Source organism: Punica granatum, chromosome 3, assembly GCF_007655135.1.
Source record: "Punica granatum isolate Tunisia-2019 chromosome 3, ASM765513v2, whole genome shotgun sequence".
NCBI lineage: Eukaryota > Viridiplantae > Streptophyta > Magnoliopsida > Myrtales > Lythraceae > Punica > Punica granatum.
In genome coordinates this window covers 38,464,913-38,577,262 of record NC_045129.1, presented here as the reverse complement: position 1 = coordinate 38,577,262, position 112,350 = coordinate 38,464,913, and the positions used below count along the sequence as shown (strand labels likewise).

Genomic DNA, 112,350 nt, shown 5'->3' with positions numbered 1-112,350 from the left:
TTGGATTCTGTCAAATGAAAAGGAAAAAAAATGAAGTTTTGAAAGAATAATCATCAATTAAGAGCCATTTGGCAGGAAACAGTCAATTCCCTTAAAAATCAATGTATTATATATACTCTACGCTTCTAGAAATTATTACTAATTGAAATTGGAAAAAAAAAATTCTATAACTTTTCAAAGAGAAATATATTTTAGTATATTATTATATAGTTAATTGATAACTAAGGAAAAAGAGAGAGAATTATGGTACTTGATGAAATTAAATTGCACAAAGCATCAGATACAAATTTTTTGAAAAGGATGAGATGAGAAAATCTGTAACAAATCAGCAAAAGCTTCTTCCTTTACATGCAGAAGGAATAAACCCTCCGAGTAATTTCAAATTTCAGAAGCTTAAAACTTTTCCTTAACATCAAATGTTCCTTTTGTCTAGGAATCTTAAAATCTCAGCATCCAAGTAAACTCTTTTTGTCTCTGATCAAATCCGATTTTCTAGTACTTAGAAATTGCTTCGTGGCCACGTTTAGATCTCGTAAAGCACGACGTTATCGACGGAAAATGGCATATGGAGGTGTAGAGTAGAATAAATTGAGTGAAAGCCAAGATGGACATGAACTCACATTAGTGATTGATTAGCTCGATATTTGACGATATTTAACTGTACATTAGCGAATGTTGTTAGGATGAACCATTCAAGATATGATAATTCATCAACTTTTTTCTTCTAGAGCAAAAAGGACTTAATAACTGATCAGTTAAAGAAGAATTTTTTTAATTATTTTCTTTTTTAAATCAATCCAAAAAATTTAAGAAGACATATGGTTCGGGAAACATATCCATCTGATGGGAAATGCACTGGGACGGGTTTTGGTTAATAATTGCAACGTACGTTTTAACTCATGTCGGTGTCCTTTTTGCATGCATTGTTAATTGAGGGAGATTTTGTGATCAGATAGCAGTAAGTCGCGTTATGAGGGGACAATGCGTCGGTGGGATGAAGATATCATGCAATTTCAGATTAGACCAAACACCGCCTTTGGGGATGAATGAATGATTGTTATAAAGGACAAACAACCGAGGATTCGTATGGTGTTGTCATTCGGAGTAGTTCCAATTAGAAAACAACGATCGACGATTCGATATGAACCATTATTAGTAAAAATTATCATAACTTGCTCCCGAATAAATTATAAGCGTAAGGAAAGAGACCAAGTGAATAATTATATATAAATTGGTATTAGCCCCAGCTGGATTTTTAATTGATTATATGTGCAATTTGTGGAACAGGAAGTCTCAAGATCTAATCTTCTGCATACATCGAGGGAAAAATTAGAAACATGGCACTCCCGTTCACCCAAGAGATCATGCAGTTTCTAGGTTTTCGAGGAGAAGAGATTATACATTGCATGGAAGCTGATATACATGTTCGAGTGTTAGATTTTGGGGAGTTCATCAATGTGTCGAGTCCGATGATACATCGACCCGGTCAAATAAAAGATATATATTAATTGCTTGACGTGTATAATGAGCCACATGTCAAGTATGTGTTGACGAACTTTGGAAAAAGGGGATCTATCTATCCATCAAGATTGGAAGATCAGTATAATACATATATATATATATATATATGTGTGTGTGTGTGTGTTTGGAGATATATTTCGCATTTATTTCTGCTTTCCCTAATTGCAAAGCACCAATGATGGGAACACTTGTGTGCCAAAAAAGACCAGCAAGCAAAAGATCAGCTTCCACGATATGAACATATGATATCATATGATAGAGATAGCTTAATCATTTATATAAATATACATATGTATGATATATATCCATGAGATAAAAATACGATATCATGAGGAAGAGATCTCTATTTTACGGGACCACCTTAAGTAATAATTTCATAATCCCAACAGTTCACACATTTTGAAAATTGGAAATGGAAGCTTCTAATCTACTTTGTAGTTAGTGGTAAAATTTGATGTGTCTTATCCATATAAAATAATAAAAATCGAAACGAATTACCTTTCATATGACCGCCAATAGAATTCGACAAATAGTGAAGTGTCGTGGTGCCATCTCAATTCTCGAAACTGATGCCAAAAGATTAGAAGGATTCTACCATAATTATGCACATTAAAAAATAGAAAAGAGAAAAACAATCCTACACGAAGGTCAGATTTTATGGAAGAAAAATTACCTGGGTCAATTTCAATCTGAAGCTGCAAAAAGAAAGGTTATCTATTTCAAGATACAACCGAGAAGGTAGAAGACATGGAAGGTGAGATTTCAAGGAACAGATAGGTAAATTTGACAAAATTGTCTAATGAGATTTACATTTTTTATGTATGAAGGATTGGGTTTTGACAGTATATTGAGATTGAGCTACATTTGACTCATATGAGGTAAATTTGATAGCACATGAATGGAAAATCGTTGTTATATTATAATATTTATATTTAACAAGTGTTTCTGGCTTTGCGATGTTAATAGATTTTGTATTTCACTCTTTACAAAAATACTAACACAAGAACATTATTCGACCCAAAAACTCTAACCACGGGCTGTCATCTAGTTATCAAATAAAAAGAAGTTAGGAGGCAATCATCATCAAGGGCTCATTTAAATTTGCTTACTATTGATCGAAGAAAAGACACCAATTGCCAGACTGATCTTTTTCCGCAATTCCCTTCGAATTGGCGATGACAGACCATTTAATTTATCATATCACGCTCTATACTATATTCACATTAATCTCAGATATTTTGAAGCGCCTTTCAACTGTCTTATTAGGGCCATGTGGCCATGCCTAGACTTGGAAACTCTACGCGTACATATATCAGACACTATACTTGCTCGGATCGCCGGTTGTTGAGGATTATGGAAGGGTGGATTATGAAGAATTATTACACGATTACACAAATTGATTAGACGGATCCTATAAGATACGAGTATTGGAGCTTCTCATCAAGAAATATGCGGCTGTATATGTTTTGGGCACGTACCATCACCGTCATTAGGTGGACAATTTATGATATTTGGTGCAATGTATCTAACCGCAAACATCCTAACTAGGGTTTGACAAGTATAACCTCTTTATTTAATTACCTCAACAATACGCGTTAACTGACGTTATCTTGGGAGCCGACTTGCTGAAAGAACACCGAGTGATAGGTCCCATTTCATAATTATAAATTGGAACATCCGAAAGAACACTACAAAACTTTACTATTTGTCCTAATAACTCCTCGATCCCACTCTCAATTAGTCAAGCTGAGATTCATTCATGATTCCAAATCCATAAAATATAGTCTAACGTGCCAAGAATCTTTTCGATATTTCGATACCCCAGGGTGTAATTCTAATTAAGGTTGTAATATAATGTCCCATCGCGCTCTGTTTTGTTCGAACCAGATCTAATTCTGTCATGCTTCTGATACTCTCGAAACAAAACAAACTGAAAGGCGTCACGAAGTTCAAGCCGGAAGTACGAATCCAGGATAATTTCTGGCTCGGGGCCATATTTATTTAGAAACTAAGAGCTTCTGCCTCTATGTATAATATATATGTATGCTTATATATTTGTTGTTGATGGATGTTTGTCTCGGGTATCTTTGGGATTGAGTGAGACCTTCAACGAGAGCAATATTATTAGTTCAAGCAACCCAACATATGTATGTTGGAGGGAAAAGACTATTAGGAAAGTGATATTCGCAATTTTCATCATCCCTTGTAATAACACATACATTGATATATTTATATATATGTATATCTTACAAGCTTTAAAAAAGAAACAAAATCTTCAATTAGAAGCTTAATGCATGCCTTTGTTATTAGGATTCGAACAATCAAACAAAATGTGGGCAAAAATCATATATACACGCATAAACACGCGTATAGAATGAAAATTTGATCATATCTGTTACATGAGATTGTGAAATGTCTGATATATATCTTATACTTTGGATATTAGGTAGATATTATTTTCTATATTTGACATGTGTTCTCAGTTTTTATGTAATAGCTTTTTTTTTTTTTTGGAGTGTTCCATCAGTATCTTGTTTTTGGAGTTTCTTCGGTAACATTTACTTGTACGCATGGTTCGATATGAAATTTTTAAAAGCTTGTGGGGTTCGATTAGTATGATTATATATGTTGATTTAGAGACGGAGAAGCATTACTGATTCCCCATTGCATAATCAATTACATTAGAATAGTTTTTCCAGCTTTATAAGGTTTGATTTAGGATCGAAATTGGAATATAGAAGTTGATTGGTTGGTGGCAAGTCTCCGACCTTAATTGATTCAATCTGGGTGGCCCCATGCTGCCATGCAGCCATTGGGAGGGCTTTGGCCCACACTTGAGTGCAAGTATAGGAGTCTTAATTCCAAGGCAGTTGCTTTCGAGTGGGTTCAATTAAAAGGCGGCTTGATTTCATAAATTTTTTTAACTCTATTCTATTTGTCTTCATTTATCTTCAATTTAACAACACGATTATTATTTTAATTTTTTAATAATTTAATTCAATTTTTAATATTAAATTATCTTAACTATTCATTACTCTTTTTACGATTCAACAACACAATCATTATTTTCTCTCAACTATTCATTACTTTTTCACATTTTTCTCATAATTCAACAGCATAATCACTACAAACCATTTAAAACTCAACTCAACTCAACTTTAAAATCAAATACAACCTTAGATACGCATCTCAAATTTATATATGGTTGGATTTATTAACTTACGTGCAGATTTTTAAAAATAATACAACTACGTCTATGGTTACTGTAAATACCAACCACGGGAATTGATTAGTCCACATCCGATGTGATTTCTTACTCGTCACTCTTCTTAATTCGGCTTTTGAAGGAGGCGGCTGCTCATATCTGGCTACTTGTTAGGTTTCACGATTCGATCATCAATCACATATTTGGACCCAACCTGGACCGATTTATAGCGAAACTTCTGGTGGCGGGTTGATAACAATTGATGCGTGCAGTTCTACATATGCACTATTTTCCTGGTGGAGAATCTTTCACCGAATATAGGCCTTGACAGAGAGCTGGTTGATCCCTGTAGTGGGCCAAGAACAAAGAGATCAGGCCCGGCCCAAACTGTTAGAGCAAGGCTCAATGGGACAAAACGATGATCCAATGCAGAGGCCCAAAGAGTCCCTCTCAATACACAAAATAGATCCCCATTGAAACTTTTTTTTTTAAATTATGATTTATTCTTCCATTTGAATTTTGAATCAGTCATATGTTCAATTCAAACTAGGGAAATTCTAACATGATATTGAGTTACAGTGACGCACTTGGTATTTTAGTTCAAAGGCCCGTTTGGATTCAGAATTCATTGATTTTAACTTTAATTTTAACTTTAACTCAACACACTACACAACAAAAATACACATTTCCCAATTCAAAAATTTTGACTTTAACTTTAACTCAACACACTACACAACAAAAACACACGTTTCCCAAGTCAAATTTATAATCACGTCTCATTTGTCTTTTTTCACAATCAAAATTAAAATCAAAATCAAAATAACTTTAACTCTGAATCCAAACGGCCCCTTAGTATTTCAGTTCAAGTATTTAGTATTTTTACTATTTGTGATGCATTATATAAAATACTAAATACTTCATCCATAATGCTAAACACTTAAATTAAAAGTAAAAGTAAGAAATACTTGTACTAATCGTGATTATTAAATGTATTAAACACTTGAACTAAAGTACTAAACACTTGAATTGAATGTACCGAGTGTATTACGGTAATTCGATGTCATGTTAGAATGACTCCTGAAAGTAACTTTGATGTCTACACATAGAAATTGAAAATTGGACCAAGATCGATTGATACTTTTGTTTTATTTTATACCGGTTAAAAGAGTTGCAGGGTCTATGGGATTACGACGGAAAATCCTACAACGGCTGGCTTCGTCCCGCCCTAATATCGGCTTAACATGGGACCTAACCTAAGCTGCTCGTGAATGATGAAAGGGTCTCGTAATCCATTTTAATTATATTTAATATAACAAACTCTAGATTAAAAAGCTTAACTGCTTTGCTACAGCATTTCTTCATGGTTTCTCTGGGAATTGCATTGTTTGAACCACACCCCGTGTTGACAAACTCATAGAATAAGCTTGAAATTCACTGAAGACAACTCGTGACACAACCAAGTTGAGGCTCGAAAGACAATTAGTCTCGACGAACTTAGAGAGGCATCTGGTATTGGGACACAGCTCATCAATGTAAAATGAGTCGATCTACTATGATTTATGAATAATCGTGGCGATTTACTGTGTCAAGCATGCCACCTCAGCAAATAAGAAGCTCGAGAAGATGGTGGAAGATTAGAGAAAAGGATGGGCCTCTATCAACTGCTTTTGGTTTTGGTTCCCCAATTTATAATAAATATAGAAAAATTAATTATATGGGGAAAAAAAAAAGAAAAAAGATTTAATAAGAGAAGCTACTTGAAAATGCAAGAAATTTCTATCATTTTCTATCCAATTCCAAGCCCAAAACCAGAAATCTCCTCCCACACCTATATTATCTATATAAGCACCCGTCCACTCCGCAGTCTTGCCATCCCAGAACAAGCTCCAAACCAGCAGTGAGTGTACTCAGTTATTCGTGAACTCCCAAAGTCCCATTCGTTTCACTAGTCCGATATCCCAACAATGTCGCTCGTTCCTAGTGTCTTCGGTGGCCGGAGGACCAACGTGTTCGACCCATTCTCCCTGGATGTATGGGACCCTTTTGATGGCTTCTTCACCCCCTCGTCCCTCGTGAGTGTCCCCGAGTCAGCCCGTGAGACTTCGACTTTTGCGAATGCCCGTATTGATTGGAAGGAAACCCCCGAGGCACATGTCTTCAAGGCGGACCTCCCCGGGCTGAAGAAGGAGGAGGTGAAGGTTGAGGTGGAGGAAGGACGGATCCTTCAGATCAGCGGGGAGAGGAGCAAGGAGAAGGAGGAGAAGAACGACAAGTGGCACAGAGTCGAGCGGAGCAGCGGGAAGTTCCTCCGGAGGTTCAGGCTGCCCGAGAATGCGAAGATGGACCAGGTGAAGGCCAGCATGGAGAATGGGGTGCTGACAGTGACTGTGCCCAAGGAGGAGGAGAAAAAGCCGGAGGTGAAGGCCGTTGAGATCCAAGGCTAAGATCAAATACCGATGTCTCGTGCGTGGGATTTTCCGGTGTGATTCGATTATGAATAAGTGTATTCGTTACCAATGTGTGTCTGTGAGTGATGTGAGAGAGTTGGTTTGTTGGTTTCCTTTTTTTCTTCGATCGACATAGGAGAGTTGGTTTACATGTAAAATGCAACCAACCTTCATCTTTTAAGTAAAAAACTACTTGTGAAATTGCATCTATGGCGGATTATATTTATCTGCATACCACTTGTTCTATGATTTCCAACCGTCCATATTCCAAATCAATTCCTAGTGTAAGAGCATATAATCTAGACAATCACTGGAAGAAATAATAGAATAACAATTCGGAATTTTATAGAACCGGAGTTTGAAAGATTTATCGGGTTAGTATGAAAAACTCATTAACATTCTGCTGGATGCCCTTATCATAAGGGTTTCTGAACTGCGTTCCGGAATGCCCTTGAACTGCATCGTGAAATAATTTCGCATCAATATAATATTCTTTTAGTATTTGCAAACATCATACAGGTAGTCCTGTAGTATACTGCTAATGGAAATTCACCTTGTTCATCTTCAATGAGCACTTGAAATTCTGGATACCTTTTCCAGTTGACCTGAAAATCAACCAGAAGTATTGTTAGCAAGAAAGTGCATTCATTCGAGTAATCAGTCTTTGAGCCTTTATGAACTCACCCACTCTTCCGTTTTGATGTTGAAGCATACACAATATACATGCCATGCAAAAAATATAGCCTGCATGGAACAGAAATCGCACGCCATAATTATTGAGCAAGACATCATTGCAAGCAGCTCAGTAAAGTATTGCAGACGTTACTAGAGCGAACATAGACCTGCCACAGCAATTGCAGAAAGGAGAATAGCATTGCACCATTAACCACGTCCATGTCCAGAGTACTCTGAAAGATTTGAGAAAAACCGTTATATGAGCATGCATTGCTATTGATTGAAATGTGTAATGGTAAACACGGGGAAAAAGGGAAATTCATTCTCAAAGAGAACACCATACAGCAGTAACTTACATCGAATCTAGTCTGATGTGATGTCTGGGATTTAGCAAGGACTGGAAAACAAGTGTATAGAAAGAGAGAACATAAGATATCTTACCAGGTCACTTAAGAAACAAATGAAACTGGAAAACAGAGCATTCATAGAACATAGTACACCAGCTCAACTTAAAGACCATATCAGGGGAATGGCATTGAAACCATATATGGAAGATTCTCGGATCAATACAACCCCTTCAAACTTCAACAGCCAAGGAACGTTCTTCGGTCATTGGTTCTCCCTTGCAGTTTGATCGATGGAAATAAAACTAAATAAGAGATTTAAACTCACATTGATAAGAGCATGCCACAAAAGAAGCCTCTGTACTAAGAAATCCGACAAGAAGAGCCATGAAAAGAACATAGTTGTTCTGACCTGAAAAGCAGTAAACCTATATCATGTTCTACAAAAGGTAACCAAGCTTCAAAGAAAGCAGACAGGAAGATGTTGAAGATGATTCTCTTGGGAACAAGTCTCAGATGCCTATCAAAACTTCTGTAGCGAGAGCAAAGCTTCGTGTTTTTGCAATTACCTATGCAGTTCCCAAAAGCAGGACAGTGGTGGTCAAATCCCTTGACATATGCCTTGCAGATCCGACAAAATCTTACTCTCCCAGCCAAAGGAGGATTCTGTCACAAAAGACAGTTCAGAAGAGTCGAGGCCAGTCCAAGCAAATAGAAGAGCAAGTATGCATCCGCAGCAAAGTTTATGATTCATGCCATTGAGATTTTGAACTCCATCACACTACAAATATAGACAGCAATACAAGTGCATGCAATGTGATGATGGTTTGAGGAGGTGGATCAGCATGTCGGAGTAGGTGGCCTGAATATGCTCATAATTCGGCAAAGGATGTCTGAGAAATTATTTGACATTCATCAAATCAAATCACAAATGTAAAAGGGGAATCCGAGATTTTACGAAATTGCACATCAATTTCCAATGGAGACCCATGGCATAAACCATGTAAATCATTTAAATGAAATCTTAGGGTATTTAATCAAAACTATCTAATTATTTCCCATGTTGTTTGCAAAAAGTAACATCACAGGAAAAATCCTACGAATTTGTAATGCTTTCAGAACCTCAGTCTGGCATTCAGCTAGTCTACTCGATGAGGGATCTCCATCAGCTACCAAACCAGGGTCCATTGTGAACATACTGCGAAAATTAGCAATGAGTAAACATGAACTGCCAAGTGCGTTAAAAGAGAGAACTTGCTTTCAAGGGACAGACAATATCGAATGAATGAAGAGGAAACAACCTACATAGTCCAATCATGAGCAGGGCAACCTCTCCATTGAAGAGAACATCCATGAAACGCGAAACAGCTGCAAAAGAATCAATCAGAAATTCAGATTCAGCAGAGCAGACAAAGTAACTGTATAATTCGGGTTTTGGAATTAGGATCTGTCAACCTAAGTCAGCATTGGGGATGGGACTAGATAAGATAATCGAGCCATGAACACCTTATGGAGGAAAGAATCAAGAGTAGAATACCATTGTCGCCACCCACTTTTTCATTAGCCACCATTTTTGCCCTCAACATATTTTTACCACCAATTAGCCCCAAGTGTAGGTATTTCGTCTACCATTTATACCATTCCGTTAATTTTTGGGGCTAATTTGTGGCAAAAATATGTCAGGACAATAACAGTGGCTAATGAATAAGTGGATGGCGACAATGGTAGGCTACTCAAGAATCAATCATAATGGCCAGTAATTTCCTAAAACTGAAGTGCTACAAATCAAGCAACTGGAAGGGGAGCAACTTCTCATCAGTCGAAATGGAGCTTCTTGGACTGTGGCGCTAAGGTGTGGGTGAAGCTGAAGAAACTCACCTTGTCTAACGACGGCGGTGTAAACACTCCATGTGTAAACTATTGTGACGACTACAAAAGCAGGTGCTGATGCAGAGACTCCGATCAGCCGCCTACACCGTCCTCCTAATCCAGTGATCACCAGCAACACCGCAGCTGCAAGCGAGCTCCTCCAGGTCCTCAATTCGAGACGTTCAAAATCTCAACTTCGAACAATACAATACTGACAGAGACAGAGAGACAGACCTGATAGGCAGAGCTGAGCGAGGAATGAGGAGGTGGAGAAGAAGTGAGACACAGAGATCAGAGCGAGCTGAGAGAGGAAGACGAAGAAGCAGCAGACCATGCAACGGCCAATTGACTCCGTCGACGGAACTAGCCTTCTCCGGGCACCGGATTCTGCCATTTCCGGAGCCCAGCTTTCATTGAAACCGCCCAACTCCGGGCTTCGGCTTTGGACGACAGGGATAAGCTCAAGCTCCGTTGAGCGAAACTCCGACAATGTTTCGGCCACAAAAGAAACGTTTCGCACTTGCTTATCGCATATGGGCCTACGCCTGGCTAATGGGCCAATCAGTTTAGGATGTGGCCCATCTAGTCGTGGTACTTGCAACTTCCGCACTACTTACTTGGAAGAGAGTAATGTCGACTTAATGTCATTCTCAACGCTGCCCGTTATTGTTAATCGAACTCCGATATTATACTCCCCTTGCAACATCAATTGTTGTCCGTCCGACCTAGAACGGTGCGAGGTGATGTGAAAGGTACATTTTTTACCGACTAGGGGGGAGCAATTCTATTGCTCGACTTTGTCCAATCCTGATCCGATCGAGCACATTCAAGTTCTATACCAATAGATAAATATGCTAGAGTCCAAAAGATCGACATGAACATTGGATTAAGGATCAGACGACAAGGCCTGTCTCTTTTTCTTTTTTCTTTTTTTAAAGTGACGACAAGGTCTTCCTCTTTCAATTTTTTATACGTTATTACTATTATTTATGACTATGTTTATGAATTTATTAGGCTACTATTTTTAATTCTTTATCATTTATTTATTTATTTATTATGATTTTCGGTGGAGTATTTGATATGGTTTTTCGGTGGTTTATTTAATTTATTCATAATTTATCGGGATCGGACGAACGGAGCCGATTGCGATTCCCACTTCCATCAGGACACGTGTCTGAATCTGAAACCGAAGCAACGGCCTACCGTTTTCTGACCAAAACCGGCCCAAACGCTAATTTCCACGCCAGTCCATGTGCTCCACGTGTATCCTACGTATCCTATGGGCACCTGGTCTGCAGTGATCAGACGATCCGCATGAGTCCATTCCGACACGTGTATGGTCCATGTCAGCCGCAACCTGTCGAAGGAATCCTGCCCACCTACGAATCATTTTACCAATTTACAGATCTTCTCCGTAAAAAATAATAAAAATTCATCAAAAAAAGGAGAAATTAAGGTAACGGGAAATTCTATTGTCCCGGCTGAGTATGTCCGCCCCTAACTAAATAAGGGAGTCTCCGAACTCCGACAGGTATGTTAGATATAATCAAATGTAATCCGTGAAGAAGTGAAAGTCAAAAAACAATTTGATTCGTAGAATCGTAATTTGATAATTTGGATTTACATATAAAGGGAGGAGATTCTCGTTCTCGTTCTCGTTCCCGTACCCACATGCAGATGGATCTATCGAGCACGCAAGCATGGACTTTGATTCTCGTGGATCCCACTTGTATGAGGAAAATTCTCCAATTTAATTTCAAGTGTCTTTATGTCAATTTTTTGCCTTTTGCTTCGCCTTGTTGCATTTTGTTTACCATACTATACTATCCGTCTTCAATAGATAAGCTTCTTGACGACTATAATGTTGTTTTGGAGGACTCTCTAAATATGCATTGCAATTATTGGGTTCATCACTCCTTTAGCTTTTCTTCTCGATGTTGATGTCTCGAACAAATTTGAGTGTCGGACTAATGGTCCAAAAATATAATATCACACTCTTCTATCACAATCCCTTTTTAAAAAATTTATTTATTTGATAGGTTCTTCTATCACAATCCATTACTAGTGTGTGCTAGTATTCACTCTCAACAACTCTATTTGAATGGAGGCACTTAGAGGGTATTTCTCTCTTTTACTTAAATCGAAGATAAAAAGATTTGTCTGAGTTAAAATGGGAAGTTTTCTCGTATGGAAAAATAAGAAAAAATTCATGGTTATTCATAAAAAAGAAAATAAAAAATGATGGTCTAGCACCTGAACTCCATTGCACCTCTTGCAACATCGGAAAGAGGGGTTAAGGAATCGGTGGAAAAAAAAATAACAAACAACACCCCCCAATTAATTACAGAAAATAAGATATCCGCAAATTCGAGAAAATAATTTAATACATAAATTAGAAAGGAAAATCCCCCCCGCCCCTACACCCCCCCTCTTCCTCCGGCTTCCCCGGCCGCGGCTCTCTCTCTCTCTCTCTCTCTCTCTCTCTGGTCGTACTGAGTCCACGGAGGTGTCCGCTATGCCGTGACCGGGTTAGGTCTACCCGCAGTCTGCTCAGTCATCGTCAACACCATCATCCAAACCCAATTCCCCGAGCTGGTGCACGGCATTCCGGTGGAGGATCTGGCGGCGGAGCCATGGAGGAGGGCCGAGCAGCACTGGCGCAGAGCCTCATCGAGACAGTGAGCGAGATTGCGTCCATAGCGGGGTACAGGTCCACGGTCAAGAAGCAGTACTGCAACCTCGCCAGGCGGCTGAAGCTGTTGACCCCGCTTTTCGAGGAGATTAAGGAGATTAAGGAGCCGCTCCCCGAGGAGACAATCGCAGCTCTCGTCTCCCTCAGGGAGGTCCTCGTCTCAGCTAAGGAGCTGCTCCGTTTCGGATGCGACGGCAGTAAGATTTACATGGTGCGTCAATGTTTCGTTCCGGCTCTGCCATCGCAGCCTTCAAATCGATTCGATCGATAAACTTGAAATTCTGAATCACTGCAAATACCAGTGTTTGTGTCAATGACTGTGGGTGGAACAAATTCAGCTGCTTCATTCGCGAATCTGCCTTACTGATTTGATTTTTCCTCTGATTAGGTTCTCTTCTTCGTTGATGACTGATTTTGTGCCAAAGAGTTCACTAGATCAATCGAGCGATTGCTTGCTTTACATGGAACCGCGAATTACACCTTCCTGCTTAATTGCGAACTCTGGAATTCTGTTACAATCTACTCTCATCTTTTTGCAAGATTGCATTTTGATGGGACTTGAAACTCTTTTGTTTCTGACTGACGAACCATCCTTTTCTTTCACTCTGCTCACAGGTCTTAGAGAGGGATCAGATTATGAACAAATTCCATGTGGTGACAGAACAAGTGGAACAAGCTCTGAGCCGGGTTTCTTATGAAAAGCTTGATATTGCAGACGAAGTTAAGGAGCAGGTAGAGTGTCAGTTCTTTCAGACCAACTATCAGGAACACGATTGCCCAGCAGAATTAAGTTAATCATACTCGGCTTTCTGCTTCTAGGTTGAGCTTGTTCTTGCACAATTTCGGAGAGCCAAAGAAAGAATTGATCCACCCGATGTTGAGCTGTATTTTAATCTTTTGTCTCTCCATGGAAAAAGCCACGATGCAGTTACTGATCCATCTGTCATGAGGAAACTAGCAGAGAAGTTGGAGTTAATGAAGATCCGGGACCTTAAACAGGAGTCAATAGCTTTGCATGAGATGGTTTCGGCTAGTGAAGGAGATCCTGGAGAGACCATTGAGAAAATGTCGATGCTTCTTAAGAAGATTAAAGACTTTGTGCTGACAGAGAACCCCGATGTGGATCTTCCTGCCGGAGAGAAGAGCCTCCCTCTGGATGACTGTGGGCAAGCATCAACCGACGGGAATAAAAAAGCACCAGTAATACCAGATGATTTCCGATGCCCAATAACCTTGGAGCTTATGAAGGATCCTGTCATTGTTTCAACGGGACAGGTACGTGCATTCCAACGCTTCCTACTTTAAGATCTCTTCCACAGAGATGATTAACAGGAAACTAGATTAGGATATTGCAGCAGCTTTATGCTACGGTCTTTATTCTTATTATATCATGAGCCCACTTGAATGAATAATATGCGATGTTATATCCCGATTGAATATCGTAAGAAAAGCTGAATGTGCTCAAGAATGATCTCCCTAGAAAAAGTAAAAGAGGCTTCTTTCTGATGGACAACCATAATTATTACATAAACATGAACCGATTGTGCTAATATTTATTTAGTCTGATACAGTGCTCTCGTTATTTGCCTGTTTCAGACCTATGACCGCTCCTCCATTGAGAAGTGGCTGGAAGCAGGGCACAAAACATGTCCAAAGACGCAGCAAACCCTCAACAACTCTGTCCTCACGCCCAACTTTGTCCTCCGTAGCCTCATAGACCAGTGGTGCGAGGCCAATGGAGTAGAGCCACCGAAACCCCCAAGCACCTCACGGTCTCGGCCTAATAAAAGCACTTATGCCTCTTCCTCTGCAGAATGTGCTAGGATTGAATCCCTCCTCCACAAGCTCACATCTGCAAACCCCGAAGAGCAACGATCAGCTGCTGGGGAGATTCGCCTCCTAGCCAAGCGGAATGCAGACAATCGTGTAGCCATCGCTGAGGCTGGAGCTATCCCTCTCCTTGTCCGCCTCCTCTCAACACCAGACTCTCGGACCCAAGAGCACGCTGTAACAGCTCTTCTCAACCTCTCCATATGTGATGATAATAAGGGGGCTATCGTTTTCTCTGGGGCAGTTCCTGGGATAGTTCATGTCCTCAAGAACGGTAGCATGGAGGCTCGGGAGAATGCTGCTGCCACCCTGTTCAGCCTCTCAGTAGTGGATGAGTACAAGGTCACAATTGGGGCCTCTGGGGCAATCCCTCCCTTAGTTACTCTATTGAGCGAAGGTACACAAAGAGGAAAGAAGGATGCTGCGACGGCTCTCTTTAATTTATGCATATACCAGGGGAATAAAGGCAAGGCCGTCAGAGCTCGGATTGTCCCAACACTTATGCGGCTCCTGATAGAGACGGGGGGAGGAATGGTTGATGAGGCTCTTGCAGTTTTGGCCATCTTGGCCAGTCATCCAGAGGGAAGGACAGCCATCGGAGCTGCGAAGGCAGTTCCAGTGCTGGTGGAGTTTATTCGGTCGGGATCTCCAAGGAACAGAGAGAACGCAGCTGCTGTTCTGGTGCACCTCTGCTCAGGTGATCAGCAGCATCTGTTGGAGGCACAGGAGGTCGGGGTGATGGACCCACTTTTGGATTTGGCCCGGAATGGTACTGACCGAGGGAAGAGAAAAGCTGTTCAGTTGCTCGAACGACTAAGCCTGTTCATTGAGCAGCAGCAGCAGCAAGAACAGCAGCAGCAGCAGCAGCAGCAGCAAGAGCAGCAGCAGCAAGAGGAGGCTACTCTGGGCCAAAACGATGCCGATATGGTAGCTCAGAGTCGGGAACCACAGGCACCTTCGACACCCAACAATGCTATTGATAGCTGAGGCCCCAAGGTTTTTTGTATTATTTCCCCCTTGCATCTTCCTTCTTTCATATTTTCATTTTACGTTTAGGGGGGTTCCATTTAAATTATTCGAGAAGAGGGTGCTTTACTTCTGAGAAGACGGAGGAAGATTGTTCTCTCTACCCAGAAGATGTTCGTTCGATTTGTTTCCATCTTTTAATGGCTTCTTACAACTAGAGAGGGAGGGAAAGAAAAGTAAGAGGAGTCTTGACAGCAAATTCGAAATGTACCATGTAACATACAAATGTAAACATCTTCAACTTATTCAATGAAGAGATGTCTGTATGCAAAGGACACCATATTTCGTAATTTTTTTCTTTCGTTCTCATCGCATCAGTAATGTATTTCAATCATCATTAACTACATACGAGGATTTGGTAACACATAACCATAGTCAGCCTCCCCATGAAAAAGGTTTGCAAAAGTGCATTCATCTGCCCGACTTCAGATTCATAATAGACTTAAATTGCTTGATCAGCAACATTGAAGCAGCAACACGATGGATTAATAAGCTGTCACCTGTCACTCAAGCACCTTCATTATGAACTTGTACACCAACCCATTTATGTCAGTCATGAAAATTTCCGATCTAAAAGAAACAATCAATGTCAAAACAAACTACAAGAGGTTTCAATATGTGGTTCAAAACTTCCAAGCTCGAGGTTGTGTAATACAAGAATGATGAAACATCGGATGGAAAATAATTCGACCAAAATACTTTCTTCTTTTACTTGGAAAATTATCTCCTACAAAAGCCCCTTGCCTTATCCAAAGAGATACAGACTGAAGATTGCCATTAGTCTCTCCTCTACAGAAGCATGTAAAGCTCTACTTTCTTCCCCGGCTAAGCCTCTGCAGGTGATAATTGATGCTCCCCCATGCCTTTCGGTTGTTGCCCGACTGCATTACATATGTGATTATTAATCAGATATTCGAATTGAAAAGTCAAGAGCGAAAGAAAACCGAAATAATGATGGAGAAAACATAACACTCTCGAGCAGTGAAACGGCAAAAGGAAGGGCACAGTAAGGGGAAACGGACCTGAGCATCCATGCAGGCATTCAAGAGGTCCTTCTGCCGAACGCATTTATCATCATCATTCCGGTTGAGTGCCAGGCAATTAAGGAACGATGTCATCTCCTTCATACAAGGTTTCGAGAGGGAACCAAACTTTTTCGGGTTGATGTAAATCCCACCAGCTTTCCGCCCCATTCTCCTCAAATTTCAACCTGCCTCGTCCAAACGGTAAGCAGCAGTCAGATAGACCTAACCAAAACCTAAGAAGCCACTAAACCAGAAAGCTCTGCAGATTGTTCTGCAGATGCCTAGTAAACTTCCTACTCAACAAATCATAAAACTCGGTGTAACTCCGACTAATTGTGCAACAAGCACGCCCAATTAAGTTTCCCAATGAAAATGGAGTTCGGAAACCGTTCATGGGACAAAACTGGTTTCCTTTCCTCAGCAATACAACCACAACCAAGACAAACAGGCACTGCAATCAGAGGAAATTCTCCCTTATCGCTGAGATCAAAAGGCACCATTTTCAATCCATCAACAGAGCAAAAGAAACGCAACTATTACCACTGAGATTTTGCAGTTCCATACAATTCCGTTTAGAATGACAAACAGTTGCCCCTCGTTTCAGTGCTGGTTGGACTACCAGGCGACAATTCCAAGTCGATCAACTCCGCTAGTTAGCTCAGATTTACTTGCAGATAACAGAACCCTAAAGTGAGAGTTGTTACCTCCTTCAGCTCAGACGATGAAGCCGGTGCAGGGCGGAAGAAGTCAGCTGCAGAACAGAGATCGCCGCAAAGCGAGCAGAGAGAGGAGGAGAGGCGAAAGCCGTACAGGCTCGGTCGTACCCAGCAGCAGCAGCAGCAGCAACGGAGAGAAACTTCACGAGATTGACAGGAAGAGAGAAAGGCCAACAGTCAACAGAGCTAGGCCGGGTCTGGGCCTGGGCTTTGAGAATCTCGGGTTAGTAATTGAGGCAGGCCCATATACTTGGTCGGGAAGTCTCGGTGACTACCGGTTGCTCTTGCTCCTCCAAAGGCATGTTAGCGACACTTATGGCATTGGCAGCTGAAGCGTAGTGTGTTCGGAATTCAAAATACGAAAAATACGTCTCCTTGATGGCGATTTATCAGCCACTCGTACAGTAAAAGCGTATACTACTAGAACTGGTGAGACGTAAGAGTAATATACACACGGAGCTTAAGGCCCACAAAGGAAACGATTATAAAGGTGATCAGGTGAGAAATAGGGTTTTTTTTTTTGGGCTAATCCGGAATATCCGGATTTCACCCGACTAATATCCAAGGCTCCGTGAACTCCCGGCGGCGCACGGAGCATGTAATCACGTCAAAGGCGCTCCGATAGCTCTAAGGGGTTTTGAACCCGAGATCGGGTGGTTATTTAAGCTCCTTTTTACTACAAGGTTAAACTCCTTGGAGTTGGTGAGAAAGGGGGTTTATTAAATTACTACTTACCTTTAATACAAAACAACGGATTGTTAATTCGATTATAATCAGTGAGATTTTTTGGGCGTCACTGTTTTTGTCGATTTTTATCGCATACTAGTTCCTCGGGCCTGGCTCCGATATCTCCCAGTCAGAGGGCCCACTGGTAATCAATTTCTGGTATATGACGAGATGGGCCCGATAAAGTTTTCCTCTTTAGGGTACCGCATGGACCCTTTGCCGCGCATGCAAGCATGTACCGTCACTTATACAAATACATTTCACCCAATAGAAGCCCAACACAGAGCTATCCTAGTGGAGCCTTTTCCACTCAATATTCCAATCCAAGCGAAACCGGCCTCCCCATTTAATAAGTGGGAATCTAAAAGAAAAATAATAAACAAAATGAAAAGTCAACTTGGCAATTCAAGTTCAGAACTTCAGATAAATGAAAGAGGAAAAAAAAAAAAAGAGAGTACCATTTCGCAATGAGATGGTGAAGAAAAATTAATAAAATAATTTCATTGTATAATTTTATGACTTAATAACTATGTGCTAATAAGTTCATAGAGTCATTCGCTGCGATTCTATCGGTATTTTTTAGTACTATATAATTGAACCGAATAATCGGCGAATTTCTCGATTTAAGAGTGTGTGGGACTAACTTTTGGAGAAATCACTATTCACGTGATAATAGCGATTGAAAAAATTTTCTTGTTTTGCAGGTAAGAGTCCAATTGACCCTCCGCAGTCCGCAGACAACTGCAAAAATGTCTTGTCCTTTGTCGCCTTATTTCCATGAGATGTAATAATGTCTTCTTCCCAAAGCATATCGAATTTCCAGTTGCCCAAAAATGCATGACTTCTCCCTCACACTCTCGCTCTCCCTTTACTTATTAAACAAAGAATTTCATACCAACGATAAGCTTGTAGATTCATCACTCCATGCCATTTCTTGAATTTCCAATCAACGGGCCAATGACATTAGACGCAGTGAATATGTCGTTAATGCTCGTCGATCTTTTTGCTCTCTTCCTTTTTCCTAAGTCGATGATGATTGGAACGAGATATGAGTGTGATAACATGGCAAACACGAAAAGGTTAGACATGAAACATTTATAAATACGAGAAAGTGCGGTTTTGTGAAGCTAAAATGTTTGTTTTTTTAATCTCTCGTCTTTGAAATGTTTTGTTTTTTTTATCAGCTAAAGATAAGAATTCTCCCCCTTTGCTGAAAAGTGAAAAGTGGTTCAAGTCCTAATTGCTTTAGCTGTACATCATTTAGCATAATTTGCTGAAATGTCAACAGTAAAAAGAGGAAAAATTGGTCATGCCTATGATTGCGGGGGAGACGAAACGCCCAATGAGTAGTGCCCTTAAGAACATAGAATTATTAGCCGTTATCGGTGTGTGCAACATGATATTATTACTCCGAATTGTTCCGATGTCATCGAATAAACCACATGAAGTGAATGATCTTGTGTGAAGTGCAACAATGGTGAAGACATGGATATACTAGTACATAAGACTAGTACTACGGTTCTTAATTGTTCGAACGATGTAGTACAACGAACCACAGGCAACGGGTTTAGGCCAGACTTGCTACTAAAACGAGATCGTAAATGTCTCTAATACTCATTTGAAGAAGAAGTCGAGTTGAGTCTAGAAATCATTTGTTTTTTCTCCTGCGAGGCAACTGAGATGACATATATATATACACGTATGGGAGAATGTTCTCGTGGAATCGCATCATCCTAAGCCTTCTGGAGATTCAGATGCTGAAATAATTCTGTATGTGTTGCTGCCAACAACTGGAGGGACTGGAAAGCTGGAACCTGTTCTTAAGAATCTTTGATGGACCAGCTGTATTACTTCGCGTAGAAGGGGAGAAATGTCAGAATCTTTCGAAAGAAAAGGCTAGCCGTGGATGCCGTTTCACGCCAGATTGTTCGAGCTTGTCCATTCATGAAGTGCAGATTAAGAAACATTCTTGTTTGCAGCGATCAGTTTTTGCCATTTCTTTCTCACTGCTATGTATGTTGAGCGTAGCTTCCTTTGTTGTCGATATAGCAATCTTGGTATTAACAAGATCAGCTCATTAATCCCGAAAAGAAGAATAACGATAAGCATTTGCAAGAACAAGAACTCAATGCCCAATGCTAATTTGCTCTGATCTATCGCATAGCTAGTCAGATCACCAAGCTGAAGAGACATTCTAAGACTGGACAGAAATCAAAGTTAAAGAACAACAAACACAACAGACACTCTCCTTCATTGAGATCAATGAACAGGTGCTGGCTTTTGTTCCTCAAGGTTCCTGATACTTGCTGTGGGAGAAGATGCCAGTGGAAGTACCTGGGAAGAGCTCGAAGGAAAGTTTCGCGGGCTCGGGACAATCTGAATCCGATCCCTTTCTTTGGACTCAACGACCCCGATTCTCAGCAGAGAGCCATACCCATCACTCCTCCTCTTCTCAGCCTCTGCCATCAGTCTCCTCAGCAGCTTCTCTTCTGCATCCCTCAGGAACTTGAACTTTGGAGGAGGAGAAGCGCCGTCGACCACCGGAGGATTGAAGCTGAACCCTGCATCGGAATCGGTAGAGTTCGGACTCGGGCTAGGCTTGAGGGGGCTTACTTGTGTCTCCAGACCCACAAGGAGATCACTCAAGCTCCTAGTTCTCGACCCTTTCCTCGTCGACTTCCCGTCTTCGGAATCCATGTCTTCCTTGCTCTCCTCCTTGATCGTGAACAGGAACCTCGGAGGGCCGGCAAGGTTGTGGAGCCTCATGAGCTCTGCGTCCAGGCTCTCCTCCTCACTCTTATTCAGCAGCAAATCACTGAAGCCTCCCATTTCCAGGTCTTGCTCCTGGCCTTCAGTACGCCCATCGATCCCGACATCGCCATTTGAACCCGACGGCCCCAGCCCGCTGGCCGAGCTCGGATTCAAAGAAGACGGACCTTTCAAGCAGATCAGGTGGAGGATGTCCTTGGCATGGCTGGTGTTCTCATTCACATCTTCTGCCGCCTCATCCTTAATAGAACCGATTCTCTTCCTCCACCACAGCAAGTAATAGACTTCTGCTAAAAGGGCCAAAAACAGACAACCAAAGACCAGGCTCAACCCGAGTGCTAACCAGCCAAAAGCTTTCATCTTTGCCCTCCCCACAAAATCACATCCCAGCAACCTCAAAATGCCGCCTTTTCTGGTCCAAAAAGTAGAAAAATCGCCCAAGAACCTTCTTGAATTGCACTTTCAGAATCAGAACCAAAAACCCCAGCTCAAGATTTCATCACTCAAGTAACCTTCGCAGGAATTTCTAGCCCAAACAGAACAATCCGCAGAGAAGGCTAAGAAAAGAAATTCTTCATTCAGAACCGAATCCCAGCTCGCGAGTTCATCACCGTGGATAGTTAGAGTGACTGAAACCTTAAGCAATCTATTTGCAGGAATTTCGAGCTCAGACAGAACAATCTGCTGAGGGGACTGACCGAAAGATGTCGTTTTTGCTGGAGGCACACGTCTACTACCGCTACAAGTGATTGAGAGGAAAGGGGAATTTTTTTGAATGGGAGCAAAGTGGGGAGATTAGATAGAGAGAGAGGGAACTTACCGTTATGAGGCAGACTCGAAAACAACAAAGAAACAGCAATTGAGGTCAGTCTCAGTCTTACCCAGCTCAGCTCCCTTCCCACTCTCTCCTAGCTAAAGAGGAAGCTCGGGTTTTTCTTCTGTTTTATTTTTCTTTTCCATAAGGCAAATTCTCGCTCGAGCGTCGGCTTGATCTGCCACCACGTGCTTTAGTGAATTTCGAATAAATCTATGCTATAAATAAGGTCTGTTCACATAGAGCATAGTCGACGAACAATTTGTCAAACGTAGCTCAACTATTTTTCGAAAAATTTGCTTTGCATGTCAATTTTAAAAAGAAAATTTTGAAAAACCTGAGCCTTGGCTGATTTTGAGAGTCATAATAATGTGTCAGAAAAGTTGAGGAAAACTGGACAAAAATTTGTACGGTGTGATTGAGAGAGTTAGGCTAATATGATTGGAGGGCGGCTCCCAATCACATGGTCTTCCCAAAAATCGAACTTTTCTGTTTTCCTTTTTTGCTTCATAATAATGTTAACCACGTAATATACTGTGGTCGGTAAGGAAAAAATTTTTTGTAAAAAAAAAATAAAAAAAATCTACAACATGAAAAATATGCTGTCTGTCAGCATGGACCTTTCCCTTCAATGCAATAATCTAAAAATTCATCAAATGTATTTCGCGACTAAAGTAAGTTGATCCACACAAAAGAGAATAATTTTTACTTATTTTCAGTGAACCCAAAAGAAAATAATTTGAAAAATTAATAGGAAGAGGTTAACCTCATAGTTTAATTGAAAAAGAAACATATATGAACTGTACAAATTATGATGTTTGCCAAATAGGAATAGAAACTAAATTAGCTTTTCTTTTTGGGCTGCAAGAAAAAGAACTAATTGAGTAAACATTCATGCATGTGATATGTATATGGGCTTGTCCATCTTGCCTACCATCAAAAAAGTATATGGGCTTAGAGTTGAAGCTGGAGCCTTGTTTACAGGCCCAATCAAATTGATCCGACGGCCCATTTTACCAAACTCTAGTGGCATGCTTCTCTCTGATCGCTACTCTACTTCCCTTCGATAATAGAGTCTCCGACTAAGTGCGTATTGGATTTATAAAAAATTGAGTACCAAAATTTAATAAATTTAGCATTTAGATTGGAGACAAGCCGAAACGCTATATGGTCATTGGAAATTCTATATGGTATCGTAGTAGTTTCGCATATTTGTACTGTTTCTGTGAGTTCACATCACGCCAAGTCTAATGTCTCGTTGACAAAGGCAATCAAAATGCACTCGCGTTAGTCCGAGGGTGGAACTCTTGATCTCTTCAAATCTAAGCTAGAAATAATGCATGTCTCACAGTCAATTGTCCACTAAGCCTATAATTGATTAGACCCACCTTAAATCTAAAAGTTCGAGTTAATAGGTTGTTTTACCGAGGCCATAAATTCATGAATTGATCAACTCTTCGATATGAGATTTGACAATTACTCTTAACAGTCACTAAAAATTAATATCGGTCTTATTTTCTAACACATGTGGGTGTTGCATAAGTTATACATACGTGTGCTCCTCCTAATTATCAACATAAAAATCTTCCCAATTTAAAATCTCACTTATAATGATATAAGTTGGAATCCAATTCCATTTCACTCTAGCTGTTAGAGACAAAATATGTAACAGTATATGAGATAATTTATTATTAAAAAATTGATGTAATAATAGTTAGGAAAATTGGATATGAGAATTTATTATTAAATGGGAAAAAAAAATGTGTATGTATATATATGAATTTAAAAGTAGATGAAAATTTTATTAGTAATAATAATGGTTAGAAAAAAATTGATGTGAGAATTATTATTAGACGAGAGAAAAAGATTAAAAGGAATTACTGATTTTGTTGTTTAATCGAGGAAAGATTGGAGTGAAATAGAATTATATTCAGAAATCAATCACTGTGTAAATAGATGTATATGAAATTTTGAATTGAAAATTGGGAAGGTAAAGAATGGGACGCCATTGCCAAGCCAATCTGCGTCGAATCCGGTGTTGTTTGGGCTGAGGCTGTTGGAGTTTTTGGGCCGACCGAGGCGGCGCTCATAGTCATTCATTAGGTGTCGGCACCTGAAATATCTCTCCCCCCTCTGATCAATAATTAATAATGAATAAAATAAATAGAAACTACGGAAAACTTTTATTTACTTTTTATTTTTTACTCGCGTAATCATCATCATCGCTCGAGCTCTAACAGCTACCGGACGCGCGTGACAGTTACCCCCTTCATTTATGGGTAGTCTGCACCTCTCTCCGCCGACCACTTGACTCGTGTCCTTCACCCTCGAGAAACGGCGCGCGGATGCGGGAGTGTTATCTTTCCTTCTTTCTTTCTTTTTTCCTTTTTTTTTTTTAATGGGTGAAAGTGTCATCTTGGACAATGAGAAAATCTAACCAGTTAGCCGGAAGAGCATTACGTATATTTTCTATCAACTTGATTAATGCGTGCAAGCAAATAACCATCCAATCCAATTCTCCAAATTAACTGCGAAAGTATATTTCTTTTCAAAAATGCTAAATCTTCTTAAGTGCTACGCCTAAAAATTCCCATAATTTAGAATTCACTTACATTTATTGAATAGTCATTGAAAGATTTTAAGGTTGATTATTAGGAGAATATAATAACACTTCTTAAATTTTTTACCGAATTTATATGGCACATTGTGGTGTTCATCATTCTTGTACTTATATGTGCCCTTGAAAATCCGCTCTCAACAACAAATCTCGAGCATGCATTTTCTTTCTTACGGGACTTAGGCTTAACTACCTCAAGTTAGGCTTCCTCTTCCACACTTGGGCAAGGGGTTAATATGATTATATTATATTATAATTTCTATTATCTCAAATTACTAGCGAGGATCCACAATTTTATTTTTATTCATATTTTCTTATTTATGATTTCAATCGATCTATCGACTAGAAGCTCATCATAAGATCATATATATTTTTTTTCATCAAATGATAATTATTAGTCTCATCCAATTTGTTTATGATACATCTTGTGGTCTCTTGACTCTCTCGAGGGGGGAAAAAAAGAAGAAGAAGAAGATATTATATATATTTGTGAGGTCTGTTTCTAGCTAGGGCGCATGGTGGAATCAGTATAATGATCGAAGCATGAATGCAATGATAGTATAATTTCTGATTTGATATAAAGAGTTTGGGATCAATCATAACCACTGTTGCATGCAATTTTTCGTTTCAAGTTTCTCATATCATCCTGTAAAGCCAGCAATACTTATGTCTTTATTTATATATTTTTTAAAACTTGATTGACATTTGTATATGTCATCTTGATGCATTAGTGACCTTTTATATACTGTCTCTCTCCATGTTGAGAGCTTTTCATAACAACGAAAGTTACAATTAGTCAATAAATCTAGTTCTTCAGTAATTTACCAAAAAAATCTAGTTCTTCGGTATAATATTATTGCTCCACACAGAATCCAAGGCGTTTTGTTATCTGTGTAAGTGATGCAATATGTGTGATTAAGTGTACATAACCATATCACTAATTCCAAAATTAATATATAAAATTGTTATTATTGAATAAAATGAGAATATACTTATCAACGAGCTCGGACTCACGCATATAATGTGCCACTTCGAAACCTGATCAAATAACTAAAAGTCTTAAACCCAATCGATATATAAAATGGAGTTATGCATCTCATACATATAACCATTCGAGGAGCTGTCCTATATATGCAACAGAGAATGGACAAAATATAGTTAGAACTTGACCATATCTAGAAACATGACCACCTATATATGCATAGAGAGTTGAGTGATGAATTGAGCAAAATGTAAGTTATTAGCCCGAGAAAACATGCAATTGCAATGCAGAAACAAAACAGTTCCACCATTACCGAGACAGAGAGAACAGAGGATTGATGATGATGATGATCCATGGTAGATCTTTTTTTAATTTTCTGTGCAAGTGAGAATGGGGGATGGGGTGATGGGTGTCTATATTTGCTTTGTTTCTGAGACTCAGACTTCAATTTCCAAAGCCCTAACAATCCCTACTAACGTCATTAGGGCTCCCTCTCCCGCCAGCCTACATGCTAGAGCTAGCTAGCTATCTATAGCTGCCTAGTCCCTATGTATCTTACAACCCAATACTGCATGCCCGTCTTTTTCCTCCACAATTCGACACTTTCTTCCCTCGTTTTCCTCCTCACTTTTTTATAAAACCTATTCTATATATGTGTACATATATGTACGTACATGTGCATATGTGTGTAGCTTCATTTACCACCTATAAAATCTCTCTCGCGCCACTCATCAGATCAGCTTCTCTGTCATTCCCGAGATCAGAGATGACAATTAAGATCCAAATCCGCACCCACCTCATACAACCGGACCATCTCCATCCATCCATCCATCTCCCTCTCTCTCAGATTCTCTCTCTCTCTGTGGTCTATGTGTTGAAAATAGAATTAAATAAAATTTTAGAACGTTATTGATTAATCTTTCTTTGCTAAGACAAGGAACTTGTTAATTTATAATTGTTGTTGCTTTTCATAAAGAGTGATATGTTGTTTTCAAAAGCTATTATAACATATGTACGCTACCAAAATAATAGCAATTACAATATATAGGTAGAAGGCTTAATAACATAATCTGACTTGGTACAAAATTGTATTTCACCGGATGAAGAAGAAACTTGTGGACCAATTATTTGTGCCCATAAAATCATATATATAGGCTGAATGAGATATAATATCTGATGTATTATTCATCCAAGAAAAAAAAATATTTTTTGCATAGATTAACGGGGCGAATGTCAATATATATATATATATATGTTATATTAATAAATAACTAATGAATCAACATATATATATATATATATATATTTATTTATATATACGTTTGTGTGTGTAATAGCTCCCATATAGCTCATATCAGCCGCTGCCCGCCATGTTTTCAGAGATTTTCTGCACCAAAAACAATACGCATGTCCTCTCTTCCTCCCTCCCCCTACCTTTTGTTTGACTCTTCCCTCTTTCGCACTCCTCCGGTTTTAATGCATTTATTTATATATAACATACAATTAGTATATTATAATATTTATATATGTGTATAAAACGCCCAGTAATTTAACTTCAACTCAGCTATATATATATATATATATATATATGTATCATATATTATCATTTACAAAACCTGACCCCAAGGAGAGGTTTTTAGCGAGTTCTTGAAAAGTACATATGGAAAGTGGTACCTGCGGTTCTAATGAAGCTGGTGAACTGGGCGGTTCCAGCGGGGCAGCTGCGGCGGGGGCGTCACGGTGGAACCCGACTAAGGAGCAGATAGAGATACTCGAGGGGCTGTACAAGCAAGGGATAAGAACCCCGACGGCAGAGCAGATACAGCAGATAACGGGGAGGCTGAGGGCATACGGCCACATCGAGGGCAAGAACGTCTTTTACTGGTTCCAGAACCACAAGGCCCGCCAGCGCCAGAAGGAGAAACAGGAGAGCTTGGCCTTCCTCAGCCGCTACTTCCACCACCGCTCCGGCTCTGCTGCCGCGGCAGCTGTGGCGGCGTTTCCTTCCCCATGCCCTAACGGTATACATATACTAAGAATATATCTACCAACCACACATATACATCTGACAATTAAACACGATTCTCTTGCACATATGTACGTATATATGTTTGTTATATTTGTGCCAAACCCAAAAGCGAACTCTCGTCATGCTGTTTATTGGATGGTTCGAATTAACACTCATTAATCCGTATGATCAATAGCCTTGAGCTCCGGTCTATCATATTTTATGAAATAATTTTCTTTCTGATATTGAACCATGAATATTTCAACTTTTTGGACTATTTGTAAGCATGCAAATTAACATATTGAAAAATCGATCATTCGAGATGTGTATGTGTGTGTGCGCTTGATGTTACATGTCATTCTTAATAGTTGAATCCTATAGCTAGGTTGGAAAAGCTAGTAGCAAGTTATTTCGTGAATAAGTAACATATATAGTTTATAAGGTTTTGCATGCATGCACTTACATGCGATCTGCAACTTCCGTCATAAGGTCTTGACCTCAGGCCATAACTCTTGATGTGCAAAACGTGTAAATGTACATTTATACCTATACACACATAAACGTATGCATATACAAATATATTCAGAGCAAAATAAATTTTTATTCGAGGGTTTTTTATAAAATTATACAGTATTTTTCAAATTATTGATTAAAATTTATTCTTACTCTATATTAGTTGGTTCCTCGCCATCAGTAAGTAAGATAGTACTTGAGTGAATAGTAAGAAAGTACTTTTAATTGGTCATGAGGAACATCTCCCGGATATAGTTTGAATCTTCTTTTGCGTTTTCTGTTTGTGTACTAAGAGAATATTTTTCTGCCTTGTCCTTTTCGGTCCGGATTGCTTCGTTGTCTGACCCATATATCCAGATTTCCTTTCTGCACCACTACATGTCCATCGTTTTCTCAACTGCCATTGTCGCCTTCTTTGGCAAATATATTTACCTTTTTCAAAAAGCAACTTCATACAACAGTCCAATTGACTCGATTGGCACTAAAATCCGTGATTTTTGAACTGTTCTTTTAATAATTCTGAGTAAGTAACCGAATGTAGTATGTGCTTTTCTTCTTTTTACTTGAAATGTAAAATAAAAGCATGTAATATATATATATATATCCATGCATAAATATACGAAAACAATGCGGTCATCACTTTCATATGTGTGACGATGAGCAAGTAGAAGCAAAATAATTATATGATCAGTATGGGAGAAGGTTTAACATTGTGGTGATTTTTGCAGTTATATGTGGACCATGCTACATGCCTCCCAGTGAACTAGGTTTCTACCAGATACACCAGAAAGTTCTTATCCCTTGCGGTTATAAGAGGAGACAAAGATCCGACTATGGCGAAAGCTTCGACCCGCGCAGTCAGAAACCTCACAACTATCCAAACTTGCAGAACCAATGCAGTGAATTCACGAAGCGAGAAGAAAGCAATATTGGGATGTCCAGTGACTGTGATCATGACATGACGCTCAGAACACTGGATCTCTTTCCACTGCATCCGACCGGCATTGTAGATGGAAACGCAAGGGAAACCCTGGATGTGCCTGCCGGTTCTTCCGAGGTTCTGGAAGATTCCAATGAGCAGCAGAACCTGGTTTACATTGATTTCTTCTCGGGGAACAAAAATTGCTGTTAATGATGATTAGAAGATACTGATGACTAACTTGAATACGATGGAGAGTACTGTAACTGCGTGTTGACTCCATTGGTTTGGTAGGGTTCTTATGTTTTCCCTTTTTTTCTTTCCGTCTCTGCAGTATGTTACGTTCTCTACTATATTAACAACGAACCAAGAGGTCTCTCCGTGCCTATATATATATATATATATATATATATATAATATTTGTGATTATAAGGGGAGTATGTATTCGGTGAATATTACTCACTCACTCAAACTGTCTATAAGTGGGAATATGTGGGATTATTGTGGCTCAATTGACTGAGAGATCACTGTGCGGGAATACTTCGCCAAGGTGGATATTTACGTGATTGAACCAACTGTTCTAATGAAAAAACGTGACACTACCCCAACTGTCAGATAAATGGAAAAATCCTACTACTAAAAACACTTCATTTATATTGAAAAATTATCTACAATAACATTCCAAAAATTAATAGACTATTTCTAGCTTTTTTTTTTTTTTTTTTTTTACGTTTATCTGGTTCCAGCGGAATTGTTTTGCTTTTACTACCCTTTAGTAGAAGACAGCAGAGGAGACAAACGTACAAGAGAGAAGAAGAAAATCATAGCCTTTCTCAATTACATTCTCACAAATGAACGTAAGAAAGAGAGAATATGACCACTAAAGCAACTTTTCTACTTCATTCTTTTAATTGATTATATCACGATTGGATTTATGGAATATAATTAATCTGATTTCTACAGTTTCATTTTGGATTTTGATTCTTATATATAACATAACTAAAGATGCAGACATTGAATTAGATCATCCGCTAATTTTATCTCGAGAAGAAAGTAATCTGTTAATAGAACTAGGAAATCAAGCAATGATGCGGTAACTCTCTTCTAGCAAGAATAATATGATGAGTTTCGGGGGATCTTTTATTTTTAATGTATACAGACGACATAAAAATGTCATGGTATGATTTAGAGTATCTTCAATTTGTTTCATTGAGAAAATTTGGTTCCATCTATATGAGAAACTTATATAAGTGCAATTATGTTAGCTTTATTTATGAGTTTATTGATACTCAACTCATGATCAAGGACTCGGGATGCGTGCTTCAATATCTAAATATAATTAATCTACTGATGAAGGATGAGAAATAGATAATGGTTGCAATATAATGATTTATTATGACCAAGGCCAAAGAGAGTCCTCCAATTCGGCGAGAACTAGATAACCGGGAAAAAAAAAAGAAAAAGAAAAAAAGCTAGAGTTATTTCTCTAATTTTTTAATATTATTGTAAGATAGTTTCTCAGTATGTAATAAGTGTTTTTGATAGTATTATTTATTCATTTATTAGATACACAAGGCAAATGTCACATGTTTTCATTGCAACAATTGGTCCAACACAGGAAGCATTCACCTTGGCCCCGCACCATAATACCTCTAATTAATCACTTATTTGCATTCTAATTGGATATTATCCATAGGTAATAGAAGTCTAAGTAAAGGAACATGTAGCTAGTTCCACCGACAAAAATAGAATTGACTTTTTGACTTTTAGGTGAAAGTGTGTACCAAGTACACTGCACTCGCTTTCTCCCTCATATTTGTCCTTCGCCAATTCTCTACCCGGTCTAAGTTGATTGCCTTCTTGGGCTGGCCATAAAAAATAGCAGACCAAGGCAAGAAACGCTGCGTGGTGGGCTCATCGGCACCGGGGCCCATGTCTAACAATTTTATGAAATTAGTAGGTTACAATTCAACCGGCACAAACGTTTCTTGGCTTGATCATTCCACTCCGACGAAAAGGGTAGAGCTATATTGTGACACTTACCTTAGTTATTGATTCAACTAGGTGCAAGCCCATGTATTGTGAAGATGTGCAAAAAAAATAATAATAAATGAGAAAGTTAATTTATTTGATATTTTTGAAGAAACTTTAATTTATGGAGAAATTTTTTAAAGATTATTTTTAATATTTATTTGTTGACTGGGAAAATAATATTTTTTCAATAAAATATTAAATTTTTATTAGTGAATTAAGATTTTTTTATTTTCCAATATAATATAATTAAGTGATCATAATTATGTTATTGATATAATTAATGAATTAGGCAGCCAAAAAGACAATTAACTATGAGTTGAGCGTTGTAAAATCTAATTTATGTGGCACAATCACGTCCCGCTTCTCCACTTGTTTTTCAGTCACTTAGGACCTGTTTGGTTTCACGATCAGATTTTAAAATCATGATTTTAATTTTAACTCTACCCACTACATAACAAAAACACACGTTTCCAAGTCAAATTTATAATATCATCTCATTTGTCTTTTTCCACATTCAAAATCAAAATTAAAATCAAAGTTACTTTAATTTTGAAATCAAACGGCCCTTATAAACTTTGTCACCCATATTGCACATCTATTTTTAAAAAAAAATCTGATAATATAAGTATAATTTCATAAGGGCTTCTTTCTTCTATTTCTTATGGGAAGTGAACCAAGTGGAGGGGCGCATGCATATCGCTGCCTTGATGGACCAGAACATACAATACATAGGTATAACAACGCAAAAGGTTCGTATGTGATCAATTACATGATAACCACAAAATTAAGATCGAGCCATCCTACCACACAGAGTCCCCTGAGCTTGGAAATCATTACACATGTATTGATCTTGGAAATAATCATTACTCATGTATTGATCGATTCAAATTTAAGATGACGATAGCATGCTTTTATATATAAATTTCTTAACACCAACACCACCAGCACGGTAGTCTAGTGGTTAAACTCTAAGCACTCCACTTGAATATTACGAGTTTGAATCTTACTGAGAGCGTAGAACTTGCCATTATGTGGGTGTATTATTGAGTGGCGGTATCCGACCCATAATATTTGATCCAATGAGTCTTGAACTTAATCCATTAGTGTGTTAGTGGGACTGCGATGATCAAGTTGAGCTAAAAGTCTCAACGAACTACGACGAAAGGAATATCCCGTGAAGATTAGATTCTCTTAGTTAGGTAACCATAGCAGGCTAATAAGTTGATCTAATCTTTCTATTTAGCAATATATATATATATATATAAAAGTTTCTTAACAGATCAATTTTTGCTAAGAAATTTTGTTACCACCTACGATTAATGAAATACATATATGTCTTTTGCTTTGGCAATTAACCAATTCAAAATCGATCAGTTCATTGAAACACGAGATATCGTGGCCGCGATAGTTATATCCATCCTCTCACAAAATGAATGATGGGATAAAGCAATCCATCAGAATTAATTATTATCCTTATCCACGCGCCATTGCGGGTTGACAGGCAGTGTCCCATCCCAACTCTCATGTGTCCATTGAAAAGGACAACGGAGATGTCAAAATTGCCCCCCCTTTTTTTGGTGAAATATAGTCGACTAAGTAACGACAAATGCTCTCTGATGACTTGCCCAAAAAGAAAAGAAGTGCTCTCTCATGGCCTCGTGGGAAGGAATAATCGATTTCGGGTATCTTATATTTTTTAGGATAAATTCTATACTATAAGGGATAAATTTTAAGATTTTGAAATTGAACCCTATATGTTGAATCATGAAATCAGAACTTACTCGAAACTTGTATTATATCATAAGTTTCGAGTATCATGTTGGAACCTATAAATTTTTTTATCGCTAAATCAAATGAAAAATGTAATATACATAATCAGTAATCGCGCAAAATAGAATATCAACTAAATTTAAATTAATCCACAACGATAAAAAATAATATCTCATCAATCCATCGAAAAAATTAAACATTCATTATACGATCTCACGCAACAAAGTGTCTCTGTTCTGATTCTTAAAGGAGACAGTAACTTTACTACTTTTTTTTTTAATAAATAATCGGTTCCTAGTACTCTGTAGGCAGGAACTGAAATCGAAACCGGAACCAGAATCGATTTTCACTGGTTCCCGATTTTAATACTCACAACCTACCATATTTTCAATACGAGCTACCCGATCTCTATCCTAACAAGTAGATTTCAACTGATTTCAAATATATTCAGTACCCGTGCACACTCCTACCCGTGGCCCAGGCCCACGTTTAGCAATTTCGGAGATTATTTAAGGTACAGGAGATTCTGCACCCACAGTTCTGGCCCTGAAGTTGCTGCGTGTCCTAAGAAAATTCAAAATAGATTGTGCTCCTGCAGAAAAGCCCCTCCTCGGCCAACCTACGTTTTATCTCCAATCCATACTTTGATGGCATACCGATGTTTTCAAACCCAACCCAACCGGACCCGGCCCGTTTGTTTGTTGACCTCATATCACACACTTTTTTTTTCTTTTTCTTTTTTGTTAATCACGAAGGAACCCTTAAAGCATAAATTTTTCCTCAGGTACGTCAATGTAGTAAGAGAAACGACACCTGAATAATAAAATAAACAACAGAAGATGAAACATCTCGTCAAATTTGAAAACGTTATGGAAAAGGCCTTCTTTTTCATTCCTCAGCGGAGCTGAACATAGATAGCCATAACGGACCCAATCTACATCAAAAATATATCAGGAAATGAGAAGTTCGCATGATTACATAATAGAAAACTAAAATCCCACCATCTTCTTCTCCCTCCAGAGGTCATAGCCAATCAAAACACACTTAATCCACCTCCTCAATCTTAGGACCCGCACCGCTGCTTCCACCGCCGGCGGGGCCATCTTCATCCATAGCTCCACCCATATCACCGCCACTTCCCTGGTACATCTTGGCGATGATCGGGTTACAGATGCTTTCCAGCTCCTTCATCTTGTCCTCAAACTCATCAGCTTCCGCCAGCTGGTTTCCATCTAGCCACTGGATGGCCCCCTCGATGGTATCCTCGATCTTCTTCTTATCGTCTGCAGGGAGCTTGGAAGCAATCTTCTCGTCCTTGATGGTGTTCCTCATATTGTAGGCATAGTTCTCCAGTGCGTTCTTGGCATCGATCTTCTTCTTATGCTCCTCATCTTCAGCCTTGTACTTCTCTGCCTCCTGGACCATATTCTCGATCTCCTCCTTGGAGAGCCTGCCCTTGTCGTTGGTGATGGTAATTTTGTTCTTCTGGCCAGTGGTTTTGTCCTCGGCAGAGACATTAAGAATGCCATTTGCATCTATGTCGAAGCACACGTTGATCTGAGGAACTCCCCTTGGAGCAGGAGGAATGCCCGAGAGCTCAAACTTGCCCAGCAAGTTGTTGTCACGCGTCCTCGCCCTCTCACCTTCATAGACCTGGATCAGCACTCCAGGCTGATTGTCGGAGTAGGTCGAGAAGACCTGCTCCTTCTTGGTCGGAATAGTTGTGTTCCTGGGAATAAGGACCGTCATCACCCCACCAGCAGTCTCCAACCCGAGAGATAGAGGAGTGACATCAAGCAACAGAAGGTCCTGCACCTTCTCATTGCCCTCGCCACTCAAAATCGCTGCCTGAACAGCAGCTCCATAAGCAACGGCCTCATCAGGATTGATGCTCTTGCACAGCTCCTTCCCGTTGAAGAAGTCCTGCAGCAGTTGCTGAACCTTGGGAATCCTGGTCGACCCACCGACAAGAACTACATCGTGGACGGTGCTCTTGTCCATCTTAGAATCCCTCAGACATTTCTCGACCGGCTCCATGCACTTTCTGAACAAGTCCATGTTCAACTCCTCAAATCGGGCGCGGGTAATGGTTGTGTAGAAGTCAATCCCCTCGTAGAGGGAATCAATCTCGATGGTGGTCTGGGCGGTGGAAGAGAGTGTCCTCTTGGCCCTCTCACAAGCGGTTCGCAGTCTCCTCAGAGCTCTCGGGTTTCCGCTGATGTCCTTCTTGTGCTTCCTCTTGAACTCCTGGACAAAGTGGTTCACCATCCTGTTGTCGAAATCCTCCCCTCCCAAGTGGGTATCACCAGCGGTGGCTTTCACTTCAAAGATACCCTCTTCAATGGTAAGAAGAGAGACATCAAAGGTCCCACCTCCGAGATCAAAGATCAACACATTCTTCTCCCCCGAGCTGGTCGCCTTCTTATCAAGGCCATAGGCAATAGCAGCAGCAGTGGGCTCATTGATGATACGCATAACATTGAGCCCAGCAATCACGCCAGCATCCTTGGTTGCTTGACGCTGAGAGTCATTGAAGTAAGCAGGGACCGTGACAACTGCATTCTTCACGTTCGTTCCGAGATAGGCCTCGGCAATCTCACGCATCTTCGTCAACACCATGGAGGAGATCTCCTCAGCAGCGAATTGCTTCTCCTCACCTTTGTAGGTTACAACAATCATGGGTTTGTCGCCGGGGCCAGCAATGACCTTGAACGGCCACAATTTCATGTCGCCTTGAACGGATGGATCGGTGAATCTCCGACCAATCAAACGCTTGGCATCTGCAATTGTTCGAATGGAACACATCAGCAAATTGTTCTCTAGATGGTCGAAATTTGAAGATTTACCTCTGGACATCATATTTTATGACGTAAAAACATACAAACTTAGCAATTGAGAGAAATTCAGGGGAAATTTGACAACTTTTGTACGGATTCTCAGCAAATAAATCATACAAACCTCAGCTATCACAGTTATAAAACTGCTGCTGCTACACGTTTATTCGTCCTATGCTCTTGCGGAAGCTATAATCAAGCGAAACAAGATTAAAAAAAAAAAAACTAATGCTCTGTTTTGTGCTCACATAGCGCCCATAGCCATCAAATACAGAACCTAGACTAGATTGCAGAGGCGACAGGCAAGAACACTCGAAAGCAGCAAAAACACAGGCACAGCATCGATGAGGAGAGACTGATTAAACTCGACCGGAGACTCACCGAAAACTGTGTTGGTTGGATTCATCGCCACCTGGTTCTTGGCTGCGTCACCGATCAAACGCTCGGTGTCGGTGAACGCCACATATGACGGCGTAGTCCTGTTCCCCTGGTCGTTGGCTATGATCTCAACGCGATCATGCTGCCAGACACCGACGCAAGAGTACGTCGTCCCCAAGTCAATCCCGATCGCCGGGCCATCTCCTTTCCCAGCCATCGTCGGATCAAAATCAAAGAATCTGTCGGTAACAAGAGGGAAATTGCACAGAGAAAGGTAAAGAAGCAGAGCAGCAAATTTCTACAGAGCCTCGGTTGATAGAATGAGGAAGGCAGTGGAGAAGGAAGCAGGTTATAAAGGGCGGGGTCTGATTACTGGAAGGTTCTGGGGGAAACGAAAGCCGTTGGATGGGTGAATCGGACGGCTGGAGATGGGCTTGCGTAACGGGCGGAGTCGGCCCCCGCGCCAAACAGCGTCGTATATTATTGCTTCACTTATCTTTCCCGCTCTAGGACGTTCGAGAATTTTCTCTGGGGGTTGCGGGAGGGTGACACGTGGAGCGCGTGGCCGACACGGGTCTGCGGCTGCAGGGAATAGGGGATTCCTTGCTTCGGTCCGTTTGGTCGCTTGACGGTGGAATGCTCTTTGCTCTGATTGGCTGTGGGATTCTATTCCGGGTTCCAATTGGAAAAGCTATTACGCACGCCATTGTAGCATATGGAACACGTACGTAAAAAAAAAAAAAAGAAAAAAAAAGAGTGTATTATATAATCTAATATTGATAGATATTTTTATATTTATGTCAACGTTACTTTTTTATTTGGAATATCCTAACATTGCTGTTTTTATTTCATCAACTATTTCTTAGGGTTAGATTATGACATCAAATTAGTAATATTGGAATATCTCGGATAAAAAATCGACATTGTGATAAATTTAAAAATATTTATCAACGTTAAATTATACGGTACAATATAAAACAAAAAACAAAAAAAAAACAAAAGGAAGAACATGTAACCTATAACATGCTCCAAAGTGGCAATTGTACATTGTACCGCTCCTTTGCACGGCCACGTCAGGATATTGTATAGGCATCGTGTAAAAAGATTGGGCACCAATTGGAAAAGTCATTGCACATCCCCATTTCCCCATCAGGGAAAATATGTTCCAAAATGTAATTGTACCGCCCTTTTGCACCGTCACATCATCGTATTGTATCGGTAACAGTTAAAAATGATTGGTAGGCGATTTTATAAAAAAAATCACGAAAAAGTGCTCAAATTCATTAAAAGTAATCTCACACGTATGTTACATTTGAAAATACCGAAGTAAACATAATTGGTTAAATAAGCTCTAGCTGCACAGGAGTGGGTCTTCTTTTGCTCAAAATTGTTCAAAGATACAAATTTCAGCTTTACAGATTGTATGATTTGCAATTTTTCACTTTATCTGCATAAAACAACACAATTTGCTTTAATATCACTATTTAGCACAAATTCTTTTTTCCAATTCAAACATAACGTCATCTCTGTGTAGAAAATTATATTATTCTAGGTCCCAATGTGCACCCAGGGAGCGAGTGGGGACTTTTTCCCCACTCCCTATTTTTTTACTTTGATTTTTCATTTTTTTTTAAAACCCTCCCATTTTTCCCATATTTTCAAATCCAGCCTAAAGAATATAAAAATTCAATCGATTCATTATTACAAATGATCATATCGTTATAGTTTAATAACTTATTTCTAAAATATATATTTTTTTTAAAATTCCAATAACTTTATAAAATTATTCTTTTTTATTTTTTTAATCTAACCCGAAAATGGTATAAGATAATATGGTCGACCAATTAAGCCAAATAATTCGATCGTTATAGTAAGACCGCTTATTTAAAAAAAAAATCCCTCGCCCGCGTCCATTTTTATTTTAAAATGTTAGCATAAATTTTGTGTTAGAAGTATTATATATACACAAATTTTTTTCCCAAATTTTAGGTTGCGAGTATAAAACATTTTCTTTCTCCCATGTATCTTTTTTTTTAAAAAAAAATTCCTTCTTTTTGTCCAGTATTTTTAAATATGGATCAACAAGCTAATGGTATATCTCGATTGACTAGTCAAGTCAAACAATCCGATCATTATATATGATTAGAAGCAAATTGTGGAAGCAAACCTCTATCATTTATAATTAAATAGAACGTCATATTATCCGCCAATATGATAGACAAGTTTTTCTCGATTACTATAGGATTTTACATCGAGCGACTTGAATAAGGTATTAGGTAATTCGATTGACCTTTTATGCCAAATAATCCGATTATATAGTCAAACCACTTATTTCAAAAAAGTAATCCGAACTTTTGTTTAGAAAATTCAAAAGAAATTCCACATTAGAAATACTACATATACAAATTAGAATATATGCAATTTTTTTTTAAGTTTTAGGTTGCGAATGAGGAACTATTCCCTTTTCCTACATGTCCTCTCTTCCCCTCCCCCCTCTTTCTATCCAATTTTTTTAAATCCGGTCTGATAAGGTCGTAGTGCAACCCGATTAACTCATCAAGTCAAATGATTCAATCTTTATAATTGGGTCAATTATTTTAAAAAAATATTTTCCTTTTTTATCTAGATTTATTCCTATTATATGCAAGTTTTCCCTTTTTTTTGAGAGTACTATATATAAAATAATATCATATATGGAAGCGAATCTTTATCGTTCACAAGTAAATATAAAGTCAAGTTTTTCGATTACAAGCTTTTCTATTTTTTTTCCTTGATTACTATAGAATTTGACGCTACGAGTTTTATTTTATTCTCTCTATTTATTTTACCATTTTCTAAGGAGTTATATGTATACCCTTTTTTTCTTTAAAAATTTTCATTCTCAGACATAAACTTCTTCCTCTACATTATATCTTTTGTAAAGAAGTATACTAATTACTCACATACCTTTTAAATTACAAGTAATATTTTTTTTATCGCTTATCCATACAATAAGACCTATAAACATTCTAAATATATTATTTTAAGATATTATATTCATATATAAACAAACGGATAAAAATAATAATAATTTTTTAATATTACATTTATCTATCAAATTATTTATTTGAGGGAACTTTTGTACCCGTGGCGAAGTTCGGACACCTTCCGTGTAATGGAAAATTGATGTAACACCCCCACATGTGCGGGAACAAGAAGCGGCCAAATGCAGCTGCTACTTCTATCTGAAGAACTACCCAAGATAATTATCCTTCTTGCATGTTCTAACACATTTTTTAAAATATTTAATTTTTGCTTATTCAACCACTACAAAAAAAATAATCTAGCAGAAACTTTTCCTTTTTTTTTTTGTTCTTACCAAATCTAGCATGGACTTTCTCTTATAAGTGTGCAAGAATGTCCAAACAATGCAACTGTGCTGCCTCATAAATAAAAATAAAGTAAAAACCTGCCATTTTGTTTTTCAACTTTTGCCTTAAAACTGATTTTCTTCACGATCCATTATTGACAAATCACCTGGACCTTATATCACATCGATCTATGGGCTAAGGCCCATACAAAAAAAATTGTGCTGTTATGGGCCTTCATAGCGCAGCTAGATGAGGCCCAGCATCCATTCTCCATATTCACGAGAAAAATGGTGCTGTTATGGGCCTCCATTTATTGTGGCCCAAAGTAGACCATGCTAGTATCATTTTCCCTCCAAGCCACCTCGGAGTTGGACCCTCATCAAGCACGGATTACAGTCACTATATCCCGATACAGCACCTTCTTTCCTCTTTTTTTTTTTTTTTTTTTGGTGTTTCAATTAAAAGAGAAACCCAAGTAAAGAAAGAGAGTGTAATGCAGTAATACACGATCTCACTTGTCAATAAAACAACAAAAACTTTAAAATAATATAATCATTAGTTAATTTTAATAAATTATTACTTGATTTGTATATTAAGAATTATCATATTGAGATCTTTCGTAATAAGAAAAATTATTCGTATATAAATAGGAAAAGAGAACAATGAATATCTTGACAAAATTAACATAAAAAATAAGCTGCAAATATAATAAACAAACGCCCGTGTAACGTTATGAGATGAATGCTACTGCAAAAAGAACCCCCTTCTCCCATGTCTCGAAACATTAGGTTGGATTAATAGAATTAAATCCAGAATATAGTAAATTTCTCGCTATGTAATTTGACTATATCGTGTATGTATATGGCTTCCATAATTATTGAGTTATCAGAAAAACCTAGAAAAATAAAAAAGACCTCTTATAAGTTGTAACCCCGCGGAGTCGCGGATGGAGTCTATGCATGTCGAGACAACATTCATTACATTACATGCCATCGTTATTTATTATTGGCATCATCATGCATATAATCAACGTACAATCTAGTCTTGTTTGGGCGGTTGAACAAAGCTTCCCATCCGAATCACGATCCCGTCGAGATCACGGACGTACCCGACTTTCTGACCCCATTCCTTCATCTCCGGCTGGCTCACCGGCACCGCTCCACTCTCCACAGCCCTCTGCTCTCGTGCCAATCCGTCCGAACAAATAAAGCAACAAGGGAAGAATTAATTCACAGTAATAGCCAGACAATCTTCTACTCTAGTTGATGTGAAACGAAAATGATGAGAAACAATCTCAGGATCATGTGGCAGTACTGAACCTTATAAGCCACATCAACATCCCGATAGTCGAAGCAAACCTCGACCTGCTGCCTCTCACAGCTCGATTCCGGCGGCTTAACCGTTCCGGTCCGACCATCGGTCTCGTACTGATGGATTGGCGTAAACGCTATCGTAGTCTGTCCAGTCTCTAGCTCGCCCCACCTACATCAGTACATGCATGAATCCAGATGAATCTGAGGAATCCATTAATTGAATAGTAACTACACACACACACACACACACACACACACACACACACCAAGTACGTGCTATATAGATTATTTCACCTGCGAGACTCGTCGAGGCGACGGACGCTGTAGCCGAAGGCCTTGGAGTAGAAAGATATGGATTTCGCGACATCCTTAACGTAGACCACCGTGTAGGCGAAAGCCGGAGTGAGATTCGAAGCCATCGTCTATAAATCCTTTGCTATATATATTCCGGGATGATCCTCTTGATGGTCCTCTGGTGTCTTCTTCAGTCGTCTCTCCTTTCAGCCTAAAGAGTCCATCGGCGATCGGAGTGCTCGGGCTGGGATTTATTTTCGGTCTTCTGGTTTGCGATGGACTTATCAGACAACACGTGTTCACTATCCCTGGAAGGCAGAACGAGACGTGGAACCATTCCAATGTTCCTTAGCTGAAGTTTATCATTTCCCCTTTTTCCTTCTAAAAATAGAACGAGTCTGCAATTTTACCGATCGAAGCTAATTCTCGTTCCAAGTTAAACTCTTCTAGTCGAAGAACTCAATTTGTAACCATCGACGTGGTCAGGACGGTTTTTTTTTTTTTGGGGGGGGGGGGGGGGGGGGGGGGGGGGCGCATGGGATTTCGCGAATTTTTTTAAAAAAATAATAATAATAATAATATTATTATTATTTCTTCTAATATATGTCTTATTGAGTTTCCTTCATAAGATTATCATACTCCTTCTCCCTGAATTTATGAAATTAATTTTCATTTACCTCCCCTCAATATTAGTTTCCCTTGGATTGAATTCCTACATCCGTTCTTGAACGTGGTTGTCATCTCATCTCACTTCATTTCTTCTCCTCTATTATTACAAAAGCCGAAAAAAATATCGTCTCACTTTCGCATATCCAAAATTCCCACATTATACTAATTCATTTTATAGGAGCCGTAAATCAAGAACATAATAGTGAATTTGTAAATTTGTAACAATAATCGCGCACATGCTTACTCTTTTATTGTAAATTATCTTTAAGATTTAATTGAAAATGGAAGAAAAAAAAGAAACACGAAATATCACACAGGCCAAATTTTCTTAAAGATACTCTTGTTACAAGTAGTGAACAAGTTTCCTATTAATCTAATTAACCTTGTGCTTAGCGCGATATACGTTTAGTATATACAATAGAACTAAAAGGAATGAAATGTGGAGTGACATAAGCTCGAAACACCTAAACCTCTTGTGGGAAAATCCACAAGTTTCTCAACCGGAAAATAATTTGAAAGATAAGAAGAAGGTTTAATGCAGTGATTCATGTCCCGATTAGAAAATACTAAATTATTAAAGAGGGTGTAGCGCGGTACGGCACGCATTTGTCTGGTGACTAAGAAGTTTTTAGACTCGATACTCATGTGAGACTACTTGTACAATTTTATTAAATATTTAGGATTTTTCAGTTCATTGTATTAAATTCATGAGCATTCTTTATAAATAAATAATAAAAAAAGAATTTTACGAGCCGAACACGTGTGATGGGCCGGAGGAGTTGATGTTGGGGCGAGCTGTCCATGGGCCCACAGGCGGCCCAGTCTTTACATCCTTCCCGTCCAATTTCCTTTCGTTGATCCCACCATCACCTACCGTCGAAAGCGACGCAGCTCACCCGACAAAGGCCGATATCATTACCCGATCTTTCATACAAACCAAAGCTTCTCTTCTTTTCCCTTCGATTCGATTCGATTCGATTTCGCCGCTGTTTGTGAGCTCACTCTGAATCTGAAATGGTTTGATCTCCAAAAAAGCGGGAACCGGCAGCTTCCTCGGAAATGCAATTCCACGCGATATCCTTTACCGTCTCTCCTAGAAATCTGGATCGATCTCGCGGAGCTTAATCAATCTTATTCCCAGCTCCGATCCTCGTTTTCTCGTGGTAATGTTGAATTTCTTCGTCCGCCAAGTGCAGCATCGGCTCGAATTCTCCATTTTGTTAGTATCTAGCTGATTTGAGCTGCATATTTCCTCCATTATCAATCCTTTGCAGCTCATTTTGATCAAGCCAGTTAGGTTCTAGTTTCGCAATTTTGAGGGATTGTCGATGTTAGTTTCTTGCTAAATATCGGGCTCATTGTTTCTTCATGTTGATCTTGGGTGGTACTAATGACCGATCCATTAATTTGTTCCGAGTCCTCGGTCTGTTTGATGTTGCGGTCGGGTGGCTAGTAAACTGCTTGTCGGTCTAATTTTGCAGCAGAGCGGCGAAGCTGGGCTTGGAATGACAGGCTTATAAACAGCTTACTGGAGATATTTATAACAAGAACTTACTTGCTGTTTGGGATTGCAGACAGCCGAGAGTCTCTCCGTTCTCAATACATGACCCGAGCTCGACACGGATATATTTGTTTCAGAAAAATAAAGCGTAGTTGCACCTCATGATCATCCATTTTGTTTTGCTGGCAGTTCAGGAGTTTAGTTACAATAACTAATCAACTCTGTGGAATGTTTCTCGTTTCCTTCTGCAGGATCGATGTTTTGACCAACCCTGGCAGTAATTTAGAATGCTAAAAGCTGTCTGAGTAATTCCATGGCACGGCCATTAACTTTTAAAGAATTTATTGCCTCCAGTTAAAAGCAGACCGGTTGGTCTAATGGAAGATCAAAAGTCTAGCTTAAGCAGAAATTCTGATATTGCTAGTGTCGTTCCCGGGAAAAGGGCCCCTACAAGAACATTGGTTGCTTCAAGACCAAAAGCTTTTCCTGGGGGTGCTTACAAGCACATAGCTTCTCTAAGGCATGGTGAAATAGGAAGTGGCGTGGTTGGTCGTGCAGCATTCTTTTTGCTCAAAGTTGCAGCATTAGAAGGTTTTCGAAGGCTCTCTAAGGCAAAATGTCCATTCGCTTGGCGTGGTCTTCAAGCTTTGCAGCTTCTTTGCTATCCTCCTCTGAAATGGATTCAGCATTGGGCTCCATTTAGAGGTTTGATAAAAACCATGCAGGTCAGTATCTTATTGATGATCTTATGTCATTAACAGCATATTGGTTTTCACGGATAAACAGAAAAGAGATGTATATCAGTCCATGTATATCTCTGAGTACTTGTTAGTCAGTAAAAGATATATAAGTAGCTTCTAAAATGTCACATTCTAAGGAGACTTCATCTCATGTAAACTCCTTCTATCCGACACTTGTGGGGCCACTTTCTTCGTAAGTAGCTTCATATGTTGATGCTTGCCACATATTTCTCCTTTGGGGTAGCACAATAGATGGCATTATCTATACTTTTATGGCTTTGGATGTTCTGCTGCTGGTTGAGCTATTATAATGTTGGACAATTTCAAATCTTCCAATGTACAAACTAAAATAGGATGATATCATCAGTTCCTTTCCTGGATGCCATGGGTTCGGTTTAATGATTTATTTTGTTATTCGATCCCATATAGTAATTGACATGTAACTTTTCTTCAGAAGTATTGTTGCTTTGTCATCCTTTGACATCATTATAGTGCTTGAGCTGGTCGACATTATGTTGATCTTTAGAGATCAATGATGACCTAATTGAAATTGCTATATTCAGGCACTATCGCGGCCTTTACTGGTCCTTTCAATTGCTACTGCATTCTCTGATCATGAGGAATCTAGCAGTGAGAACTCAGAAAGCAACAGTGATTCTCAGTCATACTCAGATGTGAGTTTGGATCCAGTCTCTGTACAGTCTGCTTCGGATACAAGGTGCATGTGAGGGACGTTATCTCTGAGTTTTAATTTTTTATGTTGCTTTTTATGAGACTGATATGGATTGTCTTAGAGATGGCTGTCTGGTTTCACCATAAGTTTTGTTTCTCCTTTTGTGGGATCATGGAATTAATGTTCGTTATGCTTGCGTTATCTTATATAGTCGGACCCATTTGATTCCTCTGGATCATTTCATCTTTCACGTAGTTATTACAAGCTTTAGTGATGTGGATCTGTCAAACTGAAACTGAAAACTACTGCAAGTGTAACGAGACTAGCAGGTCATTTTTGTTGCATGATCAAGCACTTTCTATCTGAACTGGGAAAGCTAGAAATGAAGTAATTGGGAATCCTCAAATATTGAATTTGGTTGCAAAGTTCAGAGATTATTATATTTCTGTAGTCTTTGATTGTTTTCCCCTGAATGAATGTAATAACAGCTGTTAATTCTAGATGTTTACTCATCTTACCTCACTAATGATCATCATCTATATCCGAATTTGCTAACATTGTTGTTCTATTATTTGCAGCCTCTGCAATGAAGCTCCTCGAGTAGCTTCTGAAAATTGGTTAATCTGTCTACATAAAGAACTGCAAAATCAGGGAATTAGCTTGCCAGATAGGTAAGTTGCTTGAAACATCATAGCAAGATGTATTGCAGAACACACGTGGTTTTCTTAGAATCGGAGAGAGGGTCCAGAATATGGTGTGAGAAAAATATTGGGCAATGAAGTTTTGTGGATTTGTTGCTCTGACTTTTACCTAGCCCAAAATTCAAATTATTCTTTTACTAGATTTCTACTTGGCTACCAGTAGGATGTTACACTTACATTTTAAACATTAATTAATGTATAATTTGATATTTCTAGTATAACTGTAACTATATTTTTAAAAAATTTTGAAATGTGAATTGGATCCTTTATAAGATATTAGAAATGGATATTTTATTCTACCTAAATCAATTAAATTAAAGAAGGAATAACAGAAAGAAAAATGGGCAAGAGAGAGGAAAGGAGATAGAAAGAGATAAGAGAGAGAGTAGTGGGAAGGCAATTCCAGGTGAGGCAGCAGACTGAAAGGCCCCCTACAACAGCCTCTAGCTCCTCAGCCTCCCCCGCCCGCCCCCTCCCCCTCTTCCTTTACAGTAATCTAATTTTTGTATTCTTTTAAATTATTTTTCTAACGAAAAAGTTAATGGAAGTTAGAAGACGCTATAAACAAAATAATTTTCAAACTATGCGCTTTAACTTTTAACAACTTTCACTTTTCGCTATATCTAGGAAAGAGAGTAAAGTATGAGTTTCTTTTTTGAAATTAACCCTTATAATTTTAACCTTACAATGGGCTTTTGTTGGTAAAGGAAAGTTACACGTCTACTTTCCTTTCCTTCTCCGTTTATAATACTGTAGATGATGTAAGTTGCTATTTCTCCCCCCTTTTATACCCAGTTTTATGCATGCCTTGCATATTATCATCTTTCTTCTTTTTGCAAGTGACCATGGCAAGTTAATGTTTTTGCAGAATCAATGATGATGAACTTCGTAGGTTTTATGTTGCCGCAAATGGTGACTTTTCATGCCTCTTGTCATCAGTTAAGAAGACAGTTCGTTGGAGAGATACCTACCGGATTCTTACTGAGGATGAACTAAAGATGTGGTCTGATATGCTTTTCTGGCATGGATTTGATGTCAAGAATCGGCCTTGTCTTATTGTGCGGCTTGGGCGAGCTTGCTTCAGTGTTCCCTCACATGAGAGACCCCGCTTTGCTCAAGCAGTCAGTATGTTTCTATCTGCCTTGATGAATTTTGGACCGATTCAGCTCCTTTCCAAAATGTGGTTCTTAATGATGCATGGAACAGTTACACAAGTATAATTGATTTTGAATGTTGGGCTATTGGATATCTTTTCAAATCAATGTTCCCCATGTCTGATCAATTTTCTCAATGGGATTATGTTTCTTCAATTTGACTCAAGTTTCACTTTGCAACTGCAGTATCTCAAGTGGAACATGGAGTTCTTAGCTTAGTTGATGCAGAAAACGGTCAAATTACAGTTCTGGTAGATTGTGAAGGATTACCTCCATATAGAATCCCCATGCAGATGTTGCGATCCTGCTTTTCACTTCTGCAAGATCATTACCCCAATCGGCTTGGTTGTTTATTTGTTATAAGGCTTCCCCCAGTAGTGCGGGTTATTGCTCAGACTCTCATCCAAGTAAGAGATTTGCACTCTCTTTCCTGGCTCCCCCTCTCCGTCTCTCTCATCCATTTTGGTTGGATCTCAATTGAATGTCATCTTTTCTTTGTCATGGTTTTACTGGTATACTTGCAAGTTCTGGGTAATATATTTTCTGGTATCTAGAAATAAGGGTACGTGGCTTGCTGTTCCTGGGTAGGTATGGCTGATTCAACATCCTGGAAGCGGAAAACGTTCCCAGTGGAACGTATATGATATCACAATCTTGGCACTCTGATAGTTATTTTTTATCTAAATTTACTGATCTTAGAAAAACATCGGGTTGGAATTAAAAGAAAAGCTTCTGGTTCCATAGTCTGGGAAGAGGAACTTACCTGCTCGGTAGAGCAAACAAATCTAGAACCTATCCACTTATGTGTTTCCAACCTTTTCCTCCTATGCTTAGAACCTACAAACACCTCTTTCTGGGGAAAAAAAAGAAAAAAGAAAATGACTTTGTATACTCTCTCAGGTTCTGAGACCCACTACACGAGAAAAGCTGAGGATTGAAGGAGAGATGTATCTGAAAGTTCTGTCCGAGTGCCTTCAGATGCTGCCAGCATATCTTGGTGGGAAATGTGGTTGCGAGAAATGCAGAAATCCTGGAAATCATAGTATGCACCCTTTTTCAGATGGTCCCAGTTGGTCAAACTCAATGCCCGATGGTAGCGAGAGAGAGGGCTCCGAAGATCTTGCTCCGAACTATTTGATGAAAGAATCTGACATGGACTCGGAAGATACTTTCAACCAAGTTGTGAGAACTTTTATGATTGCTGTCCTCATGCTGTGGCTGCTTGTTGCTTTAATTGCAGGGTTATATGATCCCGAGAGTCGTCCCTTTGCAGCACCCTGAGATAAAGGTCCCTCAATTAGTTTCCTTGGGTCTAGGGCCATTTTTGTATTTGATTTAGGCTGGCTTTATATATACGAGTTGATGGATTTTGCTGTTAATAGCTGTTGGGTACTGTAAGTATAGCTTGGCTATCTTTCTTACCTTCTCAGTTGAAGAAGAGTTTGGTAAAGCTAATAATGCGGTAAACTTATTGAGGTGATGACTCAAATCATTATTCTTAAAAGGGAATTGTGGTGACGAAGTTAGCTAAATTTTATTATCATGTAAGTCATTCATGTAGTCCGAGGAGAAAACATGGGATACCTCCCTACAAGATCTTCACAATGAGTGAGTGAAGCAAAATATGAAATGCGATCTGAGACCAGGGAGATTCTTTTGTTATGTCTAATGTTAAAGTAGGAACAGAAGGACCACGCGGAAGACAGACAAGAGCCGGACTGGTCGATCTGCAGGAGGTCACTCTTGAGGACTGGGCTGAGCTAATCAGTTAGGAGGCGTTTGGTTTCAGAGTAACTTTGATTTTGATTTTGATTTTGATTTTGATTTTGATTTTGAAAAAAGACAAATGAGATGGTATTATAAATTTGATTTGGGAAACGTGTATTTTTATTGTGTAGTGTGTAGAGTTAAAATTAAAATCATGATTCTAAAATTTGATCACGAAACCAAACGGGCCAACAGTGCGCTCAGCATCAGAACATGTGATTGCTTTCTTAATTATTATATTGATTGATTCTACAAACATCTCTAGCTTCGCTCGGTAGCAAGTTCCAGGAATCTGGATTGAGTGGATTTCATCTTCAGCAGAAGCTTTACAGTATGAGTACGTAAGTGGACCATGTGATTCACCTTCCTTGGAATGGCTCATGCCGAGGAAAGTCCTTGCCATGTATCTGGTCCGGTGAAATGTAATGAAATGAGTTTTTGTTGCCGAGCTAGAATGAAATATAGAAATAGGGGACACGCGATGAAATATAGTTAAATCTTTACACCTTATATTCTTCTATGCAATAAAAACATGCGTATTTAATCATTATTCTTCTTCTTCTTCTTCTTCATTTTGTTAATTAAAATTTTCGAATTGGTGGGATGAACATTTTTTGGAACGAACATTTCCCGACTTTTTTCGAAGGAATATCCATTTCATCTTTAAAAAAAGAAAATCATCACAATAGAATGATCATTTCAACTTTTATGAGTGCTACCAAATGCAAAGTAGAGTGAAATACAATACGTTAATTTTAACCAGTTTGATTTCATTCCTTCGTACCAATTATAATCTAACGCAATTGCGGTGGTTGCATTAGATATTTCCTCAAATGATCTTTATCTGCCCTGGGAGCTGAAGAGGAGGGAGGAGGAGGGGGGCTCCACTCTTCCACCATAGCCTTCTTTTTTTTTTTCTTTTTTTTTTATTGGCGACCAAAATTTGTGAGTTATGACGTCAGGGAGTGAACCCTTCTTCCCTTCCCTTTCGTTCCCTCTCCAAACTTTCTGGTTTTATCTTCGAATATTCAAGTGGGCCAACCAACACCAATCCACTATTCTATTCCTCCCTTCCTCCTTTTCCTAACTTACCGCTTGATTTCTCTCTCTCTCTCTTCTCTTTGCTATGGTCTGAAATCACTATCCATTGATTATGGTTTATATGACAGTGGGTGACCTTTGGGATTTCGAACAGATAAAAAGACAGAGACCGATGACGCGGGCTAAGCTAATGGGAATGCTAAGTACACACACACACACACACACATATAAAAGGAAAGGATCCTCGACATATCGAGTGTTGGATGATGCAGAATACAACCGACAAAATATAGGCAATGGGTGCTTCTTAATTGTGATGGATGAAACGTAATGGTTTTCGATTTTTTAAGGCGAAGCTGGGTATGCATATGAGACCAACCCAACTATAAAAAAAATGAAATGTCAAATCTGAACATGGTTGGTGGGGCACTCTGTTGAAATTGGAATTCACAAACATCCCAACTCTAGGCTAGATTTTGTCTAAATCCTTGGTAAAACGATGCCTCAAAATTTATACCTTATATGAGCTCTGCGCCACAAACTTGACTATGAAGTCTAATATCCACGAGGAATTCCACGTCAAAATGGGAATTTAAACGAAAGAAGCATGTCGATGGTGGGACTTCACAGTAAGAGAAAATTAAACGGAACCCTTACCGTCCTATATCGGACCGTCCTTGAGATCCCCAGGATCATAGGATAGGTTGGACGACCATCCCGACCATGTTACGTTTCGAGCTATCTTATTTATGCATAAAGATCCGTCTAATAATAAATTCTTTTTTTTTTTTTGGATGAATCGTCTAATAATAAATTCATTTTACTGCCAATGAAGTTACACGTAGAGTTAAAAACGAAAACAACAGGGAGAGGGCAGAAGTTTTTCAAAAGAGACTAGAAAATATAATTTGGGCCAATGACAGGGCCGAGCTACATGGGATCCCAACAAACCTGTTCTTGTGATGACGTATACATATGCATAATATATATATATATATATATATATATTATGTTATATGTGTGTGTGCGTATATATATATAGGTCGTGGGAGGACTACACTTGCAGTGGTATGAGTATTCTACGAAAATGGAGGTAAAATTGTTGGGGGTAAAAGGCTTGGATGGTATAGAACCTTTTACCAATATAATTTTTTTTAATAACAATTGAATATAAAACGTTTTAAAATGTTACAATAACCTATATTTCGTAAATTACTCATTGACGCCGTTAGCTCTCGTTGACGTGGCATCCGACTTGTTATATGAACATCCAATGTGGCTAAAACAATACAATAAAAAATTATTTTAAAAGATTTTAATTAAAATTAAAGAAAAATAATATGAAATTAGAAGGAACAAACTTCTCTCTTCACTCTCTTATCCTTTACCCTCTCTCTCCTCTCCTCTGCCCACCGGAGCTTCTCAACTGGCAGCTCTCGTCGGATTGCCTCACCGGATTAGCCTCTCCGCTACCTAGACCCGAGCCCTCTCTCTCTCTCTCCCCTCTTCTTCTCATTCTTCCGTCATTTTTTTTAAAATTATCTTAATCGGTACATGACGTGTATATAAAAAGAAATAATTATATGATTATAATACAACGTCTATACAAGAAAAACTAGGATTTGAAATCGTAATTTCCTCTATTAAATATATATGTGTGTGTATATATACACACACACTTATATACCAACTAACAAATATATATACTTACTTTGAATCCCAATCAAACATATGACATATTTCATCAGTCATTCACGAGTTATGTTGCAAAATGGCACGAGAGCTCAATGAGACATCTTGGATCATGCAAGAATTTTCTTTTCCCCTGACGATGACCAGGCACGAAGGACCTTATATATTGCTTTAATTAAACTTTTGCACTATAAAAGAAGGAAAAAAAGGGGATTGAATTGTTAATAAATGAAATAAAGGGTTCTCCTGCTTGCTTTAACGAACTTGCTGGGAATAATAATATTATATATATATTATATATATATATATATACAGCAGAATAAGATATTGACGAAATCGCGGCGTCGCACGCATATTTGACCTTTCCCCCCCGTCAAGGAGCAGGGATATTCATGCATTATATATTTGCTGAAAATTGTTTGGTTTAGTGGAAATCTAAGAAGACCCCACTTTAGCTTTTCTACTCCTCATTACATGCATTAATTGATTTAATAATAATATAATTTATTTAATTATTTGCCAATAAACAATTTTTCAAGCTATATCACTAATAAAGTTGAACATCGTACGTACTTTGTTTATCTTTTCCCTCAGCCAATGTTGCTTTTTTTCCCTCGCTCCCTCCATAAAAGACGCCATGCCATGCCATGCCATGCGTGCTTTGACACAAATGGTCTTTTTTCCTAATTAATTATATTATAAATAGGATGACATAGCTTTATTATACGAATTCCCCATCGTATGTTTATACAAATATAGGGTCATATATATATATATATATATATATATATATATTTCTTTTTCTCTTATATATTTTTTTTGGTAAATATAAAATTGTGGAATATATTGTTCTCGTAATTTCTGAAGATCGAACATTAAAGGTTATTTTTCTTTCCAACAAATGCGCTTCCCGAGGTCCGGATTTGTACTATTCTCCTTACAGGGAGTTGAAACTGTTTAATACTCAACCAACACTTCGTTAGTTTATCTTATATCTTGTTTGAATAAGAGGGGAAGGGAGGAGAAAGAAAATTGTATGGAATTTCCAAAATTCCCTAACAACTTTCCCTCCTCTCCATTTTATTTCACCCAATCTAAACGGATGATTAAAGAAAGTGTCATTATCTTATTGTCTGAGACTAGTTTCTGTTAAGATATATATTAATTTGATTATGGGTTTAAAAGATATTTTTAGTAAATTTCAATGTCAGTTTTTGACCCGCACCAAATCTTGGTACTGGTCATATATGATGCTCTAGCAGACAACAATTCCTTGCAGGATTTATATTGCTCCTTGTAGTCTTTCCATATAGAGGAATTCCAACGATCTAAATAGATCGTGCAGCAAGATATATGAGGGCCACAAAAAAAAAAGAAAAAGAGCTAGCTTTTTCTACACACATTTTTTTTTAATTATCACAAATTACTTTTGGAGGGCGGCCATAGGTATGCACTCATCTCGGATCTCGTTCAAAAGCTTTCTGCATTGATAAGCGCCGGACAAGCCAACTAAAAAGCCCAGAAAATAAAAAATACGAGCGTCGTCCATCGGTCAAAGCACCCAGGAAACATGCATGCATGTATATATTCTTCACTTTCCATTTATGAAAAAAAATATGTATATATATATATATATATATATGTAAGGTGATTTTCACTTATGTGTATATACACACATTCATACATACAATTATATGCTTCAATCAAGATATGATGTTATAAAAAGGATGCACGTCAATATCATCTACACTGTAATACATGCTAAAGATATCAATTAATGGAGACTAATAACATTGATGTTGAACCTCGAAGGTATACATGACATGTATGAAGTTGTTTATCATCGCATCACACATATGAACAGATATATATATATATATATATATGTACTTATTCATCAACTTAATCATATGACAATTTTCTTGTAGATGTATTGTCGTATTATCAAGAATACTCTTAGACTCGTTTCTTTTATTTCTCGCCTTTTCTATTCAAAGTAATTTCAGTGCATTTAATCGTTTATGGTAATCCATTATAATCGAAATTCCTTATGTATATGCGAGTGTTTGTTATGTATATATGTGTGTGTGAAATATATGAAATGAAAGATAATTAGAACGCGACTATACTATATATATATATATATATATATATATCTCCTTGTCCTTGCTTGAGTTGGAGTTGACATCTACCACCGAGAATTAACTGCGTCATCCTCATGGATCCCACTTAATTAATTAATAATTAATTTGTCAATCCCTCCCCGTGTCCAATTCCCATTCTAATTCCATTCCCTACTTAAACCCCCTCCCACGCTCTGTAGACCACAGACCACACAAGGTTTCTAGGATTGTCGGGAAAGAATCCAGAATTCCTATTCCCGACCCATTCCTCATTAACTCCCAGTAACATACTACACGTAGATGGCAATGTCATCGTCTGCTGCAGCTTCCGAGCATTCCAGGCGAGCCTGGACGACGTGCCTTTCCTCGGCCTTCAGGGCTACCCTGGCCTGCACCATCGTAGCTGGCGCCACCCTGTATAGTCCCTCCCCTTTCCAGCGCCAGGTGGCCCTCCCCGCGTTCAGCTACGTCACCGTGGTCCTCATCGTGATGGACGCCACACTGGGCGACATGTGGCGGAGCTGCTGGCTTGCCCTGTATGCAACCGCCCAGAGCGTGGGGCCGGCCATCCTGAGCCTGTGGCTCATTGGCGGGCCTGCTCGGCTCTCTAAGGCCACTACCTCCATTGCGGTGGCCATGGCCGCCTTCGTAGTGGTGCTCCCCGAGAGGACGCACCTGGTGGCAAAGCGCATCGCACTGGGGCAGATTGTGCTGATATACGTGGTTGGGTTCATCGACAAAGAGCATGCCGATGCCATCATGCACCCAGTTCATGTGGCGGCTAGCACTGCAGTCGGGCTATTGGCGTGTGTTTTGGCCTTGCTGCTGCCTATCCCAAGGCTAGCCACTAACGAGGTACATCCGTAAATATACATACGTACATATATATATATACCTATATATATGTATGTATCACGTTGTTTGCATGAATGTCAACTGATGTTATGATGAATGGAGTACGGACCGTCCGGTTCAGGGCACTTTGCTAGTGGCGGCCACTCTTACTTGACTATATCCCGCGATCAAATGTTGACGGACGACAGTGCAGAAATTAGGTGCAACCATAGGTGCATGAATACACATTTCATAAGCAAAATTGAAATACACATATGCAAAAAAATAACCGTATCCAATAACTAAGAAATTATAGGATAAAATTAACATATGGTCTCATTCATATATATATATATATATATAGAGAGAGAGAGAGCCAAACATATATATATATATATATATTTCGCATCTGATTAGTACATAATAAATTTATTTCAAGAAAACCGCATTTTAATATGAATTCTATTGAATCGTGGATGTTCACAGGTTAAGGAGAGTTGCGAGCAGTACGTGGAGAATGCTTCGAACAGGCTGAAGCTCTTCGTTAAGGCGTTTAGTGCGGAGGATGCCAACTCCTCTCTCTCGTCTATCTCCCAAGCCAAGTGCTTATCCCATTCTGCAAATAAACTTATCCACAGTACCAAGCGCTATCAGGTTAGCTTCCAGAAAAAAACAGCCGATCAGTATATTATGCTTTATAATCATAGATATATCTCTGTTAGATGACCCATCTTTTTGTTATACCGAACTGAGTTGATGTAATAACGTGAATTATGACTTGCCACGTACAGGAAAGTGTGCAATGGGAGCAGATACCCTTCATCAAGTCCTCGAACTCTCATCAAGGCAATCCCGGGGACGGCCTGCAAAAAGTAGAGACACATCTGCGCGGAATGGAGATTGCACTGACGAGTTCGTCTCATTCATTTCCCATCAAGTTGCCCAATCAAGAACTCGAAAATGGCCTGATTGCTCTGGAGAAACAAGTTAACCTTTGGTCTAATTCGAATTCCTCGACAGCCCCAGCTGAGTCAATCGCAGAACAAAAGACATCTAATAATAAGTCCATCCATGTACTTCACGAAGTCTCAACATCCCTTCGTGAGTTGTCCTCCGCTTTCTTCATGTTCTGCTTGAAGTCACTAGCAAAACCATTTGATCCCGTCCAGAATCAAACTCTTACGAGCACCAAGGAATCACCCGACTCCGGGAAGCAAAACACCGGCAATTGGCTTACGACGTTTCGAGCCCCCAAACGGCTTATGCCGGCATTAAAGTGCTCGCTTTCTCTGGGCCTCGCGACGATGCTCGGGCTCATGTACAGCAGAGAAAACGGGTTCTGGGCCGGGCTTCCAGTGGCCATAAGCCTGGCCTCGGCCCGCGAGGCAACTTTCAAGGTTGCGAACGTCAAGGCACAGGGGACTGTCCTAGGAACTGTTTATGGAGTGGTGGGCTGCTTCCTCTTTGAAAGGTTCCTGATAGTGAGGTTCTTTTCACTCATTCCGTGGTTCATTTTCACGAACTTCCTGAGGAGCAGTAGGATGTACGGGCAGGCGGGCGGGATCTCGGCGATCATTGGGGCTGTCCTTATTCTAGGCCGGAAGGACTTCGGCCCGCCCACCGAGTTTGCTATCGCCAGGATTGTCGAGACATTCATCGGCTTGTCCTGTGCTGTTGCAGTCGAGGTTGTGCTGTCCCCTGTTAGGGCCTCAACCCTGGCCAGACGGCACCTTGGCAAAACTCTCGTGGCGCTGCACGAATGCATTGGCTCGTGCGATCTTCGACAAGGTGGCGGGGCCGTCTTGGAAAAGGGCCTGAGGAAGCTTAAGGGCCACGTAAATGGGCTAAGCAAGTGCATTGGTGAGGCTGACGTGGAGCCTAACTTTTGGTACATGCCCTTTCATAGTGCTTGCTATAGTAAGCTCTCTAGGTCATTATCCAAGTCGGTTGATTTATTGCATTTTGGGTCCAATGCACTCCGAACATTGTCAGAGAAACTCGAGGATCATGCAGCATCTTGGAAGGACATTAACGACGAACTAGATGCTGACCTTAAACTCTTCAAGGACCTGACAAACTCTTCGATAAAATGTCTTGAGGAGGTCGTCTCGGTAAAATCACTGGAGTTGCTCGACAAGAAGCTGGAAGAGAACAACAACGACAGCAAGGTTTCTTGTGATCTTGAACTGGGGAAAACATCAACAACACCCAAATTATTATCGGCTTTGGATGAAGATGAGATTGAGAAGGTCGTGTGTTCTTACCTTCAGCATGCACAGGAGGTAGTTGACAAGATATTCGGTGTTGAAGGTCAGGATTTGGACAACGAGGCCAAGAGCGAAGTTGTTCTGAGCTTAAGCGCATTCGGATATTTCATGCTTAGCGTAATGAGGGAGACCGTAGAAATCGAAAATATGATTAGAGAATTCATCCAATGGGAGAACCCGTCGAATGATATAAACTTGCATGAAATTGCATGCAAGGTGCAAGCTCTGTACAGTTAATTGACCGATCGAAGGTTTTCTGCAAATTGCAACATTAGGGAAACACTCAGGATATTTGTCGTGTTTCTCTATGAAAAACAACCATCTAACTTGAATGAATTATCAGTGGATGCCAGCGCCACATCTCACTTAATTTACTTTTTCTTTTTTTCGATGTGCACCCCGGTACTAGGTGGAGTCCAACAGTCCCTCCCTGATTTTTTTTTCCGGTAAATTCAGCCCTTCCCTAATTAATCTATAAATCATGTCGGCTCATTAAAAATGTAAAGCTACCAATCATAGTTTTTCTCAATTCACCAATACTCAAACATCAAAGCTAATACGAGAAGAATAATAGCTCATCCACTTCAACAAATTCACATTGGTAATTTTACTCTTTTTTTTTTGCTGGTATAATCAAAGCACTAAGCTAAATATAATCTGTGTTCGATATTGACTATAGGGAAAAAAATTATAAAAACCATCGAAAAATGATTTAAGGAATAAAACTAACTATATATATATATTTATTTATTTATTTTTAACGAGAGGAGGCTCATGGATCATATTACAAGATGAAAAAATAGAAAATTTAGATGTGACACTAAGTAACTTGGGCTCCGTTTGTGAACGGAGTTTAATTTTAGAATCGTGATTTTGATTTTAACTTTATCCACTACACAACAAAAATACACGTTTCCCAAGTCAAATTTATAATACAATCTCATTTGTTCTTTTCCAGAATCAAAATCAAAATCAAAATCAAACTCTGTTTCCAAACGCACCCTTGGTTTCTCAAAGAGTGAATAGGCAATTTGGACGATGAGATTGGGGTGTCACATCAATTAGGTCTCAGACTTTTTTACATCAATTTAGTCCTTTAAATTTAAAAGTTACATTAATTGGATCCTTGATATATCAATTACGACTCTCAGTTTGCATAGACACATCAATTTAGTGCTTAAGTTTATAAATTTGCATCAATTTGGTCCTTTATCACATTAGATAGGTCCCTTTTTACTGAAAATGCATCAATTTGATCCCTTTTTTTTTTTTTACTGAAAATACATAAAAAGATTCTCTTTGATACATCAATTAAGTCCTTCCGTTATGACAGTGTTAAGTGAGGACTATGTTATATCATATGGGTCCATTTATTTTTTTCTTTTTATTGTTTTTAATAGATTTTTTTTAAAAAAGTAGGGGAGCTCCGATCGGGGGCTCTCCTGTTGAGCTCCCCTAGACGAGGTCACTGCAGGGTCTTGAAAGAGAGGGAGTAGAGGGGAGAGCTTCGGTTGGGGCTCCCCTCGGCGATCTTCGACCTAGGCGAGGTCGACCGGGGTGTCCAAGAACCTTCGGCGACCTTGCCCTAGGGGGAGAAAACAGAGAATAAGAAAACAAAATGGGTTCAAATTAAAAAAAAAAGGTGTAATGCAATAGTGCACGTCCTCGCCTGGTAATCAAAAGGTTCCAAGTTCGATAGCAGTGGGACTATCCATGTCACTTTATTAGTTAGTGGAATTCATTTTATTATACTAGATCCACGTGCCTCCCTTATAAAAAAAATCAGTTCAAATTAGACTTTGTAGCATATTTCTTTGTAACTTTCCTAAACAACCAATTTAAAGTAAATACCATATTTCTAATTATGGGGCTTTTGAACTTTCAGACCGTGATACCCATCGAAAAAAATAAATACATCATTAGTTCTTCTTCGAATATTTTTCAAATTCAAGGGGTCAATATAGAGACTCCACTTCCATCAAGGCTATGTCAAGCTCTCTAGATGTATCTACACTGGTATTAATTCTTTACTAAGCTAATTAGCAATTGGGGTGTCTTTCAGACCACCCAACTAAGGGCAACCCTTGATATCGTGTAGAATTTGGGAGACCGGAAACTTGAATTTCTTTCATGTGCGAACATGTACATATAGAAACAAACGTATCAAGAATATAATGTAAAATATCCCACATATCCCACAAAATATGGAATAATAGATGCTGCCCAACTCTAATTGGAAATATTCTACCTAACTAACCAAATCTACAAAAGAGAGTATACGAGGAATATATACAAGGGAATATATTCTGCAATACTTTCATCAAGTTAGAGAATGAGAGGGTTCCGAATACCCAACCCGCGGCGGTGAAGAAACTGGAAGCAGTCTCGACAGAGAGCCTTTGTGAATATGTCAATAAGGTGGAGTTCAGTAAAGTGGAGATATGTGTGGTAGCAATGATGTGTGATTGGATATGTTCACGGATAAAATTACAATCGATCTCAATATGTTTGATCCGCTCGTTAAAAATCAGATTACCATCAACATGAAGAGCTAGTTGGTTGTCAATGAAATGGGCTGAATTATAGTGACACCAAGTGAAGAGAGAGGGGGTTTTGGAGGTCTGACATGGTGGCGATGAATAGATTGGCCGAAACAGATAAAATGAAGCTTCGATCTGGGAGACTGAAAACTTGTTTTATTCACAATTCATATTCATATGGGAGCAAAAACGTAATATCAAGAATATCCCACAAAATACGTCCTACTCAACTAATTAGATATATCACAAAATCAATAGTTTTTTTTTTAATTTAAATTTCTTATCATAATATAGCCGTTTATCGCCCTGAGTCTCGACTATGCGCATTGCAAATAGAACCAAAGTCGGATGATTACGATCTTTCTGCAAGGAGGGGCTATAATATATTTGTGTATAGCATAAATGTCTATATAGTTACTAATATATAAAGCTAAAGGGTTCCCTTTTCATCTCGCTTTCAGTTTTCTAAAACACTCATATTCCTCCTAATCTCAAAAATCAGAACCATTGAAACAGTGATAAGATGGTAATTTAAAACCAATAACTACTCAATATCCATGTTTCCTCCTCTTCCTCTCGTCGCTTGTTGCTCCATGTGTAGTAACAACCTACAGAGACGTGGTCTGTGAGCTCAGCAGAGCTCATGAAGTCAGCGAAGTCCCTCCTGCTTTGTCGATGACATTCTCCCTCCCAACTGTTTTAACCTCTACAATATCCTTGATGACGTTGAAATCCCCCATCAGCACCCAGTTATGTCTCATGTTCCCAGCCAAGGCCTGCAGATCATGCCATAACAACCTTCTCTTAACCATATCATTTGAAGCGTAAACAAAAGTTACCGCAATCCAGCCAACTCCTTTAAGCACATTGAATAAAAGGTGTATAAATTGGCTAGACATGCTAAGTACTTGCAGTTGCAAGTCCTCCCGTACCATTATCCACAATCTACCATTGCCCGCAAACTGGTAGTTGTCAACCATATACCAACCTTTTCCATCTATATGCTATTTTTTTACGATTCATTTCCTTAACTCGCGTTTCAATGATAGCAATAACTCCTATATCATGATCCCGTACAAACTTATGGACCATTTTTTGCTTAAGAGGGTCATTTAGCCCTCTAACATTCTAGGAAGCTACAATCATGATGGCAATTTAGGGGCCTTAACCTTGACTTCCTTGTTCCTTGCACCTTCAAGACAGCTTGTGCTACTCCTTTTGATGCACTTCTTGGTTGTCTTGCGCCTCCCTTTCGAACTTCCTTCACTTTTACAGTGCTTTCTCATTCATCATCTAAGCTGTTTATATTTCCTTGAACTCTTGATCAGGACAGAGCAGCAGAGGTGCATCACAAGAGAACTAGAGACAAATCTCCGAGGGATGGAAGTCAATAAATCAATTGAAAATGATGCCGATGAAATGTATGGCATTGTGGAGGGCCATGTTCCAGAGGAGGCAGGGGATAGGAAGTGAAATGACGTTAAGCTCGAGTGTTATGGGATATGCACCGCATCAGCATGTTGGGATTACTTAAGAGAGAGAGTAGGAATAGAAAACTCGACAAGGAATCCTACTCTGTCACATTAATCTTATGGAACTTCATCATGTAATAACGTGCAAACTTCTCTAAGGATTCGGCTGATGTAATAAGTATCGCGAAATTAGTTCAAAAAATGTTAGTCTTAATAATAATAATAATAAGTAAATAAATTGAAAAAGATGTGGCTGCTGGGATTCGAGCCCAGGTCTCCACGGCCACAACGTGGAATTCTTACCACTAAACTACAGCCACTTTGTTGAAAAGGCTTTTATGAAAATCAATATCTCCTTTTTGGTTGTATTGCACATATACTGAAGAACCTCACTGGTCTCGTGTACCATATGGATGAATGAGCTTATGATAATATAAATTTTGTTTGATAGCGATCTTTCAACTAACAAATCGCCCTCCTATTAAGATTGGGTTGCAGCAGTTACCGCCTTCACTCGAACAGACGGATACTAGGCTGCCCCTTCGTGCATTATCGACTCTGCTACTACATTCTATCGCGAGCAAGAAAACCTCCTTTCTTGATGCCCAAACAGAGAAGAGACTGAGAGGTTGAGAGAATATATATTTTACATAATGACAATGTTTGCAGATGAGAATGGGCTGCCAGGAGACCCTACAGTAAAGGCCATATCTATTGCTATCAGATTCATCCCTCACTTCCCGAAATCAGGTAATAAGCCGCCCCCTCTTCTCCCTCTCTCTCTCTCTCTCTCTCTTATTAGATAACAGCATTTCATGGTCTCCTAGAGCTAAACTGCAGCAGAAAAACACTCATCTGCAACTACTACTTGACTCATATTTAGACATGTACAGGATTCGTCTACCTCTGAAAAGTTTGTATTTTTGAAACATACAGTTTGGATCTTCATTAAAGGTTTTGCAGTGGCGACGTTTTAACTGAGTGAGAAAATATATTTTTCTGGCGGTGGAGTTTATGCTAAAATTGGAGTTTGAGAGTGAAACAAGTTATGTCATTTCTCTCTGCTTTGTCTCTAAGTTATGTCATTTCTCTCTGCTTTGACATATTCATTTAGCGGTACCAACACATGTGCGTCTCTGTTGTTGCTGGTAATGTGCCACTAATGTTGCTCGCTCTGTCGTCTTGTTCCAATGAATTCTAAATGTGGCTGCTTTCATTCACATGAATTCTAAGCCAGTTATTTCTTGTTGCGAAAAATAGATTTGGTGTACTTCTCCTATCCTCTAATTGCGTGCGACTTCCTATGCAAATCTGCAATATAATCTTCTCTGCAAAGCAGGGAAGCATATAAAATTTGAAATATAACACTCTTTTCATGGAGAATTTGAAACATTAAGTTAAACAAGAGAGAGTTGAAAGGGCCACCGCAGAACTTCTTCGTATCATAATCATCAGTACCTTTTAAAAGTCTCGTCTCTCTCTAAAACTGTTGCTCAATTAGTGGGCAAGAAGGATTTGCTTTCCCTTGTGTGTTCTTTTTCTTCTTTTACTTGAAACCACGAGCAACAAGGTGCCAGGGCCATCGCGTATTCGTGCATATTGGGGGGAATTGAAAAGAAGTCCTTCTGAGTTTACTATTATGATTGATGGGAAGGATTAGAATGTTTGTGCATTTCCGCTTTGCCTCTATTGCTAATTTACTACTAGACCACAGAGCTGGGCATGGAAACCATTGTTTGAGGACACCATTTTGCTTTTTGAAGCTAATGCAATATGTGAAGTTGATAGCAGATCATAAATCTTACTTCTTTGCACGATTGACAAATAAATGGTTAGCAATAAGTTTCAAATTGTACAAGTTCATTTGATATGCAATTCACTTTCCTGTGGCTGTAATTTAAATTGGACCCAATGCGTTTTCAGAATAATTTGTTTACTCGCACTTGGTCTTTTTCTTCTTTCTCAACCGAATTTCAATGCAGGAGTTGAAGGTGGAGGTTTTATCTTTTTGGCTCATCAATTGCTTTGGCCATTGGCCAAAAATTTGTTTTTCTTCAAAAGTCAGGGGAAGTTGCTGAGTAGCCTTTAGCGTGGCCTTAATAATTTTAGAATTGATGTTGGCCTGTTGCCTGTTGGGTTCAATGTTATTGGTCCTGATGCCTCAGGCACAAGGATATTATATCGTTGTTTTTTTATATGATATTCTCATGTCAAGAAACTACTACTTACAACAAATGGATACATGTCAATGATGGAGTTGCAGATTTGATAGCTTTAAGGCGCAAGGAAAATGATCTAAAAATATTTGGAGGGTGCTAATACTACTGAGATAAAAGCAGCAGCTATACCATGAAGTACCGGAGTATGTATTTAAGTGCTTGTTTGATCAGGAAACTCATTTTTCTATGGTATCTTCTTGAACCCCACAATCGAGCACTATCTGTGAATCTTAAAAGAGTATATATGTGTTCGATTGAGTGACAGGAAAAGTTGTATATCGGATTCATATGCTCTTGAGTGGGGAACTGACCATCTGGAGATGCATGTCAATGCCATGCAACCTAGAAAGCGTATGATCTTTTGCCACTAGAAGGATCGTCTTGCCGGGAGGCTTCTAGGTGAGTTCTGCTATAAATTCCTCATACGTACCTTTGGTTTATAACACATTTTACATGGAAGACCTATGTTTACTCCTGTCATTCATCTCCATTCTTGTGTTTCAAACCTGCGTGAAATTGCCTATGAAATTGGGCTTGCTGTCGCACACGCCCAGTTATTGCATGTTCTCAGAGAGGTCAGGTAAGCCTTGCATGGCAGCCTCTAACTTATGTTGAACATGCGTTGCTAAGCACCAAACAACACCCTCTGCTCTATCTCCTCAGATTTTGGGCGCCATTCATGCTGATGTTCTAAATAGTGGATAATTGCCTATTCCTTAACTTCAAGAATATATAGTGTGATGCTCATGCCCTCTCAGATCGAATGATGCTTGTGGATTGTTCTGCTTTATCTTCTCAGATCGACTATTATTGAATTGTTTGTGGATAGTTGCCAATATTGATTTTTCCAACCCCCCCCCCCCCCCCCAGGGAGATCATATTGATCTACATGCTCCTATATTTCGTTTTAGAATCCCAATTCTGTATGAGCTGACCAAATTCCTTGATTTTGTACCATCATTGTTGTCTTGATGCAATTTCTCTATATATATTCCGCAGGTCCTCGACTCTTTTTCCACCTCCTGCTATTTTAAATGCGATGGATGCAGGAGAGCTACTCTTTGCCAATCTCCACTGCGTGTTTGTGGCTCCAGGTGCTGCTTCCACCTTCTTTCTCACAGTCGTCCCCTTTAGGGCACAAAATTTTCAATTCCACACAAAGTTTGTTATTATTATATCTCTTTTATATGTGAGTAGGACATATCATTCATATGTAGGTTATATCTTCTCACGGTCTCACTTTCTAGGTATATTGTGCAAAGTATAGATTTAGGCAAGACGCTGAGGCACTTATATGGATTATTATATACCAGTTAGAGATTCTTTTACATGTCTAATAATTACTCGAGGATGAAAATTTAGAGTGCATTGTCCTACCCAACATGTTGAATTTTCTTTAATTAGATCAAATCTGCATCTTGCCTTGATTGGTTAATATCGGCTTGATAATTTAAGTTAAATTGAACTCCGTTTCCAAACGGAGCATATATATCTTTTACGATCTAAAGCATGAAAAGCTTATAAAATAAATGTAAAAAACATTGAAGAAGACTCTGTTTTCATTGATAGACATATTTCAGGAGATACAATATCAAATGAGACATTTTCTTTTTCTCTCTTCTTTTCTTTATTTGATCTATAATTTTTTATTATATTAATCAAGATGCATGTGTTTTTTGGTCGATTATGAGGAAGCTCATGTATCCGGTGGTTGAAGATGTGTATTTATTCTTCTATAGATTATAGATTATAGATAACATATCTTGATTTAAAAGACGTTATTTAGGAATTTGTCTACAGGTACATGATGTGTCCGCATGCCTTCCCCATTTTAAGCCATATAAAACATTAGAAAGAAAATACTGTAAAAGACAAAGAAGTTCAAGAACTCAGGATGGAAAAAGCCTTTTATACTGTAATGTGCACTTTTTAATGCATGACAAATTGATGTTTTGACTTTGATCAGTGCCTCCAAGAGGTAAATCATCTTTGTTAGATTGGTCCTTGTAGGATTATTTGGCAAGGCAACGCAATTTGCCATTGTCATAGTAGAGTTCAAATACAAAGGTGCTCGCCCGAATTGACCTCGGAAGCTGAAGGAATCAAATTCTAAAGGCAATAGAATATCTTCTGCAACGCTATGCTGCTTCTATATATATTTATTGTTCTTATTTATTTGTGTGTATATATATGTATAATTTTTTGCCATTTAAGGTGAACATCCATATTGACTGAACCTTTTTTCTTTCGTTACATTCTTGTGAATCGTGTATTTTACTTTCCTCTAAATGGTGTTCATGGCTTCTTGCAATGCAGTAAGTCCCAAGAATGTGCCTTATCAAAGCGAAAAAAAGAACAAGTAACTTCACAGAGAGATTGTGGACCTGCTTCCTTGCATACCGGCAGAAATTTAAAGACAATGTAGAATCTCGACAAAGTAATTGATTACAAAATTTTGCAGAATTGTGATTTGAGGTGTCAATACTTTAGATGTGTTTGTTTGAGTGTTGATCATCCTTTCACCCTCATAAATGATATCTGAAATCTTCTCAAAGTTTCCATTGTGGTGGCAAATGGATCTTTATTTTATATCTAATGGCATCTCCAGTCAGCTTTTAATTTTCTACCAATTATTTGGTGGTTCTTTTAGCTTATCTTTTTGGATCTTATGTAAGTAAAAGAGCCTTCTCCTAAGCTTTCCGTTTACGTTTGATAATTCTCTTGATAAATGATGTGTTTTTATTTTCTCTTTATTTATTATGCTATGCGGGTTACAAGTTCTACGTACTTTCTGGACTTGATATAATAGGTCAACAGGTTGGTGCATGTGTACTCCGTCTTCATTTCTCTAAACTAATACAAGAAAAAGTATTCCTCTTTAAAAATCTGTGCATTGTAACATCTGAAGTTATGGAACTCCAAAAGCTCTTTTGAGATTGATAGCTTTACTGTCTCATGTTTCTGATATTCTTTACTAAAGAGGATGAATTAAAATCGATTTCCTCTAACTTAACTCTCCTCTTTCTTCATCATTCCAGTTTTTCTTTCTTTTGTCAACGAAATTTTTTCTATAATATCATTTTATGAGAATTATTATTATTTTTATAAGATGGTGACTAACAAGTATCTCCGCGTCTCATGTACTATTCGGATTCGAGGAGCTGACGGAGATCATCGAGGATGGGTTCGAGGAGCAAGCGGCAATGGCAAATTTGACACCGGAAGAGCAGAAGACATTAAAGGATAACCGTAAGAAAATATCATAAGGCTCTCTTTTACATCTTTCAAGCGGTGGACTCTTCTATTTTCGAGAAGATGGCAAATGCGAAGACAGCAAAGGAGGCGTGGGATTCTCTTGTCACGGCATGCAAAGGTGTATAAACTCTCCATCGACAGTTCGAGCTTTTTCAAATGGAGAAGTCCGAGTCGATTTCTAACTATTTCTCACGGATGTTGCCCCTCGTCAATCAAATGAAGGCCGATGGTGAGACTATCACAGACCAAAAGATTGTCGAGAAGATTATCCGAACATCAACGTTGCAGTTCGAGTACATCGTGACGTCTATTGAGGAGTCTCGAGATCTTTCCACCACGACGGTTGATAAGTTGATGGGCTCGTTGCAAGTCCACGAGCAGCGGCTCAAGGAGAAGAGCAAGATGGTGGAGGAGACTTTACGGTGCTAGTTGGAGTTGCGGGATGAGAAGAAGGTTTCTTGTAGTCTGAAGAAAGAGAAAGGGGGGTAAGAAAAGAGTTCTAGACAACGAAAGGACAAGTCGCATGTTCAGTGTTACAAGTATAAACAGTTCGGACTCTTCAAAGGGGAGTGTCACAACAAGAAGGCGGAAGGTTTGAATGTACAAGCCAAGGTTGCGAGCTCCTGTGATAGGGATGACAAGGTTGACAAAGCCTTGTTGTTCACGTGTGATGTAGCTGTGGAGAACCAAAAAATTATTTGGTACTTGGATACGGGCTACAGTAATCACATGTGTGGTGTGAAGGAGCTATTATCGAACTTGATAGTAGCTTCTGTTTGGAAGTCAAATTCGGGAACAATTCGAAGGTTCCTATCATGGGGAAGGTAACGATCAACATCAAAGCGAAGGATGGGTGGGATCAATGCATCTCTGTCGTGTATTATGTTCCTAGTCTTCAATAGAATCTCTTGAGCATGGGACAATTATCCAAGCGTGGCTATCACATGGAGATCAAGGATGGGCTCTGTACGATTCGGGACAGCAAGTGAGGCTTGATTGCAAAGGTGAAAATGACTGGCAATCATCTTTTTCCTTTGCATATTAAGTATCTGCCTCGTGTTTCAATGCTTCGGTGCAAGACTCCTCGTGGCTATGACAGAAAAGCTCGGCCATGTGAATTTCGTTAGCTTGAATTTGTTATCACGCAATAAGATGGTGCTTCGACTACCCGAAATTTTTCCCCCAAAGGAGATATGTGAGCCTAGTGTTGTTGGGAAGAAGAGTAGGAATCTTTCCCTTTGGAGTCCGTCATGGTGAGCCAAGAAGCAGCTGGAGTTAGCACACTCAGATGTTCGTTTATATAATTAAGGCGTTTTTCAATGTCATCCCTCTAAAGTGTCTATATCTTACAATACAAAGGTATATAAAATTGCTTTGGGCTTCGGTCCCAAATTCACCAAAATAGAGAAATATATAAAATTGATTTTAAAAAAGGTATGTAAAATTACCAAAATTTTATTGCCAAAATTGAGAGGTAAATGGAGAAATTGCCAATTGTATTGGTCCCATTGACCCAAACATAAAAAATGTTAGGGTCAAATTGAAATTATCTGATGATGTGGTCACACTAAAGTTATTTGAACGAGACAAAAGCACAATCCGCGTCACAGACCCTTCTAAGTGCCCCTACACCGTCGATCAACCCAACATGGACGCTCGCGATCTAAAGATCAGATGTCACACGGATTGACCCTGCTTACCGTCGATGAGATCTTAATCATACGGTTCACATCAACCTCCCGCCACGCTGCGAAACTGAAATCTCCGCATCCCCGCTCATATAAAAGGACCGGCTCTCCACTTCCTTACGCCATCGAAGCATTTACACTTTGCATTTTCTCTCCGATCATTCTTCTTTCAAATCTCTCTCTCTCTCTCTCTCTCTCTCTCTGTCTGAAAATGTCGGGCCGTGGAAAGGGAGGCAAGGGCTTGGGCAAGGGCGGAGCAAAGAGGCATCGCAAGGTCCTGAGGGACAACATCCAGGGAATCACGAAGCCGGCGATCCGGCGTCTGGCTCGCCGTGGTGGCGTCAAGCGTATCAGTGGTCTGATCTACGAGGAGACCCGTGGCGTCTTGAAGATTTTCCTGGAGAACGTCATCAGAGATGCGGTGACTTACACTGAGCACGCGAGGAGGAAGACGGTTACCGCCATGGATGTCGTGTACGCACTGAAGAGGCAGGGGAGGACTCTGTACGGGTTCGGCGGCTAGATTGCTGATCGAGTTAGGGTTTCAAGGATAGGCTTTCGCTTCTTTCTGCTAATGTGATTGTAGATCTTAGCTCTAGATCTGTGTAGCTTCGTGCTTCAGTGAATGTGGATTTTCTGTTTCTGTAGCTTAGTTTGATATCTGCAGCAATGGAATTCGATTTCTGCATGATTTCTGCTCCTGATGGTTGTCATCACGGTTCCATTCTCTTGTTCTTGCCTTTCCGATATGTTCTTCGTTCGGCTGCTGGGAAATTCAAACTCACTGTTCTAGGCCGAAACAGCATGCCGAGTCTCTAGTCGACATATCTGGTAGGTGGCACATCTGTACTTTAAACCAACTTTGAGGCCAATTTCCTTCGGCATGCCCATGCAGTTGAGCCCATGCCATGTATCGGCCCAATAAGTTCGGCCCAGTGCCTTGGTGGGATGATCTGGAATAGATCGGCCCAGTCCGAGTAGGCTGGTGTAGATAAGATCGGCCCAATAAGTTCTTCCCGATTGATGTCTTCTACCCTTTATATATATATATATATATATATATATAATATTAATTAATTTGTATTATATATTATATGGCTTGTATTGCTCGGCTATCTAGAAGGGATGAGACACCAAATGGCATCTTGTCCTCATCGGCAATGATTACGATGGTATGTGGTTTACTGTACTGAGGATGTCTTTGTCCCGGAGGAGACATGTGGGGACCGCTTTCCTACCTGACGGGACCCCCTTGAATCGTTGAAAGGCCCCACATAAAGCAATTTAAAGTCGATATGAATCAGCTGAAGAGCTCTTCGAGATTAAATTAATCTGTTAATGATGGTTATTGCATCCTGTCTTATACGGCCATTTAGCTTCATGCTAATTAGGATTAGGATTCCGGTGGCGCCCTCAACTAAGCTAATTAGGATTAGGATTTCGGGGACCCTCAATTGAACTCTGATTAACCCCTCGAAAAATGATTAGCATTGCGTTTGATAAGGAATGAAGTTAAGTTTGATTTAATTGAAGTTAAATTTGATTTAATTTGATTTAGGAGATGGTGATAAAAGTAGTTGGAAAAAATACGTAAGAATATTCGAAGAAGAAAATAAAAAAATAATTATTATGTTGAATTGAGGAAAAATTATTAAAATTGAGAAAAAAATATATTGAATAACTGAGAGAAATTAATAGTAAAAAATTAACTGTATTAATATATAATAAAAAGTATGAGAGACTTTGAAAAAAATAAAAAAAAGTATTGATCATGTTATTAAATTAAGATAATATTAAGGCAAAAGTAATGTAAAATTAAGTTAAATTTGATTTTGTAAATAAATCTAATATAAGAAATTGGTAAGGAGCATATGGTGAAGGGAATATCAGGGGAAAATTGTGTGAAGACATGATGGAATTGGGTGATGAGGCGTGACGGGGAAGAAAGAAAGTGGATGACTTTGATTGAGGAAATGAACGTGTTTCTTATCCAGTAATTTTCTTCTTCTTGAGCTTTAGTCTCGTTCTCCTTCACTTAAGGAAAAGTTGTGTTATTTTTTGTATCGATGAAATGTGTGGTCGTGGTGTGTACTATTCGCTTCGGTCTTATAACAAGGGTGGCAGTGTGATTGTTAGGAGTTAGGTTATGGGTCTCTATCTATCCCTCCAATTTGCCCGACGGACTTTAGGGGTCGTTTGGATTCAGAGTTAAAGTTACTTTGATTTTGATTTTGATTTTAATTGTGAAAAATGACAAATGAGATGTGATTATAAATTTGACTTGGAAAACGTGTGTTTTTGTTTTGTAGTGTGTTGAGTTAAAGTAAAGTTAAAATTTTTGAATTGTGAAATGTGTATTTTTGTTGTGTAGTGTGTTGAGTTAAAGTTAAAGTTAAAATTAATGCACTGTGAATCCAAACGGGGCCTTAGAATCTCCCCTCTTGATTCGAGAAGACAAAACACCTTTTTTATTTTGGTTATTTTCATTTATTTATTCAGTTTTCTTTTTTCCATCCTATCAAAATTATTCAATTTGCCTTTAAGTCGGCATGTATTTTTTCAAAAAATTATTCAGAAGGACTCATTGTCACTTCGATTGGTGGTATACATAAAGCATAATATTAATATTAGACCGTATTAATTTAAAAATGATATTTTATTCCAAGAAAAAAAGGGCAAAAGAAAAAGAAAAAGAGACGAAATAGGGAATTGTCTTAAACCATAAATATATATCCACGCGTGCAAATCACTGCCCTCCGATTGCTGACGTGGTGCCTTGCCTGATTCCACCGTTGCTCCCTCCTCTGTCACCTTACCACAGCAAACCAGACACCTCCGTCTCACCTCCAGCTCTTGTCGCTCTCTCTCTCTCTCTCTCTCTTTCTAGATTGTCGTTGAAGGGCGTAGAAGAAGCCTCGACGAAAGAACGGACAGAATCCCCAGCCGGCCGGCTCCCGGAGCCGAAGGCCTGACTGACACCATTTTTCCCACTGGAGGAGTTCTTTCGCGCGGCTCCTGATTTGCAGCCACGATGGGAGTTCCCGGAGACGACGTTATCCAGATACAGAAGCCGAGGAAGGCCGGTGAGCCGTACGTCATCACCGTGAATTGCCCCGACAAGACCGGCCTGGGCTGCGATATCTGCCGGACGATTCTCGATTTCGGGCTCTACATCGATAAAGGAGGTACCGTCGATATTATTTCTTAGCTCAATTGAAGCTTGGCGCCATATCTCTGTTGCTTCTGGAAGCCGGTCCATTTGTATTCTCGTGCAGGTCTCGTAGAAATTAGATAAACTCTCCCACATTTTACATTTTCGCCCAAATTGCATGATTTTTCAAACACTGCGATATCTGGCGACTGTTGTTGCATGTTCTACTTTCATGTCAAGAGGTCGTTAATCTTTACCATTGTTGAATATGTATCATATTGCGGTACAGGTTTGTGTCCGGTGACTTGATGAATGAAAGAAAATTGTGCCTTTTCACGTTAAAATTGTTTTGCGTGATAAGTAGCTAAAAGTGTGTTGGGTAAGCAGAAATGTAAAAGGCGACAGCTCTGATGAACTGTTCGGGTCAACTGTAGTTCAGAAACTCTGGTGTTCATGTATCTGTCTATGTTGGGGAATGATGCCGGCGGATAATCTTCTGGAAAATTTTGATTTCTTTTTTGTATATTTCTTGTCTCGCGTCTGGGAGATTCTTTAGCGCCTTTCTTGTGCCATTTATACCAGTTACTGGATCCATGAGGCAAATGATTTTTCATTCATGGAGATTTGTCGTGAGGGGCTTGTGGTTATATATTATCTTCTGTATCAGGTCTCTTTTGGGTAATCTTGTATCTTAGATTCAACTGGGTATAATTTCTGTAATGTCTGGGACTGATCAAGTAAGATAATTGTGATGGTCATGAATCCTGATTTATAGAGGGAATGAGTAGGAAGGTCAGAGACTGAGAGATATAAGTATCAGTCGCAAGGAGCAACCGCAATTGGTTCTGTTTGCTATCTCTATTTTTTTTTTTTATTTGGCAAGAAGAAAGGATTAAGATTTCTGCCTTCATTTGTATTGATGCAGTAGAATTCATGAATTTATACATATTTCTTTTAGGTAAAAGAGGTTTATTGAATTTATGGGTTTATGTGGACATGCTGTTTCTGGTTGCAGATGTTTCGACTGATGGAATATGGTGCTATATTGTGTTATGGGTGCTTCCTCATTCTAGTTCACTTATAGTGAGATGGTCGAATCTGAAGAGCCGCCTTTTATCTGTATGCCCATCATCATGTTCAGTAGCCTTTTACCTCAAACAGCGACCGGCAAACTCCTCGCCATCACCAGTTTATCTGTTGAAGTTTCTCTGTCTGGATAGGAAGGAGTTGTTACATGGTAAAAGCAGATACGATGTTGCAGTATTCATATGTTTGCTTTCTGTTTTCCAGCTGGTATTTTAAAACTTTTGGTGCATTTTCAGATGTTACTCAAGTTCTCTGCGAGCTTGAGCTCACAATCCAAAGAGTTAAAGTGACGACAACCCCAGATGGGAGAGTCTTGGATCTCTTCTTCATCACAGATAACCTGTAAGCTCTAAATTTTTCCTTCCTTTGCAGTTCGCAGTGAAAAATATATATAAATTTCCAGTAATATGAGATACATATTACATTCAGGATCAGTTATCTATTCCTAAAGTGATATCCTGTTGATATCTTGAGGTTGAAGGTTAATATATTGACTGTTGGTGCGTGATACTGATGTTAAGAGTTTTGTTCAGGGACCTCCTACATACGAAAAAACGTCAGAATGAGACATTTGAGCAGTTGCATGCTGTTTTAGGTGAATCCTGTATCAGCTGTGAACTTCAATTGGTTGGGCCTGAATATGAGAGCCATCAGGGTATCTCCTCTCTTTCTCCTATGGTTGCTGAAGAGCTTTTCAGATGTGAACTGCTGGATAACGAAGTTCGGTCACAAGCTCTAAGCCCAGATTTGACTAAACTGAAGAAGACTAGTATCACGATGGACAATTCCTTGAGTCCTGCTCATACTTTACTGCAAATACACTGTGTGGATCATAAGGGCCTCCTCTATGACATCATGAGAACTTTAAAAGACTGCAACATCCAGGTAATCTTCAATCTTCATCTCACAAGAGTTTGTCTTTTATACATTTCCTCGTCTTCACAACTCTATCCAATTCAAAACAGATTGTGAGTGCTAGTTTAATATCTATGCTTCCCTCGGGACCGATAGCAGTATTTGTCTAGTTTCTATAGAAGTCTGTATGTTTCTACAGCCTTATCTAGTGTTGCGAAGGAACTCTTGGAAGTGTCTGCTGATATGCAATCGTCTGTGTTTTTGCCGGTGCAGATAGCTTATGGTCGGTTTTCTTCAAGTACTAAAGGCTATCGCGAGCTGGATCTTTTTGTTCAACAAAAGGATGGAAAGAGAGTTCTTGATACGGAGAAGCAGAGTGCACTAAGTGCTCGTCTGAAATTGGAAATGCTTCATCCTCTGCGTGTCATCATCTCAAATAGAGGTCCTGATACCGAGCTTTTAGTTGCTAACCCTGTCGAGTTATCTGGGAAGGGAAGACCGCGAGTTTTCTATGATGTAACCCTTGCTCTCAAGATTCTTGGCATCTGCATTTTCTCGGTAAGAAACTGTCACAGTCATTGATTAATTGGACTGTAGACCGATCAACCACTTATGACTGAGACTATCATAGTGTTACTGAATCTGTCAAAATTTATGAAGAATTTACTGAACCAAACAAGAAGCATTGCTAAGTTTTTGCTGGTTAACACAGTTATATTCTGTGCAAGTTAACCAAGTTGAACTCTCACTGGTAACTCTGTGTTCCATTCACTAGGCGGAAATTGGAAGACATTCGACATCAGATCGTGAATGGGAGGTTTACAGATTCCTCCTGGATGAGAATTGCGCATATCAGTTGATGAGGACTGCAGCCCGAAATCAGATTGCAGACAGAGTGCGACGAGCGTTGATGGGCTGGTGACTGAATTCTCAGTCTTCGAGCCTCGAATCCGTGTCTAAAATTAGCATGCCTTGCATTGGGGGTTTGACTCGATTGTACAGTTTATAGTGGTTCGGGTTTCTCCTTGTGCTGAGTTTCTCTGTTTGCAATTCCTGTTTCCGAACCGTTTCCTGTATGAGAAGAGAGTATTGTAATGCGACTGTGTTGTGCCATTCTCTCTTCATTTCATTGCTGCGCATTGGAGCAAAACACAGAGAAGATCGAAAGTGGATATGGTGAATTCGGGCGACCTTTTTCGTTCATGATTCTGTTCAGTTTCAACGAAAGGAAGCTCAACTAGTTTATACAGAGATGTGTCCGAGTTATGCGAAGGGAGTGTACGGTCACAGAAAAAGGTTAGAAGCCCCGTGTAGCTTCTATCGCAATGGATCGAAGATCTGTTGCATTCCCATTCATCAGAGCGCCGGACATAATATCAGGAGGTACGCCAGGGACCTACATTTCATGGAAAGAAGTGATGTTGCAACCGAATGTGAAGAGTCCAACCTACGGGTTGGACAGGAGACTTGCAATACCGAGCCGAGCAGTGCAATCAATCGGGGATTCGTAGCATGTCGGCAGTGGATCGTGTTAGTTACTGTACTGGCCTTCCTCTATTCCTCCCGTCTTCTTCAGATAATAATGAAGAAAGAAAGGGACAGTTCCGCAGACATCATCATGAATATGTACTTATCCAATCTGATCCTAAAACAAAAGCCACGTGGAAATGTTGGACAGCAACACCCGCTCCACGTTCACATCGCCCTCTCTCTCGCTCTCTCTGTGTGTGTGTTCTGTACGCAACGTCTGTTGGCTTCCCTGCAACGCCACGTACATCGTCAAGGAACAGAGATCGTCCTCTCAAACGCTGCTTCAAGAGCTTTCAATGTCGAATGTGATTCCACTACGTTGATTGATTCAGCCTGTCGGCAGCAGAGCTCACCGGAACCCACGATCCTGCCTGCCTGCCTTTCTCCTTATATATCTCTCACTCGAGGGAGTAGAACCTACAGGATTTCCGCTTGCTCGGTTGGGATCAGAAGATCAGGCTCGGGGCCGAGGTTATGGTAATTGAGGAGTAGGTGATCGGGCATCACAGGGATGGCCAGAGCTTCCGCGACGCCCCGGAGTTCTGCGTACCTCAGCGCTCTCTCTCAGGAGATCGAGAAGAAGCTTCAGCGGGTTCGTATTTTGTACTCTCGTTTTCCTTCGATTTCCTCCTTGGGATTTCTCCAATTCGACGCTAGGCTAGTCAGAATTCTTGCCTAGTTGGTGCTATAGATAAGGAACTATAGCTGAATATGGAAGTTAGCTTATATTGTCGTTTTTTTTTTTTTACCTGACTATTGAACCTTTGGGAGGTAGCATTTGGGTCGTTACTTTTCTCAGTCTGCTACTTTCATGACTCAACCGTGGCCGAATCTGTCTTTCAGGCATTGGCTTCTCCCCCACAGAGGCGCAACCTGTTGCAAGAGCTTTTCGCCGACGTAGCTTTGGAGGTCGATGACAGGGCAAGAGGTGAGCTTAAGGCACTTCAATTGTTGAGTTTTGTTTTGCTGTTTTTGGCATTCTGCAAGAGGAGTAGTGCAATCAATTGAACATTTACTTGGAACATACATGCTGTACGAGTCAACCGGCATTTGAAGGGATGGATGGCGCAATGAAGTGCCGATGGCTCTTCGTTTCGATTGTTGCTATTTAGATTTCTCGCCGTGCCACTCTCTTAATTTCCCATATTCCCCTGCTGTAATTGGAAACAGATATAATCCTCAGCAGGGAAGAAGATACAATTTCTCCAGCAGATGACAGCCACCTCGGCCAGTTATGCTTCTATGATGTCCTTGCTGATTATTATGTTCAGGCACCTGAGAGTGGGAAACCAATCCTCGACCTGATCGTCCAACTATGGAGTCAGTCGTTTGCATCTCACATTTTCTCCCTGTTGTTCCATAAATGGGTATGATAACTTACTGTTACTCTGAACCTTCAACTATCGATTTAAGTCGGTCATTGTGTTATAATTGCTTGTTCTGGTGATACTCTGATGGGATCTGATCGTTTTAAATGGGTCGCAATATGTAGTCTTCATCTATGAGAAATATGGTACTTGTTTACCTTATATTACAACTGGCATGAAGGTACTTAATTATTAATTTGAAAATGCTCTTGTTTTTTAAATCTTAATATTTAGAGATCAGGTCTGATGATTTTAAAACATGCCTTCTGCTTTAATTCTTGATGTTCTGATGACTTTTTTTTAGACCAATATCTAATTTGGATCCCCAGAAATGTGGATTATTCTTCTTTCTGTTTTTTGAGTTGGGACATGATTTTTTTTTTTTTGTGATCCCTTTTATGACTATAAAGCGATTAGTTTGGATTCTGAAAAGACTTTATGTGTGCTGAGATTCTAGTTTGATGGATATATAACCTTTCCTCATCCTTCCTCTTTCTTGGCAGCTTTTCGAAGTTCAACTTGATAATCCTGAAGTGTTACTCCGTTACTCTTCTGCTCTTGCTCAAGGTGCTACAAATGTTTTCTGGTATGAATATTATCAAGTACTTGTCAACTGGTTGTCATGGATGGCCATTTTATCGTTCCCTGCCTGTTAAACCTGTTTTGCTGCATTAGTAATGAGCTGCTGATGCTCCTCTCATATCGATTGGACTTAGAAATTCATGAAAAACAAAAAAGAAAGGCTATTCTGATTGCTTTTGCTGATGAAGTGGATTGCTATTGGTTTTCACTTTGTTATATATGGTTGGGAACAAAGCAAAATTTGTTCCCAACTCTTTCAAACGGGTTGAAATATAATTCATCCTATGGTGCTAAATTTTAGGTCAGGTAATTCAGAAACGGAATTTTACGCTTGGCCCCATTTAACGTGGTTGTTTGGATATTTCAATTTGTCAGTGGTCAACATTCATCATTCTTGTAGAATCTTTAGGTGGCATAAATTTGGGTTTGGTTGCTTATGGCCTGCTTCGATAGTGGATACACCTTGCATGGAGATTCCTTTCCTTTAAGAATAACTATTTAGTAAAGCATGCAAGCAATTCATAGAAGAAAATGCTGCCATTGCAAATATTTAACTTGATTGTATGAATGTTTTAAAATTTTCAGTTTCTAAACATGATTACTATGATAAACTTAGTAGGCATGACTGTGTATGGCCTGTTTAGTACCACATGAACACACTTATGTGGATGCCCCTCCCTGCTACACCTCTCTTCCAGGTGGAGGGCTGTAAAGCTTTGTTGTAGTGATGGAATTTGCCTTCTCGCAGGATTGACATCCAGACAAATACAAGACGTTTCCAATCTCTGTTTTGTGTGAGTATTCTTGTCTTTATTGACTAATGCATTCATCTGATCTGGTGCACCTCTGAGTATTTGCATTACAAATTGGACTTATTTCTCTTGGTTGTGTCTCAAGTATCTCCTGGACGAAGTCGCTGTGGAGCCTGCACGGTTGAATAAAATCCCTGTACAGGTATAGCACTTTACTAATGTCCATTTTTCAGCTATCAGAACAAAAATTCCCAGAAATTGTTCTTCCATATTTCAATTTTCTGTTCTTTTGTAATCTGATCATAATTTTGTTCCTTTTCTGGTTTCAATTCAGGCTCAGCGGGATCTCTATCTTTTGCTTTCAAGGTTCATACTATTTTATAACTCAGGTAGGGTTTGATTTGAAGTTAATTTTTAGAAATGACTGAAGTAGTGTATTTACCAATGATTTGTCTTTGCAGGTGACAAGTTAGATACCTTCTTAAAGCACTGTCCAACTTTCCCAAATGCTTTCTTGATTGGTGGTCCAACAGATTTCTTTGTTACAGAACTAGCTGATCAGGTATATATTTATAATCACCCATTTTGTAAAGGATTTCAAGCCTCTATTTTTTGTTACAGCAAAGCTGTTGTATGGTGTTAAACTTTTTTACTCTTTTCTGTGCACCAGCTTCAGAAGTTGAAGGTGGAGCCTGTACTTTTGCATTACCTTTCAAACCTTAAGGTTCTCCAAGGTAAACTAGTTCATTGAACTTCTTCATTTAAATTTGTTCGTGCTCAGTTGTTTGGACAATTTTCCCGAGTAAAATATCGCCATCTTGAATATATGCAGGAATGGAACTACGGATGGCCACTAGTACAAGGTTAAAAACTTGTCTTTACAGCTTCACCTCACCAGGTGGACCAATGTATCCCACGAGAGCTGTTCGTCATGCTGCTTGGGATGCACTGGATTTGCTCTTCCCAGTGAGTACTTTCTATCAAAGAACTTATTTGCTTGCTGACTGAGTTTGGGTCTAACATCTAACTTATCGTCGTTCTTGACATCTTAAGATGTTTTTTGTTTAGTATGTAAAAGCATGTCCCACCTAGAGGCCTATAGGACATTTGGATTTATTTTGTGGGAAGAGATGTCACAAGATTCAATTCTTGACGCTTTTCTCTTCACTGATCAATAAGTTCCTAAAAATCTACCCAAGTCCTATGGGTGGGAATAGTTTTCTCTGGCCAAAACCGAATCCTTAAAACTGAAGGAACAGGTTTTCCAGTTTGGATTGGTACTCCTTTTGTTCCAATGGATTTTGTTATCAAAGAAGATGGGCATGAGTTGTGGGGACACCAAAGTGGACTCTTCAACATCTGATTCAGTTTTATTTTCTATACCAAGTCCAGGTGGGGAGTAACTTATGCTTGAAGAAACCAAACTTAAATGCACTAGTTGTCCTGGTTTATGTTTTTTCTCCCTCGCCACTACTGCTGAATTTTGCTTTCTAAATTTTTGTTGTGCATTTATCTATTGCATGGCATCTGCATGTAAACTGGATAGCTCTTTGATTGGAGATCCAGAACTCTGCATCCTGTATACTCTGCACATCTGCAGAGGCGCTCTACAGCTTAATGTAACATCCATTTTCCAGGTGGGACGGTACCCTCGGCATATCATAAGCCTGTTCTTTCGGCTGCTATACCCATGGTACTGGCCTTCCTCCTGTTGGAACTTCGTAATGTCTTGCATAAAGGCCGTGTTATACTCCCTGCTGGCTTACGTATTTTCAAGTTGGGAGAAGCGGAGAAAGCCAAAGAGAACTTGATTGTGTGTTGTATAGGCTCCCTTCCTTGGGACATAAAGTTATGTTGTATCAGCTGGAACAGGTCATTTACATTTGCGTGCTTCAAGGTGTGCTGGTCATTTGTCACATTAACCGAGAGTGCGTGCAACCAGGTTGATCCTCACGAGCTTTGCCTCATTTTAAAGCAAATGCTCGCCATGATAAGAGCTGGGGGTTTACATTTCTGTGTTTGCTGATGTTTGTGGAACTTATGGATTGTGATTCCACGCATTTGGTCAGTCAAGGTGTAATTTTATTAGACTGCGTCTCTCTGAATATTTGGGCCTCCGTGACAGTAATGTTGTCATAGTGAATTCTCTTGCCTTGCCATGAGCCGGTAATGTACAATCTGCTGAGGCTGGATGATGATTTGCAGGCCAAAGTCTTGCGCGTGGGGTGGCCTAGAGTATCAGGCAAGTTATTGATGATGATTTGCAGGCCGAAGTATCAGGCAAGTTATTGATGAACTGGATAGAGTTTGCTGGGGGCTGTTGTTCGTTAGGGGATAGGTAGCTGTTCATCAGTGCCTGGGAGATATGTTACAGGGGGTTGATAAGTGATGAGTCCGGCACCCTGCTAGCTGAGGTTCTAGGGGTGACTTCTCGTGGGGCCAAGTGGTCCCACAAAAGAGAGCCAACCGGGCATGCTTCAGTTCTTGGGGGACTGGCTGGTCCTTGCAAGGGGCCATTGCAGTGCCTCACCAGAACTCCCAGCAAAAGCACACCCATCCTTTAGCGGGGAGATTCTGTTTGTGATCCTTACTGGAGGCTTTGAAAGAAACGTATCATCTATGGACCAAATTGAGGTCATTGGTGATGGTCACTTAGATATAGTCCTCAGCGAAGTGTACCTACAAGTGGGCAATACGCCCCTAATAAAGGACACTGCGTGCCTGGTAGTACCTGATATATAGCCCTAAGCAAAGTCACCCTCCCGATAAAAAGGACAACGTCGCCAATATGCAAACCAAAGTAATCGGATGGGCAGGATAGCGAGGATGAGCAAAGCGGGCAATACGCTGCAGAGAAAATTTGCCCCAAAACCAATACTGGGCTGAGAACTTTTGCCCATACCGGGCCAAAAATTTGGGCCCAATAAGTGATTCTGGCACGATAATTGGATCGGTAAGAGATGTGTACACTATAATTGGGCACCAAAGCCCAAAAACGGGAGCAATATATTAACCGAGTAACGGGAAGAAACGCATTACGAGCCGAGCAGTTGCCCACAGGGGCAACACAAGCAAGGACCGATAGGAAATGCTTGGCCCGGAAATGAGCGCAATAAACTGACATATCAACCTATTGACGCATGATTAATGGGCCTCGTATGGGGTCCACTGGAACGTTGCTGTGAGCCGAGGAATCCAGTAACCTATTGGACGAGGAGCACTGCGAAATCGGACCCAATGGCGCCCCATCAGGCAATAACATAAACCTGAATGCCATGGGCCACGATATCACCGACAGAGTTCAAGACCTTACGCCTGCCCCACCAAGAAGTTTTTGATGCTCATAAATACCACATCTCTTGCACGTTTGACGTTCCCATGACATTCGCCAAAAATCTGTTCATAACTTAAGACAAAAATCAACAGGCAAACTATCCACAATTGTATACAAATCTCTGACAAAGAACATTTCAAACTCATGTCAGATCATCTTTAAACTACAACCTAGAGAAGTTTCCAGCGGCAAAAACATTTACTCTTAATTGTAAACAAGTCTCTCGACTTGTCTCTGTTACCAATGAGACTTCATCTTGCCTAGTGAAAAAGAAAAGCTCGCAGCAGCAAAAACGTGACAATGTCCACGCTTATAGCAAAGATACGTGACCACCAGGGAAAGATCAGACACTCAAGATTTAGAATGACAAACCTAAACCCGAAAATCGTCTGTACATTTCATGCAATGACCTGAGAGTCCAGGGTGCACCGACACACCTAAGCCGCAGACACATGAAGAGCCCGAGTACCAGAGAAGCCGCAGCATAGCTGGTTCTGAGAACATGGATGCCATGCACAGCTGGTAAAGTCTTAGGCTTCTTGTTCCATACTTCACAGGAGTATAATGAAGTCTGAATACTTGAAAACACCTATCGTAGAAGGTAGACTAGCCGATCCCTCAATACCAAGTACTAACGTGTATCATCTAAAAAGCTTTAACACAGCATGACTCCGAAGATTATCAAGCAACTCCTGCAACCAATTCCTCATTTGACAGAAGACCCGAATTCCAGCAAACCAGGAGCAAGACTGGAGCCAAGTCAACGACTGAACAAGACGTATGCCAGGGAAGGGCCAAAGATATCAAATGAACAAAAAAAGCCAAAGAAGACACTTCATCAGAAAACCTAAAAGCTCAACGAGAAATTCATATTTTGATACATTCAAGTTAACTTACCATGACAATTCAAGCTCATTTCTATGCTTAATACTGAAAATCTGAAAGGTCATAGAGTTGGATGTAGAGCTACCTCCATTAAGGCATTTCCACTTATTTATGGGATGCTGTACAAAAGAGATTGTTGTAGATGCGTCTCACTTCCATGGCTGACGCCATCCATTCTCAACCCCTTCAAACGCTGATAAGAGGAACCATCTCCAATTGTATGGCCATGTGTAGAATTGGAGTAGAGATAAGAACCATTGAATGTACCATATGCCGAAGATCTGAATAGCATAGGACCTACCGACAGAAATCCTTTTGACCCCATAACTTATATCCAATTCAAGGTACAATCAGAAAAAAACTGATAGTCTCACAAACTAAGGTTCGATAGTAATCCAGGTTTTTCACCTAAACTCCAGGTAGCATAGGATTCCAGCAGACACAGAAAAGTCAGGATGATGATATAATCCAACACATTGGCCACTAAAGATGCAAAAACACACCAAACGCATAATTATAGAACCACTCAGTTTGTTTGCATCGCTTCGGAATGATACTTCTCCAGATCAGCATCCAGATCCTCTGCAGATACTTTCTCACCACGTCCTCTTCCTCGTCCACCACCCCTTCCGGGTCTTCTGCCACGACCGCCACCTCCAGCACCACGCAGGCGTCCAATGGCACCTCCACCCCTGCCTTGTCCACTGTCCAGATCAACATCCAACCGCATCAGGAAGACACATCAATTAGACAACCAAATCAAAAGTCCATAAACTGGTCATTATAATAACTCAACTTCCTGTAAAAAAATGTCACATTCAGCCACATGGTATAACTACAGAGGCTAAACTTAATTCTCAGAGTAACTTAAATCCACAGTAAAAGGGGCAATCCATGCACTAGTCAAAACAATGTTTAGATAGGGCATGACAATCCCACAAAAAAAAATCAATCAAAGTAATTTTCCTCATTCAGATGCATTCTCGTTCCACGCTTTGGCATACAATAAGATATCAATTTGTAAAGCTCAGAATTATAAGGAGAAACGCTGCAATTAAATTATCAGCACAGAGCTGCCATACACATTGAACAAATGCATCCCTATACAAGCACATGTCATATTCTTAGTGCTCCCAAAAGTCATCGCATGGACTCATTTTATTGATAAAACAAAACTAAGTGCAATCTTTAATTGCAGAAAATGAAGCAAGAGAATGATTACCCTCTCAGAATTCCATTTGAAGCTCCAAATGCGCCGTTCACAGGAGCAGGAGGGAGCGGAGGAGCAGCGGGAGTCGCGATGTTCGTTCCAACAATCTCTATCTTCATTGGCTTCCCATCGAGCTGAACATTGTTGTATCTCTTTACAGCTGCTACTGCATCAATCCGCCGTGAGAAGACTACTTCTGCTGTTCCCTTTAAAAGAGAAGAAAAAAATCGTTAAATGAACTTCTGCAGGTAGAGTGTATTCATCAAAAGCATCAGTTTTATGGCAGATTCAGTTATGATACCTTTGATCTCCCGCTCCTATCATAGTGGATCGAGTATCGCTTGATGTCGCCCACCTCTGCAAATAGTTCCTGTCCACAGTAATGAATGGACGAGAATAAGATCATCAAACAAATAAAATAACCAATATATCCCAAAAGCTAAAGTTAAGAGTAATCCAACAAGAACTATATAAAAACTATCCGTGGCACTTAAGCTCGTAAACGAACATGAAACCGGTTTCAGGCTAATATCCAAACCAGAACCAACATCGGTTACAAAATAGAAGATCTTTCCGTAACCTCCAACGTCATTAGCGTACAAATATAAAATGTACGATTGTGTAACAACGAAGCAACACCGAATTGAGATTTCAATCCAGCAGACTATTGACAACAAATCAAACATCAAACTGAAAATTGCACGGTAAGGCTCATGATCAGCAAGGTAGTACCTTTACGTCATCATTCGAGACACCATAATCCAAATTAGATATGTAAAGCTTCGTCCCTGTCTCTATGGCGGAGGCCCGACCAGCTTGTGCCGTAAAGCCCATCCCCAAGCTCGACTCCGAGTACATATCGTGCTGCCACGTCGTCTCCGGCGCCTAAACCCCAAACAACCAACAAGATCTCCTCAGTTTAGCAACAGATTGTAGCTCGAATCGGCGAGACCTCGCTCGATCCATCGCCGAACGGACCAGAAATCATTACGATACCAAGCTTTTTGTTTTCTAAATTGTAGGGAGGGAGGGAGTGCGATCGGATCGGGAGCTGACCTTCGCGGGGGCATAGGGAGCCGCGCGATTGGCAGCGCGGTTCTGGGGGCGGCGGGCCGGACCGGGTCCACCGGAGCCGCGTCCACGAGCCCTGGGGTTGCCAGATCCGGACTTCTTGTTGTTCTTAATGAGGTCGTCGAGAGACATATCTAAGGCACTCGACATGGCGGAAGGATTGGTAGAGGACTGAAAACCCTTGGGCGAGCAAGAGGAACGGACTGGAGAAAGGAGAGAGGAAGGAGGAAGGGTAGGGTTTCCTCGGAGAGAGAAGGAGAAGCTGTGAAAACAAGCAATGGCTTAAAAAAATCTCACAAGGTCAATGTGTGATCTTCTCTATATATGTATTTGACCAACGGTCCATCCACCAGAAGGTGTCGTGGTGTAGTTGGTTATCACGTCAGTCTAACACACTGAAGGTCTCCGGTTCGAGTCCGGGCGACGCCATGTTATTGATTTTGTTAAAAATTTATTTTATTATTTTAAAATGTTGACATTTCAAAATTAAATAATTAATGTTCAATCGTATGGAACTTAAAATTCAAGTCTGAACGTTCCCCTTGCCCACCCATCCTTGAAGGAGGTTTGCATGTATGGTCTAAACTCGCCGAGACCTTCGTCGAACGTGGGTGGCTGGTGGGACGGCCCCCCATCCCCCAATTGGAGTGATCTCGCGGATTGGGTTCTCTCAAATTGCTTCGATCCCCGCCTGCCACCAAGCCCCGATGGAGGTCACTAGCATAGTTTGATCCCATCGGCAACTTCCATTGAAGTTGGGTGGCTAGAGGGCCGCCCCATCCCTCCAATTTGAAAGATCCCGTCATCGAATGTTACGATAAAATTAGTAGCAAATTGGAATATTTTTTATCATTATCATTGTCTATATATATATAATGCCCAATGTTATGATCCTTTCACTTCATCCAAAAAAATGCTGATCTCATTATTCTATATGGTAAATTTTCACGACACTCCATATAATTTGTGAAATTGTTAATTTTGAAAGGAAGTGATATCGCTGTCTATTTCACAAATTATAGCGAGTGTCGTCGAAATTTACCATATTTTATAAATAAGAGCCCAATGTTATGATCTTCTGATCATGTCATACAGTAACAAAATATCTCGTTAACTAAAGGCCGTGATCATGGAGCTTGTCAATCGCATTGAACTTGCAGATCAGAGCACATTTGTTATCACTTCCTCCCACAGCAGGATTATCTCAAACACGGTTTCAAGGAAATGGCTCGAGCGGCGAAGATCGTGTGATAAACCTAGATGATATGTACCTATCTACCGTTGCTGTAGTTGTATAAAATAAGAGATATGTGCTCCGTTCCGATGGGTTCAATTTTAGAATCCAACCAAACCACACACCCTGGAACCCGCGGAACAACTCGGGGCCCCCAGATAGATTGCCAGTATATGCCAGAAAACTTGCAATTGTGATCTAAAGAAGATGGCTGCCACAGCCTACGTCACTATTTCTCTTCCCCATGAGGTCCGTTCATCCTTCCCATTGCGAATTATCAATGCAGTTGCAGTCCAGCACAATGGAAAGCCTATCCCATGCCTGTGCCGGAATATAATCGAATGAAGGCGCGACACAGAACAACATGCTTGTGCCGGAATAAAATCGAATGAAAGCGCGACACAGAGCAATAAGCCATACGCACGCATATACCTGTCACAGCTGCAACTCATCCCATTTCCTGGCAACTTGCACAAGGGCCCGACAGGGTTCAGGGCTTCCCCAGCGAGCATTGATTTCCCTATACAAGCAAGCACAGCAAACGCAATCTGATCGGCTGACTCCCATAACCTAAAGAACTTACACCATTTCTGCAGCTTTCAAGAACAACCCCAAACATTATGAATTCAAATTGATTAATGCAGGCCATTAAATCATTTACAGCAACATTAATTGAGAAACGATCGGTAGCACAATGCATTTGTTCATCTTCACCAAGTCAAAATATCATTGGCAACAGCAGAGATTGAGGAGAGCAATTGGAGCAGAAGATCATACGTCTTTTCATTTCAAGCCATAAGAGAGATCTTTACATTGCAAAATCATCATTGCTTCAACACGCCTTGTAAAACACATACGCTTAACTAACCCTACAGCAAGCCCTAACCCTAAATCAGCCCCCCAATTTCCACAGAAGTCCAGACCGACAGAAGACGAATTTTAAGAGCTGGTGAACTTCGTGACCGCCTTGGTGCCCTCAGAGACAGCGTGCTTGGCCAATTCACCGGGGAGGACGAGCCTGACGGCAGTCTGGATCTCCCGGGAAGTGATGGTGGGCTTCTTGTTGTACCTCGCGAGCCTCGAGGCCTCCTGGGCGAGCTTCTCGAAGATGTCGTTGATGAAGCTGTTCATAATCCCCATGGCCTTGCTGGAGATCCCGATGTCAGGGTGGACCTGCTTGAGGACCTTGAATATGTAGATCTTGTAGGTCTCCGTGCTCTTCTTCGTCCTCTTTTTCTTCTTGTCGCCGGCGCCAGCGGCGTCCTTGGGGAGCTTCTTGCCGGCCTTGGGCTTCTTCTCCGCCGGCGCCTTATCCGCCGCGGCGGACTTCTTCTCCTCCGCCGGTTTCTTCTCAGCGGGCTTCTTCTCCGCTGCCTTTGGGGCCATTTCGTGCTTTTCTAGGCCTTGATTGATCGATCGATTGACGGAGCGGCACACGGAAACTTCAGGGAGCTCTAGAGACTAACAGAAGATGAGGGGAGGAGGCATCAGACTTCTGGTTTTATAGAGGAGCGAGATTGCATTTGATTGGGGCAGAGAGGGGAGCCACGGATCGCTGACGTGGAACAACGGAGGACCTTTAGATTCAGTGGCCTTAGAGTCCAATCTCACGGCTACAGACTTCCTTTAGTAGTCGTGAGGCGCGCAGTGGGGTTGAAATCGATGACGTGGACTTTCGAGCTGGCAATGTAGGCCGAACTACTACAACATGGGTTAAGCCCAATAAGAACAATTTGGGCCGGAAGGTATGAGTTCCGGCCCAACAGAGCCGGGATCCACCCCTCCCCTCCCCCTGGCTTGAGCTCAACAAAACCCTAGCTTTCTTAACATTACTGTCCCTTCGCTCGCTCTCCCTCTCCCTCGCAGGCACTCGACGTCGCCGCCATTTTTGCTTTCAGGTGGGTAACTCCGTTCATGAATCATGAGTATGCTCTCTTGACAAAACCAGCTCGCTGTTTTGTTCCACCTTTTCTGTTTGCTTAAAAGATCGGCTCCTGCACTTCATAATTCTTACTGTAGAAGTGCGTGCATACATTTCTTCCACTCTGTCATTTCATCTTTGATGATTCATGATCTCGTGGTGCTTCAGCCTGAAACTTAGATAATTTGATAACTTTTATGGAGGATCACGATTCATTAGCTACGGCAGTCATCGGTGCTAAGATTTAATACTTGGGATAAATGCGTGATGTTATATGGATGTATGTTCTGTGCGGTTAATCCTTCCATCGGCCGCTTGAATTCAAGTAGGTCATGGCGGATTTGATTTTGTGCAGACAGTTGAGATTAAATATGCCTCTTTTGATCCAAAACTAGCAATCAGTATCATATCAATTAGTTCATCATCCGTTCTTTACTTCTGGCTTGGCAGCCTTTTCATAGCTCCCGACTTCCTGTCGACGAATTTCAGAGTCTCAGTGTTCACCTTTATGTTCCTCTGCCTTTTGCCGATGTGGGGTCTGCCAGGTTATGTTTTCTTCATTTGTGATGTTGATTTGACTGTTGCTGCAGGTAGCGGTCCGGGAGGATGGTGAGGGTCAGCGTCTTGAACGATGCTCTCAAGAGCATGTACAATGCGGAGAAAAGAGGAAAACGCCAGGTCATGATCAGGCCTTCGTCGAAAGTGATCATTAAGTTCCTCCTGGTCATGCAGAAGCATGGTATAACATCATTACCTCGCATTTCATAGTCTCATCTGAAGATAATATGTGAACCGCTCTATTTTGTTTCTGAGTGTAACTCTTTCGTCTTCTCTCACTTGTTGGTTGTAGGATACATCGGTGAGTTTGAGTATGTTGATGATCACAGAGCAGGTAAGATTGTCGTTGAACTGAATGGGAGACTAAACAAGTGCGGGGTTATCAGTCCCCGCTTCGATGTTGGAGTTAAGGAAATTGAAGGTTGGACTGCGAGATTGCTGCCTTCAAGACAGGTATACTCTCTGAGATCCAGTTGAATTATCTCTGTTGTTTTTAATGGCGAACCATAATTAAGAAATCTTGAAGATTGTTCTTGCCTCTACATGGACTTAAATGTCTCAGCTAACAATGAATTTGACGGTCAATAGTCGTGAAATTTTTTCTCATGTTGATTCCTTTAAGTACATGCCGCTATGGATTTGCTGTGTGTGCTTTGACGTTAAATCTCTATGCATGATCATTGGTGATACAATACAAATGAATGCTACTTTGGTTGTGATGGGCTTAATTTGCAGTTTGGATATATCGTGCTGACGACTTCTGCTGGCATTATGGACCACGAGGAAGCAAGGAGAAAGAATGTCGGTGGCAAAGTGCTTGGCTTCTTCTACTAGATAGAGCTCAAAGACATTTTGTTTTAAAAATTTGGTTCTCAGTCAAGAGGAATCAATTCTGTTATCGCCATTCTAGAATTAGTAATGTCCAACTTTTGTTTGCTTATAATCCGGGTGAAGTAATATGTTGCAATTTTGTTTTGGAAGTTCCATTTGAATACGAATGCTGCCTCTTGGATATGTTCTTATTTTGTTTCAGATTTTGTTGTGGTGTTCATGATGTGAGATTTTCAATTCTTAAGATAACCATTGTTATTTCCATCCGCGAAAAAATTCTGTTCATTGATTACTTAAGATTTTTCTCTCTCTCTTTTTTTTTTCCCTGATGAATGTTGATTACTTAAGATTATGCATCTCATAATGGTTTCGGAAAATCCTGGAAATGAGATTAGCTGGAAATCCTTGTCAGGAGTACATCAACCCTATGCCGCAGATATCAGTAGTATTATCTACATGCAGATCCAATCAGTAGCTTCATCCGCTCATCAGTTAACGCAATCTGCAATTCCACTGTTGAATTCTTGAGCATCTTGATTTTGGTATAATTCGAGAACTTGAGCAATGCGCGAAATTGCACGAGCATGGCACTTTCTATTGCCTTCTGATGAGATGATCTCGGTCCGTCAGTAGTCAGACACGCGATTCAAGTGCCTGCATCAGGGATGAAAAAAGCTTCAGATCATATGCTTCACTCGGCGGTCCAACTTAAACCCTGCGAAATCTCGGATCCAGCAGACCTATTTTAGCCGGTAGATAAATGAAGGATGGATAGATGTTCTTATTAACTTAATATTTGGGCAGTCTGATGCGTTGCGTCATAGCGAGCCTCGTGGGACCTCATCATAAGACATAACTAGATGAACGAAGGAACTGAAATGCCATAATACTAGGCAATACAAGAAAAAGAGGCAAGAATAAGCAAAGGCTCAGTTGTATGCTGATCGACTTCAACTGTGATATCACATCTATAACGTTGTTACATATAATTCTAACCCGGATCAGTCAGGAGAGAAAACGAAAGAATTGGCATATGGTCAGGAAAGTGCTGCAGATGTTTTTCTCTCCCGCTGAAGAAAACTAAAATTCGACTCAAAACTCTGACTCCTGAAGAAGCCATAGTAAATAACAAGAAAAATGCCAAAGGATCCTCAGTTGCCCAAGCTGATAACAGAACACGAAATCAAACCCGGTTTCTCGCCACGATCTATTCGGTCTTCTTCTTTTTCTTCTTCTTCTTCTTAGATGCCATGTTCAGAACTGATAGTGGAAGAAAATGCTCTCCAGAGAGACAACAAGGGAGAGCTTAACAGGAGAGGTTTGTGAACTTAGAAAAGGGAGATGGTATAGTCCATGAGAAGGGGATCTTCCAAGCATATACTTTGAGCATTATCTTGATGGACCATACATTTATAGTTTTAAATCTCCCCACTTTTCTTCCTTTTGGTCTACTAATAGCAAAGGTGACGCATAAAATAAAACTCAAATTGACAGCTATGCTAGTGAGTTGCCACTGTATTTTGGGCGTGCTACATCAAAGAATTAACTCAAAGAGTGCTAGACGATATGGCTACGTAAACTCGGATATCACGATATCTGCTCAAACTCCTCAACTGGAACTGTTTGTGTCCAACTCCGGTCATTAGAATGAGAATAAGAGGGAAACATATAGAATTTTATGAACGCTTGATATGATCTTTCGTGAACTTTGTCGTCCATGCATCTTTTATAAAAATAAATAAATAAATAAATAAGAAGCCTTTCTCTATTTTGATTGTACTACAACTTGTTTTTTTTTTTTTTTTGCCCCCTTGTACTACGAGTTGTTGTTTGTTATGTCGTCAGCATATAGTAATTACAGTAGGCAATAAGGATCCCAATTGGAATCGAAATGAATAAGAATGTACCAATCATGGAGGATTCATTGACCCGAGGCGGGCCCTACTACAGGCAACTAACAGTTAGTGGATTCTCAATGTGTATGAAGTGGCAATAATCTTCCAATCATGTCCATTACAGCAATATTATATTCTCTCTCCCGCATCCTATAATGCAACAACGTACTATAAAGTATTGTTATCTCATTTTAGCTTATACGCGACTGCGGTGGTTTTAACTAGCCATTTGTTGAGAATTAACAATTTAAAAAATCTCACATTACATGGAAAAAGGTAACGAGAAAATTATGTGTTTATAAACTATTAAAACCTATCGGTTCGAATTGCTTATTAATTTATATGATATTAATGTATATGACGTATTTATGCATTCACGTGGACTAAATCATGGACTTATAAGAAGTTGGTACTACAATACATCAGCTGGATTGAAATGGCCGTCGGTTTCCTTCGCTCTTACGTATAAGTTTTGAGCAATGCTGGTGGCAACTTTCTTTCGCAAAATTTGAGCAAGTTGGATCATCATCAATCCACTAAGGAGAAGCGTACGCTGGTCGGTTGTGATTCCATGGAGGCCAACGGAGAAACAACACATTTTCTTGTTCTTACCATACAACCATTGACAGTTGTCAACTAAGCAAGTCCAATGTACGTTGGAGACACTACAACGCTAGCTACTCTCGGGCCGAGCTTACGAGCAAATAGATGTAGTGAGTTATTATCAATCAAAATACGTTTTATTATAAATGATAAATTGAATTTACAATGTTCTGACTTATAAAAAAATTTTGATTGGTTATCACTCATATATAGTGGCTAGTCTTGGGAGCGCGACGCACTGAGAGTACCTCTTAAGTCTCCTCTCCTCTCTTCCGACGTAACCGATCGGCTAGTGATGAATAGGGATGCTAGCTTGTGAAGGGGGGAATCGGGATCCAGTGCGACTAAATCTCACGACCTTACTTGAATAGGATCTGTTCTATAGGCTCATATCTCTATATCCTTGAGTTCTAATGAGAGAGGAACCTAAGTTTGGTGGATGAACTATGGTCGTGCCACCAAAGAGTGAGCAGCAGCCTCGTCGGCATGCTAGGGCTGTCGGTTGCGGCGAAGGATCGTCCTCAGCTCCTTATGCAGGAGTGGTGGGGTGGTAGCATGGCCTTTTGACATACTCCCCAAACTTTTTTTTTTTGAGTTTCGAATATGATAATTCACATCAAAAAAATATTCAATGAGTATTATTCATTTATTTAAGTAAAAATCAATCAAAATGCTTCCAAATAAGAATATATACACTCTAAATGGATGTATAATACTCGCTAATATCTGCTCAAATCCCACACGCCGCTTCAGCCTGTCTCCACTGCCAACCCGCCACGTGCGGGCTCCACCATCGATTCTCCCAAGATGTTTCTTCCTTTCTTTTCCAGCTGGGGCAGCCATGGAAATGGCAGTCTGACACCCTGTTTTGGAATCAATCACTTTGAAAAAATAATAACATAATAATAATTTCAGCTCATTCGAATTCAATTGAATCGTAAATGAATTCATACCGGGCCGAGTGATCTCGTTCGGGTTCGCGTTGGCAATCGAATTCGATTGAACATTTGTGAAAAAGGAACTGTATTTCTCGGATTTATAAGGGGGGGTTACCGATAAAGTGCCGTGCAGCTTAGATTTTGCTTCCAAGGAAGGAATTTGGGTGAGCAGACTTCGCTTGTCTCTCAAGAACACCCCAAAAAAAAAAAAAAGTGATCTTGCAACGCTGACAAAGTGGATTGTGAGCTAAGACACAGAGAGAGAGAGAGAGAGAGAGAGAGAGAGAGAGGGTAAGGAAGTGGCGCATTTTCAGCAAACCCACCATTTCCGGAGGAGCTTTTGCATTGCATTTGGTAATCAACCTCGCCAACTACACTTCCTCTACCAATCAGTTCTTGGTTTGGCCTCTCCCTTTCTGGTCGTAAACGCTAGATGGTAATGGCCCTTCATGCATTTGGTTGGTGCTGCTCTCTCTATCTGTGTGCAGTGAGGATTGATACTTCAAGTTCTTTGGCCGCCGGCATTGATTGTTCAAATGGCAGCTCCGCCAGCCAGGGCTCGCGCCGATTATGATTGCCTCGTGAAGCTTCTGTTGATTGGGGATAGCGGTACGCAGTAGTAGTGTTTCTATTTCAAATTTCTGTGCTTTGTGGTGGACTTATTTAGCGGCGAGATGAATGAGCTCTTTTCTTCTTCAATTGAGAACAAAAATGCCATGAATCTAGGCTTGTAAAGATCGTCGCCCAATCGTTGTACGACTTTCCGTTACGCGCGGCATTATCGGATTTCTTCTTACGTGGGCAGGTGTTGGAAAGAGTTGTCTTCTTCTACGCTTCACTGATGGTTCCTTCACCACTAGCTTCATCACCACCATCGGGTGCGTGTTTTATCCTTAATTGATGTTTCATTTCGGCCTTAGATTTTGCTTCTCTTGATTTTCCTGACGATTCTCTCCTCGCAGCATCGACTTCAAGATAAGGAACATTGAGCTCGATGGCAAGCGAGTCAAGCTTCAAATTTGGGATACGGCTGGTCAGGAGCGGTTTCGAACAATCACGACCGGTGAGACTTCTTAGCTACCCGGGCTCCGTTCACGGAAACTTCTGACGGTCTTAAAATCTGGCCTCCCCTAGGTCCTCATTTTCTTCCGCAAAACAAACGGAACAGATTTTGTTCTTTCTAACTGGCCTGAAATATGCCTTGGTTGGAATACTTCATCTGCTGGCGTGTCTAGAAGGGTCCACGCCAACTCCAACGAGGACACAATGAGGTTGAAGGGGTACTCTATTCACCTCTGGGATTCATGGAGCATTTTGAATCTCGTATATGTCAATAGAGGAATCGACTTTTGTGAAGGAGGCACGGTAATTGTGTCTTAAAAGTGACCAGACATTCGAGGTCGAATGCTAGCTTGACATTTTGTTGGGAGATCGTCGGGAGCTAGCCTTTTATATGAAACTATGGGGCTAATAGTAGAATGGAAATCGTCCTTGGATTGGCTGATGTTCCAGTGGGTTGATATTTGTGAGAATAATGATAACTCATATCAAACTCTGTTCTTGGTGTTTCAGCATACTACCGTGGAGCCATGGGCATTTTGCTGGTTTACGATGTCACTGACGAATCATCCTTCAATAGTAATGTTCCCCTTGGATCATTTATGGTGTCAATCGTTGTTTCGTTTTTCTATTACATTCTTCTCTAACACAGACCTGCCGTGTTACCGTCTTCAGATGTCAGGAACTGGATCCGTAACATTGAACAACATGCATCTGATAATGTCAACAAGATACTAGTCGGGAACAAAGCCGACATGGAGAGCAAAAGGGTAAGATGATGAGAAAAGAAACGATGTCCTCTCTCACGGCGGAGATATTTCCTGTTTATCTTTTCTCATAGTTGCTGATTCTGTAACATCAATGTTCATTTCCATTAGGTCGTTCCAGCTTCCCGGGGTCAAGCACTTGCCGATGAATATGGAATCAAATTCTTCGAGACTGTATGTATATATTGCTCGCTAACCCCTTAAGCCATTCGTAATTCTTGTCTCGCCGTGCAGTGAAAAATGACTGCTGTATCATGCAGAGTGCAAAAACGAACCAGAACATCGAAGAGGCCTTTTTTTCGATAGCAAAGGACATAAAGCAAAGGCTCGCCAACTCCGATTCCAAGGCTCAGGTATGGATGGATATCCCAAGCCAAGTTATCCTTTACTCAATTACATGAACCCCAGGTTTGGAAATATTTACCGAGATGGGACTTCCTGGATGCAGCCCACAGCGATTAAGATTAATCAACCGGCCAAGTCGGGTGCTGGAGCTGTTCAGGCTGCACAAAGATCTGCTTGCTGTGGCTCTTAAAGATTCGGAAGGAGCCCCAAAATAAAGGGGACAGAAGGGAAGAACTGACCGCGATAACGATATCGTCATCACTTGTAATATCTCCTTATGATCATTCTTTTAAGATTGAGCTTTGTTAGTGTGTGGAAGGGAGTCAGTCCTTGGCTGTTTCAATGTATGATCGTACCCTGCAGACCTGAGCTTTTACCATTCTCCCTTTTAACAGTTAAAATCATTGAATGACATTCAATAGAGATTAACTTCAAATCATTGCCGAGAAGAAGATTAGAAAAATAAGAAAATGTCTTTGCCCGAGTTGATTCGAGGACGTGACAGTAATATTGGTGCTTGTAGAGTCCGTCATGTGACAGTACGTGTACCATTCCCAGGGTCGACGGAGCCATGGGAACGGTGCATACATCCGACATGGCGCTGACAGCCGTGTTTGACATGAGGGGGCAAATCCATGCAATTTTTTTTGCATATGGGCAAGTCGTATTATTCACGTCACGATCCATTAATGTCAAAAACTTCGGATGGCGGCTGAAATGTTTCTTGTTGCAAAAGTTGATGTGGAATATGAAAGTCAAAAGTTCACAGTTGACCAGACGCCAAACCATCCCCCCCAACCCAACAAAAAAAAAAAACAAAAAGAAATTGTGCATTTACACGCATATAAGCTTACTTAAGGCGCAAGGATCGCACAAGGTAACTTATTATCCAATGCGGGCGAAATCCAGTGAACCAAGCAATCGTGCTAGTAACCATATCTCTCACCATATCTGATAAGGACAAGTAGAAATCTGTAGTTTGTCAATATAATTAATTAATTAAACACATAATAAACACCAGCAGGAATCCTTAAATTGAATACTGGGGGTGGTGGAAACCCAGGGTTAGCGGGTGCAGGTGGAATCATTCGTTATGAACACGGGAATTGGATCAGTGGTTTCATGCTGAACTTGAGTATTGCTTCTTCAATGATGGCAGAACTTCATGGCATCCTTTCAGGTCTCCGTCTTGCATGGGATTTGGGTTGCAGACATCTGTAAGATGGACTTGTTGGTGGGTCATGATCTTATTCTTGGTAGGATGCGTTGTTCTCTTCTGTTCAAGTGGTCGGTGGATGATATCCAGTTTCTTATTGCCCATGAATGGGCGGTTTCGGTTCATCATGTGTTGCGTGAAGGAAACTGATGTGCAGATTGATTAACTTATCAAGCTACGTCAGTTCCCGTTTGATATTCATGTTTTATCCTCTGTTCCTAATGGCTTAGGCAATTTACTGTTAGGCGACGTTTTGGGAGTTGCTCTCCGTTTCTGTTCTTAACTTCTTGTAGGGCATCCCAACTTACCGAAAAAAAAAAAGGTTAAATACACGATAATCTTTTCAATTTAGCATCGAGGACGTGTGTGTATATGTATTCATATTCATATATTCAAAGCAAGAAAAATCAAATTTATAAAGCAACAAATCCATCTTTTTTTTTGCTAGGAAACAAATCCATCTAAGAGTAAAGGATTACACCGACCCAAAATATTATATACACATGAATGATGAACAAATAAAAAAGAAATGCTGTGTTACGTACTAACCCACCAAAAAATGAATTTGCTCTACCCTAGACAAAAAGATTATGTGCTCCAGAATCTACAAAATAAAACTACCGAATGGGGAAAAAAAAGAAAAAAAAGAGAGAGTCTAAACTACGAAATTAATTGGAGGCGCCGCCTTGCCCAGCAGGATCATCCTCAGATCGTTCTCCAGAGGGGACAAGTTCAAGTCCAAGCACCACGTCGTCACCCTCTTGCTGCTCGCCGACTTCTTCAACACCGGCACTCTCTGCGAAGGCGGGGCTGCTGCTGGAGCGGCTGCCGCCAGCTCTCCCCTGTGCCTCCTCATGTGCCCGCCTAGGGCCTGCCCTATCGGGAACTCGAGCCCGCATATCGAGCACTCGTGGGTCTTGGGCTTCGACGCCACCTCGGCCCCCTCGCTGTGGAGGGCTGGGTCAGTGAGCATTCTCGGCTTCTTGTGGCTCGCCCTGTGTCCACCCAGGGCCTGGAACGAGGGGAACTCCCGGTTACACGTCTTGCAAGTGAAGACTCGTCGCGGGGGCCCCTGCAGCTTGGTGTCGTTCGAGCCGACCTTAGAGAGCAGCATGAGGCACTTGGCCATGTCGTCCATGGACTCGTGGTCGATGACCTCTCCGTCGTATTGCACTTCTCCTGATCTTTCTCTCTTCATTGTTAAGGTTTTGTGTCTGTGGAAGCTGTGAAGGTTTTGACGTGTGGGAGAGGAAAAAAATTGTATGAAGGTTTGATGGAGAAAGCGAGTAGTGAAGAGCTAGATATATAGAGCGGGGGTGACATCCTTGTTGACGTTGTGTATTGACGGTTCTGCCCCTATCCTGCCAGGAAGGGGAGTGGCCCAGTGGGGTGGTATGAGGTGTAAATATGGTGAAGTTGGGGGATGGAGTGTCAGCAGCCGCCGTTTTAGTTGGGTATGCGTGACCGCGTGGGGATGTGAGAGAAAGGTTGGATTGGAAGTCGTGTGAGGTTAATTAAGCGAGTTTGACCTTTCCAGAAGATCTCTCACCCCCATACTTGTTGACTGTTCGGGCCACGTCACCACCGAGTTTGCTTGCCTCGTTTATCCTTTATTTTTATTTTTCTTTTTGGCCAAGCAAACTCTAATAGGTGGCTTACAATTGGTGGCTACTCAAACACAAATTTGTCACTTCTTAATAAATCACTGGGCATAATATTTAGGAAACAGATGATTTGTAGAATAAAGTATATTAAAATAGAAGATTAAATAATTATCCTTCGAGTATATTTATAATATTTTCAGATTATTACGTTTCCTATTTGAATGACTCATTAAGCCTATAAAAAAGGATCGTTTTGTGTAAATCCTTGATATATAAAATTATATGTATCCCTCATGTGATTGTGGTCATATGGCCAACCACGTTCATATTTTTCATTGCACTTCATTTTCTTATTAATGTATCTTATGTAAGGTAGAAATGACATTCTCTCGTTATCCTTCATTTTGATGGAATGTGCATTCCCTCAAAGAAGAAAGTGGATGGTCATTTCCTCATTTCATGTTATAAGTTGTGAACTATCATATATGTTATTCTAATTTATATATCTAGTAATGTATATGACATAATATCTTGATAATAATATTATAATTATATTCCTTCATTTTGTAATAATCATTAAAGAAGATCACATTTTTTGACTCAATACCATAGCATTTTCCTATATATAATTCATTTATTTCCATTCCATTCCATTTTCGAGTACCCAACGGGACCTTAAGGAAAAGACGCATACTGATAACTGCATTTGTCAATTGCACCGCGATCTGTTCACATTGTCGATTAAGTTTCCATGTAAGTACAAATGGAATGTTCACCGAGGCAAAAGAAAAAGCAAATTGAAGTGTAAAATAGAGGAGTGGTTTTGTTGGGTTTTTCGTGGGAAAGAGGGCACACGTGCGATGCATTTGGTATGAGAAAGTGAGAAAAGTAAGGCTTAGGAAGCTTCCGGTCAGATATACGACACGAGCAATTAAAAGAAGAGGTCACCAAACTTGAATAATAGCCCACAAATGTATAAGAACGGAGCATCTTGGAAATGTAATGGTAAAACCCACAGACCGGGCAAACTTTTACAATTTTCCTACCAGAAAGAAGGAGCGCAAAAATTTCACGCGGAATGCTTTCATCTTCTTTTGTTTATTGAATTCTGAAAATTAGGCTCGGCCCGATCAGAATATATGCAATTTCTAAATGAAGTCCAACCAGAATGAGTTATTCAAATGAATTTGTATATATATATATATTGATTGACTGATGCCGATTTAGAATCCAGCGTATCGATAATTAGTTGATGAGTAATCAGAAGCTTCTGGCTAGATATCTTTCACGTACTTAGGTAGTAGATTTCGACCATCCCCGTTGAATTAAATGGTGGAATTTAATTGCTTGTGCTGACCACGAGAGGGAAGATTAAGCAGGCTGATCTTTTAGCTTGATGACCTTTCGTAAAGTAAATATGCAATTTGATCCCGGACTTTACGAGGTTGCATCAAGTTGGTCCATGACTAATTTTTTACATCAATCTAATCCTCGAATTTTTCAATTTATAGCAATTTGGTCCCTACAACATCATTCAGGTCCCTTAGTTAGCAAAATTGCATCAAATTAGTCCTTATTACATCAGTTGAGTCCCTTACTTAAGTAAATTGCATCATGTAAGTCCCTGAGTACATTAATTTGATCATTTGTCACGTCATTAAAGTCATCAATGGCATTACATCAACTATAAGTGTTGACATCGTTAAATGAGGGGTTTTTATTACATCATTATGGTCCAACGTTACATCAAAAAAGTCTTTCTTTATTTTTCTTTTTTCCTCCCAAAAAAAGTCATACAATAAAAGGGTAGAATTAAAATTTTATTTATTAAAAAATAATTTTTGTAATTAAACTATTTACAAAAAAAAAACAAAAAAAAGACGAACAGTCTTCCTCCTCTAGTCTGCAGGAGCTCCAATGAACCAAAGGGTTGTCTTCTCGCACGCCCAAGGCTCGGGAGCTTCAATCTAGGCAGGAAGGGGGCTTGTGTCATGAACCCAGATCCGAGCCTATTGGACAAGGGGTACGGAGCCCCGAGTTCGAAGAGAAAGAAAGTTCCAACCCGAGCTTTCTCTCTCTTCGAACCAAGGGCTCCTAGTCCCTGGTTCGACGTGATCGAGGTTCGCGAGCCCCTTACATGTCCAGATTGGGTCTCCAGAGCCTCCTGCCTTCTCAAATCCAAAAGAGGACCCTCTTGTTCGCTGGAGGTCTGGCGAACTAGAGGAGGTAGACGAACAATAGTTCGTCTTCCTTTTTTTTTAAAAAAAATCTTTTAAATTTTAAATTATTTTTTAATAAATAAAGTTTAATTATTTATAATTAAAATATATTTTTTAAAAAGTTTTAATTTTACATTAATTTGATCCCTGACTAGTTGACGGTCATTACACATCGTTTGCTCGAGACTTGACTCCAAGGTATAGGGACCTAATTGATGCAACACCTATTCTTGAGGACTTCATTGATGCAATTTTGCTAAATGAGGGATTGGAATGATGCAACACGGACCAAATTGATGTAAATTGAAAAGGCTGAGGACTGGATTGATGTAAAAAATTAGTCAGGGACTAAATTGCATATTTACTCTCTTACTACGGGAGCGCGTGACTTCATGCTAACATCACCACTGGCGTAATAGCTTTGTTATTCATATTTAAAATATATACATGTACAGTTGACGGGGCAGTTTATAGTACGGAAGCAGTTGGTCGGTTTTCAAATCAGTTGAATGTCTTTTTCGTTTTATATCTATATATAATATCTATTTCGCACTTAAATTCCTAATATGAACTCTTAATATTGATCTCTTGCTTACCGTAAATTGGTTCGGTTGGTAGGAGATGCTCTCTATAGAACAATTGCGCAATAAGACCAACATCGAGAATGGAGCGAAATTTATCAATAGCATTTTCTTGCTTTAACTATCGTAGTGATGACAATTGCATTATGTGAGTTTTTCATTGCTTAATGTTGATTGAAAAAAAAAAACAATCCTTGGATGGAGAGCACGCAAGTCGTATCGCCTTTTCTCGACGATGATGGTCCCACCAGTATGATGGAAGCTCCCTAGAATTACATGGAGGAGTAGGTAAGTTGAATCTGCTTTTCCCAGTTCTACTTAAAAAAAAAAAAAAAAGAATCTATGCATTTCTCAGTTCTTGCACATACCTTGGACTCGGTCAAAGTGAGCCGAAGCTTCTTTGAAAAATGGAAGAAATTTCGCCGAGAGTGTGTACGGATTCATTCCTCCGAGTAAGTACGGTCAAGGACAGAAGTTTCTCACTACTCGTCAAATCAAACGAAAATTCTGCCACATTTCCGACAAACAATTCATGACTGCTAGAAATCATTATTGGCCCCATCACTGCTGAGCTATACTAAGATTCATATCACAGATCCTGCTTATATTCGATTCTATTTGATGGGCCTGTTTCTATTCGATTCAATCACGCCTATATATGCGTGTGCAATATTCAATTACACAACCAGCGGAAAGCGCACAACATAATATACCCGAGACTCAAATGCAAATCGATCAGGGTACGATAGCTTTTTAATGAAAGGCTTGTGCTTCGAGTTGTCGGAAATTTTGAATGTCCTGTACTGCTTCATTCAGAGATGGTAAATGCTAATTATGGGAACAAGTAGCCGATCACGGAGGCACACTTCTGCACGCGTAGAGAGACAACTTATCTCGTAGAATTACACCTTCCATGTCAGCTATCTCGCACCTTCGTGCCCAATAACCTGGGTCATGCTCATGAGACAAGCTAGGACAGTCCTCGTCGACCTTATCTCCCGAGTCAATTGCTATGTTGTGAAGGATGCAGCACACTAAAATAATCCTCGGCAGCTTATGCTTATCGGGTCTCCACATTACTCCTCTGATAATTCGCCACTTGTCCTTTAACCTCACGAACGCCCTCTGCGCCACCTGATTGGTCACAAAATGCCGCCTATTGAACTCTGTTTCCAGTATAGACAAGTCATCTCCATCGTAAGGGGTCGCGAGATACGGAAGCAATGGGAAGCCTGTGTCCCCGACCATGTACTCCCCTATTACTGACCCATTATTTAGCTTTAAGGTCTCCCCGTTAAGCCTCTTCCCGTTCTCGCAAAGCTGGTAGAAGCTCGAGCTCCGAAACATGGACGATGCATCCACTTTCCCGGGCCACCCTGTCACGATATCCCGAAACCTCATTGCGGGATCCACGATCCCCTGGAGAACCATGCTGTGATTCTTCTGGTGGTCGAGCCACGTAGTGTTGTTGGGATCTGAAGCGGGCAGGTTCATCAGAATGTGGGTGATACCAATTGCTCCACAGCAATTGGGCAGGCCCGATATCCTCTCAAACTCATATTTGATCTGTTTGATGTCCTTATCGGTCGATGGCCATTGAAGGTGATGGAGACCTCTCTCTTCCATCGCCTCGACAAAACGCCATGTGATCTGAGAGACAGCGGAATGGTGGAGCCCAAATGAGTCCCCGACATTGACCAATGAATCACCAGAGCTTAGCCTTCTTAGAGCTACTGCTACTTGATCGGGTAAAGAGAGGAGATTTCCAGTTGCGGACACGAAACGCGGCTTTCTCAGCAGATCGTCCCTGACGAGTGAACAGATGTATTCAAAGGTGGTTCTGCTTACACCGAAAATGGGCTCGAACTTGTCCAAACCTTTGAATAAAGAGGAAGCAGGATTGTTAAAATACTAGAGATCTCAAAATTGTTCAGAGAATTACCGACTTAGTGACAAGAAAAGAATTTCCATATGGAAGAGAATAATAAAGCAGTAAACGCAAGTACAAGACATCACAACTTGTAGAAGTGGGAAATAAATCAACTCAGTTGATCAGTACAGCTTGCATAGTTTACCCAACTCTTATAACATCAGACATCACAAATAACTACATAGCATCCTATCAATCAGCTAAGAAACCAAGAATTTATTCATTAGAAGATTTTGTGGCAGATTTGAGATCGTGTCATGCAATGTGACTAGCTTTCTTGAAAGGACCTATCATTAATGGTGGTGTCAAAATTCTGTCCCTATTGTAAGTTCCTGAAAGATAAACAAGAGGTGGAATAATGCAGCAAAGGCTTCTATGGGGGAATTGCTGATAAGATAAATTTCAACCATCTTCCTGTTTGAACTAAGAGCAGTCCTTCTGCATCAGTTCGAATCTACCTTTGGAAGATTGGAGCAGATAAACCGATAGGATACGCCTGGCTCATCAAAAATGCAGATCATAATAGTATAATGGCACAAGAATCCGATTCTCTTCTTTTCTTCTTTTCCTTTCTAATTTATTTCTCCTAGGGGAGAATGGATTCGACATATAGGAGCCACAAATCAAGTCAAAGGTATTGGTGAGAACCAAGAGGCATTATAGCAAAGATCCAATTAATTAAGCCAAAAAACAATTACACGATGATCATCAACCATATATATATATAGCAAATGAAAGTTTCAACATAAAAACAGACAGAAATAGAATCAAGACGATCAGAATCCCAAGCAGAGGAAATTGAAGGACATTTATCATAATACCATTGATGCTTTTGGAGAAGCCATTCCAGCAACCACCAGACTCTTGTTTCGCTGAAGATCCAGAAGTAAAATCATTTGGTTTTGACTTCTTATCTGTCCTCCTCCTTTTTCTGAATGCTCTCGTAGAGCCCATCACCACATGAACACACAAGAATCGTGTCAATAGCTTAAAATCCCGATATAGCTTCAGTTATTCACAGCAACAATCCGCCCCAACGGTGGCTGAAGCAATCCTCCGATTGCGCGCCACAAATTTCACCCGCTCTCCTGCAATTTACGCCTGTAAAATGCAACCCCTTTATTCAATATCCCAAACCCGGGACGTAACCACGAGAAACAACGCGAAAAAAGGCGAGACCAGTTAACACGGATCGACCAAGTTTACGGGCAGCCTCTATGTAATGACCTATGGAGGATCAACACTGCTAGCAGAGGCCTCTAAACTAGAGAGTCGTTTTTGCCGGTTGAAGGTGTTTCCATCAATCAGATCATCCTCTAGCGGTTACAAGTAACCCGGCACGAGGTAAAAATGTTTGTCTGCAAATGAATCGTCCAAGTGGCGCTGTACGCAATGAACAACAGAAAGCAGCTTCGTTCTATGATACGGCAGACATGGAACACTACATAAAGCTTCGACTGAATCGAAAAAATCAAACAAAGGCGCCACCTGTTTTGTTTCAAGGCAATGCGACAAGTGAACAGGCAACCCAAGCTGGTAAAAGAGCACGAACGAAGCTTACCTCTTCAACTTGAGCACGGATAGAGTAACAACCATGGAAAAGCAAGAAGAAGAAGTAGAAGACGACGACCAAGAAGGAGGAGGAGGAGGAGGAGGAGGAGGAGAAGACGGCGAATTTTGTAATGGTTTCTATTACAGCTGCATTAGTTTTACATGCGAGAAGATCACCAAATTGATGCTGCAGAATTACTAAAAATTACCCTTATTAGCCCAGCTTCGTTCAAGTATACGTATAAAAATATTGGGAAAGTTATGGGCTAAAATAGTCCTTGCATATTCTTGTTCATTGACATTGGAGCAATTTTAGTTTTCTTTATCTATTTGGGTGAAATTCGATGGACAATTACTTATTTATCGAAATTAATTTCCGTTGAAATATCGATTTGATTCCGATCATAAGGTGCTCGGAAGCTGTGTTCCTTTCCTTCATCTTTGGAAGCCCTGTGTCGGTTGATAATTTTGCTAATGTGGTATGCCGTCATGTAAAATGGTTGAATCCATAGTCTTGGCAATGTTTTGGCAATTGATCAAGCTTTTCGGTTTAAACGAGTCCCTCATGGAGTTGCGATCTAACCCAACATGCCATCCGGTGAAAAAATTTTAATCGTCTCGTAAGAATTACATGTCGCATCAATTGATGGAGGCACTAAAAAGAATCCAAAGATTAATCCTCGGTTCGACTTATAGTGCATAAACACTTTGATCACGTCCTCTTTCCATGGGCCGGAGCAGTCCTTTTACACTGGGCCTGGAACAAAATTCTCCAGCCCATCTAGTCTTGGCCCATTAATCAACGCTCGGGGGGGGGGGGAAGTCGCATACATAGGAGCCCGTATCAATCTCAAGACTGTTGAACAGCGTGACCTGTTGAACTATATCACGGGTCATTCCCTCAACCCGAAAAATATTCGGGTCGGAACTGCTCCCCATCACAAAGGATCTTTGAGTCCGACCGTCCCCGTGACTTGCGAAAAAGACTCTTGAGCTTGTGCCCAAGAGCTCACTCCGGCACCCAAATTAGAGAGTATTTTTGGAAAGTATTCGAGTGTGAGTCTGTAGGGGTTACCTTACTTTCTTATATATCTATCCCATGGAGATAATGTATGTAGAGTGTAGATTGAGCCTCGGTGATGGAACTATGGGCCTTCGTGGGCCATTATCAATCGATTGGTCTTCCGCAACATGGGCCGAATTTACCCACGTATCAGACATGTAGTCCAATCACTCGAACTCGAGGAGCACCTGCTATCCCCTTCGCTCTCATGGTTATGGATCGCAAACTGTTCCATAAAATTGCCCCTCAGAGTGATTGCATTGCACCAAAGATAAGAGTCACGGGGAAGCGACATGTTTCTTCGTGTTATGCGGTCTGATCGAATTGCGCGAATGTTGAATGTCAGAGTTCCAAAAATCGATCAGTTTTGGTTAAAGATAGGCAATAGTCAACCTTTACATTGGCAAACGGACTATAGAGATTGGCAGCGCCTCGAAGTGCTTAAAACGTATGTATGCTCGAAAAAGCTCACGTGAGAGCTGAGGAGGAAGCAACAGCAGCACTGTGTTCGACGAAACCAAACCTAGGAAACGATGCCTTGTCGACTACAAAAGTCAAAGATCATCTAATCCGAGAGAAGCCCGAAGTACTCTTAAGCACTTGGGATTTCGTGCTAATGACCGACCCAATTAAAGCTAACAGAAAGACAAAATGCACAAAACAACTCCAATAACTAATTTGTTGTTTGGGATTACCTCAACTCTATTCTAATTATATATATATATATATATAATTAAATTGTAATGATTGTGTTGAATTATAAGAAAAAATGTGAAAAAGTAATGAATAGTTGAGAGAAAGTAATGATTGTATTGTTAAATTGTAATAAAAGTAATGAATAGTTGAAATAATTTAATATTAAAAATTGAATTGAATGGTTAATTTTTTTAAAAAATAATAATAATTATATTGTTAAATTAAAAATAAGTAAAATTAAGTGTAATAGAATTAAAAATAAATTTTAAAACCTAAAATCTCCTAATGTTCACGGCTCGGGTAAGAGCTCTTAATTTCAACTCTGATAAGTGAGATCTTGACATTACTTTATTTCCTTTCTCATACTCTCTATTAGATCTATGACCTTTTTTAGAATAGAAGAAAAAGGTAAATTTCACGTGATTGTCGTGTACCGTATTCGACCGAACATGTTGATTTGAAAGCTTGGAAGAACAAGAACTCTGAAAATCGCCTACTGTTATATATTCCTCAATAAGATGGATATTACAGACGTGTTGTCTTCTCTTCTCCCAAAGTCTGGTGTGGTTCTAGACCTACGGAAATTCACGGGAAAGAAAGGAACTAGGCAGCCTACAAACAAGAGCTGGCAGATGTTCTCAGCTGGATCGGGTTTGGACCTTCTGGTCAGAGGTAGTAGTAGTACCTTCTTGTTGATGTTGGGTGGTGGAGACGACAATGGCCTGTCGTTCCTCCTGTTCATGTTCTACTTTCCTGGTGGTGGGTTGCATTCTGAGCTTTCTAGGGATGCATCTAGCACGCACCCCATCATCAGCAGCTTCCAGGTCCTTTTCACCCAGCTGCATCTGTGAGCTGCTCCTGCACAGGCACAGGTATCATCAATGCAGGCATAAACACAATGAAAACCGTTTCCAGTTCAGATAGAGACCATACACCGACTCTCCAAAAGGTCAACTCTGAAATCACAAGACATAACTATCGATATATTATAGTAAACTGCCTTGCAGAAATAATGATACATACATACATACATACATACATACATACATACATATATATATATATATGGTCCCCATCTCTTTAAACAGATCCTATGGATGACATTCAGAAAATCCCATATCTAATCTGGGAAGGCAAATTCTTTAGGACCCACAATAGTACTTTCTGGACCGGCCATAGCCCTCATTGAGGCCGAGTTCCGTTTCTTGGGCAACCAAACTTTCATCTGGAATCAAATATGCCTTAGTTTAGGTCCGTCATGACCAGGCATTCCTTAAACAAATCAAACAACACAGCTTCAACAGTATGTCTGGACAGAATATTCGTGGACAATAGCGATCATCAAACGACATGGAAAATGCTAGTAAATATATGACTGATTGCATTACTCTTCTACGGAATCAGTCCACAGAACTAAAGACGACTAGACAAAGCAATGGAACGGGACGGCCGGGCTATGTCTTACTATCGGAAAATTCTGCCGTACCCAGAACGGGGTTCGGGGTATTCGCACCCCTCCTAGCCGTTGGATTGAATTGAGCGAAAGCACGCTGATTGAGAAAATACCCCTACAGTACCATTGTCAGTTTCTAATATATATTATTGAGTCTCTGAGCTGTCTGAGAGCAGCAGGAAGTACGAATCTCTGGGGATTTAAATGCCGAGCAGGGAAGGGAGAGAGGCTTGAGACTGAAAGATCATATGCAGTCCTCTGCCCCCCTCAAAACCCGAGACCAATTGGAAGAGGAAGTAAGATAGTAAAGACAGACAGAGAGCTTATGAGTCGTCCTGTCCTGTCACTGCACGGTGTGATGGATAGAGATGCCCTGATGCTGCTTCATATCATCAATCATTCATAGCTTATCAATTATCCCATGTTGTTTCAGATCACATGAATTGTTCTATTGTATGTTCCCTTCTAGTTCCATTCTCAGGCTTTCAATTGATTTAACCTAACCGGGGAAATTGATTGAATATAATGCGGCTTTGCCGAAGAAAATGCAAGAAGCTTTACCCATCCGCGTTGTAGGAAGATGATCTCTTGAGGGCAGGGACTAGTTCGGCTTTCTTGTTCGCCGTCTCGATCAAGCTCCCGCTGAAAAATTCCTTGTCTTCCGGTTTCACAATCGACAAGCTTGCTATTTCCCCGGAAGTTCCTACCACCGACGGATTGCAACTGCTACTGTTACTGGCATTGTTATTGTTTCCAGCTCCTCGCAGTAGTGTCGGGTTGTGGGGGCCGATCAACGCCAGCCCTTGATCCTTCACGTAGGAGGCCCCACAGTTCCGGAATGAGAACGAACCGCATGTTATCAACTGCATCAGGACCGCAGACGCCCTCATTTTGCCTCTCGGGAGGCTCTCCGCTGTTTGATCTGACCGGTCCCCGGTGGCATTGTTGTTGGTGGAGGAAGACAACACCAGTCGCCCGTCAGCATTCATCAGTGTCTCGAGGGTCTCTGGACTCGAATCCGACGGCGGAGGAGAGATCTCGTCCCTCGTTAGCTCAGTGGTCTGGCCCTCTCTCTTCCCCGGCTCCTCGCACGTGACCTTCTGCTCCTCCTTGACTTGCCTTCTGGCACGCCTCCGCCGATCATGCGTCTGAGTTGACGCGTCCATGGCAGGTCTCCGGGCAGATTCGCCAGCCGACTCCGTCTTGTAGACCTTGTACTCGTGGAGGTCGATCGAGCTCCACGACTGATTCCTGCGCCTAGGGACCACGACGGGGAAATTAGCCTCCTCGTCGCACCGCGATTCCGTCAGCTTCGGCGATCGGAACGAAACTGACTCTAGCGGCCGCGAGGTGGAGGAGGAAGAAGACAGCGGCGGCGGAGCGTCGTGAAGTATCTCCGATCCTTTAAGGACGTACTCATTGCCGTGCGACGGGTAGATGAAGTCTCTCTCAGTCAGGTCCTGCCAGACGAAGCCGTTCTTGTAGCTCCTGCAACAGTTTTTCCCCCCGACAAGCAACCTCAGTCAGAAACGCCGTTTTCTCCAAAAGATCGATGTCAAACCAAAGATAGAGCCGATCAGCATTTACCGTTTCGACGACCAGGAGTACAGCGCCGCCATGGAAGTGCCGCGGAGGAGGTTCAAGCGACGGATCACGTCTGTAGACGAGACAGAGGAGGGAGAAGGAATTGTAAGGAAAATTGAACAGAGACGAGATGCATGTTTTAATCGGGTGATTGAGGTGTCGGGTGGGTTTGGCTATATACCTCGGAGGTAGAGGCCGTCGGGGGAGGAGAGTGGAACCTCCATGAAATGGGGATGCTCGAGGTGGCCATTCCGGGAGAGGTAGTAAACGACGGGGACGCGCTTGGGCTTGGGGGTGGGTTCGGTCCAGACTCTGGTCCTCTCGGGGCTGGTCGAAGTGGTGGTGGACTTTCCCCTGTCCCGCCATAGCTTCTTCGGGATTTGGAGCTCTGATAGGGGTCTTCCTGTCATCGTGGTGGCTGTGGGTTCCCTGGAAGTGTCAGCCACTGCCATTTCAGGGCGAGCAATTCCTCTCTCTTTCTCAGAAGAACAGGGCGAGAGAGAGAGAGAGAGAGAGAGAGAGAGAGAAGCAGAAAGGGGAATCGATCAAAGAGATGAGAGGAGAGGAGAGGAGAGGAGAGGAGAGGAGGACGACAGTGAAAGGCAGAGGGAAGAAAGGGAACGGAGGAGTTTTGGCTTTTATAGGGGGGGAGAAGAAGAGGAGAGTGTAGAAAGAAAGAGGGAGGAGGGGGATTCAAAATGGGATGCGGCAGACAACAGCTACGCTAAAATAAATAAATAAATAAAATATATATATATATATATTTGGATTTGAGGATTATTCTTTTTAATGTGAGATGCGTTTAACTTATTGATTGACATTAATTTTCGTTTAAGACCTCTTATCCAAAAATTATTTTTTTAAATTTTTTTCTCGATTGACCATAAAATATTTTTTTTCATAATTTTTTGGCTCAGACCCGTGATCATAATCTTTTAGTATATGTTTAAAGCTCTTATCCAACGAATATTTCTAATAAGAAAAAAGAGACATTGAGTAAACGAATCGGATAATATTACATCACATTGCTAATAAATCATGCCCTATAAGGAGGATAAAAATAAAAAGTTTCATGTGGCATCCACTAAATTTGTTTCATTTAGCGGTTGTTTGGACCTGGGGGACGCCAGCCGGATTAAAGGCAGCCATATGTCATAGAGGAAATGAGGTCGCATGGCAAGGTAAATCACCAACCGGAGTGACCAAATTTCCATTTTGTTTTGAATGAAACCGACGTTGACAAATAGCTAAGAGCAGTCAAAACCCCGTCAAAAAGCGAATTTCTAATTGCTGCTTTTCAGAAGACACAAATCATCTTTTTTTTTTTTTGATGTAAAGTTGAAGACATAAATCATTGTTCATCCCTTTTCGATTTTCCTTCCTTTTTTTTTCAAAAAAATCATTGTCTTTTACCACTTTTTTTAATTAAAATAAATTTCGAAAGTGTCCTACTGGGTCCAATTGCACTCGTGAGGGATCTTCTCACATGTTCTAATCAATAATAAGCTCTCCAGTTGCACATTAAGTAAACTCGAACTCAGTAACGTATACTAATATTATCCTGAGGTGGGACCCGCCGAGAAGGTCCCGATCGAGATCCCTTACATGCGAATTCTTTCGAAAAGTAAGAAGACATCGAGAAGGACTTTGTAGTATAAACACGTGGATTGGACATATTACTACCCGGAGCTCCATGGATAGTTGACTTCTTTGCCCACTATATTTTATGGGGATAAAAAAAAAAAAGAACATAAAGAATTGGAATTGTCTTCCCAAATTCAAAATCACTGACAAAAAGAAAGAGGAGAAGAGGTTGACCGCTGTTCCTCAATGTCTCATCTCCACCACCTAACTTTGACCTCAATGGGAGTTAGCGTTAATGGCGCCATTAGCCTCCTCTCTCTCTCTCTCTCTCTCTCTCTCTCTCTCTCTCTCTCTCTCTCTCTCTCTCTCTCTCTCTCTCTCTCTCTCTCACTTCACTTTGAAATCTAATCGGTAAATCCTGATTGGTGGGCCCGGCTCATATTTTCAGTATGATTTTTGATATTCAAAAATCTAATTAATCGAACTCTAACCAAATCGACCATTAAAATAATAAATTTATTTATAAGAGTCGAATTTAATACTTTATAAATACCGAACCGGCTTCACTCGAATCATCAAATAATAAATAAATCCTGATTGGTGGGCCGGGCTCCTCTTTCCTGAATAGAAAGATCGTTGACCGGCCTCGAGATCAAATCCGTCCGTCCATCGCCGTCCGTCCAATCATGTCTAGTCAGTTGGTGGACGGCTGGGATTGAACTTGGGGAGTATGCAAAAGGACAAGGGCCAACCCTGCCCATGGCGATCCTGCCAAATGAATCTGATTGAATAACAAAAATCTTTTGGTAAGGATTTCCTCCCAAAGTTCTTGCGATCTCTGCCCCGCCCTTTCATTCATTTTAATAGTACGTCTCACCCTTCCTTTCCTTTGTTCCCTTCCTTGGACAAGGAGGCCTCACCCACACGCAAAATGGGTACTACTAACCCATGAAAACGGCATAATATTATAGCCAAACACGTATAGCCGGGCAATGACTACGGCCCCATCTCGACTGCCAGCCTAGCCTACTTCGATACGATTAATCTCCACCGGTGTTGTCTCACTATACGTAGCACGGAAAGATTTCACGTCACCGACCCCCTCGCGCGTTTTGAGCTCTCATTGCTGGAGAGCCTATGGCTGACCCTGTGCCCTCTTGCCGAGGGCAAGTAAAGTCTTGTGCTCGAGAGACAACTGCTCCTACACAAAGGAAATGGATGTATGTACGGCCTGCTGAGAAGAGATGAGCGACTACCCCATCTCTTCCCGTTTATCGGGATCGAGCCGAGTTTCTTACGAGACATGTGAACATGTGGTTTGTTTGTATCTAGAGGCATCTCTCCGTACAATAGATATTCCACAAATGTTTTGTCCAGAGAAAAAAAAAAAGAGAGAGAAGCAGAGAAACATTATGGAATTTATATATTTTGATCGTGTAGTGTAATAAATTTATTTATTAGGAGAAAATGCGAAAGGCTATGAATGCCATGGCGAAGGAGCTGTGATGCTTCTTTCAAATCTGTTCAGTATTCACTCATCAATTTGGAGGCCGAGTTAGTCAAAAATATCGGCATGGCAATGTGAACACAGCACAGTCTTCCTCCGTTCACATGCAAATGCAATTCAACCTCTTCCCTACGCGCTCTTAAACATGCCCATGCACGTGCCTTAGATTTGCGCTCCCCCATAACCTAGCAAGTAGCAACAACTCCGGTTTCTGTCTCGTCTGTCTGGACCCACTTTTTTTGTAAATTAAAATTTCAAATAAATACTCCTAATAACACGTACGCATCCACTCTCCCTGTACATGACAAGAGATAGAAACTGGACACCATCATCTTCAATATATTCACAACTGCAACGAAGAAAACAAATTTATGTGCAGATCAGGAGAGTCGGAACAATAGGAAGTAGTGGGAAAACAAGAAGTTTTTCCTTAAGAACAGGTCTAGACCGACTGGCTACCGCTTCTACAGTACGTCCAAATGGACCATCGAAACCAGGAAAATGACTATAAGGGAAATGTCAGCCAAGAATTGGCAGAGTTTTCCATTAGTCCTAATCCAAAAGGAAACCACGACTCCGATGGAGTGACATAAGTTTAAATACGAGTGACGCGCACAAAATCGACGAGCATGAAGTAACTATCAGATAATTTTGGCAGTTCGGCCGGGAGGGTGCACCCGAAGGAGCTGTGCAGGAGAGTAAGCTCCAATTTTGTAGGGGGAAATTTGGGCCCGTTGGTGTTGGCATAATGGAAGTCACTGAGCACCAAAGCCCGAGGCCGCACTAAGTAGGCCGTGTAACGGAGAGGTATCACAAAAACTACATGGCCCGAACAAAGCCCAAATAGATACTGGGCTACTGTCGGTCATTTAGCAACGTACATGTCCAATCTCATCCACCTATCCCCCCGGGTGATGTGATCAAGCCTAGACATGTCCTACTACTATTCATCAATCCGACTATTCTTCACCGATCAGTAGTAGGCAATGCCAATGTGCATTATTGACATTTTAAATGTATACGAAGCAGTAAAACCATATGCAATCACAGCATGCCCAATAATGTATAGGGACGGACCCACTCCATTTCGAGTAAGCGACCGAATTTCTACAGTAGAGGTTTGACATCGACAAGTAACCGAGGTGAAACTTTTAAGTCTTATTTGGGATTAGAGTTGAGTTAAGGTTAATTCTATTCTAACTTTGTATGTATATATATATATATATATATATTTAATTGGGTTGTAATGATTGCATGGTTAAATTATTTGAAAAAGTGTGAAAAAATAATAAATAATTAAAAAAAAGTAATGATTGTATTGTTGAATTGCGAAAAATGTAATGAATAATTGAGAGAATTTAGTATTAAAAATTGAATTGAATTGTTGAAAAAAATGAAAAAGTAATAATTGTGTTGTTAAATTGAAGATACGTGGAGTTAAGTGGAATAGAATTAAAAATCAACTCTAAAACCAAACAAAGTTTATTCATTCACATTTTCACCCTTCTGTTTCTACATATTTTTAAGTGATGAGAACACGGCAACTAGAACTCAGGTTTTTTGAAAGTGGATACGAAGAAAAACAAGGTAACCAGCAACAATCTACACAGCAATATTTTAACTAGACAGTGTTCGTCTCTCAAAAGACGAATAGGCCTAGACAATATATTAAGAGCGGACCACGTAACGACCAAAATAATAATAAAGAACAAATATGCAGACGAATAGTAGTGTGCCTAGTATCATGATCATGATTTGCTGATCAACCGTATTCTATTTCGGGTAATGAGCAATAACGAGCTACTTTATATGGTCGGCTGAAATTTAATCACAGAGAGTAATAAAAAAAACATCGATCCGAGCCTAGAACTTTATTTACTTCTTCCATCCATACGAATTACGAACCACACCTCTACCCTACATCCCGGTGAGATCAAGTATGGAAAGCAAAAGAGGGGTTTATTAATATAATAACTTATCATGATCACATATTATATTATATCTCCACCTCCCCAAAATGATATTTAAATGCGTCTGAATTCCCACAAGAGGGTTCGTGTGAAGCGACCAAGTGACGCACACAGGCTGCTGCAAGGAGCCTAATGCCGGACCCCAGCAGTAGCAACGAGCAGTTCTGTGAACGAATCGAATTACCAGGAGAAGCAACCGTCCTGATAATTCATCAACTGGTAAAGGAAGCTGTCGTTTCGAGAAATCGGGAAGCTAGAAACCCAGCGTGTTCCGTAAAGGAGAGTGAAGCCCCGGGGTATATATTCCTGCAGAGACATATAATCTGCTCAGTCTTTCGCAAGCAAAAGTTTTCCATGGGACCACAGGAGTATAGTATTGAGGAAGGTGGTAGGGATGTGAAAGGATTAGAT

The 112,350-nt window shown here is 40.3% G+C and overlaps 20 protein-coding genes, 3 long non-coding RNA genes and 3 other non-coding genes across 37 annotated transcripts; 13 read left to right on the top strand and 13 right to left on the bottom strand.

Moving 5' to 3' along the window:
- Positions 1-6,533: 6,533 nt before the first annotated feature.
- On the top strand, positions 6,534-7,397 carry LOC116201217 (18.1 kDa class I heat shock protein-like). Its single transcript, XM_031532358.1, has one exon. It carries the CDS (start codon positions 6,691-6,693, stop codon positions 7,168-7,170), a length of 480 nt encoding a protein of 159 aa, XP_031388218.1. The 5' UTR covers positions 6,534-6,690; the 3' UTR covers positions 7,171-7,397.
- A 96-nt stretch (positions 7,398-7,493) lies between these two features.
- On the bottom strand, positions 7,494-10,620 carry LOC116201216 (probable protein S-acyltransferase 15). The gene is made up of 11 exons (XM_031532357.1): positions 10,296-10,620; positions 10,071-10,205; positions 9,494-9,560; positions 9,315-9,390; positions 8,762-8,858; positions 8,521-8,604; positions 8,205-8,245; positions 8,016-8,081; positions 7,858-7,917; positions 7,727-7,778; positions 7,494-7,629 (listed from the first exon to the last, which is right to left on the bottom strand). The coding sequence occupies exons 1-11, from the start codon at positions 10,453-10,455 to the stop codon at positions 7,541-7,543; spliced, it is 927 nt and encodes a 308-aa protein (XP_031388217.1). The 5' UTR covers positions 10,456-10,620; the 3' UTR covers positions 7,494-7,540.
- Positions 10,621-12,465: 1,845 nt separating this feature from the next.
- LOC116199722 (U-box domain-containing protein 13) lies at positions 12,466-15,899 on the top strand. The gene is made up of 4 exons (XM_031530187.1): positions 12,466-12,964; positions 13,369-13,485; positions 13,573-14,028; positions 14,350-15,899. The coding sequence occupies exons 1-4, from the start codon at positions 12,695-12,697 to the stop codon at positions 15,568-15,570; spliced, it is 2,064 nt and encodes a 687-aa protein (XP_031386047.1). The 5' UTR covers positions 12,466-12,694; the 3' UTR covers positions 15,571-15,899.
- Positions 15,900-16,094: 195 nt separating this feature from the next.
- On the bottom strand, positions 16,095-17,494 carry LOC116199723. Its single transcript, XM_031530188.1, has 3 exons — positions 17,339-17,494; positions 16,632-16,819; positions 16,095-16,490 (listed from the first exon to the last, which is right to left on the bottom strand). Exons 2-3 carry the CDS (start codon positions 16,800-16,802, stop codon positions 16,419-16,421), a joined length of 243 nt encoding a protein of 80 aa, XP_031386048.1. The 5' UTR covers positions 16,803-16,819; positions 17,339-17,494; the 3' UTR covers positions 16,095-16,418.
- Positions 17,495-20,335: 2,841 nt separating this feature from the next.
- Positions 20,336-21,205, bottom strand: LOC116200626. The gene has a single exon (XM_031531458.1). It carries the CDS (start codon positions 21,203-21,205, stop codon positions 20,336-20,338), a length of 870 nt encoding a protein of 289 aa, XP_031387318.1.
- A 5,365-nt stretch (positions 21,206-26,570) lies between these two features.
- LOC116201628 (WUSCHEL-related homeobox 2-like) lies at positions 26,571-29,052 on the top strand. The gene is made up of 2 exons (XM_031532920.1): positions 26,571-27,279; positions 28,508-29,052. Exons 1-2 carry the CDS (start codon positions 26,919-26,921, stop codon positions 28,909-28,911), a joined length of 765 nt encoding a protein of 254 aa, XP_031388780.1. The 5' UTR covers positions 26,571-26,918; the 3' UTR covers positions 28,912-29,052.
- A 4,285-nt stretch (positions 29,053-33,337) lies between these two features.
- On the bottom strand, positions 33,338-36,045 carry LOC116199644 (heat shock cognate 70 kDa protein 2-like). Its single transcript, XM_031530096.1, has 2 exons — positions 35,718-36,045; positions 33,338-35,282 (listed from the first exon to the last, which is right to left on the bottom strand). The coding sequence occupies exons 1-2, from the start codon at positions 35,929-35,931 to the stop codon at positions 33,547-33,549; spliced, it is 1,950 nt and encodes a 649-aa protein (XP_031385956.1). The 5' UTR covers positions 35,932-36,045; the 3' UTR covers positions 33,338-33,546.
- Positions 36,046-39,867: 3,822 nt separating this feature from the next.
- LOC116199097 lies at positions 39,868-41,109 on the bottom strand. The gene is made up of 3 exons (XM_031529394.1): positions 40,672-41,109; positions 40,384-40,546; positions 39,868-40,240 (listed from the first exon to the last, which is right to left on the bottom strand). Exons 1-3 carry the CDS (start codon positions 40,794-40,796, stop codon positions 40,103-40,105), a joined length of 426 nt encoding a protein of 141 aa, XP_031385254.1. The 5' UTR covers positions 40,797-41,109; the 3' UTR covers positions 39,868-40,102.
- Positions 41,110-42,244: 1,135 nt separating this feature from the next.
- LOC116200090 lies at positions 42,245-47,921 on the top strand. 5 transcript variants are annotated; one of them, XM_031530778.1, is made up of 8 exons: positions 42,245-42,503; positions 42,822-42,989; positions 43,093-43,566; positions 44,145-44,305; positions 44,833-44,925; positions 45,824-46,080; positions 46,296-46,516; positions 47,010-47,921. In XM_031530778.1, the coding sequence occupies exons 3-8, from the start codon at positions 43,219-43,221 to the stop codon at positions 47,388-47,390; spliced, it is 1,461 nt and encodes a 486-aa protein (XP_031386638.1). In that variant the 5' UTR covers positions 42,245-42,503; positions 42,822-42,989; positions 43,093-43,218; the 3' UTR covers positions 47,391-47,921. The 5 variants fall into 5 exon arrangements, with proteins under 5 accessions (XP_031386638.1, XP_031386641.1, XP_031386639.1 ...); XM_031530781.1 differs by lacking the exon at positions 42,822-42,989; XM_031530779.1 differs by having other exon boundaries at positions 42,825-43,566.
- A 5,052-nt stretch (positions 47,922-52,973) lies between these two features.
- On the top strand, positions 52,974-56,180 carry LOC116199323. Its single transcript, XM_031529647.1, has 3 exons — positions 52,974-53,587; positions 54,053-54,220; positions 54,358-56,180. The coding sequence occupies exons 1-3, from the start codon at positions 53,033-53,035 to the stop codon at positions 56,068-56,070; spliced, it is 2,436 nt and encodes an 811-aa protein (XP_031385507.1). The 5' UTR covers positions 52,974-53,032; the 3' UTR covers positions 56,071-56,180.
- A 3,913-nt stretch (positions 56,181-60,093) lies between these two features.
- Positions 60,094-60,165, bottom strand: TRNAH-GUG. Its single transcript has one exon. It is a non-coding gene; the product is annotated as a tRNA-His (tRNA).
- Positions 60,166-60,331: 166 nt separating this feature from the next.
- LOC116198516 lies at positions 60,332-66,737 on the top strand. 3 transcript variants are annotated; one of them, XR_004155333.1, is made up of 5 exons: positions 60,332-60,595; positions 62,109-62,207; positions 62,330-62,463; positions 63,064-63,158; positions 64,075-66,737. It is a non-coding gene; the product is annotated as an uncharacterized LOC116198516 (long non-coding RNA). The 3 variants fall into 3 exon arrangements; XR_004155334.1 differs by having other exon boundaries at positions 60,333-60,595; positions 64,381-66,736; XR_004155332.1 differs by having other exon boundaries at positions 60,335-60,595; positions 63,064-66,737.
- A 381-nt stretch (positions 66,738-67,118) lies between these two features.
- On the top strand, positions 67,119-67,708 carry LOC116198512 (histone H4). Its single transcript, XM_031528681.1, has one exon. The coding sequence runs from the start codon at positions 67,219-67,221 to the stop codon at positions 67,528-67,530; it is 312 nt and encodes a 103-aa protein (XP_031384541.1). The 5' UTR covers positions 67,119-67,218; the 3' UTR covers positions 67,531-67,708.
- Positions 67,709-69,793: 2,085 nt separating this feature from the next.
- Positions 69,794-73,228, top strand: LOC116198506 (ACT domain-containing protein ACR9). Its single transcript, XM_031528674.1, has 6 exons — positions 69,794-70,192; positions 71,174-71,395; positions 71,481-71,586; positions 71,778-72,129; positions 72,373-72,657; positions 72,875-73,228. The coding sequence occupies exons 1-6, from the start codon at positions 70,039-70,041 to the stop codon at positions 73,019-73,021; spliced, it is 1,266 nt and encodes a 421-aa protein (XP_031384534.1). The 5' UTR covers positions 69,794-70,038; the 3' UTR covers positions 73,022-73,228.
- A 634-nt stretch (positions 73,229-73,862) lies between these two features.
- LOC116198507 lies at positions 73,863-78,454 on the top strand. Of its 2 annotated transcripts, none has more exons than XM_031528677.1 (11): positions 73,863-74,221; positions 74,473-74,557; positions 74,800-74,996; positions 75,500-75,582; positions 76,327-76,372; positions 76,476-76,532; positions 76,665-76,719; positions 76,792-76,892; positions 77,001-77,064; positions 77,163-77,296; positions 77,877-78,002. In XM_031528677.1, exons 1-11 carry the CDS (start codon positions 74,141-74,143, stop codon positions 77,946-77,948), a joined length of 975 nt encoding a protein of 324 aa, XP_031384537.1. In that variant the 5' UTR covers positions 73,863-74,140; the 3' UTR covers positions 77,949-78,002. The 2 variants fall into 2 exon arrangements, with proteins under 2 accessions (XP_031384537.1, XP_031384535.1); XM_031528675.1 differs by having other exon boundaries at positions 73,866-74,221; positions 77,968-78,454.
- A 2,292-nt stretch (positions 78,455-80,746) lies between these two features.
- On the bottom strand, positions 80,747-83,092 carry LOC116198508 (THO complex subunit 4A). Its single transcript, XM_031528678.1, has 5 exons — positions 82,816-83,092; positions 82,492-82,644; positions 82,061-82,129; positions 81,772-81,965; positions 80,747-81,253 (listed from the first exon to the last, which is right to left on the bottom strand). Exons 1-5 carry the CDS (start codon positions 82,978-82,980, stop codon positions 81,076-81,078), a joined length of 759 nt encoding a protein of 252 aa, XP_031384538.1. The 5' UTR covers positions 82,981-83,092; the 3' UTR covers positions 80,747-81,075.
- Positions 83,093-83,185: 93 nt separating this feature from the next.
- On the top strand, positions 83,186-83,259 carry TRNAV-AAC. The gene has a single exon. It is a non-coding gene; the product is annotated as a tRNA-Val (tRNA).
- Positions 83,260-84,822: 1,563 nt separating this feature from the next.
- Positions 84,823-85,545, bottom strand: LOC116198513 (histone H2B.3). Its single transcript, XM_031528682.1, has one exon. It carries the CDS (start codon positions 85,448-85,450, stop codon positions 85,004-85,006), a length of 447 nt encoding a protein of 148 aa, XP_031384542.1. The 5' UTR covers positions 85,451-85,545; the 3' UTR covers positions 84,823-85,003.
- Positions 85,546-85,815: 270 nt separating this feature from the next.
- LOC116198514 (40S ribosomal protein S15a-1) lies at positions 85,816-87,638 on the top strand. Its single transcript, XM_031528683.1, has 4 exons — positions 85,816-85,962; positions 86,576-86,724; positions 86,836-86,996; positions 87,279-87,638. The coding sequence occupies exons 2-4, from the start codon at positions 86,592-86,594 to the stop codon at positions 87,375-87,377; spliced, it is 393 nt and encodes a 130-aa protein (XP_031384543.1). The 5' UTR covers positions 85,816-85,962; positions 86,576-86,591; the 3' UTR covers positions 87,378-87,638.
- Positions 87,639-87,738: 100 nt separating this feature from the next.
- LOC116198515 lies at positions 87,739-88,757 on the bottom strand. 2 transcript variants are annotated; one of them, XR_004155330.1, is made up of 2 exons: positions 88,115-88,757; positions 87,739-88,028 (listed from the first exon to the last, which is right to left on the bottom strand). It is a non-coding gene; the product is annotated as an uncharacterized LOC116198515 (long non-coding RNA). The 2 variants fall into 2 exon arrangements; XR_004155331.1 differs by having other exon boundaries at positions 88,164-88,756.
- Positions 88,758-90,225: 1,468 nt separating this feature from the next.
- Positions 90,226-90,445, top strand: LOC116202142. The gene has a single exon (XR_004156020.1). It is a non-coding gene; the product is annotated as a small nucleolar RNA U3 (small nucleolar RNA).
- Positions 90,446-90,497: 52 nt separating this feature from the next.
- On the bottom strand, positions 90,498-90,948 carry LOC116198517. Its single transcript, XR_004155335.1, has 2 exons — positions 90,826-90,948; positions 90,498-90,735 (listed from the first exon to the last, which is right to left on the bottom strand). It is a non-coding gene; the product is annotated as an uncharacterized LOC116198517 (long non-coding RNA).
- On the top strand, positions 90,744-93,413 carry LOC116198509 (ras-related protein RABE1a-like). The gene is made up of 9 exons (XM_031528679.1): positions 90,744-91,164; positions 91,299-91,419; positions 91,616-91,688; positions 91,773-91,873; positions 92,383-92,448; positions 92,545-92,639; positions 92,748-92,810; positions 92,897-92,989; positions 93,085-93,413. Exons 2-9 carry the CDS (start codon positions 91,347-91,349, stop codon positions 93,169-93,171), a joined length of 651 nt encoding a protein of 216 aa, XP_031384539.1. The 5' UTR covers positions 90,744-91,164; positions 91,299-91,346; the 3' UTR covers positions 93,172-93,413.
- A 1,173-nt stretch (positions 93,414-94,586) lies between these two features.
- LOC116198510 (zinc finger protein ZAT12-like) lies at positions 94,587-95,481 on the bottom strand. Its single transcript, XM_031528680.1, has one exon. The coding sequence runs from the start codon at positions 95,393-95,395 to the stop codon at positions 94,853-94,855; it is 543 nt and encodes a 180-aa protein (XP_031384540.1). The 5' UTR covers positions 95,396-95,481; the 3' UTR covers positions 94,587-94,852.
- A 3,616-nt stretch (positions 95,482-99,097) lies between these two features.
- LOC116201994 (protein ALP1-like) lies at positions 99,098-102,270 on the bottom strand. 3 transcript variants are annotated; one of them, XM_031533494.1, is made up of 4 exons: positions 102,093-102,270; positions 101,729-101,914; positions 101,353-101,632; positions 99,098-100,478 (listed from the first exon to the last, which is right to left on the bottom strand). In XM_031533494.1, exons 3-4 carry the CDS (start codon positions 101,483-101,485, stop codon positions 99,454-99,456), a joined length of 1,158 nt encoding a protein of 385 aa, XP_031389354.1. In that variant the 5' UTR covers positions 101,486-101,632; positions 101,729-101,914; positions 102,093-102,270; the 3' UTR covers positions 99,098-99,453. The 3 variants fall into 3 exon arrangements, with proteins under 3 accessions (XP_031389354.1, XP_031389352.1, XP_031389353.1); XM_031533492.1 differs by lacking the exon at positions 101,729-101,914; XM_031533493.1 differs by lacking the exon at positions 102,093-102,270 and having other exon boundaries at positions 101,711-102,070.
- A 2,052-nt stretch (positions 102,271-104,322) lies between these two features.
- LOC116200826 (protein UPSTREAM OF FLC) lies at positions 104,323-107,499 on the bottom strand. 2 transcript variants are annotated; one of them, XM_031531747.1, is made up of 4 exons: positions 107,060-107,499; positions 106,882-106,951; positions 105,856-106,782; positions 104,323-104,693 (listed from the first exon to the last, which is right to left on the bottom strand). In XM_031531747.1, the coding sequence occupies exons 1-4, from the start codon at positions 107,328-107,330 to the stop codon at positions 104,480-104,482; spliced, it is 1,482 nt and encodes a 493-aa protein (XP_031387607.1). In that variant the 5' UTR covers positions 107,331-107,499; the 3' UTR covers positions 104,323-104,479. The 2 variants fall into 2 exon arrangements, with proteins under 2 accessions (XP_031387607.1, XP_031387606.1); XM_031531746.1 differs by having other exon boundaries at positions 104,323-104,699; positions 107,060-107,497.
- Positions 107,500-112,350: the final 4,851 nt, after the last annotated feature.

What these genes read in the sequence shown, in the direction of transcription:
- LOC116201217 (XM_031532358.1), top strand. Translation starts at nt 6,691, where the DNA reads ATGTCGCTCGTTCCTAGTGTCTTCGGTGGCCGGAGGACCAACGTGTTC.
- LOC116201216 (XM_031532357.1), bottom strand. Translation starts at nt 10,455, where the DNA reads ATGGCAGAATCCGGTGCCCGGAGAAGGCTAGTTCCGTCGACGGAGTCA. An exon ending in CGCTCAGCTCTGCCTATCAG is followed by an intron (nt 10,206 to 10,295) that starts GTCTGTCTCTCT and finishes GCTCGCTTGCAG; the next exon opens with CTGCGGTGTTGCTGGTGATC. An exon ending in TGCTTTTGGGAACTGCATAG is followed by an intron (nt 8,605 to 8,761) that starts GTAATTGCAAAA and finishes ACTGCTTTTCAG; the next exon opens with GTCAGAACAACTATGTTCTT.
- LOC116199722 (XM_031530187.1), top strand. Translation starts at nt 12,695, where the DNA reads ATGGAGGAGGGCCGAGCAGCACTGGCGCAGAGCCTCATCGAGACAGTG. An exon ending in ACGGCAGTAAGATTTACATG is followed by an intron (nt 12,965 to 13,368) that starts GTGCGTCAATGT and finishes CTCTGCTCACAG; the next exon opens with GTCTTAGAGAGGGATCAGAT. An exon ending in TCATTGTTTCAACGGGACAG is followed by an intron (nt 14,029 to 14,349) that starts GTACGTGCATTC and finishes TGCCTGTTTCAG; the next exon opens with ACCTATGACCGCTCCTCCAT.
- LOC116199723 (XM_031530188.1), bottom strand. Translation starts at nt 16,802, where the DNA reads ATGGGGCGGAAAGCTGGTGGGATTTACATCAACCCGAAAAAGTTTGGT. An exon ending in ATGCCTGCATGGATGCTCAG is followed by an intron (nt 16,491 to 16,631) that starts GTCCGTTTCCCC and finishes TATGTAATGCAG; the next exon opens with TCGGGCAACAACCGAAAGGC.
- LOC116200626 (XM_031531458.1), bottom strand. Translation starts at nt 21,205, where the DNA reads ATGAAAGCTTTTGGCTGGTTAGCACTCGGGTTGAGCCTGGTCTTTGGT.
- LOC116201628 (XM_031532920.1), top strand. Translation starts at nt 26,919, where the DNA reads ATGGAAAGTGGTACCTGCGGTTCTAATGAAGCTGGTGAACTGGGCGGT. An exon ending in TCCTTCCCCATGCCCTAACG is followed by an intron (nt 27,280 to 28,507) that starts GTATACATATAC and finishes TGATTTTTGCAG; the next exon opens with TTATATGTGGACCATGCTAC.
- LOC116199644 (XM_031530096.1), bottom strand. Translation starts at nt 35,931, where the DNA reads ATGGCTGGGAAAGGAGATGGCCCGGCGATCGGGATTGACTTGGGGACG. An exon ending in TCCAACCAACACAGTTTTCG is followed by an intron (nt 35,283 to 35,717) that starts GTGAGTCTCCGG and finishes GAACAATTGCAG; the next exon opens with ATGCCAAGCGTTTGATTGGT.
- LOC116199097 (XM_031529394.1), bottom strand. Translation starts at nt 40,796, where the DNA reads ATGGCTTCGAATCTCACTCCGGCTTTCGCCTACACGGTGGTCTACGTT. An exon ending in CGCCTCGACGAGTCTCGCAG is followed by an intron (nt 40,547 to 40,671) that starts GTGAAATAATCT and finishes GTACTGATGTAG; the next exon opens with GTGGGGCGAGCTAGAGACTG. An exon ending in ATGTTGATGTGGCTTATAAG is followed by an intron (nt 40,241 to 40,383) that starts GTTCAGTACTGC and finishes GCACGAGAGCAG; the next exon opens with AGGGCTGTGGAGAGTGGAGC.
- LOC116200090 (XM_031530781.1), top strand. Translation starts at nt 43,219, where the DNA reads ATGGAAGATCAAAAGTCTAGCTTAAGCAGAAATTCTGATATTGCTAGT. An exon ending in GCTTCGGATACAAGGTGCAT is followed by an intron (nt 44,306 to 44,832) that starts GTGAGGGACGTT and finishes TATTATTTGCAG; the next exon opens with CCTCTGCAATGAAGCTCCTC. An exon ending in CCGCTTTGCTCAAGCAGTCA is followed by an intron (nt 46,081 to 46,295) that starts GTATGTTTCTAT and finishes TTGCAACTGCAG; the next exon opens with TATCTCAAGTGGAACATGGA.
- LOC116199323 (XM_031529647.1), top strand. Translation starts at nt 53,033, where the DNA reads ATGGCAATGTCATCGTCTGCTGCAGCTTCCGAGCATTCCAGGCGAGCC. An exon ending in CAAGGCTAGCCACTAACGAG is followed by an intron (nt 53,588 to 54,052) that starts GTACATCCGTAA and finishes GGATGTTCACAG; the next exon opens with GTTAAGGAGAGTTGCGAGCA. An exon ending in ACAGTACCAAGCGCTATCAG is followed by an intron (nt 54,221 to 54,357) that starts GTTAGCTTCCAG and finishes TGCCACGTACAG; the next exon opens with GAAAGTGTGCAATGGGAGCA.
- LOC116198512 (XM_031528681.1), top strand. Translation starts at nt 67,219, where the DNA reads ATGTCGGGCCGTGGAAAGGGAGGCAAGGGCTTGGGCAAGGGCGGAGCA.
- LOC116198506 (XM_031528674.1), top strand. Translation starts at nt 70,039, where the DNA reads ATGGGAGTTCCCGGAGACGACGTTATCCAGATACAGAAGCCGAGGAAG. An exon ending in TAGGAAGGAGTTGTTACATG is followed by an intron (nt 71,396 to 71,480) that starts GTAAAAGCAGAT and finishes GTGCATTTTCAG; the next exon opens with ATGTTACTCAAGTTCTCTGC. An exon ending in TTGGCATCTGCATTTTCTCG is followed by an intron (nt 72,658 to 72,874) that starts GTAAGAAACTGT and finishes TCCATTCACTAG; the next exon opens with GCGGAAATTGGAAGACATTC.
- LOC116198507 (XM_031528675.1), top strand. Translation starts at nt 74,141, where the DNA reads ATGGCCAGAGCTTCCGCGACGCCCCGGAGTTCTGCGTACCTCAGCGCT. An exon ending in AAACCTTAAGGTTCTCCAAG is followed by an intron (nt 77,065 to 77,162) that starts GTAAACTAGTTC and finishes GAATATATGCAG; the next exon opens with GAATGGAACTACGGATGGCC. An exon ending in CACTGGATTTGCTCTTCCCA is followed by an intron (nt 77,297 to 77,967) that starts GTGAGTACTTTC and finishes TCCATTTTCCAG; the next exon opens with GTGGGACGGTACCCTCGGCA.
- LOC116198508 (XM_031528678.1), bottom strand. Translation starts at nt 82,980, where the DNA reads ATGTCGAGTGCCTTAGATATGTCTCTCGACGACCTCATTAAGAACAAC. An exon ending in CTCCCTATGCCCCCGCGAAG is followed by an intron (nt 82,645 to 82,815) that starts GTCAGCTCCCGA and finishes TTTGGGGTTTAG; the next exon opens with GCGCCGGAGACGACGTGGCA. An exon ending in TCTCGAATGATGACGTAAAG is followed by an intron (nt 82,130 to 82,491) that starts GTACTACCTTGC and finishes TACTGTGGACAG; the next exon opens with GAACTATTTGCAGAGGTGGG.
- LOC116198513 (XM_031528682.1), bottom strand. Translation starts at nt 85,450, where the DNA reads ATGGCCCCAAAGGCAGCGGAGAAGAAGCCCGCTGAGAAGAAACCGGCG.
- LOC116198514 (XM_031528683.1), top strand. Translation starts at nt 86,592, where the DNA reads ATGGTGAGGGTCAGCGTCTTGAACGATGCTCTCAAGAGCATGTACAAT. An exon ending in CCTGGTCATGCAGAAGCATG is followed by an intron (nt 86,725 to 86,835) that starts GTATAACATCAT and finishes TGTTGGTTGTAG; the next exon opens with GATACATCGGTGAGTTTGAG. An exon ending in GATTGCTGCCTTCAAGACAG is followed by an intron (nt 86,997 to 87,278) that starts GTATACTCTCTG and finishes CTTAATTTGCAG; the next exon opens with TTTGGATATATCGTGCTGAC.
- LOC116198509 (XM_031528679.1), top strand. Translation starts at nt 91,347, where the DNA reads ATGGCAGCTCCGCCAGCCAGGGCTCGCGCCGATTATGATTGCCTCGTG. An exon ending in TCTGTTGATTGGGGATAGCG is followed by an intron (nt 91,420 to 91,615) that starts GTACGCAGTAGT and finishes TTACGTGGGCAG; the next exon opens with GTGTTGGAAAGAGTTGTCTT. An exon ending in ACTCCGATTCCAAGGCTCAG is followed by an intron (nt 92,990 to 93,084) that starts GTATGGATGGAT and finishes TCCTGGATGCAG; the next exon opens with CCCACAGCGATTAAGATTAA.
- LOC116198510 (XM_031528680.1), bottom strand. Translation starts at nt 95,395, where the DNA reads ATGAAGAGAGAAAGATCAGGAGAAGTGCAATACGACGGAGAGGTCATC.
- LOC116201994 (XM_031533494.1), bottom strand. Translation starts at nt 101,485, where the DNA reads ATGGGCTCTACGAGAGCATTCAGAAAAAGGAGGAGGACAGATAAGAAG. An exon ending in CTTCTCCAAAAGCATCAATG is followed by an intron (nt 100,479 to 101,352) that starts GTATTATGATAA and finishes CTTTATTCAAAG; the next exon opens with GTTTGGACAAGTTCGAGCCC.
- LOC116200826 (XM_031531746.1), bottom strand. Translation starts at nt 107,330, where the DNA reads ATGGCAGTGGCTGACACTTCCAGGGAACCCACAGCCACCACGATGACA. An exon ending in CGACGGCCTCTACCTCCGAG is followed by an intron (nt 106,952 to 107,059) that starts GTATATAGCCAA and finishes TCTCGTCTACAG; the next exon opens with ACGTGATCCGTCGCTTGAAC. An exon ending in TACTCCTGGTCGTCGAAACG is followed by an intron (nt 106,783 to 106,881) that starts GTAAATGCTGAT and finishes AAACTGTTGCAG; the next exon opens with GAGCTACAAGAACGGCTTCG.